The 144,179-nt window shown below is 37.3% G+C and overlaps 7 protein-coding genes across 9 annotated transcripts; all 7 read left to right on the top strand.

Annotated features, from left to right (window-relative positions):
• The first annotated feature begins 5,273 nt into the window (after nucleotides 1-5,273).
• On the top strand, nucleotides 5,274-13,962 carry LOC139135156 (amine sulfotransferase-like). Its single transcript, XM_070702412.1, has 6 exons — nucleotides 5,274-5,596; nucleotides 7,046-7,269; nucleotides 7,416-7,524; nucleotides 7,837-7,931; nucleotides 8,787-8,952; nucleotides 12,413-13,962. Exons 1-6 carry the CDS (start codon nucleotides 5,458-5,460, stop codon nucleotides 12,529-12,531), a joined length of 852 nt encoding a protein of 283 aa, XP_070558513.1. The 5' UTR covers nucleotides 5,274-5,457; the 3' UTR covers nucleotides 12,532-13,962.
• Nucleotides 13,963-15,441: 1,479 nt separating this feature from the next.
• LOC139135155 (sulfotransferase 1C4-like) lies at nucleotides 15,442-26,549 on the top strand. 2 transcript variants are annotated; one of them, XM_070702411.1, is made up of 8 exons: nucleotides 15,442-15,465; nucleotides 18,185-18,283; nucleotides 20,871-21,041; nucleotides 22,437-22,654; nucleotides 22,831-22,939; nucleotides 23,854-23,948; nucleotides 25,421-25,586; nucleotides 25,777-26,549. In XM_070702411.1, exons 3-8 carry the CDS (start codon nucleotides 20,903-20,905, stop codon nucleotides 25,881-25,883), a joined length of 834 nt encoding a protein of 277 aa, XP_070558512.1. In that variant the 5' UTR covers nucleotides 15,442-15,465; nucleotides 18,185-18,283; nucleotides 20,871-20,902; the 3' UTR covers nucleotides 25,884-26,549. The 2 variants fall into 2 exon arrangements, with proteins under 2 accessions (XP_070558512.1, XP_070558511.1); XM_070702410.1 differs by lacking the exon at nucleotides 15,442-15,465 and having other exon boundaries at nucleotides 18,146-18,283.
• Nucleotides 26,550-62,662: 36,113 nt separating this feature from the next.
• LOC139135152 (sulfotransferase 1C4-like) lies at nucleotides 62,663-78,242 on the top strand. Of its 2 annotated transcripts, none has more exons than XM_070702407.1 (7): nucleotides 62,663-62,788; nucleotides 67,550-67,720; nucleotides 73,256-73,482; nucleotides 74,212-74,320; nucleotides 75,107-75,201; nucleotides 76,186-76,351; nucleotides 76,542-78,242. In XM_070702407.1, exons 2-7 carry the CDS (start codon nucleotides 67,582-67,584, stop codon nucleotides 76,646-76,648), a joined length of 843 nt encoding a protein of 280 aa, XP_070558508.1. In that variant the 5' UTR covers nucleotides 62,663-62,788; nucleotides 67,550-67,581; the 3' UTR covers nucleotides 76,649-78,242. The 2 variants fall into 2 exon arrangements, with proteins under 2 accessions (XP_070558508.1, XP_070558509.1); XM_070702408.1 differs by having other exon boundaries at nucleotides 62,676-62,792.
• A 3,504-nt stretch (nucleotides 78,243-81,746) lies between these two features.
• LOC139135150 (sulfotransferase 1C4-like) lies at nucleotides 81,747-92,083 on the top strand. The gene is made up of 6 exons (XM_070702405.1): nucleotides 81,747-81,948; nucleotides 88,112-88,338; nucleotides 88,523-88,631; nucleotides 89,416-89,510; nucleotides 91,072-91,237; nucleotides 91,424-92,083. The coding sequence occupies exons 1-6, from the start codon at nucleotides 81,810-81,812 to the stop codon at nucleotides 91,528-91,530; spliced, it is 843 nt and encodes a 280-aa protein (XP_070558506.1). The 5' UTR covers nucleotides 81,747-81,809; the 3' UTR covers nucleotides 91,531-92,083.
• A 3,271-nt stretch (nucleotides 92,084-95,354) lies between these two features.
• Nucleotides 95,355-108,270, top strand: LOC139135153 (sulfotransferase 1B1-like). The gene is made up of 6 exons (XM_070702409.1): nucleotides 95,355-95,588; nucleotides 98,798-99,024; nucleotides 103,666-103,773; nucleotides 104,499-104,593; nucleotides 107,273-107,438; nucleotides 107,617-108,270. Exons 3-6 carry the CDS (start codon nucleotides 103,731-103,733, stop codon nucleotides 107,721-107,723), a joined length of 411 nt encoding a protein of 136 aa, XP_070558510.1. The 5' UTR covers nucleotides 95,355-95,588; nucleotides 98,798-99,024; nucleotides 103,666-103,730; the 3' UTR covers nucleotides 107,724-108,270.
• Nucleotides 108,271-111,728: 3,458 nt separating this feature from the next.
• On the top strand, nucleotides 111,729-118,781 carry LOC139135151 (sulfotransferase 1 family member D1-like). The gene is made up of 6 exons (XM_070702406.1): nucleotides 111,729-111,989; nucleotides 114,199-114,425; nucleotides 114,596-114,704; nucleotides 115,343-115,437; nucleotides 116,163-116,328; nucleotides 117,988-118,781. The coding sequence occupies exons 1-6, from the start codon at nucleotides 111,851-111,853 to the stop codon at nucleotides 118,092-118,094; spliced, it is 843 nt and encodes a 280-aa protein (XP_070558507.1). The 5' UTR covers nucleotides 111,729-111,850; the 3' UTR covers nucleotides 118,095-118,781.
• Nucleotides 118,782-121,935: 3,154 nt separating this feature from the next.
• On the top strand, nucleotides 121,936-134,304 carry LOC139135149 (sulfotransferase 1C4-like). Its single transcript, XM_070702404.1, has 10 exons — nucleotides 121,936-122,220; nucleotides 123,595-123,824; nucleotides 123,928-124,036; nucleotides 124,997-125,091; nucleotides 125,449-125,614; nucleotides 126,453-129,847; nucleotides 129,958-130,120; nucleotides 132,268-132,362; nucleotides 133,105-133,270; nucleotides 133,609-134,304. The coding sequence occupies exons 1-6, from the start codon at nucleotides 122,082-122,084 to the stop codon at nucleotides 126,563-126,565; spliced, it is 852 nt and encodes a 283-aa protein (XP_070558505.1). The 5' UTR covers nucleotides 121,936-122,081; the 3' UTR covers nucleotides 126,566-129,847; nucleotides 129,958-130,120; nucleotides 132,268-132,362; nucleotides 133,105-133,270; nucleotides 133,609-134,304.
• Nucleotides 134,305-144,179: the final 9,875 nt, after the last annotated feature.

Here is a 144,179-nt window from a genome sequence, read left to right as displayed (position 1 = left end):
CTCTACATACAGACGAGGAGAACCTACATGTCTGTGCTCTACATAAAAGAAGCGGCCGAGTTACCGATATTCGAGTTCTCGCATGCCATTACGCGAGAACAATACAGGCACCAAATATGAGTTATGATAAGGTTGATAAAGTGCCACAGATAGCGAGTCACTAATTTGAGCAGTCTGAGGTCAAACAAGGGTAAATATCACGTGAAAGACCAGTTGCTTGCTTGGAAGTTCTACGGGTTGCTAGGTTCAAATCGCCGAAATTGATGCACACTTTCACGTTTCATGTCTTTAGTGTGAACCGCATAGTTTTGCCAAACTAAAGAATAACAAAATAGTATCGTTGACGGCAAGATCGACATGAAATATAAACAGTTAAAGGCAAGTTTAAAGAACACGGGAGCGATACCCGAAGGCGGCTGCGGTTGGTTTGTCATACTCTTGGTTTTCGTGTTTGTGTTTGTAGTCCGCCGTTAAATGTTAAATACCATCTTCCATGGACATTCTCATCGTAGTTTGTGTGCGCATTGACTCTAACGCTGGCACAGTATCATGGATAATCACTATTTGCATGTTTGTAACACAAGCTAGACGCATGTTCCATCGATTGGGCTTAATCTCTGTCATCTGTCGTCGCAGATAACAAAATATATCGCAAATCTGTATACACAAATAATATTGATTTATTGCTCACGTGAAAGTTATCTTTCGTTACAAGTGCCCAGTAATAGCTCTATTCAAGTTTGTTTTTCTCTTGAGCACTCGCTATCAATAGTAAAAAAGTCAGCATTTACATGTATCTCGCCGTATTCATCTGCACCATGTACTGTTATTGTTTCTAGAAACAGAAGGTTAAGGTACTGACTGGTTCAGTGTTTGTTGTCATTTTGATTATACCAGCTCGTATTTGTTAAGACAAGCAAGCAAAAACCCTTAGCTACTCAAAGCAAAGCTTTTTCTTGTGACCTCAGTAAATGAGCTACTTTATACTGAACCAACTAATCTTAGAGAAATCTGGTGGCTGCCTGATTGGCACTTGTTTTCACTTTGAAAGCTCTATAATGTGAATTGGTTACAGCTTGAGTTCGCAAGAAACATGCATCAGAATCTATAATTTTACCAATCATGCAGTTCTAGACTGTCAAGCCTCTGTTTCATTTTCATACAGTGGGAACTAATAAGTACTGTATTATCTGTAACAACTTGTATTGAATATTAACAGCAAAATACAAATGTCTAAGAATGTTATTGCCAAAAGGTATTGTTATTTGTGTCATATGAAAATTAATTAAGTCATGTTGTAGTTGGAACTTGAAAAACTGATGGTACAATTATGGAGTGACTTCTCAGCGCATTGAATGTGGACTGAATTTTGGAATGCTGGAAAGAACACTCCACTCTCCCATGACAGACGCGCACTCTGTGCAGTAAATCAAGTTTCAGGCGTCGACGTCTACTGGAGATGTAATAAGCTACACGTGCATTCCTTTACAGGCTTGTCCGTTCGTGTCGCACCCAAAGCGCATATATTTCCCGAGGGTATAGCTTACATGTCCGTCCCCAGGGGCGGGTGCGTGGTTGGGGTGTCTTGGTCTCAGCACAGGTTTCTTGTTGGCATTGTTTATTTTATTTAAATACGTTGGAGTATGATACTGCCAATAAAGATTTAGACTACCAACCTAAACTATTATATATCATATATTATATATTATATATATATCTTGGTCCTTTAGAACTGGTTTTCTAAAGATTTCTTGTTCTTCTTCACTGTATGCACAGTGTCATATATTTTCCTGTAATAATCTTACGCTGTTTTATCACGCGTGTTATTGCCTAATACACCAAGTCAAGCAAGTTTCAGTTAGGGAGCCTTCAGTAATTACAGGGGGGTTGGCCCGGGGAATTTCGCAAGCACCTGTACCGTAAATGTGACCCTCCCCCCACTCCTCCTGTCTAAAATGTGACCCTCCCCCTTGTCCGACATTCTAAAACTTGACCCCCCCCCCAACCACTGCGGTATTCTCCCTGGAATAAATAAAACAGTATCAGTATATTTACATAACAATTGGTTCAATTGTTATGTTAGGGACAAATTACAGAGGGAGGGCTGGTGTTTTTAGAGGGACAGTCGCAATTTATCATGCAAGAATTTTTCAGGAGATATGGTATGTCATAGAGTTTAGGGAGGGTCACCATATTTTGTGCAACTATAAGAAGGCAAGATGTAGCTGATTTAGTGCTTCATCCAAAAATATCAAATCATAATACATGGAGTCTATCAGGCAAATTATTGACAATTTGCCCCCACAAAACATGCTATATCTGTATTTTATACATGTTTGATAATGTATTTAAATGTACTTTGCTTGAATAGGGAAGTAAAATGAACATTTGTGTACAAGAAATTGATTTCTGAATTTCATCTAAAAAGTTGGTTCACTATCCATGGTGTTTATGATGAAATTATGAATAGTTTTTTCCAATACAAAAAATAGGTAAATCTTTGCATTTCTGTACTCTTGATTATTGATATTAATTTTCTTGATTAGACTAGAGTGGTTACAAGTCTATGGTTGTGTAAGAAATTTGATTTTGGAATTTCACCAAATGTCATTCAATACACTATGCATTGGGGTCTATGATGAAACTATGAATAATTTTTTTCAGTACAAAATTAGATAAATCTGTGCATTTATGCATGCTTGATTATTTAGATTATTGTTCTTGATTAGACTACAGTGGTTACAAGTCTATGGTTGTGCAAGAAATATGATTTCGGAATTTCATCAAAATGTCCATACACTATGCATTGGGGTCTATGATGAAACTATGAATAATTTTTTTTCAGTACAAAATTAGATAAATCTGTGCATTTATGCATGCTTGATTATTCACATTATTGTTCTTGATAAGACAAGAGTGGTAACAAGTCCATGGTTGTGCAAGAAATTTGATTTTGGAATTTCACCAAAATGTCCATACACTATGCATTCGGGTCTATGATGAAACTATGAATAATTATTTTTCAGTACAAAATTAGATAAATCTGTGCATTTATGTATGCTTGATTATTCACATTATTGTTCTTGATAAGACTAGAATGGTTACAAGTCCATGGTTGTGCAAGAAATTTGATTTTGGAATTTCACCAAAATGTCGATTCACTATGCATAGGGGTCTATGATGAAACTATGAATAATTTTTTTTCAGTACAAAATTAGATAAATCTGTGCATTTATGTATGCTTCATTATTAAGATTATTGTTCTTGATTAGACTAGAGTGGTTACAAGTCTATGGTTGTGTAAGAAATTTGATTTTGGAATCTCACCAATTGTCAATTTACTATGCATGGCGGTCTATAAGTGTGTGCGTATTTTGTTGGTGATTTCCTATTCAGGAAATATCACACGGACAATCAAAGTTTTGGCCATAATATCAGCTTCTGTCAAAAGTGACCCTCCCCCCAAGATAGGTTTATAAAAAGTGACCCTCCCCCTTGAACTGTTTTCTAAAAAGTGACCCACCCCCCCAATTCCCCCGGCCCACCCCCCCCTGTAATTACTGAAGGCTCCCTTACTAATCTGTGGACGCTGTCACAAGATTATCACCGGATTAACTTTGACAAAGTCAACAACGAACAGCACAAGCAGACTGTTATGTCCTTGCTGGTGCGTTGCTGGTGCGTTCGTTGTTGACTTTGTCAAAGTTAATCCGGTGATAATCTTGTGACAGCGTCAACAGATTAGTAACTTAGCCCTGCTTCCTTTGGTGCATTAGGCTAGGGCTATCAAATGTATCAGATGATAGACGCAAAATGGAGATAACTTTGCGAAAGATTGTCAAAGGACAAATACAAGACACAGCGAAGGAGAAAAAGAAATCTACGATATGACCATAACACCAAAGGTTGGCAGTATAAATCTTTATTGGTAATTGTATCATAGTCAAATGTATTATATGTAATATAAACAAGAAGAAACGTGCTGAGACAAAAACACCTCTACCCCCGCCCAACCCCAATGGACGGACATGTAAAATATCCTCTATGACATTTCCTTGAGAACTCTACCCTAATACTGTTTTCTAAGGAATTAGTTATAGTGCGTTGAAAAATTACACAGATATACAGAGATTGAGACTAGCTAATAACTAATGCGAATGTACCAGCCAAAGGCCAGCTCCGTTGACGATAAGTCACATAAAGGTTGTCACCCTGACGGAGAAAACAAATATAAGCCGGTATGTTGGCAATACTTTTGTGGGAAGCAATAAACGATTAAAATCGTAACATAGTGAACACATTGATGAAGACGGTACTTTTTATAGACAGTATTGGGGATCTATGTGGTGTCCCCCCCTCTACTGTCTACGGTTTACGAGAATATTTACGTGTGAAAGACTAGGAGGTAGCGTGGGCCGACGCAGGAGGTTCACATAATATCCTGACGGAAATTCCCTGACTTTCCCAACGAGACCGGAACTTTACTTGCATCATTCAAATTTTTGCCAGTTCAAATTGGCACGGATACAGGCCAACCCAAAGCACAAACACACGAGTGGGTTGGTCCGGGAACCTTAAAAATAACAGAGAACCGTGAGGGGGCTCTTGCTATTTTAATCCACGCAAATCACGCAGATATAACACTCAATTTGATTGGACAGAAAACAGTTCTTCAGAGTGACGTCTATTTCTAGCAAACACAAAAGTTATACCGTGAATATGATATGCGATACGTGTTTTTTTTTAAATTGCCAAATGCTAGCGCTACTGCCTCGTTGAGTATACTACAGTACAGTATGGCTGATACTAAAACTTTTATCATGCAAAGAGAAAAGTGCTGGACAAAAAAACCAAAAAAAAAACCCCCCAAACAAACAAACAAACAAAAAGAAAACAACAGAAAGTCAATGCTGTGAAGAGTTTATGGTACATATCTTGCATTGAAAATTGCTTTCATTGGGAGTTCTGAAAATTTTGGTAACTTTACAAGGGGCTGCGAAAAAGACGAATAAGTCTCATTTTATTCCTTCCCACCCCATCCCCAGCGGTAAATTGTGCTCTTTCCCTGAGCACCTGTGGTGAGACTAAATGAGACCTTGACTTTGTTATTGCATAAAGTGGACTTGATATGCAATCTTTTAAAAGGTCGAGCACCATCGACAAACTTGTTTGCGTAAATGCTGCAACGATATATAACACTGAGCGATTTTGGGTTTCTGCACTGCATGCGTTGAGATGAATAATAAGCAGCTAGCAGCTGGCCAGAACAAGTGGACTGCGCATGCGTAGAGTTGTCAGCGGTTTGTGCACAACGCTGATGTCGTTCGTTGTGCGTCTTGTACGCGGCGAGGAAGCGAACTCTGGAACGACCAAAGTGGTAAAACTTGGCTCTAGTCTAGATATCTCGGCAGCCTGCACAAAAAGGGTGCCAAATCAAGAAATCCCATCGCTGTCCGAATGGACCAACACGAGCAGTACCACTACTACGATGGCGTCCTCTTCCCTACCGACTATTTTCCTGCAACTGCTCTTGACGCCGTAAAGTCATTCAAGGTCAGGGAAGATGACCTATATGTCGTCACGTATCCGAAGTCTGGTAAGTGGGAAGTTGTCCATCGACACAGTTCGGACTTTCTCATGCAGTTTTGTTTGCGTCGACACACATGCACGTTCGGCGTGACCGGCCATTTATGATTTAGGGGTTAGGTTTTACCATACTGCAGAGAGTGCCGTCGTTAGTTTATATATCAGTCCCTCTATGTGGATAGAGGGACTGTGGTTTATATATCAGGCCATGGAGGTAGTATAGTACTACCACCTCCATGATCAGGCCTAACTTGGTCGAGTGAGTGGTAGTAGTTGTGAATCCGCAAGCGGTGCTGTGGCGTATCGATAGCGCTCGGGTCAGGGGTTGTGTCAGTGATGACGACGCCGGCCCTGCCAGAACCCGAGCAAGATCAACACACGGCCGAGCCACAGCACTAAAGTAAAGTTGGCGTCGTCCTCATCCTCAAGTGACCTTTGTAGTTGCCGTAACGCTACTCAGCGTCAGCTTCAGCGTCACATCCGAAGAATGCCTATGTGACTCTACCAAGGCCCGATGACGGATAAATGAAGATTATGATAAACATTCGCCCAAAACTTCGAAAAACTGTTGTCTTTCAAATTTCAGTTGGCAAATATTTTAAGAGAAGAATACATACCCTATCTCATAAAGACTCATTTTTTGGTAATGTTTGTCATTTTCAGTCCATGTGTTTTGTCAACTCATGCTTTATATATAGGAATGCCCGAACATGGATGCAAAAAACCTCCGTGGTCAGAAACGTGCAAGAATCACCAACGTGCAAGTAAATGTGAAAGTCCTACTTACATAAAAAACATAAACTAGGAAATTGATAACTTACGGCCTGAATTAGTCGACGTAATTTGGATTTCAAGGAACAACACGCATGCGGCATTCTAGTTACGGCTAAAGAATGTTGTATTTTAACCATGGTGAGATCAACGGACATTATATAAGAAGTTATAAAATATTATAAACTACAGAATCCACAGTGTTATTGAACCAATTGTTATGTAAATTAGCTGATACTGTTTAATTATTCCTGGGGACAATACCGCAGTGGTTGGGGGGGGGTCAAGTTTTAGAATGTTGGACAAGGGGGAGGGGGGGTCACATTTTAGAGAGGAGGATAGGGAAAGGGTCACATTTTACGGTACAGGTGTGCGCGAAATTCCCCGGGCCACCCTCCTGTAATTACTGAAGGCTCCCTAAGAGGAAACTAGTTTCGATTATGTGTACCCTTTTTATATACGGTACTCCGACTTGTAAGTCACACCAGCCGCGCCAGCTACTAGAGTAGAGAAACAGTGGCCGGCGTACTTTATGTACTTACTGTATACGCAGGTTTCCAAGTACGCACACTGCAGCATGCGCTAGGCCCATATTGTCTCATTCTTGTTCTGCCTCGTTGCGTCCAACAAATACGAAAATTCGATTCCTCAAACCTTCGCCAAAATAACCTTAAAAATTTGTTTGCAGGTACAACATGGACACAGCAGATTGTCTCGTTGATTCGAGGCAGGAACGACATGGAAGCAACCGATAATATTCCTGTGATCAAACGAGTACCTTTCCTCGAGTACGCTGATAATAAAAGCCCTCCCAAGTACCAAATACTGTCCGAGACTGACTCACCTAGATACATCAAGTCACATCTTCCGAGAAAGTTGTTGCCAACGGCATTGTTTGATGTGAAACCTAAGGTAAGCCCTGTATGACGAGCAGTTACATACAGATTTAAATAAATACGATCAAAATAAAAAAATTATAGATTACTTAAATAGACTAATCATATGATCTTTGATCTGGTTTTTTTTTTTTTTTTTTTTTGTTTTTTTTTTTTTTGCAGGTCATTTATGTTGCCAGAAACCCAAAAGACGTGCTTATCTCTTACTACGAATTCAAAATCCATCCATGGGAATGGGGAGAATACATGGATAATTTCCTGAAGGGAAATGGTAATTACAGTCACTTTTTGAACTCCAAGACAAATTCTTCAAGTTGAGAGAGAGAGTTATTGAGAGAGAGAGAGAGAGAGAGAGAGAGAGAGAGAGAGAGAGAGAGAGAGAGAGAGAGATGGATTAATGTATCTGTTGTTAAGTAGGAGAGTGGGAGATGCACGCATGCACATTTTTGTTTCATAAGTACATACATACATACATACATACGTACTTACGTACGTACGTATATACGTATGTATGTATATTCGCGGCAATATCTGTGATGTGACATAATACCGACTTTTGAACACATTTTGCCTTCCTGTATAGTTATTCATGGATGCTGGTTTGAAAATATATCCTACTGGTGGCAGCATAGACATGATGACAATGTTTTATTTCTACATTATGAAGAGATGATGAAGGTAAGTACGATACGTTCAGAAGAGTTACCAGTGAAAGCGTTGTTAACTTGGCAGGTTAACTTCCCGGGTAAACGAATATTCTGTCGGCTATGTATGCATTAGTCCGTCGTGTTAAACTGCCCAGGTTGATTTCACGAAGTCATCACTATTGGAGTTCAACCTTACGCATTTTCCCATCATTCCGACTCGTGCATACTTCAACTGCCGGATCATCCCCGTTGCTATCGAGAGAGATACGACTTCAAGTTGAGAAACGACTCACTCCTATTTTATTCACGCTTGTCACTGTCGCTAACATACTGCAATTCGGGCTGGTATCTCGGTGCATTCTTATTAGATATTATCATATATCCATGTCTATCTTTTACTCATTTAAGTGTCACTGACTCGGAAAATAGGAGTGACGTAATGACTGTGTCACCACTCGTCGACAATATCTTATGCACAAGCCAGGAATTCGAAATTTTTGTGCTTGAAAAATAAAAGTTTTCCTGAACGAATCCGCTTTTAAAATGTTGAACTACTTTTTGAGATAATATCAACATGCAGTGGGCAATTGTCATTATTTCTCTATAGTCAGTCGCGTGAGCGAAGAACACTTTGCTCACATTCGTGTATGAAGCAAATGTAAGATGATCTTGCAGTCTACTACACGTACCTTATGCGAAGCTATATATATGCACGGTTTCACAGATCACCATATACACTTTGAATATTTCATATGACTTAATCGAATGGATGCGGGAACGTCAATGCTTCCCAAACAAACCAGATTCATCCTCAGTTGGTTTTCTGGTCTAAACACCAATCATCTGCATAGAGTGCAATAAGGTTTTCCCGCGCTTTTTTTTTCAGGATCAGAAAGCACACATTAGAAAAATTTGTCACTTCCTAAACGAATCTGTGGACGAGGAAACAGTCGATGAAATTCATCGTCGATCAACGTTTGACAACATGAAGAAAAATCCAAAGGCAAACTTCAAGTTAGATGACGCTGGGGAAAGAACGATAATGAGACAAGGTAAGCGTTGATATTGAAGCTTCAGTAGCTGCAGCTTTTGATGTATATTGCTATTTTCGTTCTATAGTTCTTTTACCGGTTCCATGATGCAGTGCGCACTAGGGTGTACAGAGCGTACGTTACTCATAGAACTCTATGGCAGGTTACACCCTGACATATATAAACCGTTGTACCACACGACGTCAGTATATTTTTGTTGTTTTGAGTATTTATAAGTTGTTTGGTGCTGCCACGGCAGTGCATTGTGGAATAACCGGGAAAAGGTCTATTGGAAAACACAGTTGCTTCTTCTACTTCCTAAATCACCATGAAATGCAAACTAAATATGGCTTGTCAACATTGTGTTGCATACTCAATATTTCATTGAATACTAAATTCTAGTCCGGACTTGAAATCATTTGTAAACAACACCTGCCAACATTGCAAAGTGTACACGTGTTGATTAGACCGAGATATTTAAAATGCAATTTAGGAAGACTAATTATAAGAAAAAGCAAACTTTTATCCATTTATCCATCTATCTATCATCTATCTATCTATATATCTATCTATCAATCAATCTATCTATCTATCTATCTATCTATTTATCTATCTATCTATCTATCTATCTATCTATCTATCTATCTATCTATCTATCTGCGGTATATATCCGTTTTAAAAGGCTATTATGCATGCAACGAATTGCCAATGTCGTATATAGTTAGAAAGTTAACTTTTTAAATTTAAATGTTTAATCAATTAAAATCAATTAAAAATCAATTAAATCGCAATAAGGATTCTGCTGTAACGAGAAAAAATTCGACCGTGGAACCATAACAAATAGGATATATTAATGGCAACACATAAAATCGCTGAAGTCGTGACCCCGAGTAAATGACCTGTCTGTTGCACAAATATGTAATGGGGAACCAGGTACCAGGTAAAATCACGAAAGAGCGATACTTTCTGAAATATCTTCCGGCAGTTTACATTTATTATGTCCTTCGGCGAAGAAAATCATACCTATTCTATTCGTTGCCAGCCACTCTTTCTTTTATGTAAGCGTACGAAGCAGTGTGCGAAATTAACGCCGGTCCGACGGTCCGAGATCGACAGATTTCTCGTCGGGCCGAAAGTTTTAAGCAACATGTCGGTCCTTATGACCGACTGGAATTTGGAATAGATGATGAAAATTTCTCGACAAGACCTGTAAAAGATCCAGATAATGATTAACTTTGAATCATATTGATTCAGACTTGAATGTCATTCACCTATCAATGTTTTCCACCGTGGGAGGGTGGGGCAACAGGGGATATTGATCGCACTTCGTGTCCTGGTAGACGCGTTCAAAACATAAACGGTTCATAGAAGAGTTTAAGACAAAAACCTGCTACGAGTACAGTGCTGTTGCCTAAACATATTTGGTTTTGAACATGGAGGTATTTTTTACCTCCATGGTTTTGAACTACGCCCAATACAAGGATAAGATGTTACACGACAGTCCAATAGTGCTACCTGCAGTCGACAGTCAAGTTCACGTTTCGCTACGTTTGTTTCTGGACCACTAGAACATCTTGCTTGCTCGTTGGTCTTCAACAAAAGTTCACAAAACCGAGTGTTAGCACGATATATATCGACGTGATAACAAGTGTACATTTTATAAAACATAGCGGCCTTATCATAACAGTTTTGTCGAGTTGCACGATCCATCGTGTATACTCTCAGCGGCCGAGAGTAGGGCTTCAAATTGTTTTTATGTATACCGTTTTACGACAGGCATGCAAAACTCCCCGTCATCCTGGGCTGTACGCCAAAATATCGCAAAAAATTACGTCTTTTAAGACTTTACGGTAACATTAACTGATCGTGTCGCGATCATTTTTAGCATTTTTAGCGTTTTAAAAGGCGATGAGACCCAGCAATCGCTCAGTCAAATTTTTTCAATCAGAAAATATACATTCATTTCCGCGAGTGGCGACGTGTGCCATTCATGTTGTCTAGCATGCAATTTCTATAATCGAGAAAAAAGTTACGATACTTGGCCTTTTAATTAAAAGTATAACTTCACCTGTTTCTTCATAAATGCAACAGAGGCCACATTTAAGCACATTTATTTTTTGAAAAATTTTGAAAGTAGCCATACGTCATATCAAAACATATACCAAGTATTTTCTTCCTTCTGCTCTACATTATACAATTAAAAAAGACGTAGTGATCAATGTTTGCATAAAAAATTATTCACACACTCCCCTTACTCATGACCTTGTTCAGGGTACTAAGGTATTCTTTCACTTCTCTACCACTCACGTTGGCTAATTTCAGAAGTGATTTTCAGCTCGCCAACATATTCAAATCACAATATCACATGCCCTGGTGTAGTGTACAATTTTACAAAGCCATGTAGAGAACATCATCTCCCATAGACTGTCATGAGAGACAAACTGTCTCGCTTTCATCACCCACACGTAGTCAGTGCATGAGCCTGTATTCGCCGGCCCCTGGGTGTTTGACATCATTTTATGGTCCGAAAGTGGCGAATTTGATATGGCTAGAAAAAAAAGTCCAATTCTCCTGTTAGTCCCATAGCCCCCCCCCCCCCCCGTGGTGGAAAACATTGATAAATGTGTGCGCATGACAGTGAGGAAGATGAGGGTTGTGATCTTTTTCAGATTCCAGATCATGTAGCTGAATGATGCATTCACTTACACTATTCTGCAATCTATGTGAACAATAGTCCTTTTGTATTGAAAAAAGGACATGAAAAATTGAATATTACAACATTCAAAAGCATAGTATTAGTGAAGAGAGTGTTTACTTTAATGGTCGTTAACAACTGCATTCAGTAAGGACCGGCAGTTTTCTGTAAGGACCTGAAGCTTTGGCTTGGTGCAGGCCCTTATGACCTGAAGCTATTTTCTCTTAATTTCGCACACTGGTACGAAGTTAGTCTATTGGTGTTCATTTGCGTATTTTGCACAACGTATGCATTTAAAAGGTCGGTATTCTCCATAGAAGTAATCACAAATTCCCTGAAAACAATTTCGCATTAAGGAATTTCGTTTTAGGGGGTTGGGAGGGGGATTGACACCAAACTAAGGAATTAGGTTTCTAGTGCTTCAGCTTTTATGATCGACGACCCCTAATTGGAGTCGCTTCGTATTCCATCCTTGTCTAGGAGCATCACTGCAATTCTGATGGAATTTAAGCTTAACTATATATATATATATATATATATATATATATATATATATATATATATATATATATATATATATATATATATATATATATATATATATACACACACACACACACACCACGGAAACGTAATTGCTTGGACAGAAAATAATCTGTGCCGAGTTTTTATACCAACGTTTCTCATTGGCAGCTCTGTTCTGACGATAAACAATCAGCATATTACCATACATGATAGAGAACAGCGCCACCACCATTTATCTTTACGATTTGTTTTCATGTGTAGGAAAAGTTGGCTCGTGGAAGGAGCGGCTGACGGCAGAAGAGAGTAAATCCATTGATGAAGCGTTCAGAAGTCGACTTCAGGAAATTGGTTTCGAGCCCGTATACGAAATCGACCAATAATCAGCATTGCATAAAGTACATAACACTTATCCCAAGATTGTCCGACTCATCAAGTCGACAAGTGGTGCTGTACTTATCATAAGGAGTATGACTTAACATTTAATTAATCGGCAATAAACGATGAACTACATGCAATCACGTAAGCAGAGAATAGGCCGCTATATGGCTTTTCATTAACCGTCGTTGGCAATGCAATATGCCAGTGACCGAATGCTTCTACATCCCTTCCACAGTTATTAAGGGTCCTGCTGCTGCATAGCCGTGACATTTGAACGGATCGTATAGAGAACATGACGTGAATCTCACTATGGAGGGAATCTTCACTTTTATTCCGATCTCGAAGTTCATTCCATTGTCTATACACGTATTTGACACAAAGTGTGTGGTCGGGATGGAGGGGGGGTGGAGGGATAGAGACAGGGGGGACGTTAAACAATGAAGGCGGGGCCTGCATCTTACAATACTAGGGGCGAAATGAAGTAAAAGAACTCCCGAAATTTCTGAAAATAAACGTTTTATATCTAAAAGTGCCCGTGTGATTTATATACATGATTTAATTCATGTGATCACTTTCGAAAACAATACCATGGTTATTTATTGATTCAGGTGCTGTAATAAGTCGTATTGACTTGATCATCTGCTGATGTCCCAATTGGCTTATCAATGACTGTCTGGCTTGTTATTTGTCGAGGTCTTAAAAAGTTGTAAATAATCTCTATGTATGGCTGTATGAGAAAGCGAGCCGGAACACACCAATTTTAAAGCAATGAATTTTGCCCTGTACTCATAATCCATCAATGTGTATAAAAAGCGTAAAGAAATTGTACATCGTCAGTTAATCACTGACTCACTCGTAGTACGAAAGATGAGTAAATGACATACAGAGGTTCTGAAATCAAGGTTCTTGCCCAGAGGACGCAAGAACAACTTTGTTGAGTTCGAGAACTTAAGGTACGACAGAAACAAGACAAGGCAAATGGCTGGTATGACCGTAGACTTTCTCTCACAGCTCCTCGTTTGCTATACGCACTATATCTGTGGCATGGCTCAGCACAAGCCGGCTTCAGTAGTGGGCTGCTAGCAAAGAGGGCACTTGCTGGGCCTGGTCGTTGGAGCCAGACCAGCGAACGAGGTGCTGTGAGAGTGTATGACCATTGCTGATGCTTTTGGTGTGATCATAGGTCGTCTTGATCTAATTCATTAAAAATTACTTGAGATTACTTCTACTTGATTACTTGAGATTTAATGTATCATCTTAACATATTCTGCAAAGATGTCGTTAATTTGACGTTTTAGCGGGAGATTCCCTTTAGGCAAAACAAATATTGTGCGTTTCCTTTGATAGTTCGGGAATAGTGCTGTGGTCATGAATTTTATTATTTCTTTTTTAGCTCATATTTGGTTTTATATATAAATACCAAAAAGAGCTTATATGATGAGTCTGAGTGGCGTCTGTATGTCTGTATATTTGTGGGTATGTGTGGATGTATGTCCGTCACACACAAAGGCGCCCATACCGCCAAAGTTACCGTTTCAGTATTTGGTGTACAGGTAGATGTAGGGTTGAGATGTGAATTTGTTCAAATGAACACATCAGTGTCAAAAATTTGCGAATGAGGTAAGAAAAAGGAAAATTCTGCAAATGTTCAGGAGTGGTGGCATGCCAGCATGCTACTCCACTGAGCCTGAGTCATTTCCTGTCATTGTTTATGAACTATTAACAGACCTGTTCAAACTAAGGGATGGACCATTAGATCTTAGGAGGGGGTGGTCACAATGAAATTGTGAACATTTTTATTAGCTCATATTTGGTTTTATATATAAATACCAAAAAGAGCTTATATGATGAGTCTGAGTGGCGTCTGTATGTCTGTATATTTGTGGGTATGTGATGTATGTCCGTCACACACAAAGGCTCCCATACCGCCAAAGCTACCGTCTCAGTATTTGGTGTACAGGTAGATGTAGGGGTTGAGATGTGAATTTGTTCAAATGAACACATCAGTGTCAAAAATGTGCAAATGAGGTAAGAAAAAGCGAAATCCTGAAACAGGCTTGAAACAGGCTTACTCCACTGACTTGAGTCATTTCCTGTCATTGTTTATGAACTGTTACATATTAACAGACCTGCTCAAACCATAGACAGTAGAGGGGAGGAAGACCGTCTATGGTCAAACTAAGGGGGGCTAGCTGCCTTTCTGCTATGCATGTTGCTAAAGTTGACCTCCAGTACCTAAAGTTTCAGACCTTAATTACTTTTGTCATTCTTGTTTTTCTGGTTTAAATATTTCTTGTTGTTTTTCTGGTTGTCCTGTGCAGAAATCATTGTCATAACATCAACGTAGAATTTTCCTGCACTGAACAGATAGAAACAACATTTATTGTTGATCTTTGGTACCCATACTGGTATGTACCAATTCTGATCAAATTTGAGCGGCACCGTATAATTGCGGTATTTTTGTTTTATGGAATGCAATCTATCACAACAGAAAATTTTGCAAAATCGGACTTGATTTATAAAAAATGTGACAAAAAAATAATGGGAAAGAGGTTTTTAAAAGGATAGGTTGGGTTACCGGAAACAAGATTTCTTTTTATTTGGACTTTCTCTACCTAAACAAGTACTCATATATTGTCATTACAACTTTGTTGTATTTTCCGCTAGTTAAGGGAAAGCGTTATTGAAATATGTGTACCCAGCGTAAACGTTATTTATCTATTTTCTTACCTTTCAACGCTTTCGCAAGATTAAAATTTTCCAAGGACGGTGATAGAAGTCGCTCCTGACTCGGAATACTAGAGTTCAATGATCCGCTCTGTATGCAAAATTAAACGTCACTTTAATGTAAATGTCGAAATGTCGTTGTAAGTCAAAGCACGTGATCGATCCATACAACAGATGGCCATACCGGCCGGCGTAGCTTCAAATTTCAGGTGGGTGTTATTTCTGTTTGTGAAGCCATTATTAATAATCATGCCGGTACAAGGATGATGACAAACAAGAGTCGACTGTAACAGATGTTTTTGCATTTTCTGTAAATGTCGAAATAAGAAATGAGTACTTCACAGCGCATGACTTTATAAGATCCATTTTTCCTATAAACTGAGGGATTAAGTGGATGCAAAGACCGTAACTGTTATATTTCAAGCAATTGCATCATCAGAAAGCGGACGTCTGGTCTCGATTCTACAACAAAAAAAGTATCAATGTTATAAACGTTGCAATTATTGACTCTTTCAATGAACAAATATACCAATCTTAGAAGCATTCGTTCTATGATTACGTCAGAGTCGCAAACATTCAAGTAAAACAGTAAAATAAAATTTAGTTTTGCCATCCTTGATGCTAATGATGCTCATGAATAACACATATTCACCTTTGTGCGATATTTATAATCTTTTTTAGATATTTATCTTACATTCCCGATAAATGAAAACCCGCACAAATAAAGTGACGAGCTTGATCAACAAGCAGACTGTTCGGCATGTGCCATATTTTCACCTTTCCCAGTACGAAAGCCGACTACCTCGGGGACTGTTTTCGTGTTTGCCTGTGTACACTCCTCTGCCTATTCTCTTCCGCAACCAGTTCTCGACCAACACGCAAGAAAAAGTTCGCAGAAATTGCCCACTGTTACGAAATAAAACACCGTGGATCTTGATGGTTTGCTTTGCACACATAATGCATTACTGCATTAATGCAGAATTTCAGCTACATTCATACACATGGAACAAAGACATTCATGCAGACAGCCGCCAGACAGAAAAAGACAGAGGACTGATAACACACTGACATAGGTGAAAGCTGGTTAGATGTCTGTTTCAGTCTCAAAATATGTAGACAAGCTACTATAAGCATCATATGTGAAGAAGTATTCGTGTGATTTGTGCTTATACTATTCCACTTCAAACATTCTATCTGAACTCAGATTTAGCATTGTAAAGCAATAATTACTTTATCAGTACTTAAAGGCGGAGCCTCCCTTTAAAAGGGCGCTAAGCTATGGCGGCGTTCATTGTGTAAGTGGAAACCAAACAGGCAACACGCGGGCACACGCTGCAGAAAATGCCACTTTTTAGTTTTTTCTGGCCACAAAAAACGCAGACAGTCTGCCAAACGGTCAGCGCGAAGCTGCTGCCGATCGAACTCTGTGGTTATAATCGAATTTTGACGCGACTGGAAGAAGATTTTTTTGGGAAATTCGAGCGTTGGTGGACGGGAATCAATGACCGTTGGCGATTTGAACCGACCGTCAATCAAACGCTTGTATAAACTCTGTTTACAGGAGTAGCAGAAGGTGCCAAAAGGTTGAGATCATTTTGTGTAATTAATGTTATAGAAATCAAACATCGTACTGGCCAAGTGTTTGACTGGGAGGAGAACCTGGGATTGAAAATTGCGGCTTTAAGCCGATCATCAATTGACTCAGGGGATTGTGACATAGGTTAACTGTGTTATTTTCTTGTATGAAATGACATCCAGCTTGATAACATATCAGCTGCAATGTGCTGTATCCTGCAACTAAATCAAAGCGCATGGATTGAAAATGTTGAAAAAATAATCTGAAGTTAGAGATAGTGGGGCTTTCTTTTAACAGAGGAAGCAAAATGTACTTTTATTGATGTGTGTACTTTATATTTTTACTATTGTGTTTCTATAGTCATGTAACGAGCTCCCAGACAGGACTTTCCACCATTTGGCCTCTCGTAGATGAGAAAATACCAGCAGAGTACAGACTTGACATCTCAGAACAAAATATGATCAGAGCGAAGGAGTTTCTTACATTGGCTATTCAAAAGAAATGGAAGACAGATTTATTTTTAGAGATTGTTGAACTTCAAGTTGACTGACTCTGACGCTCATTGTGCACTTCTGTTTTAGATTCAATGTTATCAAAACAAGGACAGGTTACATCTCATTTTTACAGTAAATATGAAAATTCAAATTCCGACCATAATACACAGCTCAGGAATACTGTGCCATATGTTTTTCATTTTCCTTGTATAAAAACAGAGGAAAATATTTGCACCATTTTTACCCACACACACACACACACAACACAGATAGACACAGACAGACACACAGACAGACACAGACAGAGACAGACAGAGACAGAGACAGAGACACACAGACACAGACAGACACAGACAGAGACAGAGACAGAGACACACAGACACACACACACACACACACATATATATATATATATATATATATATATATATATATATATATATATATATATATTATTTTATATATTTATAAATGCCCGACCTTCAATTCGCATCAACGATTTATCACCCTTGTTCTTTACTGTATCTGCACATTTACTTACATGTAGAAATATTCCTAGCCTGACATTACAAATGAGGGATTTAGAAAATTAGAACTTACTCAGAAATGTTCTTTGGCAGCTCTCGGCCATCGCTGTATTCTGATTTTTTTTCTTGTCACGCAGCGGCCGAGGGCTGCCATTCGACTGAAAAATCACTTTTAAAATAATACTAAACATAAATAATTTTGACGTACTAGTATTTTTATCGACGACGGCTCCAGACCACCATAGAGCTGACATGACATGCGCACTTTTTCAGTTGTTAAACTTTAACCTTTTATCTGTTTGACCTCAATTTATGATTGTTTGTAAGGCAGACTTCTTGCCCAACTCTACATCACGGAAATTGGGTGACGGCAATTCCTGGGCAACTGCACTCCTCGTTTGTGGCAACAACCATCGTCGGTGGAACGTAGGTAGGTATTTCATTCAAGTGGCTGAGAACTGGCAGAGGGAGTGTAGTTATTTGGTCAGGGTAAAGGGGATCAGGGATTAACAAATATGGACTTTTCTTTTAAATACTATACACACGCGACATAGGTAAGAGTTGTATAATAAAAAATGTTTAATACATGACATATGTTGATCATAATTCCTAGATGAATAGTGCCTACACGTGTCTATGGGCGCCTAGCGTAGGCGCAGAGCGGAATTGTAGCAAACAGATGACTGATCAATGCGGCCTGTCGCCCTACATGTGCCGCTGCGATACTATGGGGTAGAATTACCGTGGTTAAGGTAGATATGGAGGTTTGTACCGCCCATTGTTTGAACCTTGTTCAATACTTCATTGATAATACATGATCCTTGATAAAATAAACGTTAGGTTTTATATTTCTCATACCAGAGACCCTAATGAAATCGGTTATACCACGATCCCTCTATCAGGGTAATAGAGGAACCTAGAAAATCTCTACTGTCTATGGTTATACTAGTTACAGTACTGTGTCTCGAGGTTTTACCTTGGTATGTAGTTTTGCCGTCCAACCCACATTCCCAGGCAAAACCTCGAGTTACAGCCCTGCAGCCATAGTTACACTTAGCGTATCGACAAGTAAATTTATAATACGAAAATTATTACATGTTGTCTTCTGTCTATACAAAGTTTACCGAGAAGTGAATTACAGACAAGAGGCTCTTGCAAAAGGAGTAGTAAATACGTTGTCACGTGTCGGAAGTCATATGCACAAAAGCTATTACCATAGGCAATGAGAGAGATTATGCTGCGTTAACAAATAGTGGTAGTGGTCGGAGCTTTAGGAATTGTGATTGAAATGTTATTTTTTCAGATACCCTCAATACCCTTTAAAAAATTTCAAGTCCCCCTCCATATGATCAGAATTTTGAAGTCCCTCCAAATTATCATATAGCCGTATATTTCCTAGGGATGTACGCACAGAAAAGAATAGACATGCATTGCACAGTTCTACTCGCAGATGTTCGACACTACCTGTTATCAGCAGTTTGGAAAACCATATTCCTGAGGCAAGTTTTTAAATTGAATGCATCAGTGGACTTAATGGATTTATCAGTCTAAGTCGACTTGAGTTAATCCAACTTTGTCCAGGTCAATGACACCTGCTGAAAAGCACTGGCACACCAAATGGCGACCATGAGAGAGAATACAAACTGTGAATTCTCGCTAACATTTTGCCAAATTGTGACAAACTTAGCTCAGACAGAGACCTACCAAAACATTTTTTTTCAAAAGTACAAGACATACATTACTAAGATGCTACTTTAAAAAGTTTACAAAATTGACAATACTAGATGGTTAAAATATCCTTTCAAAGAAACACTTTAATCTCTGAAATTTTTGGTGTAATAAGGCTGATTTTAGTTAAAAATAAGTTAATTCATTTAGTCGTGAATTTTTTTCATTTAAATTTGATCTTTACTTTCAAAGTTTTACTTTTGCGTTATTGTACGATGAAAATGTGAAAATTTAATTCACTGCATGTACTTGAAATGAATGGTTTTATATATCAAATTGATTGTAAGTGATTTTGGTGCAGACTGTGACTTTCGATCGTATATTTGTGACCCCATCTTTTTTCTTTAATATTTGATTATTCAAATATGTCAGAATTCAAAAATCTCTGATAACTGTTAAGTCTTCTGATCTTCCAATGTTGTTTGCTCTCTGGCCTGATCTTGTATACAAGTATGTTTCACTGTCATGAGCGCCATAGGGTCCAAACACTTCTTCAACTACATCAGAATCAGAGCTATCCCTGACACTGTCGGTATGCAGTGACAGTGACACTGCCCATAGGCAGTAGCATAATAGTAGCTGTATTAATTTTGATAATTTTAACAATAATTTTATTCAGTTTATACAGTGTTCTTGTTCTAGTCCCTACAACATGTTGAACTGTCCAGTATTCATCTTGCCACACAGCCTGTGTATGTCTGTGCATTTGTATCATTGACAAATGACTTTCAGTCAAAAGGCTAATTCAATTATCACCAATATTTACACAGACCTTTTCGACAAACTAAATATTGTGTGTTTTAGCATGCTGAAAGGAGGCAGCATGAAACTGTATTTGATACATTACAAAGGATTATTTAAAAATTATCAACAGTTGCAGTTTCTGCCGGTTACGAGGCCTACAGTTCAGTACTTGTGTTTTTAAGAAAATTCATTGGCATTTATACATTTTTAGATTTTTCCTGAGCTAAAAGTCATGAAATGCGACAAAATGGTTCAGTACTTTGTTTTATTATTACTAACATTAGATCCATTTATGTTATTCATTTTTCATTGAATTACCTACCAAACCTTTGAATGTACAATGTATACATAATAAAGGGAACCAAGCTAATTTTAGTTCCACCCCATATATGCAGAGCAAAATTCTGCAAGTCCCCCTCTACTACCCCCTAAATTTTCGAATCCCCCAAATTCCTCCAGCCTCTTACCAGTATTGTGAATGCAGCCTTACCAGTATTGTGAATGCAGCCTTACCAGCGAATTACATGTATTTGTCGTACTTGAAGGTACTCAATCAAGGTTAATCGTTGTCCACAACATGGTTGATCCCGGCCGCCTCTACCACTACGAGGGAGTTTTATTTTGCGAAAATCTCTTCCCATCCTCTTCGCTTGATGCTGTACAGAAGTTTACCGTCAGGAAGGATGATGTATACATCGTGACATATCCTAAATCCGGTGAGGCTATCTTTTTTATCTTTCCCCATCCCTAAAGTCCAGGCTAGACAAGATGCACGCAATGTGATGCTTATTTAGCCTGGTCTCTTCAAGCGGCAAGGAGACTGTTTTGACGATGTATAGTTGTTTTCCTATGGTGTTGCTATTCCTATTGTGTCTCATAGACAGTTGTGCGACACAGGACAATTAGTATTAAAACTCGTAACCGCGTGTATCCTCACTGTTTTATTCCAAAAAAGCTATCCCAGTCTGACAACCAAAAACAAAAAAGGCGAAACGGCATGCATAGGTCTAGCAGCAATCATTGTACCAGTACCACCTAGCACAGTCTCTCTGTTATGATTACATTGTTTATCAAGAGAGGACGCTGTAGAGCAGATCCGACTGGAAATTTCCAAATATAGGTTCCTTCACTATTTTCGGGTTCATCCATCGATATCAGAGGTTTTAAGTATCTTTGAAATTAGCTTGTTTGTTGTTATTTTGCGAACCTGGTGCACTTTCTCTTTTTTGTTCAAAGACCCATTTTCCATCATTTGGTCAAATGATGGGTGAATTTACATGTGCAATTTTAGGCTAATTTTCTTAGTCTTTTGTTCCGACATTGTTCACAGTCAAGCTGAAAGACCTACAGCTATGGAAATATTTGATTTTAACATAGAGAAAGATAGATAGAGTCGCAACGGGTATTGTTTAAGGCGTGAAGCGGTTACGTAACCCATCCATGTTCGCCTCGCCTCAGGTTGCTCTCGCCTCTCTTTTCCGAAGAGTGCCGACCATGAATCCTTCGGTAATTTTCGGATTTTCGCCAATTGTTAAGCGAAAGTATGTTCGGCAAAGTTTGTGTTGTTGTTTTCGTGTGGTGCTGAGCAGAATTGACGTGCTGGCGAAAACGGGAGTGTTTTGAGGCTTCAGGAAAGTGAGTTTTACCGTTTTAAAAATTCCTCTCATATTTTTATGAATATATAATGAGTGTGTTTGAACCAAATTTGAAAGTCTTTTATCGATACTGTCTGGTTTTACTCAATGGTTTACGGTCAGTCATACCGTCTTTTACACGTGCGTCAAGGAAAGACATGTTTATGAAACTGCTGGCGTGTTATGTTTTGATTGGCGTGAAGCAGTGTTTTTGGCCTGAGAGCTCACAAAGTAACTATGGTTGCTACGCGACTGGCAGTACGATGCCATCTCGTCGTATATTTCGCATAATCTCGTGTAATTATCAACCACAAACAAAGCCTCCAAAAAGTTTAACACCTTTGAAGCTCATTTTAATATGAAAAGCCAATAGTCTACCGAGACGACCATTGAACAAAAGGCATGCAGGCGTTACCACTCTGTCTATCTTACTCTGTGATTTTAACAGCATACACTATTTGGTCTTTAAATTTCTAGGTACAACTTGGACCCAAGAGATAGCATCTCTTGTTCGAGGTAGCGATGACTTAGAAGAGACCGACAAGTTGCCATTGGACACGCGTATACCGTTTCTTGAGATGGTCCAACCTGAACCGGTTTACAAGTTGTTAGAATCAGTGGAGTCACCGAGATACATAAAGTCGCATTTACCAAAGCGATTATTGCCGCAAGGAATGTTTCACATGAAACCGAAGGTGGGACTTATGTTTGAGTTCAATAGATGAACTCATCTCTCCATCAAAATTCCCATTGTCGTCATCTTTCCTTTATATTACAGAGCTCGCCTCATGTTTGAACGAATGCAGTCAATACACTGTGATAGGCTCGCTCAAAACTTTATGTTACTCTCCCTTTATCTTTTAATTTACAGGTAATTTACGTGGCAAGAAATCCCAAAGACGTATTAATATCGTACTACGAGTTCAAGCTACATCCTTGGGGATGGGAAGAATATTTTAATAACTTCTTGAAAGGAAACGGTATCTAAACATTTTGATACGGTTTAATTTGATTTAGTTCGATGTGGTGTCGTGCTTCAATTTGCTTAGTACTAAAAAGAAACATGTAAATTCTCTCGTCTTCTTCTCCTTAAAGAGTTCCACTTCAAACCACATGACGTTTAGCAACAAATCTCTAACAATGTATATAAAATCATAGTCATACCGTCAAAGTTTTGTCCTGCCTTGGACTTTTTTAAATGCAAGACTTTTAGTGCTGTTTGAGGAAAGTACACACCGAATCCAAGAGTTCGAAGTTTCTCACGTGTAACGTGGCACCACTTTATCAATTAACACGCACGATTGAAACTAATTTGGGGTGATTGAATGGTGAATAAGGTCGTTTTAACCTGCAAATGCTTTTCCTTTTTAAGTTACAAACTTGTTTTTATGAGTAATTTGTAATATTGTAACATTAATAGCTATATGTAATATATATAAGCTAAAACTCTTGAAAAATTTAAAAAAATATGAAGATCCAATTATCCAAAATTAGTTCCAATCGTGTTAATTAGTGAAAGATGTGACGTAGATTAGTTTTCCTTTATGCCAATTACATTAATGAGCATTGTTTCTGTATTAAACTTTCATGCTAGTGATTGATTATAAAAGTGGAATAGTCATCATACCTCGCATCTTACACTTTGTACACTTTTATACATTGATTATAAAGATATCGAGACGATCTCTGCATATAAAAACATATTTGATTCGCAACAACCTCAAAACACTGTCATTCACATGTTCACTGTACCCTTGTTTTAAAACTGAGAACAATTTTATGTAAATGAGATGAGGTATTACCTAAAGGTGCTGCTAAAAATAAAAATTGCAAATTCTTGCTGATACGGAAACATCCAATATACCTTTTTTTTCAAATTTTCTTTTGTATATAGTGATTCATGGATGTTGGTTTGAAAACATTGCATACTGGTGGCAACATCGGAACGATGACAACATTCTCTTCCTTTTCTTCGAAGACATGAAAAACGTGAGTATTTAATTTCCAACAAACTTGACACGGAGTAATGTATAATTGCACTCAGACAATTCAGTAGATTTTCTTTCGCATTCGAACTTACAACCCACGGCACCAAGTCACTTAGCCAAGACATCACAGTCACAGCCGCTCGGCCAAATCCCCAATCGAGCATAATTCGACAACCATCTCAAATACTTTTTATCATGCTGACTCTTGCAAGTTCTAATTTATTAGTTTCTTTAAAGGGACATAAGCTGTAACTTTTGACTAATTTTTCACTACTCTGTTTCAATGTATCAACTACAGAATATTACTATAATCCGATCATCATGACCAATGCCCGGTGTCCTACTAGCCAGCACGGCCTGTATATGTGAAATGACCATTATTATTTTTTGTTTGTTTTTGGTTTTAATTTCTTTTTATTGAAAAAGTTGTTAGTGCTTCGATTCCAATTAACTAGTGATATTAAGCTAAGGAATTTTCAATATAAGTTGACAATGAAGATTCTTCCCTCAAACCTATTACTTTATAAATGGCGATTAATTAATTCCCCGATATGTAATTTTTGCAAAGAGGTTGAAGAGGATTATTATGATTTATTTTGGGATTGTATTTATGTAAATCGTTTTTGGATTTCACTAGAGGAGTGGTTTCAAATGGTTACACAAAATTCCATAACGCTTAATGCAGTATACTGTATACTTGGTGACTCGAGTTCGAGTTCTAGCTTACTTATAAATTTCATCGTCCTTATGGGACGCTTTTATATATTTAGATGTAAAAATGCTAATTCACTGCCAAATATTCTTCAGTTTAAATTGTACGTGAATTCTGTTTACAAAACAGAAAAGTATGTAGCAATTTCAAAAGATAGACAAAGGATACATGTTGAAAAGTTGGGAGCTTTTGTCAACTTTTTTGATGGTTAGCTTGTCTTCTTCCTCTGGTCTTTTTCTGTAGTCTTTGTGTTTGTTTGTTTTTTTCAATTAACCATTATTATTGTTAATAAATGTATTCTAGTCCGGACCTGAATACAAAATTGAAACAATAACAATGCAGATTATACTCATATAGGGTATATTTATGAGCTAAATATTAGGAATTTCTCCATGGTCCAGGGATTCAAATCAGAAACTGCAGATGATACACAGAACAAACAAACTTTAAAAATTGACCAAAGTTACAGCTAATGGATCTTTAAAATGTATATGTTTATTTACTTCATTTATTCATTATAGTTATTTGACTATTTATATTTACTGTGTAGGTGTTTTTTGCTTTTATGTGTGTACATTAATTCTATAAATGTTACATTATGAACACTGGTCTCTCTCTCTCTCTCTCTCTCTCTCTCTCTCTCTCTCTCTCTCTCTCTCTCTCTCTCTCTCTCTCTCTCTCTCTCTCTCTCTCTCTCTCTCTCTCTCCCCCCCCCCCCTCTCTCTCTCTCTCTCTCTGCCTTCCATGTTCTGGATCTATAGGACTTGAAGGGCAGTGTCCGTAAAATCAGTAACTTCCTGGACAAACCACTGGATGAAAACACTCTGGATGAAATTACGCGACGATCTTCATTTGACGTCATGAAGCAGAACAAAAGTGCCAACGTGAGAGTCCCATTCGGCGAGAAGGCACAAATGCTACGAAAGGGTACGTATCCAGAGGCGGGATATCTTTTAGATCATGTGTCCATACACATGATCAGTTGTTGTTCAACTGTCTTTCTCTCAGTCTGACTGAAATACTTGTCTATCTTTTTTGCTAAGTCACCATCACACAGCGTAGAGAGTAGTTCACAGATGTCATATCTGATTGTATACGTTTCTGTTTGCATCCTCAGGTAAGGTTGGCACTTGGGGGAGTCGTCTAACGCCCGAAGAAAGTCAAGCCATCGACGAAACCTTTAAAGCTAGACTTGCTGAGATCGGTTTAGAATTTGAATACTAGCCTGCACTTTGTCCTATTGCATCCTTAATACTTTGAAACGTTTCATACTTCAGACACCTTTATATGAGTGTGGACTTTTCTGTTGTCCATAGGTCATTTCAGTCAGATATTTCGTGAAAAAGTAGAATTTTCTTAAAGTTTATTAAGTTTTGACATTCTCTAAATACAGAACTTTTCATCAAATAAGATTGATAGGCATTCAACAGGACGCGTACATATTGTAATACCCATTAAGATTGTCTTTGAAAGATTATAAAATGAGTTTCAATGATATTTCAGTTAAATCATGTCAACCATGAAAATCTTATATTTTCACCGTCAGTTCATCAGTCATTCGATATTAGGGAACATGGTAAGGTACCTAGAAGTCACAGTGACACACCCTACAAAAACCTACACGCCATCTCTTATGGGTCAAATTAGTTTTAATCGCCATTTTGATGTATGTTTTAGAAATATTAATTGACAAAGGATAGTGTTATGTATGCTTTAATAGTTATTTAAATGGGCAAGCATGTTAAAATACTTTATACAGAATCTCCCGTGCTATGAAATTCTTTATGTAGCTGACCTGATAGCTAGAGATGAACTTTGTAGGAAGAGGATTGCTTCATCAATGAATACTCACAGTCTCTTCATTATATTTTAATTAAACGTTTAACTTAAGGAACTTTCTTCATTCCCTCGTTCTAGCATAAGTGCATGGTTGTTTACATTGACAGTGTAAGTGATCTTAGTCGTTTGTTCTCCTTTTATATTGGTGCACATAGTTAGTCAATTTACTCAGAGATAAAGCTGATACAAAAACCTGCCCGTTAAAGGGAAAACAAGATAACACAAGATAACACATGCAGTACACATCACAGATACGAATTTCACTGTTATCTGGATTCAATTGAAACTATGGTTTTTACCATGACAGTGGAATACATATAATGTTTTCTTCAAAGAGTATTAAAAGCTCAAAAGATTTGAAAGTACAATTTGCCCCCTTGGATTTTGCATACTTCCATTCATGTTAATCGACGACGATTTGTTCATAAAAAGACTGTCCTGGCTCATGCTTCTGATTTACTTTCTTCACCTGAGAAAGCTAACATTCCAAATTTTCTGATGGATCAAATGCGAAATATTTGCTTCGTATCCTACGGTGAGATGACTCTTGAATAAGATTAGAGGTCTATTTGTATAGCATTGTTCGGAAAACCTCTCACTGTCTGACACAGATTCATAGATGTACAAGCATTGTTTATTTGATCAATTTTCAGGATTGAACAATCATGAAGCATGCAATCATACTTGTTGTTATGATGACATAAATTTTATCATATGGGTTAATTTGTAAATGCTTAATATTGAGAAAGGTTCATAATATTTATTGGGTATATCATCCGTAAAGAAAAACATCGGTTTGGCTTGTGTAATCACCTTTCAACCTGATGACATACCCAATCGGGAAGCACTGCTGGTCCCGCTTTGAACCCGCAGTCATGAATGTTAGTAGTCTCTGTGATCGAATAGACAGCTCCAGAGGGATTTCTTTTCTACGAAGGCGGTATCTTCTTTAAAAATCTATTGTCGGCCTCATGGTTTCATGAAGTGAAAACGTTTTAAGTTCGCAAAGATCATCTGAACATTTTGAACAATCTCAAGTCTGAATTTTAAACAATCTCAAGGGTTAGGATTAGAATAAGAGCAAGGGCTTGATTAAGATTGTGTAGCAATGTTATGTGAATAAGATTGCTAATCAGCAAAACAGAAGCTTTCATAATTCGTTATGTTTTACCGGAAGGACTTTGCCAAAACAGGTTAAAGTTAGTCACTCCTGAAATTGCGAAACTGTAATTTTTTTTCAATTTATGCCTGGTTTTTCGCTTGAAAACTCCTATTCAAAGACTTTGTTCTATTTGGTCATTTTAAATGCATTCGTCATCAGTCCATGGACCACTAGAATCACTGACTTTGACTGGTCGTACTTGTTCTAGACTTACAAACATTTCAAACTTCTTCAGCCTCTCGTCCTTTATATCTAGGAGGCGCGGTATTAGTACCAACATTAACAGACTGGTGTTCAATCGCCTCACTCGGACGTTCATGTCTTGCAACTCGTCCCCGTCTCTCTCGGTCATGGCTAACCTCATCCGTGGAAGTGCATCTTCAATGCGCTGATATCGTCATGGATTTTACCTCGCTGTTGGTACAGTGATACTTCTGCTGGTTCTGCTATTTCTTGTTCTTGTCACTTATTGATTCTATCATTTCTCGGAATCACAGAGTAATGCTGCTTCAGCTACTAGGGAGACTCAACCAATTTGTTCAACTGGTAGTTTGGGAATAGAAGTTGTAGGAGTAAATGTACCAGTCTGAATCGTAATGCTTTCAGTAACTTGAGTTGACACACCAATAAGTTAGTTTTAAGGACCACGTAAAATTGTCGGTACAAGATGACAAATGTGACGTTCAAGGTCTCGAATTTTAAGTCTACTTTGTACATTCTCTACAAAGTTATATACATTTCTGAAATTACATTACTACAAAATTATCATCATTATACAATGGTCATCACATGGAAAACAAGATCACACCATATAATGTACCGTTGTCGATTGTTCTTATTCAAGTTCTTACCAATAATTAATCAAATGTACTACGCTATCTCCTTTCTCCTATTTTACGACCTTGAACAAATATTCATACGCCTTGGCCACGTGAGGGACGCTTCGAGATAAAACGTTTACAGGGCAGGGCGTTACAAATATTTGGCTGGAAGGTCCGACTGTAGTTGAGAAGGTCCGATCTAAACTCTAGTTAAACGTGGACCAAATTAGGAAATTTTAGAACGATATTTTGATCAGCTAATATCAAATCCCTTGGAAAAGTTTGGCTTGGTAGGTCCGACGTTTGGTCGCGAAGGTCCGATCATTCTAAACTCTGGCTATATGTGGGCTAATTTAGAAAGTTTAGAACGATGTTTAGATCAGCTAAGTATCAGATATATCCCCTAAAAATTGGCTGGGCAGATCCAATCTAAGCTACAGCTAAACGTTGGCTAATTCTGAAAGTTTAGACTGATATTTAGATCGGCTAAATATCGGATATATATTTTGTAAAATAGAATTTGTAAGTGGGATCTAAATAGCAGCTAGTTTATAAACACAGACTGGAATTTAAACAAATTTAAATTAGCTTCCTAAACTTTCAGCTAAATTTGCTAAACTTGGATTTAGATTTAAACAAATATAAACTTTAATTTCAAGCACTATTTTCCAGACTTAGATTTATAATCACACAAATCTAAATTACCATTCTAAACTTCCTGCGAAACTTTCTTAACGCAATTTCGCACCTTAAAGCCCCACTAGTCGCAACTCTTGAAATTTTTAAAAATAAATATCTTCCTATTCTCTCCTGGTTTTCTCTGAATTCCAACCTCAGAAGGGATGTGGTTATTCACTGCATTAAGGAAACCATTCCTTTGTGAATCATTTGACAAGTAAATTCAAATTTTTACATTATTTTGATTTCCCGTCATTTTCAAAAATTGGTAATATTACAAATAATACAGAACATAAAATGTCACAGTTGAAATCATTTACCTCTATGCATTACATTGGACTACAGTCTATGCGAAGATTTCAGTGTACATATGCATATAGTACCCACGGTTTTTGCTCTTTCGCATGGGACTACGTTTAAATGAGTGGGCAGATATTTATAATCGTAGTGTAATTTTTATCTTGTTCAAAATTGCGCATATAGTCACAGCGGGTTAAGGTTAAGGTTTCAGTGGCGCGCCCTTTATAGTGCCGAACGTATTCTGCGCACTATAGAGGTCAGTCAAGATGGCAGCGTTATGCAACAGTCCGCGTTCGCGACGCGTCGACGGCAGGGAAATTTGTTTCCAGAAAATCAATAATAAGGCGAAATCAAGCTCAAAAAAAAAAAAAAAAATTGGAAAAATTGAACAAGGTACATGATAAACTTTATCCCGTTCATGTTTCTTTTTGTTACGAATTCAATGGCGTGCAGGTACTTTGTTTCTTCTCAGTGGCATAGCAGCACAACATCGTTTATTACAGTTTGAGATTTACATAGCGTACGTATGTTATGTATAAACATGAACAAATTTGATGCCAAATTTAAAATCCCACGAATAATATTGATTCCAAAATAATGTAAGTGAATTTAGGAAGTTCTATATGCCTCGTAGCTGACCTGTTTCGTGTATTCAAGAAACATTATCCAATTCTAATCCATTTGAAACCAGATATGAACTGTAAATGCTCACATGTTTCATTATATATTGCAGTTATGTATAAATTTGAACATGTGCCACATGTTTGCAACTTCATTGAAAGTATTATGATCAACATAATAAACAATATTCACCACAGATTAACTCTATAGGTCATTAAGTATTAAAATATGTAATTAACTGAAATAAAAATAATTAATTTCTTTGAGTGCTATTATTGTATCACCACTTATATAGCAAGTGTAATTGCCTTTGGTCAAGTCCTTCAAACTATATATTCCAAACTTTGAAAGCTCATTAGATATGCAAACTATTAATTAGCTGACATGAAAACTTAAGTGCGAAATGACTTCCAATATTGGTATAACCTGGTATAATCATCAATGTCATAGCATGTTATGCCAACTTTGATCAAATAAATCCAAGAATATATCCCTAATTAGGAACGTTAATTAAATACACACATTAGGAATTGGCTGAAGCAAAAATGCTTAATGCCTTTCAATAATGTTAGCTTACATAATAGTATCTTTAATGTACATAGCAAGTTTCATCAATTTTGGTCATGTAAATTCAAATATATATCCCTAATTTCAAAAATTCATTAAATATGCAAATTAGGAGCTGGATGAAGTAAAAATGCTTAATGACTTTCAATAATGTCGTATCGTAGCATCTTTAATGTACATAGCAAGTTTTGTCAACTTTTGTTCAGTCGATACAGATAAATATCCCTGATTATGAAAGTTCATTAAATATGCAAATAAGGAATTGGCTAAAGTTCAAATGCTTAATGATTTTCAATAATGTTCTATCATAGTATCTTTAATGTACATAGCCAGTTTCATCAACTTTGGTCTCGTTAATTCAAATAAATACCCCTATTTAGGAAAGTTCATAAAATATGCAAATTAGGAATTGGCTGATGTAAAAATGTTGAATGACATTTAATAATGTTCTATCATAGTATCTTTAATGTACATGGCAAGTTTCATCAATTTTGGTCATGTTACTTCAAATAAATATCCTTAATTTCAAAAATTCATTAAATATGCAAATAAGGATTTGCATGAAGTAAAAATCCTTAATGACTTTCAATAAGGTTAAATCATAGTATCTTCAATATGCATACCAAGTTTCGTCAATTTTGATCGAGTAAATTCAGATATATACTCCTAATTAGGAAATTTCATTAAACATGCAAATTAGTAATTATCTTTCACGTCACCCCTTAATATCTTTCAAAGCTGATATATCTTGGTGTGATCAACATTTGTAGCGAATCTCATCAAATTGTGTGCTGTCGTTGTCAATATATATCATTTTTTTCTAAAATCATTAATTATGCAAATGAGCAAAAAGTAAGCAAGCCACACCCACCAAAAACTAATCAGTTCTTGCCATTTGCAAACTGAATCTATGTACGAGATTTGATTCTGATCTGATGAGCCGTTTTTGAGATATTGAGTACACAGACAGACAGACAGACAGACAGACAGACAGACAGACAGACAGACAGACATCGCTGCGACATATGCCCACGTGTGTCAACACGTGAGCAAAAAATGTAAACACGTACCGCGAATACAACTACGACGTTGCGTGCTAGCCACAGTCAGTGGGCATGGCCCAGCCCCCCCCCCCCCAAAAAAAATATTGATTCATTGTTTGATCACTTCAGTGGTACCTAATATAATAATAGTGTAATTTGAATAAAGTGAGCTTTTTCTTACAAATTATATATACTTGTCTAGTAGTTTAGTTTTCAAAATGACTAAAAGTCCATTAATTCACCACTACACTGATGGTATATCAGTCTTACAATGTTGTCCAGGAGTTTTTAAGTTCAAGATAGGAAAACACCCTCACTAATGCCCCATTGTATTTAATTATGTTTCCATTCAACATGTTAAAGCACAGTGATACCTACATCTCATCATTATTCAGTCCAAATAATTTTACAGCAATCTCTCAGCACTGATACAAAAAAAACATTGTATGCATGATTGTCACGGTAGAGTAACATTCAAAAGATGAAGTAAACATGATTTAAAGGCATTATTGATGCAATATCTTGTTATGTCACATATTTTATCGTTGTGAGTCGTCAAGAATTTCACAATTTACGAGTATATCATGGAAACATTGCCATAAATTATGAAACATAATTTCTCATCTTTGCCTCCAGGGGGCGCACTTCAACATCAAAGTCTCCGGTTTTTAGAACTTTTGGCTATATCTAAAGAACTAAGGTGGTGACCCCCACTTTTTTTTCTATTGATATACTTTTTGGTCACTTATCCCTCGATTGAGGAAGTTTCATCAAAATCTATTGGCGGGAAATACTAAATTTTGCCATGTTATTTCTTAATTATTCAGCCCATTGTTTTCCTGTGCATAAATATGAAAATTATAAATTTTAATGACTGGATATCTCAAAAATTTCATGGTGACACCCTAATTTTTGTTGACAATATTAATCTATGTGGGGTTCTTGGTCCTTCCAGAAATTTTAATTGAAATCTATTGGTGAGAAATAAAAGGCGCACCAAACCTTAAGTGTATATACACACAGCTAACTCAGTACATTCTCACAAACTTATTTTAGTTTGAAAGTAAAATCATAAAAATAATGCTGAACGATACAGCTATTGGTTTAATGCCGGGCGTTTAAAGTAATTGGCTTTTGAAGTGAAATGCATTACTCGCACATGAAAACTTCACGGGAAATGCATCCCCTATAATCATATGCACTGGGTCATTGAGTGTCGTTTACATGCGAGGATATCGCAGTCGCTTGTATTTCGATGCACGGCGAAGACCGCTGTATGCATTAAAACAGCATCGATTTCTTCCACTTTATCTCTACATTCATATACCTGCAATCCCCTTTGCGTCAAAATCAATTTTCTTCGAATTTTAGTCCAGTCAATCTACCACATTTTGCCACCCAACCCACCAGAAATTGCAATATAATTTTAGTATTGAGAAGACATTTGAGAGAGGTACACAGATCAACATACTAAGCGTTTACTCCAATCTACCTTGGAGAAATATGTCCAATTTGCATAAATCGAATATGGCTGCCAGCCGTCTGACAAAATAACATTATTGGACATATATCACATGGTAAAAAAGCTATTTCAGTGATTGTATTGTATTATAATATATCATGCTGCCATGCACCATTCTGATTGGACGAGAGCTCATTCCATTGATGCTAAAATATTGTTTAGGCACTGATAGCAGTGGTAAAACGGGCCCCTAAACCAGTATTTTCGAAAATTACCCTGTCGGCGCATTTGAATGTACCTAACTAAACTTAAAGGGACATAGGCTGTAACTTTTGGCAAGTTTCCCAGTATTCTGCTTCTGTATATCAACTACCGTGTCTGACCCTAATCCGTTTGTCATGCTGAAATATCGAGTATTCTTTTTGTCAACCAGCTTGTATTTGTGTAGTGATCATTATTTACTGTTTACAAATGAATTCTAGTCCGGACTTGAATACAATTTTCAGAAATAACAATGTAGATTATACTCACATAGATTGTGTTGATATGCTAAATAAGCTTACTTGGCATTAAATTACAGTTTAGGGATTCAATGCAGAAAGTGAAGGGAAACCACAAAATAAAAGTTCTGAAAAAATAGCCAAAAGATACAGCTTGTGGAAGCTTTAATCCGAAACAGTCCGCTTTGTTTCCACGACTAAAGTCCGAACTTTGAACCACATATAAAGCATGGGTCTGAACTCACGTCTTGGTGAAAATAAGTTGGGGTCGATAATGAAAGACATCTCTGAAGCAGCACATTTGGGTATGGTGTATACAAATCATTGCATTAAGGCAACAGTGCACTTTTGCCTGATTCGACGGAGTCGAGACGCGACATACAGCTCTTTCGAATGAAGATAGTATTCATTCATACACAAATAGATTGACACTTCCTAACAATAACGGTATGTCAGATATCCTTTTCCAACATTTGGGCTGTAACAGACCAGAGTGCTCTAACGATGTGGACGCAAGACCAAGAAGTTCAAAATAACAAGGCTATCCTGCGATTGCATAGGACGCGTCGACGAAAGTTGATATCAGATGCAACGAGCAATGTCAGCGTCAAGCTCTTGCTGAATCGGGCAAATACATTCTGCACAACTGTTCATCACAGTTGCTGTTATCTAACATCTGGATTATTTCAAAACTGCTTATTTTCTGGTACAATTAACGTCCAAATTATCCGCCAAAAAAAGCTCTTGTAATCTCACTGTACGTGTACTACCTATGAACGTTGCGACGGTCGACGCACACGGTTCGCGGTACTGAATGTGACAAATCTATTTTTAGTTTGCCAAAAAAGCCAGGACTATTGTTCTTATGTAAATTTACGAAAAAAAATTGTTACTTTTTCTTTTGATTTGAACTCTTGACCCATTTCTGTGTCCGTTGCAGGTAGTTTTTTACAAATAGTGTTCGCGTTGCATGTGAATAAAATATAATGTTGATGAACTTAATCAGGTATTGCGGAGGATACTGTGTGTGTGTTGTCAACGAAATCCCAACTCACAAAAATGCTCGGTCGTGGGCGCTGAATTTCCAACGTTCGATCTCTCAGACGTCGATTTTCTGCATTTTGGACTTAAACTGACGAATATATCGAAGTAAGACAACAAAGACACACAAGTTGATATGATTTAATAGCAATAACCCCCGCCGCAGTCGATTATACACTCGATTTTGGTACAATTCACTCCATATAGCATGAGCCGATACAAAAATCGCGTGTATACCCTCCTGCGGCGTGGGTTATTGCTTAAAACTACATTACTTATTTGGCATATGTAATCATTTTGCAGATATAATGTTTAACATTGGAACTTTGATTATTTGCATAAATCCTATATGGCAGATAATATACCTGCAAAATAACATTTTCGCCGTACACTTACGCGACAAACAAGCTATTTATATGATTTTTAAGCCAAAGCACATTTCTTTGCCATTGACAAACGACTTTGAGGTAAAATTTTTTCATGGACATTTTAATAATTTGCATAATCCAATATACCGGCAAAAATTCCTACAAATGGCATTTTCAGTCATACGCCACGTCACATAGCAAGGTTTTTCAGTGACTTTTAAGTCGAAATATATTTCTTGGGCATAAAGGAACATTTTGGAGGTTCAATTTTTACAAAAGCACAATGTAATTTGCATAAAGCCAACATCGTTTCCAATCTACAAATTCAATGCCTGAATGCTTACAATTTTCTAATATGAATAAGGTTCTGGTATATTTTTAGCACTAGGAATCTATTAAAAAAAGAAACTGTTAAGTCCTTGGACGTCTATTTTTAATAATTTGGAAAATATGTTATAAACATATTCATCATAAAGACCCGTTTAACACTGAAAGTCTATTTTAATAGGTTTATGGGGCACCTGACTTTGTTGAATTTGTGTATTTTGTAAAATAGTGTTTTATCTCCCACTTGTCGGTCAATATTTTACTGTATCTATTTTCACTTGCTGCAGTTTTAGAAGAAGTGTTTTATCTTTCGCTGGTCGGTCAATATTTTACTTTTTTGTAAAGAACGTTTAGGCTGATTTTAGAGACTTCCATATATGACTTACATACAGATCAAAACAAGTAATATACTTCTGGCTTTTACTATTAAGATGTAAGAAAGTCATGATTTTATTACTTTGTAAGTCATCTAAATCATTTATTCTCCTTCCTAATGTAATATTGGATTCATTTGTGTAAGGCATTATTTGTAATTTTTGTTGGTGTTTCAAGCTACACAGAGACAAACCACATAATATGTGTGTTAACTGTTTAAAAGGACATGTACAAAATGCGTAATTTTTATTTTAGACTGAACTCCCTTATTATGGATGAAAGAATCTTTAGTAGACGCACCCTAGATGATAGGCAAGAAGTCATCATACATTACAGCAAATATGGAATAAACAATACCAAGCTAATGTAAACACATAAACAAACAATAATATGAAAAAAAACAACAAAATGCCATAATGCACACATTTTTAAACTTAGCACTTTTGCAGACAATGTCAGATTCATAACAACCTTGTCACCACACAAACTCGCAAAGATAGGAAACTGCATGCTTAAAAACGGCTTAAAATTATTCAAACACCTATGCGTCCCATTAGAATCAAACGTTTAAAAATGCAAACAAATACGTATGGAAAAATACACTTCAATATATTGAAAATCAAAATGGGCCTCACATACAGCAGGAAACACAAAGTTGAGAAAACTATCTGAAAGCTATGTAACTGGTCCTTGTGAACGTCCTTAAAACTGGAAGAATCACAAGCTGCTTGCAGGACGCAACGCATTGAAAATGCTATCTAAAAGGAGAAGATAACAATCAATCATTTGATAAAGACAATACCTGACATTACATTTCATGAGACAGAAGTGAGAATAATACAGCAACATTTAAACAAATATCGCTTTGGCAGAGATTGTGAGATGATGTACGAATGTAAAACCATCAAATTTTCAAATTTTTGGTTTGAAATTCTGATAAACAAATTTAATTTTCGGGCCGTATTATTTTTTAAGGTTAGCGATACAACAAAGAAGATTTTCCCCACCAGAAAAGAACTGATACTTTTTGGTTCTTACACAGAAAGCCATATGTCATTGTACTGCAATATTCAAAGGCCTCATTAAAAATGAAACATTAAAGTAAAATGCAACAACATAGACTATTTTTACGCAGAAAGTAACATGATGTAGACTATACTAAATACGGGAAAGAGCAAACATCATCGAGGTTAAAGAACGTAAAGCAAGAAGGCAAGTGGAACAAAAAGAACAGACCAAACCATGTACCAAGGACGAGAGTCTATTTTTCACATTAATGTAATCCATAAATCAGAACTAAGAGAATCATACCAGCCCTGACAGAACACTGGTATGAACTTGAAAAAAACATTCAAGAATCTGTTTCCAAAACAACTAATTATGGCATACATAAGAATCAGAAAAATAGACAATCACAAAAAATCATAACTCCAACGAATGTCCTCACTTCGAACGACATGATGAGCATACACGATTACAACAAAGTTTAAGTGTCATCATATGTCGAAGTGTAATTTTTCAAGATGTTCTTCTTAGTTTTATGTAAAAGTTTTTTTTTCCGTTGGAATGATTAGATCTTTTAAAATTAAGCCTTTGTTAAGCGTGCAGTTTTAAAATGTTTATTTTGTTCGCTGATAAGGTTGTTATGAATCTGATATCTTTTGCGGAGGTGCTGTTTTAATTTGTGTGTATTGTGCCAATTTTATAATTTTTTTCATATTATTCACTATTTTTTTGATTCCATTAGCTTTGTTGTGTTTATTATATTTTGCTATTATATGTGATGCCTTCCTGTCTATCATGTAGAGGAATCTACTAAAAACTCATTTTTCATGAGGTGGTTCTGTCTAAATTAACAAGGAAACGGTTTGTACACGTCTTTTTTAACAATAAGCATTACAGATTACATGATTTGTCACTGTATGGTATTTACAACCATTATAATATGCTTAGCTGGATTCCGGCAATCTGATTGGCTAGAGCTTTGGTTTCTATTCTCAACAAGAAGACCTGCGCGCTGCTTAACATTTTTGAGCTCGCGCAAATTTCGAATTCCAACTTGAGATCTCAACGTGCCATAATGTCGAACAAGTCTACAGCTTGAGATTGATTTTGATTGTTACATTTTAGTCTGGTGCAGCTCGATGAACCCACAAATAAAAAGTTTATATTCATTTTGTACAAGCAGTAACGGCGATGTAACAAAAACAGTGTTTTAAGTTCTTTTTGAGCGTTTTACAGGTAAAATTCTTCAAGTTCGATGTGTAATTGCGATATCGATGGGTTACGTTACCATATTTTATGGAATCTACTCTGCACGCGCTCGCGTTCTGAAACGTTCTTTTTAGAGTTTGTGTTGAGGCTGGGCTCACAAACCCTTGTTTCAACTACGGTCCTGAATAACGACACTGTCCACTTGTAACTATTTTTAGCATATTATAATGAGGTTTAAGTGGTGTGTTCGGGTATTTGGTTGTGGAAATAAGACCTCCGGGGTGAAAATTAGCATATTTGGGTAAAATAATCATTTCGCTTCGCTCGATGATTATTTCCCTTTAAATATGCTAATTTTTAACCCAGAGGTCCTATATCCGCAACAAAATACCCTGGCTTGCCGTTTATAACCTCTTAATACAAATCACAGATAACGCACAGCACAAATGAAACCAATATTATATTAAGAAAGATAATAAATGAGTTCGATGATTTTAGGTGTCATATATAGAATCATTACGATAAAATTGAAATCACATGACTTTCTAACATCTTATTATAAAAGCGTATTATCATATAACTTGCTTTAATCTGGCTGTAAGTCAGATATGGAAGTCTTAATGTTCTCTACAAAATACAGTATTTTTATAAAGTATTTTTACACATTCAGGTGCCACACAAACCTATTAAATAGACTTTCAGTGTTAAATTGGGTCATTGGTTTACAGCACATTTTCCATATTTAAAAAAATATATGTCACAGTTTCTTTATTGTAGAGTCCTAGTGCTAAATTTATGCCTAAACCTTATTCATATTTGAAATTATTAAGCATTGAGGCATTAATTCGACAGCCATGTTGGTTTTACGCAAATTATCACAGTGCTTTTGTAAAACATTGAACTTCAAAAGCGTTCTTTTATGCCCAAGAACTATATTTCAGTTTAAAATCACTGACATAGCTTGTTTTAAGGTTCCAAGGCAAGAAAGTGACCTCTTTAATCTAACAATTCTCTCGTGTTTAATAAGCTCAGAATCCCCGTAAATTATACATTTTCTGAAAGCCTAGATATAGAGGAACATTTGGGTAACCATTGTGTCACCATTCTTTACATAACTATCACGTGACAGGAAATTTGCATAACCTTTCAAAAATCGGTTTTCCCTATGTTCTGTTTCAATACTTCAAAATATCTTACTCAAACTTGCTGGATTGCAAGCTGTCACAACATTCTTCAAAATTTTGTCTCAGATTTTTTATATCTTGCTTAGATTTTATTTGAACACAATTTTAAAGAAATCAATTAGGGTTAAATTTACCGCTCTGGAAGTTTTCTGGCAAAAAATTGTTTAAGAAGGTTTAAAAAAATTCTGGCCGCCATATTGAATTTATGCAAATTATTAAAATACCTATGTAAAACGTCGTACCTCACAATCGTTTGTCCATGCCAAATGTAGCTTGACTTAAAAATCACAGACATAGCTTGTTCATGACGTGATGTTCAGGGGTAAATGTTATTTTGTGAAAATGTAATCAGCCATATTGTATTTATGCAAATTATCAAAGTTACTATGTTAAAGATTATATTTTCTAAATGATTCATTGTGCCAAAGCGAAAGGTCTGCTTCTGTTCCGACTGTTAATTTGTGGCTTTTGATAGAAAGTTTTTCACAGCGGAAAGTATTCTATATTTTTACATTTAAGGTAGCTAAATACCTTTTAGCCACTTTCAGATTTTTATCTTTTTCTCAATTGAAAACGTCCCAAACCCCAATAAAGTACACATTTTCTGAAAGCCCTGATATAGAGCTATCCGACCAAGCACAGTACACGGTCATTATTTGCATAAGAGTCACGTGACAAGCGTTTTGCTGAACCTTCCAAAAACCGGTTTTTCCCGCCTTATGCAAACACGCTGCAAGATTTCCGGTTGGAATTTCTTCATTGACAAGTCTTGACAATATCCTTCAAAACCGTGTCTGCGATTTTTTCCCGGAGGCTCCATTCAAATTATATGGCGTGATAATTAAAATTCCTTGAAAAGCACCTTCATCAAACACCTTTAAGAGCGCATTAAAAAAAACAAAGGCATATAAATGTAACACTATGTATCACAGCACTCGAAAATGTACCTCCACTTGAACACTGAAAACGAGAACATTAAGCCCGGAAAAAGACAGGAAAAGGTGCTTTACTCGACATTGCGGCAGATCGTGCGGATCTCCCTGTTTGTTGTCGTATACTAGCACTATTATAATCGATAATGGACGCCAGATAAATCCACTCGGAGAGTATTAAAAGTAACGGTGTTAATAATCATCTTTCACAAGAACCAAAAAATGATAACATATTTAAAGGACAATAGCATAAATTTTGGATCAGGGGAAGTCATTGTCAAGTTAGGGCTAGGATCCTAGTAAGATCTGGCTTGTAGTTGTGTGACAATTCTGAGATGAACACCTTGCCATTTTACCATTTGTTCGAACTGGGTCAGCTGTTTTCGCTGCACTAACAAGTAGCCTGACACAGCCCTATCGAAAACAAGTAGGTATCCACTATTGTTTAGGGCTCAAGTAATCCGTATCAATTTGATTTCTTGGTCGTTACTGACTACATCTTAGCTATGTCAATATTTTATTTTAATAATAGACTATTGACTCCTTCACTTTATAGGTTCAACTTGGACCAAAGAAATAACATCTCTAATTCGGGGTAGCGATGACTTAGAAGAGACCGACAAGTTGCTATTGAGCATGCGTATACCATTTCTTGAGTTTGTCGACCCAGAGAAAAAATTACGGATTTACAAATTGCTGGAATCTATGGAATCACCGAGATACATAAAGTCGCATTTACCAAAGCGATTATTACCGAAAGGAATGTTTCACATGAAACCGAAGGTGAGACATGTTTGAGTGCAATGGATTAACGTATATCTCCATCAGATTTCCCTGTTTCATAATCTTTCCTCTTTATTACACGGCTCACTCAATGTTTGAACGAATGTAGTCAATATATTTTGATAGGTTCGCTCAAAACCTTATATTACTCTCCCTTTATCTTTTAATTGACAGGTAATTTACGTGGCAAGAAATCCCAAAGACGTGTTAATATCCTACTACGAGTTTAAGCTACATCCATGGGGATGGGAAGAATTTTTCAATAATTTCCTAAAAGGAAACGGTATCTAAACATTTTCGTTTGATTTGATTTGATTTCGTTCCATTTGGTTTCGTGCAACAATTTGCTTACTTGCAAATAAACCGTTTAAATTCTTTCATTTTCATTTTCTTTATCAGTGTCGTTTTAAAGTCCCCCTCCAAACCAAATGACGCCAGCTACAAGTCTCTAAGAATGTCGATTAAAACAAAAGTCATACCGTCAAATTGCTATCCTGTCTTGGACTATTTTGAAATGCAAGACCTTTATCGCTGTTTGAGGACAGATTACACAAAATCCAAAAAGAGTTGAGGTTTCATAAGTTTAATGTGTAACCACTTTATCAATTAGTGAAAGGTGTGCGATGAAGATTGGTATTTTATCATGCCAATTATATTAATGAGTATTATTTCGGTATTAAACGTTTATTATGTTCATGATTAATTGTAAATGTGGAATATTCATAATACCTCGTATCTTACACTTATACACTTTTAATTCCGTGATTACGAATATACCGAGACGAGAATTGCATTTGGAACATTTCTCTTTGCAGCAACTGGAAAACGTCATCATTCACATAACGATCGCAAGACGACCACTTCTTGTTCTTTGAAAAGTGCGGGAACGTCAAGATCAGGACTAAATAGAAAGTTTAACCCTTTCTAAAACATGATTTCAGGAACTTTCTGCCACCGAGAAGATTTTATGAAATGCGGTCTGAAAGAAAGGCGTTGTTAAAAGTAAAAGATTGCAAATTCTCGATGACATGAAGACATCCAATATCTGTTTTTTCAATTTCTTTCGCAAATAGTGGTTCATGGATGTTGGTTTGAAAACGTCGCGTACTGGTGGCAACATCGGAACGATGACAATGTTCTCTTCCTTTTCTACGAAGACATGAAATACGTGAGTATTGATTTTGAAAACAAGCTTTGCAAGAAGTGCGGTAAAATTGTACACAGGCAAAAGACGCATCTCCGGCCGCTCTCAATACACAATCATATCAGCTTAACTATCTACTGCATACACACAACAATAATGCACCGGCGCGGTGTGGAGCTTCCCTAAGCGATGGGAGCTTTGAGTCTCTTTGCATATAGACTCTGTCTAAAAACTATGACCGTACACCCTCGAGGGTCTATGTTATGCGAAGTGAATTTCGTGTTTCCACACTGTAAAGTTAAGTGTTCAAGGATAGAACACCAATTAAACGCCTTTTATAACACTTTTTGAACGCGTCTAGACGTTCAGAAATTTAACACTACGTGTTCAACCAACGTTCAATTTTTGAACACACGTGTGCTGATTTTGAACACTATGTGTTCATCAGACATTATATTGAACACATGGTGTTCCATATCTGAACACACGTTGCACATGAAATGTGTTCAAAAATTTGAACGCATTTACGCGTTCAAAGGGCTGTAACACTTTTTGAACGCATGGACGCCGTTCAACGATAAGTGTGTTAAAGGATTGAACACATGATATGCACTTGTTGAACACATGAACTTTTGGCGTTCAGGGGTGTTCAAGCCTGGAAATGACATACATAACGGACCACTGATATTCAGTAAAATTATTTTATTCTAAAAATACACAAAATTAGTTGAGTAAAATACAATTATTTAGTGTAAAATGGGAAAATAAACATGGCCACTTTGTAAAGTTTGTCAGAGGAAAACACCAACGATGTAAACACCTTCCTATCAAAACATCAACAAAAGAAAATCTTTATAAACACTGTCGATCGTTTTCAAAATATATGAACAAAGTAATGACAAAACAGGTTTAACTTCAATATTGTGGATTATGTTATATGTTCATACTTGTGAAAACGTACAAAAATATCTGTTTTGAAAAAGCTCAAAATTTGTCTTACTTATTGTGTTGAAAACAGTGTTCGTATGAAATGTTTACTCCGTTTTGTAAGATAGCTTGAGACATTTCCTCTTGTATAGACAATTGCAAACTTGGAAAAAGGTTAGTCACGGCTTCTCTGATGCACATGGTACATAGTTGTCCACACTAAAGTAAACACAACATAATGCACAGCATGTCAAGTTGTCACAAAGTTTCACAGTAACACATAACATGCAGAAAGTGGGTAAAGGGGTCCTTGGAGGTGTAAAACCCATTTCCTTGTCCAACAAAGTCCTTCATGAACGAAAAGATTTGTTGGTTTGTAATACCTTTAAATAAACTCTGAAATAAATCAGTGACATTTCAAAACTCTACTTCTCAGAAATTAAAAACACATCAACTAATTTTGACTTCGTTTCATAAGTTTTTTCTGTATGTCAATAAGCATGTACTGTTGAACCTGGAAATTTCAGTCCTTACTAAAGTTCACTTGTAAAAGGAAACTGCAGTCTAAAACCAATGGCAAGAACCTGAATGTTAGCCATTTCAACACCAATATAGTAATACAACAAGCGACTTAGACATCGAAAGAGCTCGCAGTGTTATGTAAAGGATCTCTGACAGCTCACTTCGGGATGGCCTCACCAAAAATGGGAAAAAAGCTGCAAAAAATACACAATTGAAGATTTCACCATGATTTGGACATATCAAATTGAGATCACCCCAAAAAACATGTGTAGCAAATATCAAAGCTATCAGACAGGTAATTTTTAAGATACAAATTTTTTGACCAAAAATGGTAAAAATTGACCCCAAAATAAAAACTTGCAGATTTCATCATAACTTGAATATATCACATTCTGATAATTCCCTATGTCTTAAAAATGTCTGAAATGTCTTTTATGTCTCAAAAATACAAATTTGCATATTTCTGCATAAATTTGAACAATCTGAAAAAACTATCCGCAGAGACTCATGTCAAAAATATCAAAGCTGTTCATTAAGTAGTTTTAAGAAGATTTTAAAGATTTTTGACCAAAAACGAAAAAAATTGCCATGAAAAAATTAGATTTGAACATTTCATCACAACTAGCACAAATTTTACGAAGGTCATTCTTAGGAACATGTTTACTAAATATTGAAGACGTCCCACCAGTAACCACCAGTAAGAGAGAAGAAGATTTTTGCCAAAAAATAGCAAAATTCGCCTCAAAAATACAAATTTGCGTATTTCACCATAACTTGAACATATCATTAGGGTAATCTCTGGGAACCTGTACTCCAAATATTAAAGGAATCGTACTGGCCGTTTTGAAGAAAAAGCTTGGGATGTAAAAATTTGAGGACGATGCCTCACATTCACCTATTAGATAAGCTCTGCGTCGCTAAAAGCAAAGCTAAAAAACAGTAACAAATCGAGAACAAAAGACGTGTTGAACTACAATACAAAATAATCTAAGATTTGGTTGCAAGCTATGATCAATTAAATGTTACTGGAGCTTAAGCCTTCAAAGACGTGACGTCTTCTTCATCAGATGCAAGGGTGCAATGAAGAATTGAAGCAGAAAGCAACAGAAAATTCAGAGTGAAAATTTCAGAAAATTCAGAAATTCAGAGTGTACATTTTTCACTCTGAATTTTCTGTCGCATTCTGCTTTAATTGTTCATTCCACCCTTGCATCTGATAAGGGAGACTACACGTATTTGAAAACTTATTCTCCAGTAACATGTAGTTGATTATAGCGTTCTACCAAAGCTTAGATAAATTCAGAACAAAAGTACAGAAACTTATCAAAATTCAGTTACTGACCCTCGGAAGTTTAAATCTACATTGGAGATGAACTGAGGTTTTCAAGCTTGTTTCCAGACAGCTACCTCTGCACTCATCTTCTTCAATTTCTGTACCATCAGCTTCTGTAATAACTCTTCGATTACCAGGTAAATCCAACTTTTCACATCCTGAAAATAATGCAACAATAGGTATTATGGCGACATGAGACTTTAAATGAAAGACAGGTGGCCTTATTAAGTTAAGGGGTGACTTTGGTATACAGTGCCTCTTTGCGATACTGTTACAAAATATTGGCTTCTTCTTGTCATCAACTGATGAAAAGTAAAAGAAAGGCCAACTCTCATATGCTGAAACAATAGAGTGTACACTCTGCGATGTTTAACTAATGTTTTATATGCGATCGTGAAAACTAAGAGACGTGTTAGCTGTGTTACGCAGCGGTGTGTGGCAAATCGATCACGCTCGGGTCAAGAGTCATCGCCACAGTTTTGCGGTGATGACCCTTGACCCGATCGATCGATCGATACGCCATGGCCCAAAACACCGCTGCGTATTTACAGCTAGTGTATGGTATACAAGCCACTGAAAGTAAAAAAAGGTTTCTCACGTATTTTAGCTATTCCAAAGTACTATACAAATAATTTCAAAGGATAATATACAGATGCTTCAAAATTCAACACCTTTTACTATTTTGGAGAGAAAACTTACCTTTCTGGTCTTTCTTCCGCACGATCACGACTTCAGCGTGCGTTCACAAGAAAAATGTCGCAACTTCCGTTTTGATGCATGACGGGATAAGAAGAGGCACCAAACTTGAACACCAAGTGTTAAGGAGTAGAACGCCTCTTGCACGCCGATGTTAAAATTAAAACGTCCATGGTGGTTATCTGATTTTCTTTTCCAAATTTCAAACTTTCAACCCGTAATAAACGTGTAAAATTATTTTGTATACTTCCTTTTTTAGAAAGAACATGCTTTCTGTAATTTTAGACCGAAGATATTTTCACTTAGTGGGAAAATCGTTACATCAAAATCCGTGTACGTTTGCCTAACAGCGATGCAGTAGTAAATTTAATATGGCCATAGTAAGGTAAAAAACACTAAAGATTGTTAATTGTTTTACAGTATTGCAAAATTTCTGTCATGCAGAGTTTTTGAACACTTGAAGGAGATGGTTATTAACACTAAGTGTTCAGGTTTAGAACATCACTGTTAATAATATGAACACTAGTGTTACAATATGAACACTAGCTGTTAAAATTTGAACACTGACATCTACATTTTGAACGCGTAAAGACGCGTCTGGCGTCCGCTATTTTTACAGTGTTTCCAGACAGATGACGAGCTTAACAAGTGTACCGCTGTCCTTGTGTGCTGAAATATTTCTGTAATGTAGTAAGACGATGTCATAAATCTGATTGTTTATGTTTCTGTTTGTACCTTCAGGTAAGACTGGTGCTTGGAGGAATCGTCTAACGCCCGTAGAAAGTCAGGCTATTGATGAAACGTTTAATGCTAGACTTGCTGAAATCGGTTTAAAATTTGAATACTAGTCTGCACATTGTCCTCTGAACCCTGAGCACTTCTTAAAGCACTTAAATCGTTTGATATTTTGGCACCTCCATATGAATAAGGACTTTCTGTGTTGTTTATATTGGTCATTATTACGCAGATCTGTCTTTTCAAAGAACAATTTTGCTTAAGTTCATTAGGTCTTTAAATATAGACCGTTTCACCAAATGTGAGACAGCTAGAGACAGTGTATATAGGACGAGGACGTATTGTTAATCTATAATCGCTGTCTTTGAGAGATTATAAAGTGAGTTTTAATTACTTTCTAGACGTACCATTTCAAACGACGAAATCTTATAATTTAATGTCAATTTACTAGTTATATAATTTCACTGTCAGTTCATCAGTCATTCGAAATTGTTGAACATGGTAAGGTACGTCACAATGTCACCCCAGACACCTACACGCCATCACTATTGAGTCTAATCAGTGGAATAGCCATCTTGATGTATGTTTTAGCAAGATGAATGAGTGGATAGTTATTGAAATGGGCAAGCATGTGCCAATATTTTATAAAAAATTTCCTGTGAGGTATATGAATATAGCATTGTTCGGAAAACCTCTCACTCTCTGACACAGATTCATGGCTGTACAAGTATTGATTATTTGGTCAATTTTCAGGATTAAACAAAAATGAAGCATGCAATCATACTTGTTGTTATGATGATATAAATTTTATCATAGGTTTATTTGTAAATACTTAATAATGAGAAAGGCTCATAATATTTATTAGGTGTATCATCCGTAAAGAAAAACATTGGTTTGGTTTGTGTAATCCCCTTACAACCTGATGACACACCCTATCAGGAAGCACCGCTGGTCTCGCTTTGAACCCGCAGTCATGAACAGCTCCAGAGGGATTTCTTTTCTACGAAGGCGGTATCTTCTTTGAAAATATATTGTCGGACTCGTCGCTCTATGAAGTGGAAAGGTTTAAAGTTCGCAAAGACCACCTGAACATTTTGAACAATCTCAAGTATAGTAAGCCTATTAAACCTAAGTTGATCTAATTCGAAACTATTCTTTACGTAAAAACCGTCAGTTTGTTTTGCAGTTTCATCCACATTCTGAAATGGCAATAACTGAAGACTTTCAAATGAATGAATAAAGTCATGATAAGAAAAATCTAAATGACTTTTATTTTCACTGAAAGAACTTAATTGTCGTTTTGTTGCATAATATTTCAAGAATAAAATGTAAACAGTTCACTCAATAAGACCCTGCTAAATTTGGTTATGTTCTTGTGACAAGTTGCAAACTTGAGAAGAGGGTAACCTATAAATTTAACTTCTTTCGCATTAGCCTTGCGCCGACTTGTCATACTAAAAGTAAACTCTACCAAAGTATTAATATGAGATTACCGAAAATTTGACCAATTTTTTTAAACAGTGATGTTAGGGGTTGAGGTGTATAATGTGCATCGCCCTCTTTTAAAGAAAAGGAGGGACGACACAGATATCCACTAGGTGAACACTTAAAACTGTTGGTTTTAATTCAATCTTATCATTTTGATGAAGGAGACTATATATCTTCGAAAGATCATGCTATACAACTACCCAGCTGATTTCATTTTCATGTGCTACTACATCTGTCTTGGTTCGACTTCACAAAATACACTGAAATGATGACCTGGTGGTCACACAAAAAATACAACTGTACACATTCATTATAAAAGTTGGGGTTATAGTGAGGATTAGAAAAAGAGCAAGGCCACTGCTGCAATTGCATAACACTTGGAATCAACCCCAGAGGAAAAGGTGTCAATTTAACAAACAAACGCAAATGTGGAACACTACAGTATTTCAATTCACGTCTGGTTATTTGCTTGATAAGTCATATTCAAATACCTTTGTTCTATTTTGTCATTGTAAATACATTCGTCATCAGTCCATGAATTAGAAAGCTGTCTGGAAGGTCAACCACTAGAATCGTTGACGTTGACTGGTCGAACTTGTTTTAGGCTTACATACATTCCAAACTTCTTCAGCCTCTCGTCCTTTACATCTAGGAGGCACGATGTTAGCAGCAACAATGTCAAATTGCCTTACTCGGACGTTCATGTCTTACAACTTGTCCTCGTCTCTCTCAGTCATGGCTAACCTTCGTCAGTGGAAGTGCATCCTTGATGCTCCGATGTCGTCACGGATGTTACCTTGCTGTCGGTACAGTGATACTCTGCTGGTTCTGCTATTTCTTGTTTTTGTCACTGATTGATTATATCTCTGAATAACAATTAATTTGTTGCGCTGGTAGTTTGGGTATATACAGTAAAGGGACCAGTCTTAATCGTAATGCTTATGCTTTCAGTGACTGAAGTTGACACACCAGTAAAATTGTCGGTACAAGATGACAAGCGTGAAGTTCAAGGTTTCGAATTTTAAGTCTACTGTGTACATTCTCTATAAAGTTATATACATTTCTAAACTTACATAACTACAAAATTATCATCCTTATACAATGGTCATCACATGTAAAACAATATCATACCATGTACCATAAGGTTGTCGACTGTTCTCATTCAAGTTTTTACCAATAAATAATCAAATGTATTAAGCTATCTCCTATCCCCTTCTTTTACAACCTTGAGCATACCTTCATACGCCTTGGTCATATTAGGGACGCTTCGAGATAAAACGTTTACAAGACAGGGCGTTACAAATGTTTGGCTAGAAGGTCCGACGTTTGGTTGGGAAGGTCCAATGTAAACTCTAGCTAAAAGTAAGCCAAATTAGGAAATTCAAGAATGATATTTTGATCAGCTAAATATCGGATATATCCCCTGGAAAAGTTTGGCTTGGTGGCTAAGGTCCGATATTCTAAACTCTAGATAATGTGGGCTAATTTGGAAAATTTAGAACGATGTTTAGATGAGCTAAATATCGGATATATGACCTGAAATGAAATTGGCTGGGCAGATCAACTCTAAACTGGAGCTAAACGTTGGCTAATTTTGAAAGTTTAGAGTGGTATTAAGATCGGCTAAATATATAATATCGGCTAGATATATTTTTGTAAAATAGAATTTGTAGGTGGGATCTAAATAGCAGCTATTTATAAACATAGACTGGAATTTAAACAAATCTAAATTAGTAATTTTTATCTTGTTCAAGCTTAGCTTCCTAAACTTTTGGATAAATTTGCTAAACTTAGACTTAGATTTAGACAAATCTAACTCAGCTTTCTAAATTTCCAGCGCTATTTTCTAAACTTAGATTTATAATTAGAATAATCTTAATTACCTTTCTTAAGTACGTTCCAGCTAAACTTTCTCAAAGTGATAAAACATAATGTCGCACCGTAAAACCCCACTGGCCGTAACTCTTGAAATTTGTTGTCCTCAAAATATCTTCCTATATTCTCTCCTGGTTTTCTCTGAACTGTACCCTGTGCAGGGGTATGGGCTTTCACTGCAAAAGGAAACCATTCCTTTGTGAATCATTTGACAAGTAAGTTCAAATTTTAACGGTCATTTGATTTCCCGCCATTTTCAAAAATTGGCAATATTACAAAGAAAACAGAGTTCAACATACAATGTCCCAGTTGGATACACCCATCTTTATACATTGCATTGGACTTCTCTGTGTATTTTATGCGACAATTTCAGTGTAGACATGCACAGTATCCACGGCTTTTGTTTTTTCGCATGGGGCTGCAATTTAATGAGTGGGCACACATTTAATCGCAGTGTTATGAATCAGAATGTAGGTGGCGCTTTGTGTGGCAGCCCCTAAACAGAGCTCCCGTATGAAACTATTTTCATAGCGTTTATTTTGGTGTTACATGTCCTAAAAGAGGGTTTTAGTGTGTGTAAACATCCCAAGACTCGACCAGACTGGTGCTTCAGAGTGAACGTGCCAAAATCAGGAAGAAATTCAGGTTTGAAGACTGTTGTTGTACTTTCGTCACACAGAACTGTCATCTTCAAGTTCACAATTTTCAACACACCTGTTATAATGTCCTTATTAACATACAGCAGAATGACCCAAATCGACATAAACAATGTCATCATCAACACGCCATTATTGTCAAGGCTAAGTTCCAACACCTGGCAAAGATTGAGAACTCTAAACTTATGCAAGGTTCCAAGAACGAAGAGAGGTTGTTCATCGGGTACAGGTAAAGAAAGGCCGATACCAGGTAGACTCACCAACCGCAGTGCTCCACCCTGGAAAGATGTCAAACTTACTATGCCAAGATCAGTTATCCATGTTCCTTTACAAAAGATTAAAAATGAAGGCATAGCTCTCCCTAACATCCTTTTATCCTATGCAAGGTTATTGGTAAGAAAAGTAGACGAGTTACAGTCAACTTGCGTAACGAATAACATCCAGATTGCTGCAGTGACAGAGACATGGTTTAGGGATGAAATCAGTGATGAATCAGTGTCCATGTATAACTATAAACTTTATCGTAAGGACCGAACAGACTAGAAAGGAGGTGGCGTCTGCATGTATGTACACAACTATTTACAATCTAAACCACTCAGTACCCAGTTAATTACGGACAATGACACTGAGTCTGTTTGGTGCACAACCCGTCCACATTGACTGCCAAGGAGAGTGTCTCAGTTATTAATTGGCTGTGTCTATCATCCACCTGGGACAAACGAAAGAAAGGTAAAAGATCACATCATATCTATAGTGGATAAAGTGAAAGCAAAATCACCATATACTGGAACTATCTTAATGGGCGACTTCAATCGAATGGATATCACAGGTATTTCAAACTCATGCCAACTAAAGCAGTTAGTGAAAATCCCGACCAGACAGAATGTGGTGTTAGATTTGATACTCAGTAATATGGAACTTTATTACAACACTCCGATATCAATAGCTCCACTTGGTACTTCAGATCATGCAATTGTAATAATGTCATCGAAGGTTAACCCGAGAGTGCCATCAAAGTCAATCACAACACGTCCTTTGAAAGACTCAAGTATCAGACAGTTCGGCCATTGGATAACTAAATATGATTGGAAGGAAGTTTTCCAAAGCCAGTCATGTGAGGAAAAGACAAACCAGTTCTTAAACACTATGAAAACAGCAATTAACCAATTCTTCCCCGAAAAGAGGATCAAAGTTCACCATTCCGATAAACCTTTCATGACATCAGCTATTAAGTCAATGATTAACAACCGGCAGAGAGCATACAGAAATGGAAATGTACTTATTACAGATACTTGAGAAATAAATTTTAAACGGTCATTGATTCAAGCAGAAAGTCTTATTACAAGGAAAAGATCGGTAATCACAAAGGTGGGGACAGAAGAAAATGGTTGGAAATGGTGAACAAGCTAAATGGGAAAACAAAAACTACATCACCTATAGAATTGGAAATCAACGGTACACGTCTCCATGGCAACAACCTAGCAGACGCAATAAACGAACACTTCATTAACATTACAAAAGACTATGAACCCTTAGACTACGACACATTCATCAACACACTCCCGGATGGCACCTGTCTACCAACTGTTACATACAATGGTCTAGTCAAGTTGCTGAAATCGCTGAATAAGAATAAGAAAGGTGGGCCAGACCGGATTCCTAATAAAATACTGATGGAATTCACTGAAGAACTTGCCTTCCCGTTGGCTGATATCTTCAACCAGTCATTCAAGGAGGGAAAAGTACCTTTATCAATGAAAGAAGCCAACATTGTGCCTCTCCCGAAGGTCAACAGCCCAGCATCTCTTAATGACTTCAGACCTATTTCACTCACAAATACCATCAGTAAGGTCATGGAATCACTGATTGAAAAATGGATAAAACTGGAAGTAAAAGGAAAGATTGACAACAAACAATAAGCTGGTGCCAAGAAATCATCATCGACACTTGCAATGGCGGACATGATACAATCCTGGGTTGATCAACTGGAAAATCCCGGTCATATGGTTAGAGTATGCTTTTTAGATTTCAGCAAGGCATTCGACAAAATTGATCACAACATTTTAATGTCAAAAATGATCACCTTGGATATCAACCAAAGTCTTGTGAAATGGGTGGCTCACTTTCTCAAGGAAAGAAAACAAAGGACTGTTCTGAACAATTCATGCTCAGCTTGGCAATATTTCAGTACTTGGGTACCACAAGGTACAAAACTCGCCCTATCCTTTTCATTTTGATGATTGATGACATCCAGGTCCCCATTGTAAACTCTCACTTTATTTTCATGGACGATACGACAATATCTGAACATTTTCACCGCAACGATGTCAGCAAGTCTTGTTTACAAGCAGATCTTGATAGAATTTATGGGTGGTCCTCCAACAAAAATATGAGTTTAAACCCGAAAAAGTGCAAAGAAATGAGATTGTGTTTTTCAATGTCTGATGTGCATCTACCTCCTCTTGTAATTGGTCAATCGACCTTAGAAATTGTAAATGTTTATAAATGCTTAGGTCTTAATGTAAGCCATAATTTAAAATGGGATTCACACGTCAATGAAATAGTAAGGAAAGCTTCGAAACGCCTTCACATCATGAGAGTCTTGAACAGATATGGTGCCAGCAATGAGGATCTAAAGCTTATTTACATATCTTTAGTTCGCTCATGCCTCGAATTCTCCAGTGTTATTTGGCATGGTGGGCTGTCAGACAAATTGAGGTCGACATTGGAGAGTGTTCAAAAGAGGGCTCTCTGTATAATCTACCCATTCCATTCATATAACCAGGCTCTTGAGTTAGTTAACATTGATACTCTTGACACTAGGAGTAACAATATTTGCAAGTTGTTTGCATCATCGATTCTAGAGGACAATCACAGACTTCACCATCTTGTTCCATCTCCAAACCATCACAAGTACTCTACTCGATTCAATGGGAAAGTTTCTTTCAAATGTAGGACAAAACGTAGGGATTACAGTCCTGTGGTGTATAGCATCAGACTGGTTGAGTAATTTTGTTCGTGTATACATGTAAATTAATTTGCTTGTAAATTATCAACTATCTCCTTGAAATCATTTTGGTCATTGCATGTACAGAAGTATCTGAGTCTTTCACCTTCAATTAGTCCTTTAAATTTGATTTTGGTAACATGATTCTCTGTGCAGGTATTGGAATGTTCAAATTAGTTTTGTGTGGGTTTTAATATCCAAAATATTTTCTTGGTTGTGCCTTTGGCCCTTCAAAATTTTGACGTCGAGAAATGTTATTTTATTTTAGTGATTTCTTAACTGTAAATTTAAACGTTGGGTGCAATTTGTTTATTCTATGGCAGAACTCTGCCAATTGGTTTTGTGTTCCAGTAAAAATTATGAAAATGTCATTTCTAAATCTTTTCCAAAAGTGAATCACATTTTGTTATTCAGAGATGATTTCCATTTCCAGTTTATGAAATGCAATCATGGCAATCTCCAGCAATGCATTTCAGCCCATTAAACAGCCACATATTTGGCGGTAGAATTCATTGTTGATTAGCCCAAAGACTTGAAAGAAAGTCTTGCAAAATACTGGCAGGAACTTGAAAAGGACGAAACATTAAAAGTCCTTTTCCCAAACCACCCAATAATAACCCACAAAAAGAAACAAGAACATAAAAGACACACTTGTCAAAACAAAGTTCACAAAAAGAGACAAAACGTCAACAATAATCTCAACACAAGATAAAAATATAGAAATATTGATGTCATTATTTGAAGCCAATAACACGGGAACACATTAACATCAACAAGTATAACAAAAACAACAAAATATCTGACACCACAGCTTAGGAAAGACAGAACTTTGCGACTGAGGAGAAACCACACACTTGGGTTTCGAAACAGATTTCAGGATCACAGCATTCAATAGACACCACATGATAGATCCGACTATGTCTCACCATAGCTTTCCCTTAACTACAAACACACGATTGAAATTTCATCAAACACAAATAATACAGCTTTATAATGCAAACAAAGGCTTAAAGAGGCACTCCCATTTGGTAACATTTTTAAAAAACATTTTTTTAATGCCAACGGTCGATATTTGACGTGGCGACTCCGCGCGGATCGCGAGATATTGATAAAAACATGTCATTTCCCGAGCGTATTTTTCACATCCCGAAGTTTTACGATCGTTTCAGTTTAGACCCGAAATCCCTCGAAAGTGTGTTGTTGTGCAAATTAAAGATATTCTGAGGAGTCCAAAAACGTTCGAATGACGCAATTAATTTACCTCAAACTGTAACGACTTTATATACATCATTATCAATGCCTTAACCTCTGGTAATTCTTTTAAAAACTTCTCCTCCTTAGTTTTTGTCGTTTTCATTATTCTCAATCAGTTGTATTAAATTTTTAAACAATACCACATAGATATCAGTTTTTACGTGTAAAATATTAGTTGCCTCTGATGACTACATTTTGTCGTCTGCCACACAGTTACGCGTGGTTCGATACATAGCGGCAGCCGCGTGTGGTATGCGCACATACCACGCGGCGGCCACTATGCATGCTATGTATCAACCGCACCTATCTGTGCTAGTCACCTATGCGAATTCTGGTGGAATCAGCAAACTTTGTTTTTCGTTTTTTTGCCGAGTCAGTAGGACTCGGCTTTCTCCCATGGGATGACCGCTCACCGACGCGAGTGGTACTGCTGTGGAGCAGCGTCAGCGTAGACTCGTACTCCATAGCTTAGTTGACAATGGCCCCAGCGCCGAACGTTCTATGTTCGGAAGCTGAATTCAGGTGGGCCACCGGAATTCAAACTTTAACTTTTTTGAGGACATGTTTTTATCGATATCTCGCGATCCGCGCGCAGTCGCCATGTCAAATATCGACCGTTGGCATTCAAAAAAATGTGTTTTAAAAATGTTACCAAGTGGGAGTGCCTCTTTAAAACAGAAAAATGATTTTAAGAGATATAAACCCTCCCGTTATATACATCACTGTTGATATAGATCCGTAACGGAGCCAACTCTACTGCAGCACCATGATAAATAGTCAAATGTGCAACCACTTACTCCCCTTATACATCGCCATAGATTTCCCTTAACAAACAACACACGATTGAAATTCAATCAAACTCTAATAATACAGCTTTATAATGCAAATAAAGGCTTAAAACAGAAAAATAATTTGAAGGGACATAAACCCTCCCCTTATATGCATCACTGTTGACAGGGATCTATACTGCAGCCAACACTACTGCAGCATCGTCATAAATAGTCAGATTTGCAACCACCTTCCCGCCTTATATAATTCAAAAACACATTTCCTTTTGTTTTTAAAATGATTATTATGGTCTATGAAGTTTACTTCAGATGACAGGTGAATTTAAATTTAAATGCAGTAACAAATGGTTAACCACTTGTTAGGTGTAGTGTCCGTGACATGAAGCCAGTTGCAAATGGAAAATGGTTTAATGTGAAAGTAAAGTAGTTTGTTAAGTGTTATGCCTTAATTTCACTATAAATAACATTTCTATCTTAAAGTTATATTGGGAAATAACTGATAACACTATTTCTGTTCGTTTTTCTAAACCCCTATACCGTTATTTCATAGGACAGTATTTTAACATTACAATCTTAAAAGGAAGAAAAAGTATCTTTCATTGATTTAATATATTTCATTTGATGTCTTACTCAAAAACTACGTTACTCTCTTATAAAAATGTAACTTCAGCTGGTAAACAATAGAATTACCAACTTTAATCACTGTAACAAGTAATGTATGGATTTGGTGTCACGGACACTACGACTGTCACGGGCACTACATTTGGCCCCTTTTTGATATACTGAAACAATACAAGTGGTAAATGGATTATATTTTCATAATACATAAGGAAGGCAAACAGGGCCACTTTGGCTAATGACATCAGATCTCTACTATCTGAATACGACTAAAAGTTATGAGGGTGTCACGGACACTACAAAATTTTGGAACAAAAAATGTGAGCAACTTTCATGATTTGTCATTCATAATCAATACATTGACCCTATCGACATTTAGTACCAACTAAACATAGCTGGTCTTGCAATCAAATAGATGTTTTAGGAAACATTCTAGGGTAATGTTTTCCAAGTGATAATAGAGAGACAAATCAATGCTGTTGTCAAAATATAAAAAGCGTAACGACACACTAATTTCACTTGTTATCACGCCTTTTCTATTCAAATCTATGTATTAAGATGAAATAACTTGCAAAAGAAAGAAGAAATGCTATGTGATACTTTAAATATTCTGAATAATTGAAAAAATTAATCTAACAGTTTCAAAAAGTGAGTTAAAAAATGTGCTTTTTGAGATGAAACAGCGTAACGCCCATTTTGACCCATTTTTAGGGTACTTTTTTCACTACTCAGCTCAAAATCATCAAAAAAACTCCATTTTTTCGATGGGGCCTGTTTGATTCTACTGGTTGTTTCATATTGAGAACAATGTTTCATTACATTTTGCTCAACATTTTTTTATATTAGAGCGTAACATGTCGAAATCTGTCTAGCACTGTACACCCTGATTGTGACTGACCCGTTAGTATTGCAATGCAATTACTTTATCATAACTTAAGTCGATCATCACTCAGGGAATTCTGACATTGGTTGACTGTGTTATTTTCCTGTATGAAATGACATCCAGCTTGATAACATATTAGCTGCAATGTGCTGTATCCTGCAACTAAATCAAAGTGCAAGGAATGACAATATTTAATAGCCTAAAATTAGAAATAATGGTGCTTTCTCTTTGCAGGGGAAGTAAAGATATGCTTTTTTCATGTGTATTCTTTACATTTTTACTATTATGTTTCTATAGTCATGTAACTGGAGCTCCCAGACAGTGATTTCTACCATGGCCTCTCATAGATGAGAAAGGAGCTGGCGGCCGTAATACCAGCAGAATACAAACTTGAGATCTCAGAAGAAAATATGATCAGAGCGAAGGAGTTTCTCACATTAGCTATTCAAAAAAACGGCAGACAGATTTATTTTTAGCGATTGTTAGAATTCAAGTTGACTGACTCTGACGCACATTGTACTCTTCTGTTTTAGATTCAATGTTATCAAAACAAGGACGGGTTACATCCCTTTTTCGACTAAATATAATAATTCAAATTCCTTCAATAATCACAGCTCATGAATACTGTGCTACATATTTTTCATCCTTCTTGTATACAAACAGAGGAAAGTATACACTCTTTTACTCACACACACATACACACACACACACATATATATATATATATATGTGTGTCTGTATGTATATACATATAATTATATATACATATATATATATACATATATATATATATATATATATATATATATATATATAATCTCCGAGTATTTCGAACGAGTGTGACGTCATCGAAGACGAGGGTTTTCCCAACATAGCGGCAGTATCCGGCTCGGAGGGATACGGCTGTGGTGGGGTAACACGAGTCTTCGATGACGTCACATGAGTGAGAAATACTGGGAGATTATATATTTATCACATGCATAGACCCACTTTTTTATTCGAATAAAATTCACTTTCCCGTGCGATGTAATTTGGACCTTTATTATGTCAGCGTGGCGGATGAAGTGGTACGGCTCCAGCTGATTCCGTTCAAATTCGGACGCACGTTCCTCTCGATGCGTCAGAGTAGTCTCTCGCTCTCGGATTTTCCGCGCAAAAATTGAATGATATAGCCGTTATCATCGATGACAAGGAAAAGGAGGATGATATAGTATCTTCAGATGCATTATTTTGTTTGAAGGTAAAGTAATAATGTAAAAAATGCATCGAATTTTAACCCTGTCTTGCTGTTCATAGCGGTGCTTACACGATGTGTATACTGTACGAATGAACACACAATGCAATGCTGCAGTCGTCATTTTTACTGCCAGCTAAAAATCGTGTCAGTTCCTGACTTAGGTCATAATATGTGAATAAAACCACCATCGAACTGTAACACATCGTTCTTAGCTTGTTGGTCGTTTATGTAACCATACTACACCTAGAATAATTATATTGCTCGAAACTGGCGAGGACTGGAGGAGTACGATGCCGTATGAAGATCGTACGTTCGCATATATTCTCAGCGCCTTGGGCGTTGTTTGAAATTGAAAGGAAAAGTGTATCATCGTTCGTCGTAATTATGAATGAAACTAAAATCATAAACAATCACAGTAAACAAAGCGCAACTAGAATTTGCCATGTAACGTTCATTCGATCTCGATTTTACTCGTCTCTTATGAAAACACTTCATGGTGGCCGCGGCTGCTATCGAGCTGTCGACGAAGTGGCGTAAGCTTCTGAAAATCGTGTTTGTCGTACGTTACTACAGTAAACATTTTCGCTTTAGTACAGCCTACCGCAGAAGTTCAACAGCAATACAACACTTTGCCGATGCTAAGAATTTAACCCGTCACCTGACAGGATGATGTGTTGACTTTGATACATATTCTTAATATATATGTTGGAATCTTGTTCGGTGGTAAATTTGTTGATTTTGAGCGATGACTCGGCTAGGCTGTTTACGGCTCGTGACGAGGTAGCACAGTACAGTGGTAGTAGCAAACGTAGGGAGAAGACGACAGTGAACGCTCTCGTTTTCCCCAGTTGAAAAAAAAACAGACAAACTTTCACAATCATCGCTACCAAAAGCCTTGACGTTTTCGCTATGTATTACCTTTACCGCATTTTTCAGTAAAGTCCTTTGTGCCCACTCAATTTTCATCTGCACGAGAATGCGTACAAACAGTTTTAGTTGAAAAAAAGTGCCGACCCCGTATACCCCTACTTCTGACGTCAGAATTAGTGGTATACGGAAATCCTGTAAACCGTATACCTATACTCAGACGTCACACTATAGGGATAACTGGGTCTATGTATGTGATATATATATATATATATATATATATATATATATAATATATATATATTTATTTATCACATGAACTGGCCCGTATCTCCACCTGTTTGACGTACACCAGCACAGACAAGAAATCCGTATTACGTCTGTTGTACGTTATCAACCAGAACTTTTTTCGTGCAATGGTACCGTTCGCACATACACGTATGCACGTCGCGACACATACCGATTTTCGTGATCGATGCCGTGCTCTCATGGCAATTTGACAAAAAGGTGACCCGATAAATCCAGATATGGAAACAGAGCAGGCATGTCCAAAGAAATTTCGAGTAGCTAAAGCTTTACCTATTCCCAAGAATCGAATGAGGATACCGTCGATCGTTTTAATGGCTCAGTAACGTCACGGCACCAGTCGTAAAGCTCAATGTGGACGTCGTCGTACCTGGCCATCGCCAAGCGACGTCGTACCTGGCGATCCCGGTTGGCGATAAACCCGAAAGATACACCTCAACGAAAGTTCAACTTAATAAATGAGTACCGTATAATCTTAGGGAAAGCGACATAGAAGGCAAAAGCATAAAGTCCATGATAAATTTCCTTCATCACACAAATTAATCCGTTGTTTCTCTATTGGAATCAAACCTGCAGCGTAAGGCTGTAGTGAAGATATATGCTGTCGACCTATGGCCTTAACTCTGCAGTCCAGCGCTGTAGAATCCGATGTATTTCGTAAGTGGACTCGAACAACACTCACAACAGAACAGAGTTCCCGTCAAGTAACAAAATTGGGATGTACCTACGGGCGATGTATGTGTCACAGCAAATATCAAAGTCCGTAAGACGAAAACATTGACGACTGAGATGGCCACCGGCGGAGACCGGTGACGGCAGTGCCCACGACAAGCCTACACCGTGTGTGTCATCGATCTGAAACTTTCGGGTACGCCAAGGTCGTAAACTTGTGATATTTTAAAAGCCACAGCATCTCTAAGAATGATAACTACTGTTTAGATCGTGTCGTTGCATTGACTTCATAAATATAATTGTAGATATTCTAAATAACTCAAAATACTGTGGTCATCCGTCGCTAGCGCGGTGAAAGCTATATCCGCCGATGGCAGACTTGCCTTGGCATCGGTCTAGCGCGAGACAATGATTGACAGGCGCACGTGACCGAATCCGTATGTCTGATTGGTGGAGATACCATTCGATGTATCTAATTTTCAGCTTAATGGGATTTATGAATGAAAGTATACTGTAAACATTTGCACATCTCCTGGGTGATGAGCCGCTTTACTCCTAAAATGTAACTAATCCGCGTAAGTAAAACACAAAATCGCTATAAAAATCATGCAATTTGTTACAATAATTTTGATCCATCCAGACTGTTCATGTGATAAATATATAATCCCATGGAATGTTTCTTCGTTTGACGTCATTGTATACTCGTGTTTTTTCGCGGAGCCGCACAACTTCTCGCCTTCGGCTCGAAGTTGTACGGCTCCTCGAAAACACTCATATACGATGACGTCAAACGGAGAAACATTCCATGGGATTATATATTTATCACATGAACAGTCTTGATGGGAAAAATACCATGGGAATATATATATATATATATATATATATATATATATATATATATATATATCCTATATATAGCCTATATATATATAACCTATATATATATATATATATATATATATATATATATATATATATATATATATATATATATATATATATATATATATATCCTGACACATTCTTTTTATTAATTCAACATTCTTTACTGCGTTATTCAGAAAATTACGTCTGAATCCTGCCAGTTTACAACTTATCAAGAGTTTCTCATGTTGGTGTTAATGTACATCTGATGACTTTATTACCATGGGCATTTATAAGGAAGAGTACTTGTATTTTCTTGCCCTTTCTTGCAATAAAATATGGTTCAGACTTTGAAGTTTTGAAAAACAATTTTTCGTCTCAAGCCCGATAAATATATGTTACCGGTAGTATTTTGTATGTGTGTGTATGTGTGTTTTCCTTTTCCCCAAACACTGATATGGACAGTGAATCATCCAAATTATTGTAAAAAATTAATCAGCTGAAAATACATGTACAAGAAGGTGGTAGTTTCAAAGATAATTTCAGTGAAGTTCGTGCTTCTTATAACCAGTCATAGAAGGCATAAGCATTGCGGCTGTAATCTTCAAAAGGGGTGGCAAATTGGTGAACGTTCCCAAAGAGAGAACAGCCATAACAATAGTGGTCGGAAATATGGAGCAGAGTGACCGATTACGGGAAGAGTTGTATGGTGGCCTAGCGCTGTCGATGATAAAAATATGTCAAAATTATTAGTGGTTTTAGCTTTATGTTAAATATTATTTTCAAAGTGATTTTTAACAAAAGAATTCACGTAATAAAGTAATATCAAAAAAAAGACAAAAGATTGAAAATAAGAGAAAATAAATTTAAAAAAAAACACAATTTTTTGCTTTTTTAAAAGAAAAATCAAACTATAGAGAATTGAAACAATTTTCTACGTTTTTTTTTATGAAAAGAGCAGGAACGTTTCATTTGAAACAATTTCTATAATTATACAAGTTTATGCCTTGCGACGGGCCAGGCGCTCTCTGCGGCCCGGCCCGGTTCTGAGGCCGCAACCAAAGAGCGGGCGCTTGCTACGCACGCTGCACTTCCTACCCGACCTTCAAGACTCATCAGCGATTTATCACCCTTGTTCTTTTCTGTATCTGCACATTTATTTTCATGTAGAACTATTCTTACCCTGACATGACAAATGATGGGTTCAGAAAATTATAACCTACCCAGAAATGTTTGGCAGCTCTGGGCCACCGCTACATTTTTTTTTTCCTTTCAAAGTTTCTTGTGACGCAACGCGGCCGAGGGGTGCCATTCGACTGCGTGTAACTCAATGGGAACCGTAAAGCATGCTAGTCTATACTGTGGCAGCTGTCGGCCGTAGCTGAAATGCATTTCATATCGTTTTCATTTTACTTTGAATATACCTTTAGTTTCATTTTATTTTTAATTTTTTAATTTTTAAATTTTTTTACTTTAATTTTTTCATTTTAATTTTACTTAATCTTTATTTTTATTAAAACTTTGATTTATTTTTTGTTTCATACATCGAGAAATATTGTTTCAAATGAAACGTTCCTGTTCTTTTTATCAAAATAAAAACATTAAACAAACAAATTTTGTTTCCAATCTCTATAGTTTGATTTTTTCTTTTCAAAAAACAAAAAAAAATGATTTTTTAAAATTTATTTTTTCTTGTTTGCAATCGTTTTTCGTTTTTCTTTCGATAAGACTTTATTTAACGTGCATTTTTTCGTTGAAAAATCACTTTTAAAATGATATTAAAGCTAAACATACTAATAATTTTGACGTACTAGTATTTTTATCGACGACAGCTCACGGCCACCATAGAGCTGACATGACATGCGTATTTTTTTCATGAGTTGTTAAACTTTAACCTTTTATCTTTTTGACCTCAATTTATGATTGTTTGGAAGGGCTAACGTCTCAGGCTTGCCCAACTCCACATAACGGAAGTTTGGAAACGGCAATTCCTGGTAAACTGCACTCCTTTTCTGTGGCAACGACCATCGGCGGTGGAACGTAGGTAGTTATTTTCATTCGAGTTGCTGAGAACTGGCAGGGGAAGTGTAGTTATTTGGGCAGGGCGAAGGGGATTAGGGAGGGCAATTTTAAGAGATATGGACTGTTTTCTTTGAAATACTACATTATACAGAGGTAGCGAGGGTAAAGTAATAGGCACACATACGACATATAAGTAAGGCTTGTATAATGAAAAATGTTTAATTAATACATGACATATCTTGATCATAATTCCTAGATAAATAGTGCCTACACTTGTCTATTGGGCGCGTAGCGTAGGCGCAGAGCAGAATTGCAGCAAACAGGTGACTAATCACTTCGTCCTCTTGCCCTACATGTGCCGAGGCTTTGCGATACTGTTGGGCAGAGTAACCGTGGTTAAGGTAAATATGGAGGTTTGTGCCGCCCATTGTTTGAACCTTGTTCAATACTTCACTGATAATACATGATCGTTGATAAATAAACGTTAGGTTTATATATTGGTCATACCAGAGATCCTTATAAAATTGGTTGTACCATGGTCCCTCAATCACGGTGATAGAGGAACCGTGAAAATCTCTACTGTCTATGGTTATACTAGTTACAGTACTGTGTCTCGAGATTTTACCTTGGTATGTAGTTTTGCCGTCCAACCCACATCCCCAGGCAAAACCTTAAGTTACAGCACTACAGTTACAGTGATACATAGTATACCGACGAGCAAATTTATAATCAGAAAGTTCTTACATGCTGTCTTCTGTCTATACAAAGTGTACCGAGGAGTGAATTTACAGACAAGAGGCTCTGACAAAAGGAGTAGTAAATATGTTGACGCGTGTCAGAAGTATAAGCACACAAGCTATTACCATAGACAATGGAAGAGAGATTAGGCTGCGTTAACAAATAGTGGGATGGGGGAGGGGCTGGAAGAATTGTCATTGAAATGTTATTTTTTCAGATCCCCTCAATACCCTTAAAGTTTTCAAGTCCCCTTCTATATGATCAAAATTTTTCAAGTCCCCCAAATTATCATACAGCCGCATATTTCTCAGGGATGTACGCACAGAAAAAATAAAACATCCATTGCACAGTTCTGCTCGCAGATGTTCGACACTACTTGTTATCAGCAGTTTGGAAAACCATACTCCTGAGGCAAGTTCTTAAATTGAATGCATCAGTGGACTTAAAGGTCTATGAGCTGCAACTCTGCGAAATTTGTCCAACCTCAAGGTACCACTAATTTCCTCTAATATTCATTGCAATCCTGCAAATTGAACGATATAGTAATTAACTATGTCTCAACAACATTTGCTTGTGGCAGAATAAGCAAGAAATTGAACAGATTTAGTTCATTGTAAATTTCCTGCCATTTTCAAAATCTTGCTATGTTATGTGAAAAACGGGGATTTTTTATCAAAGTGGAGTGAATCCCTTTTCCGTTCTTTCAGCGGGTTGCACAATGTTGTATTTGTAAAGATTCAAATGTGTACATGCACCATTTACGCTGTTTATCATGTAGTTGTATGGAGGCGGCAATATTTGGGTGCGGCACCCATTTATTATTTGTCTTACTGAAACCTTCCTATGCAGTCCCACTCAGTGGATGATTATAATTGAGTATACACGTCTGAGTAAGAACATGTTTATGAACTGATTTTAATCTCAATATAAAATCATGAAAATAATGCCAAAACTTGCAGCTCATGTGCCTTTAATTGATTTATCAGTCTAAGTCTACTTGAGTTAATCCAACTTTGGCCAGGTCAATGGCACCTGCTGAAGGGCACACCAACTGGCGATCATGAGAGTATGCAAATTGTGAATTCCTGCTACATTTTGCCAAATTGTGACAAACTGAGACCAGGGACCTACGAAAACATTTGTTCAAAAGTACAAGACATATCTGACTTAGATGCTACTTTAAAAAGTTTACAAAATTGACAATACTAGATGGTTAAAATATTTCATCAAAGAAACGCTTTAATCTCTGAAATTTTTGGCGTAACGAGGGCAAATTTGATGCATTTGATGCAAAATAGATAATTCCATTTAGTCGTGCACATTTTTTTCGTTTAAATTTGATCTTTACTATTTAAAGTTTCACCATTGCGTTATTGTACGATGAGAATGTGAAAATTTAATTCACTGCATGAACTTGAAGTGAATGGTTTTATATATTGATTTTAAGTTTTTTTGTTGAAAAACTGACTTTGGATCATATATTTGTGACTCTATCTTTCTCTTATAGTATTTGATTCTTACAATATGCCAGAATTCAAAAATTGCTGATAATTGTCAAGTCTCCTGACCTTCCTTTGTTGGTCTCTGGCCTGTTCTTTTATGTTTCACTGTCACGGACGTCATATGACCCAAACACTTCTTCAACCACTATGTACATCAGTCACAGCTGTCACTGCTCAAGTATGCAGCGACAGTGACACATCCGTAGGCAGAAGCAGGGCAGTAGCTGTATTAACTTTGACAATTTTGACAATATTTTTGTCCAGTTTATACAACTGCGTTCTTGTTCTAGTCCCTACAGCAAGTTGAACTTAAGTCAAGTATTCAGCTTCCTACATAGCCTGCGTATGTGTACAGTGTGCATTTGTATCATTGAACCAGATATGAACAGTAAATGCTCACGTGTTTCATTACATATTGAAGTTATGTGTAAATTTGAACCTTTGCCACATGTTTGCAACTTCATTGAAAGTATTATGATCAACATAATGAACAATATTCACCACAGATTAACTTTATAGGTCATTAAGTATTCAAATACGCAATTAGCTGAAACAGAAATAGTTAATTTCTTTGACTGCTGTCATTGTATCACCACTTTATATAGCAAGAGTAATTGCATGCCTTTGGTCAAGTCCTTCAAACTATATATTCCAAACTTTGAAAGTTCATTAGATATGCCGCAAACTATAAATTAGCTGACACGAAAACTTAAGTGTGAAATGACTATCAATATTGGTATAACCTGGTATAATCATCAATATACATAGCATGTTATGCCAACTTTGATCAAATAAATCCAAGTATATATCCCTAATTAGGAAAGTTCATTAAATACACAAATTAGGAATTGGCTGAAGCAAAAATGCTCAATGCTTTTCAATAATGTTAGCCTACATAATAGTATCTTTAATGTACTTAGGAAGTTTCATCAATTTTGGTCATGTAAATTAAAATATATATCCCTAATTTCAAAAATTCATTAAATATGCAAATTAGGAGCTGGATGAAGTAAAAATGCTTAATGACTTTCAGTAACGTCGTATCATAGTATCTTTATGTACAAAACAAGTTTCGTCAACTTTGGTCTCGTCAATACAGATAAATATCCCTGATTATGAAAGTTCATTAAATATGCAAATAAGGAATCGGCTAATGTTCAAATGCTTAATGACTTTCAATAATGTTCTATCATAGTATCTTTACTGTACATAGCCAGTTTCGTCAACTGTGGTCTTGTCAATTCAGATAAATATCCCTAATTAGGAAAGTTCATAAAATATGCAAATTAGGAATTGGCTGAAGTAAAAATGCTTAATGACATTTAATAATGTTCTATCATAGTATCTTTAATGTACATAGCAAGTTTCATCAATTTTGGTCATGTAAATTCAAATATATATCCTTAATTTCAAAAGGTCATTAAATATGGAAATTAGGATTTGGATGAAGTAAAAATGCTTATTGACTTTCAGTAATGTTAAATCGTAGTATCCTCAATATGTATACCAAGTTTCGTCAATTTTGGTCGAGTAAATTCAGATATATATGCCTAATTAGTAGATTTCATTAAATATGCAAATTAGTCATTATCTTTCACGTCACCCCTTAATAACTTGCACAGCTGATATATCTTGATGTGATCAACATTTGTAGCAAATCTCATCAAATTGTGTGCAGTCGGTCTCAATGTATAGCCGTTTTTTCTTAAATCATTAATTATGCAAATGAGCAAAAAGTAAGCAAGCAACACCCACAAAAAACTAATCAGTTCTTGCCATTTGCAAACTGAATCTTTGTACCAGATTTGATTCTGATCTGATGAGCCGTTTTTGAGATATTGAGCACACAGACAGACAGACAGACAGACAGACAGACAGACAGACAGACAGACAGACAGACAGACAGACAGACACACAGACAGACACACAGACAGACAGACATCGCTGCGACATATGCCCACGTGTGTCAAAACGTGAGCAAAAAATGACTGTCATTCTGGACTCTAATTCAATTGTCAGCAATATTTATACAGGTTTTATCGACAAACTAAATATTGTGTTTTAGCATGCTGTAGGGAGGCAGCAAGAAACTGTATTTGATACATTAGAAAGAAATGTTAAACAAATAGCAACACTATTGCAGCTTCTGCCCTGTTACGACATCTACTTGTTTCTTTGTTATAAGCATTCAATGGCATACATACATTTTTATGATTTTTTTGAGATAAAAGTCATGAAATGAGACAAAATGGTTCAAGACTTTTGTTTCATTATTACAAACATTAGAACCATCGGTTGACATAAAAATGTTACTCATTTTTTATTGAATTACCCACCAAACCTTGGAATGCACAATACCAGAAAATAAATTGAACCAAAACTAATTTCAGTTCCACCCCATGTGCGCAGAGCAAAACGTTCAAGTCCCCCCTCTACTACCCCCTAGAACTTTCCAATCCCTCGCATTACTCAAGTCCCCTTGCCAGTATTTGTGAATGCAGCCTTACCAGCGAATTACATGTATTTGTCATACTTCAAGGTACTCAGTCAACGTTACTCGTTGTCCACAACATGGTTGATCCCGGCCGCCTCTACCACTACGAGGGAGTTTTATTTTGCAAAAATCTCTTCCCATCCTCTTCGCTTGATGCTGTAAAGAAGTTTACCGTCAGGAAGGATGATGTATACATTGTGACGTACCCTAAATCCGGTGAGGCTATCTTTTTTTCTCTCCCCATCCATCAAGTCCAGGCCAGACAACACGTTATGCAATGTGATGCTTATTTAGCCTGGTCTCTTCAAGCGGCAAGGAAACTATTTTGAAGATATATAGTTGTTTTCCTATTGTGTTGCTATTGTCTCATCCACAGTTGTGCGACGCAGGACAGTTAGTAGAACTCGCTACTCGTGTCCTCACCTCTGTACTCCAGAAAAGCGATCGCAGTCTGACACCTTAAAACAAAATAGAGGCACAACGGCATGCAAAGGGCTCACAGCAATCATTGTGCCAGCCAGCACAGTCCCGCCATTACGATTGCAACGTTTATCAAGAGAGGATGCTGTGAAGCTGGTCACCTAACCGTTAGCTCCACGACTCTTTTTATATCTATTCACCAATATCGGAGGTTTAAGTATCTTTGAAAAAAGTGTGTTTTTGTTATTTGCGTTCTTGCAGCATTTTCCGATTTGTACGTGATGAATCAACTGTTTTCACTGTGCTCACAAGTAGCCTGAAACAACCGTACCGTACAGAGGGCGATATTCGCTATTGTTAACGTTTAAAGCAATCCATAAATAGTTCAAATTACTGCTGAGTTTTCAATCGGGTTCGAACCCACAACATATAGCATCAGTCGCCTAGCAGAGAGGCAGCAGACAGAACCGCACGGCTAAATTCCCACTCTCAAAAAAGAGTGAAAAGTAATCAATTTAATTTCTTGGTCGTTACTGAATACATTTTAAATGACACACACGAAAGTGTCCGTGGTCTTGGGAAAGACATTTCCTTAATTTGTAAGAAAATCACACCAAAGGGTTCTGGTCTTGTGCAGAGACGGATCACTATTACCAGAACAAAGGGTGCTAGTTAATGACCTCTTTCAAGTAAACAGAAAGACAATTGACCGTTGACACAGAAAACGTTGACCAGTCGTTTTTTTCTTACGAACGATTAAATGAGTCGGCAACTAATGTCTGGCTTATAAACAAATTCTGTGTGTACTTAGAAGTAAAAAGGGTGTCATGAACATTTAATTGTTCACAGTCAAGCTAAAAACCTTTAGCTATGGGAAACAAAGACTATTGGGTCTTCAAATTTCTTGGTACAGCTGGGACCCAAGAAATAGCATCTCTTGTTCGAGGTAGCATCACCTACAAGAGACCGACAAGTTGCCATTGAACACACGTATACCGAGTCTGATGTAAAGTGGAACCACATTTTCGTTGAAATTCCAAAATTAAATTTCTAAAACACATATATACTTGTAACCATTCTATTTTAATCAAGTGCATTTCTATCAATTATCAAATGTCCAAAGATGTACACACATAATTCCTAGTTTTACATCGGAAAAAATTGTTCTGAGCTTTATCATATACTACCATATGATGTATAGTAAATCAACATTTTAATAAAAATCAGAAAATCAAATTTCTTGTACATACATTCCTCTTTACCTCAAACTTCAAGCAAAGTACACGTACACTAACATGAATTACCAAACACATGAATAAGTACAGATATAGCTTGTTTTGTTGGGGAAAAGTGTTAATAATTTGCCAACTCGACTCCGATGTATTATTATTTGATCTTTTTGGACAAGGCACTATGCCGGCCACATCTTAACCTGAAATACTTATGAAAAAGTGGTGACCCTTCTCAAAAGGCATGTGTTCACTTTCATGACCTTTCAAAACTACTTGCGTGAAAAATTGCGACCAATTTCCAAAATTAAAAAAAAACCGTCGGCCTTGGCCCTGTTATTTATCTCCTATCCCTTACGCAACTCATTCAGACTTTCCATTTTTCATAAACTTACCAATGTGAAATGTTCCTCTTTAACCTAGGTCAAGTTTGTAAAATGTCACGCTCCCCTTGATATGATTGAAACTGATTTATTGATAACAGCACCTTCCTGAACAGTTGCAGTAAACAATGAAATCAGACTGACAGCTACTTTATATCTCATTTTATTAGCTCCGCTGTCAGCGACGCGGAGCTTATCAAATAGGTTGATTCTCCGTCGTCGTCCGTCGTCGTCGTCGTCCGTCGTCCATAAACAATTGCCTTCTCCTCTGAAACCAGTTGTCCGATTGCTTTGAAATTTTATCTGCAGTTCACTTGGGGTGACCTCACTTAAGTTTGTTCAAATCATGGTAAAATTTGCATATTTGAATTTTTGGGCATTTTTTGCTGTTTTTGGTAAGAAAATCTTCTTCTCTAGAATCGGTTGTCCGATTGCTTTGAAATTTGATGTGCAGTTTACTTAGGGTGACTATAGTCAGATTTATTCAAATCGAAGTTAAATTTGCATATTTGTATTTCTAAGGCAATTTTTGTCGTTTTTGGTAAAAAAAATCTTTAAAAATCTTCTTCTTCAAAAGCACCAGTCAGAGAGCTTTGATATTTGGTTCATAGGTCCCTAGGGATGATCTATTTCAGATTTGTTCAAATTGTAGAGAAATATGCAAATTTGCGTTTTTAAGGCAATTTTTGCCATTTTTCATCAAAAAATGTGTTTCTCAAAAAGTACTGGTCTGATAGCTTTGAAATTTGGTATACAGCTTTCTATACATGAACTCAGTAATATATACTGAATTTCTGATGAACTATGTAATTTTGTATTTTGGGGGCAATTTTTGCCATTTTTGGTCAAGAAATGTGTATTTCCAATACTACTCATCTGATAGCTTTGCAATTTGGTATACAGGTTCCTACAGATGAACTTAATGACATTTATTGAAATTATGATGAAATCTGCAATTTTGTACTTTTTGGGCAATTTTTGCCACTTTTCATCAAAAAATGGGTTTCTCAAAAAGTACTGGTCTGATAGCTTTGAAATTTGGTATACAGGTTTCTACAGATGAACTAAGTAAAATATATTGAATATTTGATGAAATCTGTAATTTTGAATTTTGGGGGCAATTTTTGCCATTTTTGTTCAAAAAATTTGTTTCTCAAAATCTGCAAGTCGATAGCTTTGATATTTGGTATAAAGGTTCCAAGGGATTAGTGTAATATATGATATATTGAAATTATGGTGAAATCTGCAATTTTTATTTTTGGGGGCAATTATTGCCATTTTTGGTCAAAAAATTTTATTCTCAAAAAATAGCTTTGGTGGACGTGTTCTTAGGAATGATCCGATGTGACATATTCAAATTATGATGAAATCTTCAATTGTGTATTTTTGCAGCAATTTTAGGCACTTTTTTCTGGTCACTGAAATGAGCTATCAAAGATTTCCACCTTCTTCATCAACATGTGTCAAAAATAGTTATTCTCTACATAAACACAGCGGAGCTATATCGGCCGCTAGGTCGCTTGTAATTATTTATCCAATAGTCTGAATTTCAAGGGTGATCTAGAATTTTACATCCACCAACATTTCATTGTGTCATTATGACTTTATTTACAGTACACTGTATAAATCACTTAACAGAATGATTGTCTTTTCTAAATGAGCTGAGGACAATACATTTTTTTATTGTTGGGGTCATATATTTTGAGCGTAACCGTTGGGGCAGGTCATAATTTTTTGAGCAGTTGATTAGGTGAGGGTCATTTATTTCTAGCTAGCATCTTCCCTAATCGCTTCCCCAGTAACTTACGTCAAGTGCCTTACATAACGAGTAGCAGATACGTGGTCACGTGAAGTGATACGCACACATTTATAGACAGTAAAAGCGAGATTACCAGCGAATGACGTGTGTTTCATTCAACGTACAATACACGTTACTCGTTGTCCACAACATGGTTGATCCAGGCCACCTCTACCACAACGAGGGGGTTTTATATTGCGACCATTACTTCCAAACCTCAGCATTTGATGCTGTAAAGAATTTCAACGTCAGGAAGGATGATGTATGCATTGTGACGTATCCTAAATCCAGTGAGACTATCTTTTTTTCTCTCCCCATCCCAAAAGTCAACTGGACAATGTGACCTCTCAACTTATGAACACAACCTGAGAAATTATGGCCGGCATCCTATCCCATGAACTATCACATAACCTAGGACTGAACTTTTTTCCCGAGTAAAAGTTTGATTTCAGTTATGCGAAACTGGCAATGTCCATAGGACGAACGATGGTCATCGATATCACACGATGAATTACTCAGTTTGTGTTTATAAGTTGAGAGGTCACAGCCCTACGTCACTGTAGTGACGTGCTGCAGTGAGCCTCGACCAACGCATTTACGCTAGCAAAATGGCGGTCTCCAGGTAGTCATGTCTGATAAAGCTAGAAACAATGTGATATTTCAGTGAATTTTTAGCGGATTTCTGGTCGTGGTGAGTCCCTAATAACCAAGCTGTCGATGAGTGTTGGCAATTTGTAATTTGGATGGAAACTTTTCGAAATATCGAACAAAGTTGCGACAAGCGTGCTTTCGGGCGTACAGTGGACGTTAGTCTATGCGGAGATTCCCATAGCTGTGGTGGCGGGGTAAAAACGTAAAAGTCAAAACCAGCCCGTAAAAGGCAGGAATCGCGTCTGAAAACACCACAGCTATGGGACCACGCCTAAGACGGATCACTTTTGCCAGGAGACAAGCGGTCTTGGCAGAGGCGGATCACTATTGCCAGAACACAGTGCCAGTCTTTGAATTCAACAGCAGAGGACAATTATTGATATGTCTTTTCTAGGACTGAGAGAGACTTTAGTGTTTTTCCAACCAGTGATTAAATGAGTCGGCAACTTTAATGTCCGGCTTATCAACACATTCTGTGTGTACTATAGAAGCAAACGTGTGTCATGAACATGCAATTGTTCACAGTCTAGCTGAAAGAGCTGTAAGTCACACACACTGTCAATCTTACTTCGAGCTGAGCTCTATTAATTAGGCTTACCCAATTCTGACTTTTTCGCTGATGTCGAGGGCAGGGAGTGCACGTATAATTGTACCATGATTATAAATGGTTAATTGTGGCGAGGCCCTACCAAATGTAACACTATGTATCACAGCACTCAAAAATGTATCTCCACTTGAACATTGAAAACGAGAACATTAACCCCCGAGAAAGACAGGTAAAGGTGCTTTACTTGACTTTGCGGCAGATCGTGTGGATCTCCCCGTTTGTTGTTGTGTACTATTATCATCGAAAATGGACGCGATGGATGCCAGATAAATCCACTCGGAGAACATTTAATGTAACGGTGTTAATAATCATTCTTTACAAGAACCACAAAATGATAACATATGTAAATGACAATAGCATAAATTTGGAATAAGGGGGAAGTCAGGGTAAAGTTAGGGCTGGCATCCTAGTAAGACCTGGCTTATAGTCGCATGACAGTTCTGAGACGAACACCTTGACATTTTACCATTTGTTCGAACTGGGTCAGCTGTTTTCACTGCGCTCTCAAGTAGCCTGACACAGCCCTATCGAATACAAGTAGGTATCCACTATTGTTTAGCGTTAATGTAACCCATGCATATATCAATGTGATTCCTTGGTCGTTACTGACTACATCTTAGCTATGTCACTATTCGATTGACTATTGACTCTTTCAATTTGTAGGTTCAACTTGGACCCAAGAAATAACATCTCTAATTCGAGGTAGCGATGATTTAGAAGAGACCGACAAGTTGCCATTGAGAATGCGTATACCATTACTTGAGTTTGTCGACCTGGAGAGAAAATTACGGTTTTACAAATTACTGGAATCTGTGGCATCACCGAGATACATAAAGTCGCATTTACCAAAGCGATTATTACCGCAAGGAATGTTTCACATAAAACCTAAAGTGAGACTTAAGTTTGAGTGCAATGGATTAAAGTATATCTCCATCATATTTCCCATTTTCATCATCTTTCCTCTATAATATTATATATGGCTCAGGATCTTGCAGGATCTTGTTTAACGTGTAAAAATATTGGACATAATAATTGGCAAGTTTTACCATGATCATTACCTATTGTGTTTAACAAGGGACGTATTATGCCATCATTATCGTTGCAATAGAAACTGTACTGCCAAACTTCCACTTGCAAGCTGAAGACTAAAGCGTTCAGTCTAAAAATTGGTAATTTTTGCATCTAGTTATTGACACAGATGGCACCTTTCCAAAATTCAATCCCAGCATTCTTTGCGTATGTCCTCGTTTATATGCACGACAGTTTTCTCTCTTTTTCCATTTTTAGGCGTGATAGTAACGATATTTTGAATCAGTGACATGGTGGATAATAATACTTACTGTCTATATAAAATATAAATTTTATCAATGGCGTGTTATAAAATGACACTTTGCACGTTTCGTATTTGTGTATTAACGAGCACTCAAAAAAACATGGCGGCGCCCATGAAAGTTGGGTGCACTTCCGGTTACTCGCATAGTATATTATGAATATGCGCATGCGTAGTCAGTAAGCCGATGGCGCGACTATTATACGGCTCACTTCATGTTTGAACGAATGCAGTCAACATACTCTGATAGGTTCTCTCAAAACCTTTTTACTCTACCTTTAACTTACAGGTAATTTACGTTGCCAGAAATCCAAAAGACGTATTAATATCGTACTACGAGTTCAAACTACATCCATGGGGATGGGAAGAATTTTTCAATAATTTCCTGAAAGGAAATGGTATCTAAACATTTTCAATTTTTTATTTGATTTCGTTCCATTCGGTTTCGTGCAACTATTCGCTATACTGGCAAATAAACCGTTTAAATTCTCTAATCTTCACTTTCTTTATCAGTGTCGTTTATGAGTCCTACTCAAAACCAAATGACATCCAGCTACAAGTCTCCGAGAATGTCGATTAAAACAAAAGTCATACCGTCGAATTATTCTCCTGCCTTGGGCTATTTTGAAATTAAAGACCTTTATTGCTGTTCGAGGAAAGATCACACAAAATTCTAAAAGACTTTGAGGTTTCTCACGACGTGTAACGTGTAACTACTTTATCAATCAAGCTCTTAGTGAAAGGTGTGATGTAGAGTTTCATTATGCCAATTATACTTATGAGTCTTATTTCGGTATTATACGTTTATGTTAGTGATTAATTGTAAAATGTGGAATAGTCATTATACCTCGCATCTTACACTTTATACACTTTTATTTCCATGATTGCGAACATACCGAGACGAGAATTGCATTTGGAAACACTTCTGCTGTACAGCAACTGGAAGACGTCATCATTCACATCACGGTCGCAAAACGACCACTTCTTGTTCTTTGAAAAGCGCGGGAACATCAGGTCTCGAATAGAGATCTCTTTAAAGGTTTCAAGAACTTTCTGCCATTGAGAAGATTTTATATTTATGAAATGCGGTCTGAAAGAAAGGTGCTGTTAAAAGTAACAAATTGTAAATTCTCGATGACACGAAGACATCCAATATATCTTTTTTTAATCTGTTTTGCAAATAGTGGTTCATGGATGTTGGTTTGAAAACGTCACGTACTGGTGGCAACATCGGAACGATGACAATGTTCTCTTCCTTTTCTACGAAGACATGAAATACGTGAGTATCTATGTTGATAACAATCTTGACAAGGAAAGCGGTAAAACTGTGCACAGACAAATAACCCATCTCCGACCGCTCTCAATATAACAATCATCTCATCTCAACCATCTATCGCTTACACACAATAATACAGTGAATTGCTTTGAAGCATTGGCATTACACGAACTAGACATTGTCTAAATTGAGGTGTTGCCAACACTGTCGGGTGCAATTAACAGCTAAGCGGTAACATGAGTCGATCATAAAGGAATCAAATCTGCAAAAGTTGAAACATTGTCTAGCGGGAGGTCAGACGTAGTCAAAAGAACACCATCCGATCCACACACATCACCTCTGCTTAGTTGCTTAGTTCAACAAAATATAATACTTCGACGAATCACAATTACATTACAGCATTGCATTTTTAACCGGCACGCAAAATTCAAAAGTTCAAAAATTTGTAAACGTGAAAGGCATTTTAAACCTGACAGCATACGTCCCTGACAGTTAGCAGGCTGTGCAATGCGTGGATACGTGTGGTGTGGTGTTGTTTTGACTATCCGACCTACCGCGAGACAATTATGATAAGACAATGTTTCAACGTTTGCAGAGTTAACATTTTATTATCGACTCATGTTACCGCTTAGCTGTTAATTGCACCTGACAGTCGGCAGACTATAACATTAAATTCTTGAAGAACACGTTATCAGGGTTGCAACAAATTTATACGATGTAGGGAGTAAACGTAAGCCGAAGGGAGACAAAACACGGAAGTACACATCTCTCCTGTAACTTGAAAGTTCCCTGTGAGCCAATTATTAAGCAGACATCCTCTTTGTCTGTCTGTCTGTCTCTGTTCTTTCTGTCTGTCTGTCTGTCTGTCTGTCTGTCTGTCTGTCTCTCTCTCTCTCTCTCTCTCTCTCTCTCTCTCTCTCTCTCTCTCTCTCTCTCTCTCTCTCTCTCTCTCTCTCTCTCTCTCTCACGTCAAATCCTGTTCTATAGGACTTGAAGGGCAGTGTCCGTAAAATCAGTAACTTCCTGGACAAACCACTGGATGAAAACACTCTAGATGAAATAACGAGACGATCTTCATTTGACGTCATGAAGCACAACAAAAATGCCAACTTTAGAGTCACGTTCGGTGAGAAGGCAGAACTTCTGCGAATCGGTACGTATCCACAGGTCTTTTTAATAGATCATATGTTCAGACAGATGATCAGTTGTAACAGTTGTATCACTCTCTTTCTCTCTGTCTGATGAAATATTTCTGTATATTTTTTGCCAGTCGCCACCACAGCTGGGAGTGCAATACGCTGCTGTATAAATCTGATTGTTTATGTTTCTGTTTGCATCCTCAGGTAAGACTGGTGCTTGGAGGAATCGTCTAACGCCCGTAGAAAGTCAGGCTATTGATGAAACGTTTAATGCTAGACTTGCTAAAATCGGTTTAAAATTTGAATACTAGCCTGCACATTGCCCGCTGAACACTTAACAATTCTTAAAGCGCTTAAAACGTTTGATACTTCGGACACCTTCATATGAGTAAGGACTTTCTGTGTTGTTTATCTCGGTCATTACGCAGATATGTCTTTTCAAAGAACAAATTTGCTTAAAGTTTATTAGGTCTTTAAATATAGACCTTTTCACCAAACGTGATGGCGAGACATTGTATATAGGACGGGTACATATTGTCCATAATCGCTGTCTTTGAGAGACTATATAGTGAGTTTTTATTACTTTCTAGACATAACATTTCAAACGACGAAATCTTATAATTTCACTGTCAATTTCTTAGTTATATAATTTCACCGTCAGTTCATCAGTCATTCGAAATTGTTGAACATGGTAAGGTACCTAGACGTCACAACGAAACACCCCACGGGCACCTACACGCCATTGCTATGGCGTCTAACCAGTGGAATCGCCATCTTCATGCGTTCTTAGTAAAGATCTAAAGTGGTGCATATAATCAACATCTTGATGACGGCGTGTCATCTTCAGTGACTGAAAGCATTGCGATCCAGGCTGGTACCTCCCCCAGTATTGATAACCACGAGCGCAACACATGTTCAGAGTCTTGATCAATTTTCAGGAATGAACAAACATGAAGCATGCAGTCATACTTGTTGTTATGATGACATCAATTTTATCATATGGGTTAATTTGTAAATACTTAATATTGAGAAAGATTAATAATATTTATTCGGTATATCATCCGTAAAGAAAAACATTGGCTTGGTTTGTGTAATCCCCTTCCAACCTGATGACACACCCTATCAGGAAGCACCGCTGGTCTCGCTTTGAACCCACAGTCATGAAAGTTTAGTCTCTTTGATCGAATATGGCAGCTCCACAGGGTCTTTTCTACGAAGGCGGTCTCTCCTTTGAAAATCTATTGTTTGCCTCATGGCTTTATGAAGTGAAAAAGTTTAAAGTTCGTCGCAAAGATCGCCTGAACATTTTGAACGATCTCAAGTCTGCTAATATCCTAAACCTGCGCTGATCTCATTTGAAACTATTCTTTACGTAAAAAACGTCAGTTTGTTTTGCAATTCCATCCACATTCTGAAATGGCAATAACTGAAGACTTTCAAATAGTGAATAAAATCATGATAGGAAAAATTGAAATGAAGTTTATTCGAAATCAAAGAACTTGATTGTCGTTCTGTTGCATAATATTTCAAAAATAAAATGTAAACAATTCACTCAATAGGACCCTGCCAAAATTGAGTAATGTTCTTGTGACAAGTTATTGGAGAAGAGGGTAACCCATAAATTTAACTTCTTTCGCATCGGCCTTACGCCAAATTGTCATGCTATTATATATTAATATCAGATTACCGAAAATTTGACTAATATTTTAAAACAGTGATGTGGGGGAAGCTGTATAATATTGAATGCCCTTCTTCAAAGAAAATGAGGAACGACACAGATATCCACTAGGTGAACACTTAAAACAGTGAATTTTACTTCAACCTTATCATTTTGATGAAGAAGACTGCATATCTTTGAAATACAATGCAATAAAACTACCCAGCTGATTTCATTTTTATGTGATACTACATGGTACATTTGTCTTAGTTCGACTTCACAAGATACGAATACACTGAAATGGTGACCTGCTGGTGAAACAAATAAAAATACAAATGTACACATTCATTATAAAATAAAATTTTTGGGTTATAGGGAGGATTAGAATATGAGCAAGGCCTTGTGTAGAACGAGGCCAAGGACAAGTTTAGAACTATGTTAAGATCAGCTAAATATCGGATATATCCCCTAAAAACAAATTGGCCGGGCAGATCCGATCTAAACTACATACAGCCGGACGTTGGCTAATTTTGAAAGTTTCGAGTGATATTTAGATCGGCTAAATATCGGATATGTTTCTGTAAAATATAATTTGTCAGTAGGATTCAAATAGCTGCTAGTTTATAAGCATAGACTAGAATATAGACAAACCTAAATTAGTTTCATAAACTTCCAGTTCAATTTTCTAAACTTAGATTTAGACAAAACTAAATTAACTTTCTAAACTTCAAGCTAAACTTTCTGAAAGTGATGAACATTATTTCGCACCCCAATGCCCAAGTAGTTTTAAGTCTTGAAATTTGTTGACCTCAAAATATCTTCCTATTGTCTCCTTGTTTCCTGGAATTCTTCCCTCTGAAGGCATTAGAAAACCATTCCTTTGTGAATCATTTGACAAGTAAATTCAAATTTTAACGGTCATTTTGCTTTCCCGCCATTTTCGAAAATTGGAAATATTACAAAGAAAATAGAACATACAATGTCAAAGTTGAAATACTCACCCTATGCATTACATTGGACTACTCTGTGCAGTTTATGTGAAGATTTCAGTGCAGATATGCACAGTATCCACGGTTTTTGCTTTTTTTGCATGGGGCTGCGATTTAATGAGTGAGCACACATTTAATCGTAGTGTAATTTTTATCTCGTTCAAAATTGCCCTTACAGTCACAGCAGGTAGTATACACAAACCTAAATTAGTATATTCTCACAAACTTACTTTAGTTTGAAAGTAAAATTACATAAAAATAATATTGAAAGATACAGCTAGTTGGGCTTTAATGCTGGGTGTTTAAAGCAATTGGCTTTTGAAGTGAAATGTGTTAGTCGCACAGGAAAACTTCACCGTGACGGGAAATGCACCCCTTATAATCATATGCACTGGGTCACTGAGTATCGTTTATATACGAGGATACAGGGGATACCGCAGTCGCTTGTGTTTCGATGCACGGAGAAGACCGCTGTGTGCGTTCGAAAGATTGGAAGTTCGGAAATAAAATGGCAACGATGTTTGGAGATGGATTTCCCTAACCAAGGGCCGCAAATTTAATCAATAAAGCAGCACTGATTGCTTCCACTAGATCTCTACGTTCATATACCGGCAATCCCTTTTGCGTCAAAATCAATTTTCTTCGCATTTTGGGATAAGATTCCAACATAAAACAACCGCTTTCGAGTAACAGCTGTCATAATATGTAGTCATGCTGTGATTCGCTGTCTCCTGTGTCGGTACGTGATTTTTACATTTAAATTCGGGTATGCTGATCGAGCCAATGAGTGTACAAATTCGCTCGCTATGAAGCACGATCCCTCTATCACAAAGTTTTGGAACATGATAAGCAAAAGATCTACTCTGTTCCGATTGTTAATTGTTGCCTTTTAATAGAAGGTGTTTCACAGTGGAAAATGTTCTATATTTTCACATCTAAGTCCTAACCATGCACCGCAGCATCATCATGTCGAATGACTTTCTCAATGTCCAAGCTTCTTTTTTGTCGTACACTAGGCCATATAATACAATGTAATTCATACTCCCTGAATTCTCTCACAGTTTTCAGATATTTTTCACGCTTGAACTTTCTTATATTTTTTCTCAATGTAAATCGACAAAGCGAGATTTCTTTGTGATGTTTTCTAGCCGTCCATTTACTCGTAATTAAGAACCACTTTTTTTGCAACAAGTATTAGACCATGGGTGCCTTTGGTAAGTAGATTCGTCATTTATGTTATAAAAAGATTTTGAATAGTTTTTTAATTTTGACCCATCTGTTAATTCATATCAAACATTTTAATGGAAAGAAATTTCGTCCATCTCTTGTTCATAGTTTTCTCATGTCCCATGCAAAGTGTATCCACATTTTCGGTGAAAATTCCAAAATCAAACGACTTGTACACAGATATTCTTGTAACCACCCTATTCTAATCTAGTACATGTATTTCAATTGTACGAGGTCTATAAATGCAGGGATATTCTAGTTTTATATCGGGAAAAAATTATTCACAGTGCTCTTCATGTATAGTGGAGCCACATTTTGGGTGAAATTCTGAAATCAAATTACTTGCTCACACATACACTCGTAACCATCCTATTCTAATCGAGTACATTTATTAATTGTCCAACATCTATAAATGCACAGATATTGATAGTTGTGTAATTGAAAATAGTTATTCATAGTATTCTCATAGAATCCCATGTAAAGTGGATCCACACCTTCGGTAAAATTCCAAAATCAAATTTCTTGTACACATATACACTTGTAACAATTCTAATCAAGTACATTTATATTGATTATCAAATGTCCAAAGATGAACAGATATTGCTAGTTTTATATTGGAAAAAATTGTGCTGAGCTTTCTCATACACTACCAAGTATAATGAATCACATTTTTTATGAACCCAACAAGCAAATTTCGTGTACATACATGCCACTTTACCTCCTACTTCAAGCAAAGTACACGTACACTAACATTAATTACCAAACAGATTAATAAGTGCAGATATAGCTTTTTTAGTCGGGGGAAATTGTTAAAAGTTTGCCCAGTCGACTCCGATGTATTATGATTTGATCTTTTTGGACAAAGCACTATGCCGGTCACATCTTGACTTCAAATAGTTACGCAAAAAATGATGACGCTTCCTATAAAAGGCATGTAAGAAATTTCATGAAATTGCGACCCACTCCTAAAAACTCAAAAAACCCCCACCGGCCTCCCCCCTTTAATTTCTGTCCAGTCCCTTACACAACTCATTCAGACTTTATATTCATTGTAAACTTAACAATGTCAAATATAACCCTTCTCCTAGGGAAAGTTTGTAAAATGTGACCCTTCCCCAATTCGTACAGCTCCCGGAGGCTCTCTAATTGATTGATAACAGCATCTTCCTGAACAGTTGCAGTAAACAATGAAATCGGACTGACAGCTACTTGATATCTTATTTCAAAGCTATTCAATCCAATAGTCTGAATTTGAAGGGTGATACAAGATTTTACATCCACCAACATTATGACTTTATCTCCAGTACACTGTATGAATCACTAAACAACATTGCTAATGTGATTGTCTTTCCTAAATGTACAGAGGACAACAATGTTTTGAGCAGTTGATGAGGGGGGGGTCTTTTATTTCTAGCAAGCATATCCAAAAAATCCCCGGCCCTGTCCCTGGTAATTTACGTCCTGTCTCTTACATAAGGAGTAGCAGATAAGTGGTCATGTTAAGTGTTACGCACACAAACCATTATCATAGATAAATAGAAGCGAGATCACCAGTTGTTGTAGTTCAACGTACAATACACGTTACTCGTTGTCCACAACATGGTTGATCCCGGCCGCCTCTACCACTACGAAGGGGTTTTATTTTGCGAAAATTTCTTTCCACCCTCAACTCTTGCTGCTGTTAAGAATTTCACCGTCAGGAAGGATGATGTATATATCGTGACGTATCCTAAATCAGGTGAGGCTATCTTTTTTCTCTCCCCACCTCTAAAGTCAACGCTAGACAACGCGTTATGCAATGTGATATTCATGTTCCCTTGTCTCTCAAGTGGCAAGGAAACTATTTTGACGTTGTATAGTTGCTTTCGTATGGTGTTTCTATCCCTATTGTGTCTTACTCACAGTCGTGACGCAGGACAATTAGTGCTAGACAATTTTCCGCCTGTACTCTTACCGTTATATTAAAAAAAGCCATTCCAGTCTGACAGCTGAAAGCAAAGAAGGCAAAACGGCATGCGTACATGGGGCTGGCTGCTCGCACATTCCCGCCACTATGATTACGACATCCATCAAGAGAGGACACTGTGAAGCATGTCCGAACGGACATTTCCAAATATAAGCTCCTAGACTATTTTGGGGTTTATTCCCCGATATCTAAGGTTTAAATTGTCTCTATTTTTTCTAAAAAAGTGTTTACAATTGATTGCATATTGTAGTTTTTGTAATTGACTATTTTAAGACTCACTTGCTCTCATTTTGGTCAAATGAGGTATGGATGTACATATGCAATTCAGGCTAATTTCTTTTTCTTCTTGACATTGTTTTTCCATTTGTATATTATTGTCAAAATGAAATTATTTAACCTTCCTAATATTCATAATTATTACATATATTTTACATCGAAATTAGAAGTCTGTGTATTTTCTCAGTGCAAACTTGAAGTTCATTACTCGGTTATATTCATGTCCACACTGTAAAAATAGTGGACGCTAGACGCGTCTTTACGCGTTCAAAATGTACATGTCGGTGTTTAAATTTGAACGGCTAGTGTTCATATTGTTAACACTAGTGTTCATATTATTAACAATGATGTTCTAAACCTGAACACTATGTCACAGAAATTTAACAATACTGTGAAACAATTAGCAATCTTTTGTGTTTTTACTTTACAATGGCTATATTAAATTTACTACTGCTTCACTGTCCGGCAAACGTACACGGATTTTGTTGTAACGAATTTCACACTAAGTGAAAAATATCTCCGGTCTACTATTGCTGAAAGCATGTTTTTTCTAAAAAAAGGAAGTATACAAAATAATTTTAAACGTTTATTACGGGTAGAAATTTTCAAAATTTGAAAAGAAAATCAGAAAACCATCATGAACGTTTTAATTTTAACATCGGCGTGCAAGAGGCGTTCTACTTCTAAACACTTGGTGTTCAAGTTTGGTGCCTTTTCCTATCCCATGATGCATCAAAACGGATGTTGCGACATTTTTCTTGTAAGCGCACCCTGAAGTCGTGATCGTGCGGAAGCAAGACCAGAAAGGTAAGTTTCCTCTCCAAAATAGAAAAAAGGTATTAGATTTTGAAGCATCTGTATTATTATCCTTCGAAATTAATTGTATTGTACTATGAAATAGCTTAACTACGTGAAGAAACCTTGTTTCTTTTAGAGGCTGGTATACCAAGAACTAGCCGTGAATACGCAGTGGTACTTTTGGCCATAGCCTATCGATCGATTTCACTCGGGTCAAGGGTCATCGCAACACAACAGTAGCGATAGCCCTTGACCTGAGCGCGATCGATACGCCTTGCATAGTACAGCTGCGTAATCACAGCTAGCACATGTCTTTTAGTAGACACAATCGCATGTAAAACATCAATTAAACATCGTAGAGTATACAATGTATTGTTTCAGCATATGAGAGTTTGTCTTTTTTATTTTAATTGATTCAGTTGATGACAAGAGCTGCAAATATTTTGTAACAGTATTGAAGAGAGTCACTGTATATGAAAGTCACCCTTTTTCCTTGACCTAATCAGCCCCTTGTCTTTCATTTAAAGTTTCATCGCACCATATTACCTATTGTTGCATTATTTTCAGGATGTAAAAAGTTGGATTTAACTGAAAATCGAAGCGTTGTTACAGAAGCTGATGGTACAGATAATAAAGAAGATGAGTGTACTGGTAGCTGGCTGGAAACAACTTGAGAACCTCAGTTCATCTCTAATGTAGATTTAAACTTCCAAGGGTCAGTAACTGAAGTTTGATAAGTTTCTGTATTTTTGTTCTGAATTGATCTAAGCTTTGGTAGCATGCTTGCTATGACTAACTAAATGTTGCCGGAGAATAAGCTTTCACAGAGGTGTAGTCTCCCTTATCAGATGCAAAGGTGGAATGAAAAATTAATTAAAAGCTGAAAGCGACAGAACATTCAGAGTAAATATGTCCACTCTGAATTACTGAATTTTCTGAAATTTTGGCTCTGAATTTTCTGTCACTTTGTGCTTCAATTTTTCATTCCCCCTTGCATCTGATGAAGGAGATTTTACGTCCTTGAAAGCTTACGCCCCTGTAACATTTAATTGATAGTCTGTTACCAAACCTAAGATTATTTTGTGTTGTAGCTCAACACGTCTCTTGTACTTAGCAACTGGTTTTTAGCTTTGCTGTCAGCTAAATAGGAGGATGTGTAGCATTGTCCTCAAATTTGTACATCCAAAGGTTTTTTTCTCCAAAACAGCCTGTACGAATCCTTTAATATTTGGATTACAGGTCTCCAAAGATTACCCTAATCACATATGTTCAAATTATGATGAAATATGCAAATTTATATTTTTGAGGCTAATTTTGCTATATTTGGGCAAAAATCTTCTTCTCTTTTACTGACGTTTTCAATATTTGGTAAACATGTCCCTAAAAATGACCATAGTCAAATTTGTGCTAGTTGTAATGAAATATTCAAATTTTTATATTTCATGGCAATTTTTGTCATTTTTGGTCAAAATGTCTTTAAAAAATCTTCTTCAAAACTGCTAATTGAACAGCTTTGATATTTAGGACATAGACCTCTACTGATAACCTTTTTAAGATTGTTCAAATATGCAGAAATTTGCAACTTTGTATTTTTAAGACATTAAAGACATTTCACACATTTTTAAGACATTAGGGATTACCAGAATGTGATATATTCAAGTTATGATGAAATCTACATTTTTTTCATTTTTAGGGTGATTTTTACTATTTTTGGTAAAAAATTGTATTGAAATTAATAGCAGGGTAATCCAGAATTGAGATATTACAAATAAACAAACCTTTTTGTTTATGAAGGACTTTGTTGGACAAGGAAATAGGTTTTACCCTGCTAAGGACCCACTTTCCCCACTTTCTGCATGTTGTGCCTTACCGTGACACTTTGACAACTTGACATGTTGTGTTTACTTTAGTGTGGACAACTATATACCATGTGCACTAGAGAAGCCTTGACTAACTTTTTTTCTTCAAAATTTACAATTGTCTACACAAGAGGAAATGTCTTTAAGAAACCATCTTACAAAAATGGAGTATGCATTTCATACATATACGTGTTTTCAACACAACAAACAAGTAAGCCAAATTTCGAGCTTTTTAGATGATTTTTGTACGTTTTAAACAAGTATGAACATAAAACGTAATCCACAATATTTTAAGTAAAACCTGTTTTGTCATTACTTTGTTCATATTTTTTAAAACGATGGTGATTTATATTTTATGGTGATTTTATATTGCTTATGTTTTTGATGGGAGGGTGTTAACACCGTTGGTATTTTCCTCTGACAAACTTTACATACAAAGTGGCAATGTTTATTTGCCCATTTTACAGTAAATTATTGTATTTTACTCTAGAAATGTTTTGTTCATATTTAGAATAAAATAATTTTACTGGATATCAGTGGTCTGTAATGTTATTTCATGGCTTGAACACCCCCTGAACGCCCAAAATTAAAGGTGTTTAACAAGCGCGCAACATGTGTTCTAGCCTTTAACACACTTATCGTTGAACGGCGTCCATGCGTTCAAAAAGTGTTACAGCCCTTTGAACGCGTAAATGCGTTCAATTTTTTGAACACATTTCATGTGCAACGTGTGTTCAGATATGGAACACCATGGTGTTCAATATAATGTCTGATGAACACGTAGCGTTCAAAATCTGCACACGTGTGTTCAAAATTTGAACGTTTGTTGAACACGTAGTGTTAAATTTCTGAACGTCTAGACGCGTTCAAAAAGTGTTACAAAAAGGCGTTTAATTGGTGTTCTATCCTTGAACACTTAACTTTACAGTGCAGTCAGAATGTAGTATATCATATTACGTAACGGATTAAATATCTGGAGACAGTCAGTGATTGTGTATTCTTGTTCTTACGCAATATAATATACAGTTATCATCGGAATCGAATACAATAGGCTGACACCAAGAGATTGTATAAGATCATTGCTGAGTTGTCTGACGCTAGAACAACCAATTCTAACGTCCTTCCAAGTAACATTCCCGTGACAGAAATTCCTACAAAATTCATCGACTTCTTTGATAGTAAGGTGTTGAAACTTCGTGAGGGCCTTGGCACTCAAACTCCTTGCATTAATCGTGATGACATCCTACCAATCCACACATTTACTAACTTTATTTCTGTTTCAACAGATGAAGTAACATCGTTGGTTAAGCAAACGTCTTCAAAAACATGCGACCTTGACCCACTGCCAGCAAACTATACCAAATATCATATCAATGCTTTCGCACCTTTCTTGGCCATTTTGTTTAATGCGTCACTTTCTACCGGCAACGTTCCCAGTCATTTCAAATCTGCCATCATCAGACCACTGCTTAAGAAACCTGATCTGGACAAGAATATCCTTAAAAATTACAGACCCGTATCAAATTTGTCATTTTTATCGAAAATCCTTGAGCGGATTGTAGCTTCGCAATTAAACATTCATCCAAGCAAATTTAATTTGTTTACCAAATGTCAAAGCGCATATCGTACTAACCACAGTACTAAGACTGCTCTTGTGCGTGTCCACAATGACATCATGCTGGCCCTGAATGAGAAAAAGGATGTTCTGCTCCTGAGATTTATCTGCCGCATTTGACACCATCGATCACGAGGTGCTTCTACAAAGACTTGAATTTCGTTTTAGCATTACTAGCACAGCTTTGTCTTGGTTCCGGTCGTATTTGTTAAATCGTAATCAACACGTCAAGGTAGGCTCTTCTACATAGTCGAATTCATTCATGAAGTTTGGTGTCCCACAAGGTTCAGTGTTAGGACCAATCCTCTTTACCTTGTACACGGCTCCATTAGAAGATGTAATTATTGCTCACGATCTTGATTATATGATGTATGCGGACGATACGCAAATCTATGTTGTCTGTAACAATCCAAATGACGTGAAAGTCAATGCTGAGACATGTGTCGACGAAATTCGCGGATGGATGAAATGTAACTTGCTAGCTCTCAACGATAATAAGACAGAGGTCGTCCACTTCTCATCGCACCTTAAATCAGATACTGTACCACTGACCAGCCTGAGAGTAGGTGAAATCAACATCATTCCTTCTCTCTCCGTTCAGAATTTAGGTGTTTCTCTCAGCAGTGATGGCTCAATGTCAAATCATATAAGTCAGATCTGCAGAAATGGTTATTTTTCATTATCTAGGATCAGCAAGATACGTAATTTACTTGATAAAGCAACCACGGAGAAATTGATCCACGCGTTTGTTACTTCCCGGTCGGACTATTGTAATAGTCTCCTTTATGGTGTCCACGAAGATCAACTTGCACGTCTGCAATCAGTCCAAAACGCTGCAGCTCGCTTCGTTAGCCGTACACGTAGATTTTGTCACATCACTCAAGTTTTAACTGATCTGCATTGGCTTCCAATAGAGGCTCGCAAAAAAACTTTCAACAGACTGTGTTCAGCTCCCTGATTGTTGTCGCTAATGATATCATTCGAAATGGACGCGATGGACGCCAATAAATCTACTCTGAGTACATTAAAAGTAATAGTGTCTGACCACTTTCATAGGAACCATAAAAAATGATAGCATACCATACATTCGGTATAGGGTCACGTCAGGGTCAAGTCAGGGCCAGGGTCCTGGTAATGCCTTGCTTGTAGTTCCCTTGAGAATTCTGAGACGAACAACTTAGCATTTTACAATATGTTCTTTGTGGGTCAGCTGTTTTCACTGTGGTCACAGGTAGCCGACACCACTGTTGTTCACCAAGGTCGTTGTTTACTGTTTTCATGGTTCAAGTAATCTATCCATACATCTACTAATTTCATTACCGACTAGATCTTAGCTATGGAAATAGTTGATTTTACAACATAGACTATTGGGGCTTTCAATTTGTAGGTACAACTTGGACCCAGGAAATAGCATCTCTTATTCGAGGTAGCGATGACATAGAAGAGACCGACAAGTTACCACTGGGCATGCGCATACCGTTCCTTGAGTTTGTCCACCCGGAAAAGAAATTGGAGTTTTACAAATTCCTGGAGTCTGTGGAGTCACCGAGATACATAAAGACACATTTACCAAAGCGATTATTACCGCAAGGAATGTTTCACATGAAACCGAAGGTGAGACTTAATATGTTTGAGTGCAATGGATGAACATGTATCATTCATCTCAAAATGCCCATTTTCATAATCTCATCTTACGTTACACTGCTAGCCTCATGTTTGAACGAATGCTGTCAACATACTCTGATAGGTTTGCCCAAAACCTTTATAAACTCTCCCTATTCGCTCTTTTGGCTTACAGGTCATATACGTGGCAAGAAATCCCAAAGACGTATTAATATCGTACTACGAGTTCAAACTACATCCATGGGGATGGGAAGAATTTTTCAGTAACTTCCTGAAAGGAAACGGTATCTAAACATTTTAATATGATTTGCTTTGATTTTGATCCATTTGCTTCCAAGCAAATTGTCGCTCGAAACCACGAAATTCTCTTATCTTCACTTCCTTTATCAGAGTCGTTGAAGAGCTCCACTCAAGACCAAATGACATTCAGCTACAAATCTCCGAGAATGTCGATTGAAGCAAGGTCATATGGTCGAATTGTGCTGCCTTGGCCCTTTATGAAATGCAAGACTTTTATTGATGTTTGTCGAAAGTACACACCAGATCCAAAAAGAGATCGAAGTTTCTGGCGTGTAACGTGTGACCACTTAACAATGAGTGAAAGATGTGACGTAGATTAGTTTTCCTTTATGCCAATTACATTAATGAGCATTGTTTCTGTTACAGTATTAAGCTTTCATGCTAGTGATTAATTATAAAAGTGAAATATTCATCATATCTCGCATCTTACACACTTTCACTTTGTGATTATACAGATAAAGAGAAGAGAATGCATTCGGAAACATTTCTGATTTGCAACAACTAAAAAGGTTATCATTCACATCACAATCGAAAATAGTCATTTCCTTTTCTTTTAAAAGCGAATGGTCATGAGATCTCGAGTCGAGATTGTCATCAAAGATCGGGACTCAAATGTAGGCTTAACCCTTGTTTTAAAGCGAGATTTCAGGGACTTGGGGGGGGGGAACAATATGCTACTGAGATGAGATGTTACAGAATGAATGCAAATTCTCAATGACACGGAGCCATGAAATATATCTTTATTTTTAAATTTCCATTGGTATAAAGTGGTTCATGGATGTTGGTTTGAAAACGTCGCGTACTGGTGGCAACATCGGAACGATGACAATGTTCTCTTCCTTTTCTTCGAAGACATGAAAAACGTGAGTATTTATTTTGTAACAAGATTGAAAGGGAGTACTGTAAAGTTTTACGCGGTCAAACAACGCATCTCTGATAGCGCACAATACATTCATTCCGTGAGTGTAACATTACGAATACGGTCCTCGAACAACACAATCGAAATTTTTGAATTTGTTTGTATCTATACAGAGACATCTTTTTCGATATATCAGCAAGGAATAATTTCACATAGAAAGGCTTATTGCATATAGAAGATTGAGAATGTACATTATTAAATCTCTTTTGTCCAAAGACATGATTTAACTTGCCATAATGTCAACATTTCTTTGTCACATTTGTCGCTAGAGGTTGATAGACATTCCACACAGTCCCTCCATAACAGGGTAGTTAAAGGTCGGTGACATTGCATAATAAGTACAAATGGCTAGGAGAAGGCTTGACTCAGGACTGTCTGATGTTCTTGAGTCTTCCTGATACCACGATCAGGTGATTGTCCTAATAAAATTTTGTTTCAAACAAAGTATCCCAGCTTCCCTCATTAACCGATCGCAACCATATTGTAACGTAGCCATATATATGCTTAGAATTTAACCTTTGAATTTGACTGTAATGACCGACAGTAACCCTGCACGTTATCTCCCGTGTTCGTTTTCGTGACCTTTTATTGTTTCAACTACTGAAGTTATCATCAATGCCTGGACGACCTTTACCCTTGTTTGACATTGTACTTAACCAACAGCGATTTGACTTTGCCGATTGTTCGTAGTTAATTATAGACGCATGACTTTGCAGATCCTGAGACCCGATTGTTTTTTAGTTAATTATAGACCCATGACTTTGCAGTTTCTGACACTCAATATAAACTTTGCATCTCAGTGTGTTAGGGAGAGAACATCAGACACCGTTTTAGGAGAACTTTGGGGACACGGTCCCTCCGTGGATGGACCGTGTCTACGGGCACTTTACCGACGACGCCCCGAGACGACGTTCAACCGTGACCCTGACGACTAGTGTAGGTCATAGAAGTTTACCGTGTAACTAGAGTTACTCAGCTGAATAAAGTACTACGACTTAGAATATATTTCGGTGTATCGTGCCGTCTCTTATACGTCTACTGCCCACGCTACGTGACAATATATTGCTTACATATTCATACTAATGCACCGATGTAAAGCACCCTTCAGTGATGGATCTCTTAGCCTCTGTGCCAATAGAAACTGTCAAAACACTATGACCGTATACCCTAAAGGGTCTGAGCTCTGCAGTCTGTCAAGTGAAGTCAGTCTAAGACTTCTGACAAAGTCAACACATAAGGTCATCAGATGGAGTTCGTCGGCAGACTATAACATTTAATCCTTAGAGAACACGTTTTCAGGGTTTCACAACTTTATGCGGTGTAGGGAATAGAGGTACGCCGAATGAAGACAAGACACAAAGTACACCATGCGTCGCCATGCGATCAAAACGATAATTATCAAGCTCGTATCTGCTCTCTCTCTCTCTCTCTCTCTCTCTCTCTCTCTCTCTCTCTCTCTCTCTCTCTCTCTCTCTCTCTCTCTCTTCCACATTCTGATTCTATAGGACTTGAAGGGCAGTGTCCGTAAAATCAGTAACTTCCTGGACAAACCACTGGATGAAAACACTCTGGATGAAATAACAAGACGATCTACGTTTGACGTCATGAAGGAGAACAAAAATGTCAACTTTAGAGTCTCATTCCGTGAGAAGGCAGAACTGCTGCGAATGGGTATGTAACCACTGGAGGCATTGCATTTAGATCATGTGTTAATACACATGTTAATGTACTACTGTATTCCTTTCAATGTGCTTTAAATATGTTTGTCTGTTTGTTTTGCTACGTCGCTATCACAGCGAGGAGTGTAGTACGCCGATATCATAAATCTGACTTTCATGTTTCTGTTTGCATCCTCAGGTAAGGTTGGCACTTGGAGGAGTCGTCTAACGCCCGAAGAAAGTCAAGCCATCGACGAAACATTTAACGCTAGACTTGCTGAAATCGGTTTAGAGTTTAAATACTAGTCTGCACTTTGTCCTCCGACCCCTGTCGACCTATTACATTCTTTAACACTATAGGTGCTTAAATTGTCACATACTTCAGACACCTTCATATGCGCATGGGTGAGGGCTTTCTCTCTTGGTTATCTTGATCGTTTTATCATATTTCGTGTAACAGTACAAATTTCTTTCAAGTTCATTAAGTTGTGACAGTAAACATTTTCATCGGATATGGTTGTATGGCAGTCTACAGGACTGGTACATATTGTGGCATCAATGAAGGCTCTCTTTCAGATATTATAAAATGAGTTGTAATTAGTTTTCAGACATGCAGTTTCAACCGACAAAATATTATAATTTCACCATCAATGTATTAGTCATTCCAAATTAATGTATATGGTAAAGCCACAATGATATACACCGTAGAGACGATCACGTCATCGCTATGAGGAATCTGTGAATTCAGTGGAAATCAGCATCTTGATGTATGTTTTAAGAAGATGAAATCGTGCATTGTGCCATGTATGGTTTGATAGTTTTTTTTAATGGGTAAGCATATTAAAAACGTTATACTGAATCTTCTATGTTATACAAATCTTTGTGTAGCTGACCTGGTAGTCAGGGATGAATTTTGTAGAGAGAGGATTGCATTATACTATAACAACCACAGTTCCTTTAGTACATTTTAATCAAAGCTTTGAGAGAAAACAAAATAATACATAAAGTATACGTACTTTATACACAAATACATCTTTAGATGCTGGCTGGATCAACTCGATCTACCGCATTTACCCTGACAAACGAATGATTACTGAAAAACGGTATAGATAGCTCCAACGAGTTTACCTTGACAATACAATTTGCCGCCTTGGACTTTGTCGACTTCCATTTATTAATGTGAGCCAGCGACGATTGGTTCATAAAAAATGTCCTGGCTCAGCAGATTTACTTCCTGTCCACATGAAAAAGCCAACGTTCCAAATTCTCTGATCGATCAAAGGTGAAATATTTGGCTTTGTATCCTATGGTGAGCTGACTCTTGCATCAAGATAAGAGATCCGTGTGTATAGAACCGTTCGTATGAAAGCCCATAAGGGACATTTTGTGAGAAAAAAAATTATCTCGTGCGCACGAGATACTATCTTGTGCGCACGTGAAAGTATCAGGTCCGCACCAGATAGTATCTTGTGCGCACCAGATACTTTATCGTGGCCACGAGATAGTTTCTCGTGCGCACGTGATAGTATGTCGTGGCCACGAGATAGTATCTGGTCTGCACGAGATAGGAAGTTTCTAGTGCGCAAGTGATACTATTTGGTGCGCACGTGATAGTGTCCCTTGTGGGCTTTCATACGTTCGCACACACTGAGACAGATTCATTGCTGTACAAGCCTTGATTACTTGGTAAATTTCACATTCCAACCTGATGACATACGCTATCAGGAAGCATCGATGATTCCGCTTTGAACCTACAGGTCATAAAAGTGTAGTCTCTCTCAGCGTAGCAGAATATGACAGCTCCAGAAGGATTTTATTACTGCGAGTGCTACTCTTTTCCGAAAATCTATTTTAAACATATTTTCCCGGCCTAATCACTTGACGCACAGTGTATGAAAAAGTTTCAAATTCGCAAAGATGACATGGACATTTTGACCTGTTCCGAGCCTGTGCTTGTCTCATTTGCAATAATGTTTTACGTTGCAAAAACGTCAATTTTGTTTTCCAATTCCTTTCATATTCTGAAATGGCAAGAATTGAAGGAATTCAAAAAATAATTAAAATCATGTTTTTTTCGAAATAAAAGAACTTGATTGCCGTTCTGTTGCATTGTATTTTACAATAAAATGCAAGCAATTAACGCAATGGGATCCTGCCAAAATCGGGTTTTGACAAGTTGAAAACGGAAGAAAAAAGAAGCCATACACTTCTGTCGCACTCAGCTTACTCCAGCTTGTCATGCTACAAGTAAACTCTACCAATATACCAATCTTACGTTAACAAATAACCAAATGTTTGACTAATGTTTTTAAAAAAGTGATATAGAGGGAACGCTTTGTAACATGCAGTACCCTCCCGAAAAAAAAAGCGCATGTTGACAGAGAAATCCATACTCATAGTAAAACCCTGAATTTTCTAACCTTAAATTTTATCATCTGATGAAGATGACTACATGTATTCGAAAGATCATGATATACAACAGACTAGTTCATTAAATTACCATGTGCCAATGTGCTATTACCTCTGTCTTGTTCGAAAAAGATGCATTCAAAATGGTGACCTGCTTGTCAAACTATATATATATATATATATATCTATATCTATATCTATATATCGCCAACACGTACCATGAGCGAAGCATACTGCCAACAGTGAACGCCCCTTATTACGCAAGAGGCTGTCCAACAATCTCAGAGTGCTCTAACTGCTATTAAAGCAGTGAGCGAAATACACAAAATGTATACAATGTGCCCTCCCGGTATCACCATAATGGCTTTATGGCAATCTCTGAACTTGGGCACAGAGGGTACGGTTACACATTGCAATTGTTGAGGGTTACATCTAACCTCGTAACCATGCACAGCAGCCTCAACGTGTTAAATTACTTTCTCGATTTTCCTAGCTTCTCTCTTGCCATACACTGGACCATTGTATGGAATGTTACTTTAATCTTAGATCATACGTCCAAAATTCTCTCATATTTTTAGGATGTTTTTCACACTTGAACTTGTGCCTATTTTTTATCAATGCTGATTTCTATGTCATATTGTCTCGCTGTTTATTTTCTCATAATTGAGAACAAGTTGTTTTGTACTGAGTATTGGACCATAGATACGAGTGTCTGTGGTGAGGAATAATTCGTCATTTATGTTATAAAAAGATTTTGACCAGTTTCCAGTATGACTTTTTGGAATAATGATCCATCTTTCGATTCACATCAAAAACTTGAATGGAAAGGAATTTCGTCCACCTCGAGTCATTTACTCTGCATACTAGTCTTTTGTTGGTTACGAGTACAACATACTAGCTCCGGCATGTTGAGTGATTTATGTACCTATCTCTACATGCTTTTATTGTGAATTGAACCGACACGTTGCATTCTTCCAAAATTTTCTCTGTCTTGCTAACTGGTTGTCGCTCTATATCAACGCTGGACCAAGTCTCGTGCTATAGCATCGTTCTTTTGCCATAGAAGGCTTGTGCCGTCCATTATTTCAATCTTGTTCAATCCTTCATAGATTACGTGATCGTTGACAAATAAACGTTAGGCTCTTGTCATATCAGAGATCCTAAACTTGGTTATACCATAGACAGTAGAGAAACTGTCTACTGTCTACGCTTAGGCCAAAAAAAAATAAAAGAAATGTTTCTGGTCAGCGCGCGCGTCACTTGAACAACAGCGAGTCACCCTTTTTTCTGTTTATGGCCGGCGGCCGCGGCTGACACCAAACCGAAATGGCTGAAGAGAAAGAGAAAATTCTTTGGGGCATGATCAGTGTCTGCATGAACAGTATTTATGTGACTATATTGATAAAACTATAAAACTGACCCTTCTTCCTCCCTTGAGGCAAAAAAAAAATTAAAAAATAAAATAAAATGCGCGTCGCCGCACCATTTTTTAAAGAACGACCTGACCAGAAACATTTCTTTTTTTTGGCCTTATATATAGTATACCGAAAAGTAAATTTATAAACAAAAAGTTCTTACATGATCTCTTCGGTCTATACATGGTAGACTGACAAGTGAATTTATAGACAAAAAAAATATCTTACATAAGAGTAGCAGATACATGGTCACATGTCAGAAGTGATACGCAGACAAGCGATTACCATACATAACAGAAGCGAGATTACGAGCGAATTATATGTATTTGTCGTAGAGCAACATACAATCACAGTCACAGTCCCTCCACACAGTATAATCCACGTTACTCTTTGTCCACAACATGGTTGATCTCGGCCGCCTCTACCACTACGAGGGAGTTTTATATTACGACAACGTCTTCCCACCCTCGGCTCTTGATGCTGTTAAGAATTTCACCGTCAGGAAGGATGATGTGTACATTGTGACGTATCCTAAATCCGGTGAGGCTATCTTTTTTCTCTTTCCACCCCAAAAGACAACACTATGCATTGAGATGCTTATTCACCCTGGTTTCTTCAAGTGACAACTTGCACGATGTAGAGTTGCTTTCGTATGGTGTTTCCTATCGTGTCTCGTCCACAGTAGCTTGCACAGTCCCGCCACGATGATTACAATGTTTATCAAGAGAGGATGCTGTGAAGCCTGTCCGACATGACAGTTAGCTACTCGACTGTCTTCAGCTTTATTTCCCATATCGGAGGTTTAAATGTCTTAGAAATAAGTCTGTTTGTTGTTATTTGGCAAGCCTGCTGCATTGTCTCTTTTTTCAAAACAGTGATTACAAGTAAGCATAATATGTTGTAGCTTTTGTAGTTGGCTATTTTTAATACCCTATGCCCTCATTTGGTCAAATGATGGGTGAATTTACATGTGCAATGTTTAGGCTAAATTTTCTCACTTTTCTATCTGATATAACTGTATGTACCCTGAAATATTTTGCATTTAAATTTGTGTGTTTTCTCAGTGCACAGTTCATTACCCAATTATATTCATACACAGTCAGCGGTCATAATTGGATGCATATGTGGAGACAATCAGTGATTGTAATATCGTAAGTTGTATACACTCTCAATTTTAACTTCCAGTGAGCTCTATCGGTCGCTAGACTGCTTTTAAAGGCCTGTTCACATCAAGTCCATTGAGACGCTTCGGAAACGTGGCATAAAAAGTAACGTGTGGACGCTCCTAAGTGGACCTGAAACGTTTCAAAGTTGAGACAGTGTTGCTGTCCAGAAATGAGCCGGTTTACAGATTAGCCCTATCCACAACCCCCTGTGTGAACGGATTGAGCCACTTTAGGCCAGAGAAAAAAAAATCTTGTTCATCGGATTTTTTGGACCAATTCCCAGGAGCGGCGAGCGAAATTTTTTTTATTTTTTTTTTAGGCCGAAGGTAAACGCGGTTCTCTGGCATTTTTGCACAGATGCAGACAAGGCAAGATAATTGTTTCCCTTTTTACCAGAAATATCTCAGACAAGAAACACTGATACTGGTAACTGAATTCAATACTATATTTCCCAACAATAACATGGGCCATTACATTCACAATTAGTGTTTGCACAACATATTCTGAGCATTTCAACATTCTCTCAGAATAAAACTGAAATGTACAGCAAATCACTGAAATTCAACAACTCAGTATTGTCCTTTAATATTGTCCAGGTGGGACCTAGCATCTGAGTTTTTTCATTTTACTTTGGCCCCATGTTTTCGCCTCTTTACCACTGTCTATATATACACAGTTTACACAATGGTCTAACAACACTGTACTGTGATTGGAATGAAGTTATATAGTCATTATTCAGATCGTACTTTAACATCGACGCAACCATGTGTTTTGTCATTGCCGTAAATTTTTATACTTTCGATGCAATAATGCCAATTTTCATTCAATCGGATGCACCATCCATCTGCTGTCACGATCTTGTTGAACAAATCGCCGAACGTATATCAGGACAAACACTGAATAGCGTGTCTGGAACTAACTGTTGGCCATCACGTCGAATGTTGGCGATCAAATTAATACTCATGATGTGACATGTACTAACCTTTACAAAACGAGCAAATTTCTGGCCAAATCGACCCACTTCGCCTCGTGATTCGCCAAATTCAGACGTCACAACAACGTGTTGGCGATCAACTAAGTCCGAACACGTATGAAGTCTCATTCAAAATCCCGTGCCCGCGAAAACCCGACACAGTGTAGGGCGCCACCAGCGGCAGTACTAAAAATATTTGTAATGCTGAAGTAAGAATTTGCCGCGATCAAAAAAAAAAAAAATCCAAATATGCCAAAGTAGAAGCGGCGATTCCGATGAACAATTTATTTTTTCTTCCTGGCCTTAGAGATATTTTAAGCACCCTTATACGCGACAGGTATTAGTAACGTGTAACAAATTACAACAACATTCGATTCACTTTCGTCATGGTGGCCAAACAGAGTACTGCATTTCGTGGCAACATTGGTCCCATGAAGAGATCAGACTGCTTATTTTAGTCTGGTCGGACGAAAAGTCCAACGAATGCTGAACGGAACCAATAGGTACAGTCGTGTGTAAAAAAATAGCTAAAATTTAAGACGTATCAAACTTATGGGCTTAAATCGGTAAAAAGTTGCATTTGGTCTACACTCAGGCTGTTAAGGCGACGATGACTCCATCTTTAACGGATTTACAGCATGCAAACAAAAAAAAAAAACAGAAGAGAAGTCACGTTCTCATTTGTCATCAGTCTTGTTACAATGATATGCTTGGCCTACACACCCTTTGAACTCGAGAGGGCACATTAAGCCGGCTAAAACACCAAACTTAAGACTTAACTTTCTGTGTTTGGACACAACGGGACTCAAACTATTAATCCACCGTCTTTGCAAATCACAAATAGTGTCGCTGAAACGTGTCCAATTTTACCCAATGTGAACACAGTATATGATTAGGCTTATGAAATTGGGGATTTTTCGCTGATGTTTAGGGCAGGGAATCAAAGTATAATTAATTGTATCGTTATAAATGGTTAACAGTGGCGAGGCCCTGTGCAATGCAACACAGTGAATCACAGCACTCAAAAATGCACCTCCACTTAAACATTGACAACGAGAACATTGACCCTCTACAAAGGCAGGAAAGAGTGATTTACTTCACATTGCAGCTGGTTGTGTTGATCGCCCTGTTTGTTGTCGTCTAATGTTATCATCGAAATGGACGCGATGGACGCCAGATAAATCCACTCGGAGATCACTAAAAGCAATGGTGTTTATAATTTCACTTCCACAAGAACCACAAAAAATAACAACATATCAGTCACGGTGTAAAGACAACAGCATACATTTTGAATAAGGGGAAATCAATGCATATTAGGGCTACGATCCTAGTAAGGCCTGTCTTGTAGTTGCATGACAATGCTGAGACGAACACCTTGACATTTCACAATTTGTTCGAACTGGGTCTGCTGTTTTCGCTGCGCTCACAAGTAGCCTGACACAGCCCTATCGTATTATACTGCCGTATTACTGGTAGATATCCACTATTGTTTAGGGCTCAAGTAATCCATGCATATATCAATTTGATTTCTTGGTCGTCACTGACTACTTCTTAGTTAATGTAAATGTTTGATTTTAACGACACAGACTACTGAGTCTTTCGTTTTCTAGGTACAACTTGGACCCAAGAAATAGCATCTCTCATTCGAGGTAGCCATGACTTAGAAGAGACCGACAAGTTGCCATTGACCATGCGTATACCGTTTCTTGAGTTTGTCCACCCGGAAAAAAAATTACGGATTTACAACTTACTGGAGTCTGTTGAATCACCGAGATACATAAAGTCGCATTTACCAAAGCGATTATTACCGAAAGGAATGTTTCACATGAAACCCAAGGTGAGACTTATGTTTGAATGCAATGGATTTCTCCATCAAAGTTTCCATTTTCGTCATCTTTCTTCTATACGGCTCGCTTCATGTTTGAACGAATGCTGTCAACGTACTGTGTTAGTGTCCAAAGATATTCATCAGTTTTGCAGATTAACTGTTAGTATGGAGTTTATATAACAAAATCTTTCAATGTTTTTCTGCGTATTGAGCTTTCGATCTGTCATTGACTACGATCTCCATCAAAATGATAGAAAGAAATGAAATATTTATAGTTGACCACTAGATGGCGGTGTTATCAACTTATTGTAATTATGGGGTATTTCAAGACCCCCATCCCTGGTTATTTGTGGATTATGACGCTTAATGTTAATGGCTTCTCGAATCTTCCTTGGCAAGTCATACCGTACTGAATCAATGATAGTGATGGGATCTCAATCGATATAACGATGTAATTGTTGTACATGTTGGGATAAGGCCAATGAAATTGTCTTATCTCTAACAGATTTCCATTACATGTGCAAGAGCCAAGCTCCTTGCCAATATTTTGAGTTCATCAGTTGGCAAAAACTCCGTACCACGTGAAGAACTCTAAGGACTTTGTAGCAAGATGCCATCCTTTAAACTGTCATTAGAAGAATCAATTGCAAAGCACATACCTCATAAATTAGCCAAGGCAAAAGATAGTTTTCCTCGGATTACACAGGAAATTAGGCACTTGATAAGAAAACGAAATAGACTATACAAGAAAATGAAAAAATCAGCCCATCCAAATCATGTCGCCCAGTTTAAAGAAGTGAAGCATATTGTTCAAAAGAGACTCCGCCAGACATATTGGAATTATATAGAAGACATCTTCACCCCCAAACAAGATGATAATAAACATTCAACCATGAAACGCTTTTGGACATACAGTAAACATAAAAAGACCGGTAAGTGTGGTGTGGCCCCGCTTAAAGAGAATGGACGGCTTCATACTGATGCGTGGTATAAAGTATAGGATAAAGCCCGAGTACGAGGGCTCTTCTGGTATATAAAGTCCAACCCAACGATAAAATGTCGAGGCCGCAGGCCGAGACATTTTATCGTAGGGTTGGACTTTATATACCAGAAGAGCCCTCGTACTCGGGCTTTATCCGACTTAAAAACTATCGCCCCTAACTGATATATTTTCGTTTTCAATGTGTTTACGTCAACCGTCCCCTTTGTCAATGTAACATGTTTAGGATATGAATTAAAACTTTTATTTGTGAAATAGCCTTCCAATGTAATGGAACATCCTATAAATGCCCTAGGGCACATTATATAAATGCCCTAGGGCACAGCAGATGTTGTGTTGCAGCTGGTTTCCGCCATGTTACCAAATTTGAATATTAAAACGTACCAGATGTCTACAGAATATGACATGTTCACTTTTGATTGGACAGTACTTTACTACGGCGCTGTCATTCGTGTCTGGAATTTGGTGACCAAGGCTTTACGAGTAAATAAAACACCCTGAATTGAGCACTCTGATTGGTCAATCAACAGTAGATAGTTTTTAAGCAAATATACTGAATAAACAGTTCCAGACAGCTTTCTCCGAGGGCAAGAACTTCACAGCCAATGAATTCAATGATCGGTGCCATATGCCAGATGGCTCAAATGTACCATCTCTTTGAGATATTAACATAACAATGTTTGGTGTTAGAAAATTGTTTGCAAATTTAAATCCGCACAAAGCAGCAGGTCCAGACAACATCAGGCCTTTCGTTTTAAAACAGCTTGCAAATGAAATCGCACCAATTCTCACCATCATTTTTCGAAAGTCGTATGTCAGTGGTGAAATTCCTGATGACTGGCGTAAAGCCACTGTAACTCCATTTTACAAAAAAGGCCAGAAGTATAATGCGGAAAACTATAGACCTATCTCTCTTACATGTGTATGCTGTAAGTTGATGGAACACATTGTAACAAAACACATAATGGCCCATGCTGAAACAAACAACATCCTGTACCCGTTACAACATGGATTCAGACAGCGTCGCTCATGTGAAGCTCAGTTACTTGAACTCATTGATGACTTAACAGTCAATATGGAATGTGGTAAACAAACAGATGTTCTTGTAATGGACTTTTCTAAGGCTTTTTGACAGGGTCAGTCATAGCCTACTGACTCACAAATTACACCATTACGGCATTAGGGGCAAAACTCTGAACTGGATACAATCCTTTCTTTCAAATCGCAGTAGTGGTGGATGGTGAGTGCTTTAGCTGGCACTGCAAAAGTTGAGTCTGGTGTCCCCCAAGGGTCAGTACTGGGCCCGTCATTGTTCTTGTTCTATATTAATGATATCCATGCAGACTTGAAATCCACCGTTCGTTTGTTTGCAGATGATACAATTGCTTATCTCACTATTACCTCAGCAGCTGATTGTCAAGAACTACAGTCTGATCTTGATAAACTAGCAATTTTGGCAGATTAAAATGGCAGATGTCTTTTCATCCTGACAAGTGTTCTGTACTCACAGTTACTAGAAAACACTCACCACTTATTTATGATTACAAACTAGACGGAAAAATACTTACGCACAAAATGTCAGAAAAATATCTTGGTTGTATTTTGACATCTGAGCTAAACTGGCAGGAACACATAAATTCAATTTGTAACAAAGCCAATAAAACTCTTGGTTTTCTACGGAGAAATCTCAACATTAGCTCCTACTCAGTAAAAGAAAAAGCTTACAAAGCTCTTGTTAGACCTATGCTGGAATATGCACCTACAGTTTGGGACCCATCATAGAAAAAGTACAAAAACGTGCTGCTCGTTTCGTTTTCAACAAATACCGTTCCCAATCAAGTGTTAATGCTATGTTACAAAAACTACAATGGAAATCCCTAGAACAACGTAGAAAAGAGACCAGACTTGAAATGTTATTTAAAATTAGTAAGCAATCAGTAGCCATTGATAACGATAAATTTCTGAATCAACCAAATAGGCTCACAAGACACATGCACTGTAGAACGTACCAGGTTCCAAAATTTAAGACAGACTACAGGAAAGAATCCTTTTTTCCAAAGAACTATTATTGACTGGAACAATTTACCCCCAGACATTGTGACAGCAGAAACACTCGAAAATTTCAAAGCCTAAGTAGCACATTTCTATGAGTGATTATCTACATTGTAAATTCAGTTGCGCACAACTAGCAAAATCTTCAATTTGTTGAAGGTGGCTAGACTAGGAAGAAGAAGAAGAAGAAATCCTGGTATCGTATGACGTGCGCCGGTTGATAAAGCATTAGAAGTCATCGAATCAAAACTTGATACTGATGGCACTTTGAGTGAAAGAACGGCTCTGAGTGTGGAGAACATCATTGAGTTATTGGGTGTTGTTGTATTAAACACCACATACTTTGTGTCAGCTCTACAGACAAATACATGACGCGGCTATGGATAGTCCAGTTTCGCCTATTGTGACCAACTTGTATACGGAGGTTTTTAAGGAGCAAGCACTTACAACCTTACAACAACAAGGATTGGACCGCGGATCTGGAAACAATATGTGAAAGATACGTTTTCAGTTATGAAAAAGGATAATGTTGCGACCTTCACAGATCATATCAATATGAATACATCAAGCTCATCAGCGAGACTGAAACTAACAATACCATCGCTTTTCTTTATTCTTCATATGCAAACGGTTCGTTGCATTTAAAGGTGTATAGAAAACCAATTCATACCAATCAGTATCTTAGATTTTCTTCTCATCATCCCTTCGCCAAAAATATGGAGTAGTCCGAACACTAAAATACAGATGTCACACCATTGTTACCTGAGACGAAGATAAGTAATTTGAACATAAGGAACATGACGAAGTACTGGCCACTGGTGGTTATCCAACATGGGCACTGAAACAACATCTGTATATGATCGCTTATCCTCCCGAACAAGGGATAGCCATTAATTCAAGACAACATGATAAGGCATGATAACATTACCTTATGCACAAGGTATCTCAGAGGAACTGTGCAGAATTTGCAGGAAATACGTCATCTCCGTTGCTTTCAAACCCCATCAAACTTTGCGGCACCTTCTTGTTTCTCCAAGGGACAAAACAACCCCGGACCAGCGATGTGGTGCAATATACCATATACCGTGTAAGGATTGTGACTAAACTTACGTCGATGACACAGGTCGACAAGTTGAACTTAAAACAAGAATATACGAACATCGGAAATCTGTTAGAGATAAGACAATTTCAGCAGCCTTATCCCAACATGCACAACAATTACACCACAATATCGATTCGGATCATCATTGATCATCATCAATCTATCATTGATTCAGCACAGTATGACTTGACAAGGAAGATCCGAGAAGCCATTAATATTAAGCGTCATAATCCACATGCACAAATAACTAGAATTTGGGGTCTTAAAATACCCCATATTTACAATCAGTTGTCAGTTGATCACACCGCCATCTACTGGTCAACTATAAATATTTCATTTCTTTTTGTCATTCTGATGAAGATCGTCGTCCATGGCAGATCGAAGCTCAATACGCAGAAAAAAATTGACTGCTTGTGTTATAGAAACTCCATTCTGACATACTTATAGATTCGCTCAAAACCCTTTTGACTCGCTCAATTCGCTCTTTAACTTACAGGTAATTTACGTCGCAAGAAATCCCAAAGACGTATTAATATCGTACTACGAGTTCAAACTACATCCATGGGGATGGGAAGAATTTTCAATAACTTCTTGAAAGGAAACGGTATCTTAACATTTGATTTCATTCCATTTGCTTTCGTGCAACAATTTGCTTACTGGTAAATGAACGATGTAAATTCTCTTATTTTCATTTTGTTTATCAGTGTCGTTGAAGAGTCCCACTTCAAACCAAATGACATCCAGCTACAAGTCTCCGAGAATGTCGATTGAAAGAACACACCAAATTCAAAAAGAGTTTTTAGGTTTCTCACTTGTGACGTATGACCACTTTATCACTTAGTGAAAGATGTGATGTAGATTGGTACTTCCTTGTGCCAATTATATTAATGAACATTAATTTTATGCTAGTAATTAATTGTAAATGGGGAATTTTCATCATACCCCGCATTTTACACTTTATACAGTTTTATTTCCGTGATTATAAAGATACCGAGACTAAAATGGCATTTGGAACATGTCTGATTTGCAACAACTGAAAAAGTCATCATTCACATACGATTGCAAAATAACCACTTCTTGTTCTTTGAAAAGCGTGTGAACATCAGGTTTTTGAATCGAGATCTCTTCAAAGATCATGACTCGAAAGAAGGCTTACTACTGGTTTTAAAACGAGCTTTCAGGGACTTTTCCGGGGGGGGGGGGGAATATTATGCTAATGAAATGCCGTGTTACAGAATGGTGCTGTTAAAAGTGACAAATTGCAAATTCTCGATGACACGAAGACATCCAATGTATCTTTTTTTAAAATGGTTTTTTTTTTGCAAATAGTCGTTCATGGATGTTGGTTTGAAAGCATTGCATACTGGTGGAAACATCGGAACGATGACAATGTTCTCTTCCTTTTCTACGAAGACATGAAATACGTGAGTATTTATTTTCTAACAAGCTTGACAAAGAGTAATATAAGGTCAAATTGTAAGAAGACAATAACGCATCTCCGATTGCTCACAATACAACAATCGTAAATTGTCTCATACACTTCTTTCTTGAATGACAGGGAATTCGAATTTATTCATTCATTAGTTTCTTTATTTCTTATACATTTATTAACGTTTACTATTTATTGTTTTTTTTATTTATTTATTCATTTATCTATTTATTTATTTATTGTATGCGTGTTTCTTAGTTTGTTCGTACGTACATCTATTCCATAAATGTTGCATTACTAACACGGTCCGAAAACAATACGGTCGAACTTTTTCATTTTTTGAATCAACAGAGACATCTCTCAGATATATCAGCAAGGAGGTTTAATGCATCACATAGAAAAACTTATCACCATTTTCAAAAATACCCTATATGTGAGATCAAGAATGTAATGTTCTTTAATCTCTTTTGCCAAAGGATGATTAAAATTGTCATAATGTCAACATTTCTTTGTCATATTCGTCACTCGGGGTTAATTGACATTCTACACAGTCCCTCCATAACCGGGTAGTTAAGAGTTGGTAAAATTGCATAATAACTACACTTCGCCTGGAGAAGAAGTCAAACATGGGGCAGTCGGGTGCTGTTGTCTTCCTTATACTACGATCAGGTGATTGTCCTGATAAAATCTACTTGTTTCCAACAAAATAACCCATCTTCTCGCGTAACCAGATCCACAGTCTCTAAGGACTGTGCCTGATCGCAACCACCTATCGCTTACACTGCCACACTAAGGGAGCCGTCATTATTTAGGGCCTGAGAGGTGGAGGAATCTGAAGGGGAGTCACTCAAAAGCTTGAAAGTTACAAGGGGACTGCTCAAAATGTGGAGAGGAAGAAGGGGACTACTGGAAATGTACTGAAGCATTTAGTTCAGTTATGATATGATACAATATAATAGAAACGAATGAAAAACACAATTCTATAAAAACATTGTACAATTTAATATACCGATGTATTAACTATCATTACTAAATGAGTAATTTGTCTGTATTTTCTGACAAAAACAATGGTATTCTTACCTAATCAAGCATGAAAAACATATACTCTATGGTACTGATTATGTGTAATGAAAGCTATGCGCTAATTCTACACATACAAAACAGTGGACTGCCTAAATAACAAATCCATCTGTTATGCAAGAAAATGATTTGTCATAGTCCAAAAATACCAGAAGAGCAATAGAGATTACTTGTGTCTTTCAACCAAATGTAAATTTCATCTTTACATTTAATTTTTGTTTTCTTTGTATTGTTTGTTTTGTCTTTCCTCTTTGACACAAGTTTTAGCAGTCTCTTGATGAAGACTATTGCAGCAACAACATTTTTGATACCCCATATGAATATAACGCATTTTATTTTACTCTTATATGAAGAAAATAAATACTTTAACAGAACAATAAATATTAACTTCGTGAAACCAGGCAAAAACTACAAGTAAATGTAGGTGCCACTACCAGCAATACTGATTATGAAACAAAAGATAGTGATGACGAGAATGATATTGTTGTTCATGTACTCAATAGCACCAGTGACAGTGGTGATGATGATGTCATACAGTCGTTTTCCAACCGTTGTGACCAGAGGTGGAAGGAGATCTAGGTCATGGAGGAATGTAGTCAGCAGATACCATTATTAGTTCACAGGATCTATGACAAAACTGAAGTGTTGTGAATTCATCCTGTTTACCACAGAAACATATATTTTAATTGCACATATGAATAACTTAAAATTTTCAACGCAAGATAAGGGAGACCCCCTCTGGTACTCGTGCGTGCTCCCCCCGTACTTTCAAATTCTTCCCTGTCAGATCCTAGTGAAAACGCTGTCATGATATCCAACCAAATTAAACAATACTATATGGTTGGATACTGGTAATAGGGTGACTACATTTTGCTGTGACTTTGAATTTCATTTTGTTGGTTCCACCTTTTTTAACCGTTATGAGATAACCAATGATAATCTAGTAGGGTAAACCAGGATTTGAAATGCTTTTACTATTGCTGTATTTTGGTAAATTTTACAAATTAACATTTGACTTTTCTAATTTGGGGTGTCAGTCGAAATTTGTGTTTAGAGAAGGGGTTACTTAAGTTCATGACGGTTGGCTGGGGGGTTACTCGAATTTTTTAGTTTCCACTTTAATTCCTCCTGACCCCCAGGCCTTAAATTATAACGGCTCCCTAGTGCACCAAAGGGAGCACCCTTTAGCGACAAGAGCTGTTAGTCTCTGTGCTCATATATAGACACTGTCGAGACACTCTGACCGTACACCCTACAGGGTCTATGTTGTGTCAAGTGAATTCCATCAACTGACAAAATTAACACATTAGGTAATCAGATGGAGTTAGTCGGCAGACTATAACACTCAACACGTCTTCAGGCTTGCAACAAATTTATACTGTGTAGGGAGTAAACGTACGCCGAATGAAGACAAAACAAAAATTACACCAATCTCTCCTGTGACTTGAAAGTTTCCTGCGTCCCCATGCGATCCAAACGATAATTATCATTTTGTACGTTCTCTCTCTCTCTCTCTCTCTCTCTCTCTCTCTCTCTCTCTCTCTCTCTCTCTCTCTCTCTCTCTCTCTCTCTCTTCCATATTCTGATTCTATAGGACTTGAAGGGTAGTGTCCGTAAAATCAGTAACTTCCTGGACAAACCACTGGATGAAAACACTCTAGATGAAATAACAAGACGATCTTCATTTGACGTCATGAAGGAGAACAAAAATGCCAACTTTAGAGTCCCATTCGGTGATAAGGCAGAACAGCTGCGAATGGGTACGTATCAACAGCTGGGATTGCTTTTAGATCATGTTTACCGACACAAGAGCTGTTGTTGTACCACTGTATATCTGAAAAAATTTTTGTCTGTTTGTTTTGCTACGTCGCCATCACAGCGTTAAGTTTGGTACTGTGGTCGTAAATCTGACTTTAGTGTTTGTTTTTGCACCCTCAGGTAAGGTTGGCGCGTGGAGGAATCGTCTAACGCCCGAAGAAAGTCAAGCCATCGACGAAACGTTTAACGCCAGACTTGCTGAAATCGGTTTACAATTTCAATACTAGCCTGTTGTCCTCTGAACCCTGCCGACCTATTACATTCCCTTACAACACTTAAAATGCTTAAAATGTTTCATACTTGAGACACATTCATATGAGTGAGGACTTTCGAATTCTCTGTTGTTCACCTTGATCATTTTATGTAGTTATTTCGTGCAAAAGTACAGTGCGTAAATATTGCATTGGTTATTTGATCAATTTTCAGGACTGTACAAACACGAAGCATGCAAACATACTTGCTGTATTATGATGCCATCAATTTTATCTTGCGTATCAATTTGTAAATACTTAATAATGAAAAGGTCATAATATTTATTTGGTGTATCATCCGGAAATAAACACTAGATTTGATTTGGTGTAATCACCTTCCAACCTGATGACATACACAATCAGGAAGCATGATCTCGCCTCGAACCCTAAAGTGTAGTCTCTCAGCGAGGCAGAATGTGACAGCTCCGAGGGCGTACTTTTCTTTGAAGATCTATTCCTCATCGCTCGACACAGTGAAAAAGTTTTAAAGGACAAAGTTGGCCATTATTCATGAATTTTAAAAAGTAAATTCTACCAATATATCAATCTTAGGTTAACAAATTAACGAAAATTTGACTAATGTTTTCAAAAATATCGGGGGCAAAACGTGGGTGAACAATGAATTTTGCATAATCTTATCATCTGATGAAGGAGATTGCATATCTTGGAAAGATCATGCTATACAACCACCAAGTTGATATCATCGCCATGTGTTATTACCTTTGTAAAACAAATAAAAATACAGCAGTGCGCATTCATTATAAACGAAAGGGTTGGGGTTTAGGGTGAGATTTAGAATAAGAGGGGGGCTTGTTTTAATATCGTGTAGCATTTTACGTAGATGATATTGCTAACCAGCAAAATAAGAATCAGTGATGTTTAACTGGAGGGACTCTGCCTATAGTAAGTAGATGTAAGTTGATCACTACAGAAACTACAAAACTTTTCGAATCAACCCCAGGAGGAAAGGTGCCAGTTAACAAGCAAATACAATGTTATGTGAAGCACTACAGCATTTCAATTCACGTCTGGTTCTTCGCTTGAAAACTCCTATTCAAATACCTTTGTTCTATACGGTTATTTAGAAAATTGGCCCTTATAAAAAATGTTAATTGTGACTAATTTATGAAAATCGAATGCAACAAAATAATAACTGCTCACAATAGAAAAATTAGGCCTTAAAGAGAACAGTTCACATATTATCCTTGCGCTCGAAAAAACGTTGACCAACGACAGCAAATTGTCCTCACTCGCTGGAGAAATTCAAAATTAGACGTCTGGATAACAGGCATTTTTGAATCAATGCATAAATAAGTATTCAGACAGAAAGACAAATTTACTTAATTTATAACTGTGTTTTCAGGTTTTCAACTGAGCTGAAGATTTGTGATCAGAGATGAGCAAGTAAGGGCGACATAGACCTAATTATCTTAACTGAAAAGCGATACCAAAATACTCTTTAAAGTTTATTGATAACCATTCATGTCAACTAACATCATCATCATCACATGATCATCATAATCTGGGAAAATAACTTTATATACAGACAAATTTTTGCTGCAAATGCAGTTCAAATTTTCCAACATAGCATGCACACTATATGCAGAGATACGTTCGAGTGTACCTATGAAAGTGAGTCACTGAACCTGAACCAGGTCGACTTTCGTTCATGTTAATCAGTGACGATTGATTCATAGAGAGAGCGTCCTCGTGTACTCACTTCTGTGTCACCCTTTTCTCGGCGCGAAAAAGCCAACCATATAAATTTTCTATCTATAGAATGCAAATTTCGGCTTCGTATCCTATTGTGAGATGACTCTGGTAGGCTCAAGATTATAGAGATACTCTGTTCAGAGAGCACCGTACTCTCCGACACTGATTCGTTGCAATACAAGCAATTGGTTATAAAAATGTCACGACTGTAAAATTGATGTGAAGAATCACGCTGCGTAGCAGAATAATCTCTGCATGCAAACATGCTTTTACGTACTATTTATCTTGCGTAAACACTTCATAATAAGAAAAGGTACCTTATTTATTTGCTCACGTGTTGACACACGTGAGCATATGTCGCAGCGATGTCTGTCTGTCTGTGTGTCTGTCTGTCTGTCTGTCTGTCTGTCTGTCTGTCTGTCTGTCTGTCTGTCTGTCTGTCTGTGTGCTCAATATCTCAAAAACGGCTCATCAGATCAGAATCAAATCTGGTACATAGATTTAGTTTGCAAATGGCAAGAACTGATTAGTTTTTGGTGGGTGTGGCTTGCTTACTTTTTGCTCATTTGCATAATTAATGATTTTAGAAAAAACGGCTATACATTGAGAACGACTGTACACAATTTGATGAGATTTGCTACAAATGTTGATCACATCAAGATATATTAGCTGTTCAAGTTATTAAGGGGTGACGTGAAAGATAATGACTAATTTGCATATTTAATGAAATCTACTAATTAGGCATATATATCTGAATTTACTCGATCAAAATTGACGAAACTTGGTATGCATATTGAGGATACTATGATTTAACATTACTGAAAGTCAATAAGCATTTTTACTTCATCCAAATCCTGATTTGCATATTTAATGACCTTTTGAAATTAAGGATATATATTTGAATTTACATGACCAAAATTGATGAAACTTGCTATGTACATTAAAGATACTATGATAGAACATTATTAAATGTCATTAAGCATTTTTACTTCAGCCAATTCCTAATTTGCATATTTAATGAACTTTCCTAATTAGGGGTATTTATCTGAATTGACGAGCCCACAGTTGACGAAACTGGCTATGTACATTAAAGATACTATGATAGAACATTATTGAAAGTCATTAAGCATTTGAACATTAGACAATTCCTTATTTGCATATTTAATGAACCTTCATAATCAGGGATATTTATCTGTATTGACTAGACCAAAGTTGACGAAACTTGCTATGTACATAAAGATACTATGGCCAAAAAAAAAAATGTTTCTGGTCAGGTCCTTCTTTAAAAAATGGTGCGGCGACGCGCATTTATTTTATTTTATTTTATTTTTTTTTTTCTCTCAAGGGAGGGAGGAGGGTCAGTTATATAGTTTTATCAATATAATCACATATAACTGTTCATGCAGTCACTGATCATGCCCCCCAAAGAATTTTCTCTTTCTCTTCAGCCATTTTGGTTTGGTGTCAGCCACGGCCGCGGCCACAAACAGAAAAAAAAAGGGTGACGCGCTGTTGTTCAAGTGACGCGCGCGCTGACCAGAAACATTTCTTTTTCTTTTTTTGGCCTATGATACGACGTTACTGAAAGTCGTTAAGCATTTTACTTCATCCAGCTCCTAATTTGCATATTTAATGAATTTTTGAAATTAGGGATATATATTTGAATTTATATGACCAAAATTGATGAAACTTGCTATGTACCTTAAAGATACTATTATGTAGGCTAACATTATTGAAAGGCATTGAGCACTTTTGCTTCAGCCAATTCCTAATTTGTGTATTTAATGAACTTTCCTAATTAGGGATATATACTTGGATTTATTTGATCAAAGTTGGCATAACATGCTATGTACATTGATGATTATACCAGTTATACCAATATTGATAGTCATTTCGCACTTAAGTTTTCATGTCAGCTAATTTATAGTTTGCATATCTAATGAGCTTTCAAAGTTTGGAATATATAGTTTGAAGGACTTGACCAAAGGCAAGCAATTACACTTGCTATATAAAGTGGTGATACAATGACAGCAGTCAAAGACATTACCTATTTCTATTTCGTAATTGCGTATTTGAATACTTAATGACCTATAAAGTTAATCTGTGGTGAATATTGTTCATTATGTGATCATGATACTTTCAATGAAGTTGCAAACATGTGGCAAAGGTTCAAATTACACATAACTTCAATATATAATGCAACACGTGAGCATTTACAGTTCATATTTAATTATTTGTATGACCCGGAATTAGAAATGAACCGCTTTGGTTTGGTGTAATCACCGTGACCTTTGAACCCGATAGCGTACCCTGCCAGCAAGCACCCCTGTTCCCGCTTCGCACCGCAGCGTAGTAGCAGAATAAGTCGGATTTTGTCATCATCGCAGAATATGACAGCTCCAGAAGGATATCATTACTACGAGGGCGTACTCTTCTATGAAAATCTATTCCCGGCCTCATCGCTTGACGCAATGAAAGAATTTGAAGTCCGCAAGGATGACCTTTACGTTTTGACCTTTCCCAAGTCTGGTAAGCCTATTAAACATGCATTGATCGTCGTCTCGTTAGCTTTTCACTTTTAACTAAATGATTCCGTTTTAAAATATTGCGAGCACTTCACTCGCCTCTCGACATTTATACAAAAAGAAGCGTTCGAGTGAATATCAGAGGCAATGCTTAAACCAGGTGTAGCATGCCACTGAAGTGACTGCCGTAAGGGAGCCTTCAGTAATTACAGGGGGTGGGCCGGGGGAATTCCGCGCATACTTGCACCGTAAAATGTGACCCTCCCCCTTGTCCGACATTCTAAAACTTGACCCTCCCCCCCCCCCCCCGACAACTGCAGTATGCTCCCCAGGAATAACTGAAACAGTATCAGCTAATTTACCTAACAATTGGTTTGTTATGTAAGTTAGGGACAAATTACGGAGGGGAGGGCTGGTGTTTATGGACAGTCGCAATTTATCACGCAAGCATTTTTGAAGAGATGTGGTATTTCATACAGTTAAGGAGGTCACCATATTTTGTCCAACTATAAAAAGGCAAGATGTGCCTGATATAGGGCTTCATCCAAAATTATATCATACCATTGATGGCGCAAATGCAACGATCTGGTTGGTCGAGACGCGAAAGGAACTGTGGTATATTCGCGATATACCACGGCTGGCACACACGCGAGCTCTCGGCAAGAGCCAAAATCCTTTTTTGACGTTCCATACTATACTGTTATGATATAATAGCAATAAATCACATCCAGCGAAGGTATACCACTCGATTTTGACCAGTTCACTTCATATATACACTCGCTATCGCTCGTGCATATGTGTCGTGAACTGGTCAAAATCTCGTGGTATACCATCGCTGGTGTGCTTTATTGCTTTAATATCAAATCATAATACGTGGGAGTCTACCAGGCAGATTATTGACAGACGTTGATTATTGCACATTTCAGTCATAAATTCACAACATGATAATATCATTCGAAAGCAGACGGTAAAATATTTGTTCCCTACCTCCGATTGCACTCATAATCTAACTGATATGCCTACAGGTTGCACAAACCACGATTTATTTATGTACGTGCTATAAATGTTGAAATATATGCAAATGCCATACTCCTATTTGATCCCAAGCAGATAAAAACCAGAGTTTCTACCTCGATATTGTTACAAAAAGTTTCCTGTCAAATTGTGGATAGAGGGACTGTGACTGAGGGCAAGATTTTGTCACTTTGTCACGTGAGGCCATAACATGCACGCAGTTACCCAATGCGCTGACCCTATCTTGGGTTCAAATTAGTCTGTCACTACCACACACGTGAGATGGCGTGAGATGTCAACTAAGTGCAAACGGTTCAATAATGGCCGTAGCAAGGATCAAATTAATCAGTCACTGTCCGTGAGATGCCAACGAAATTAACGGGTCACTGTTCAGTCGATAACCAGTACAGTGACTTGCAATGACAAGGATTTGAATACGTTTGACACGAAAAACGTCTATCGTGAACCTTGCATTAGGCTTTGTGGCTTTGTACACATAAAAAATGGAGACTGACTAACTTTCAAAACATTCCATCCCATCCTCTGATGAAGGAGAATGCATGTCAGCAAAGGTCATGCTACGCAACTATCTAGTTGATGCTACCTCTCTCATTAGTTCAACTTCACAAGACACACTGAAACGATAACACACTAGTCACAGATGAATTGGTATACATTCAACACGATTGGAACTAATTTGGGATTATTGGAGATTGAACTAATGTCGGTTTAATCTGCAAATGTACGCTCATCTGCTTTTCTCTTTAAGCAATGCACTTGTTTTCATGAGTAATTTGTAATATTGCAACATTCAGCTATAGGATACCCAACAAATTTGGAAATACGAAGATCCAATTTTCCCGATTTGAAATTAGTTCCAACTATGTTATTCATAAAGGCTTGGCTTCGGATCAAGATTTAGGGTAAGAGTAAGGCCGTGTTTCCATAGTTGCTATGACAATGCTGAAGCTAACGCCTTGACGTTTGTCACCTTTTCCCCTGCTGATTCAGCTGTTCTCACTTTCTACAACGATGGTTTATCTGAACCGAACACTCAAACAGGACGATATGCTCTCTTATTCAGAGTTCAAGCGACCTTTCCTTCTATCGATTTAATTTCTTTGTCTCACCGACTGGAACAAATCACTGTAAACATTTAGATTTTCACAATATGGACTATTGTATACTGTCATTTCTAGGTACAACGTGGGCCATACAAATAGCATCTCTTATTCGAGGTAGTGGTGACTTAGAAGAGACCGACCGAATGCCTTTGTATGCACGAGTACCGTTTCTTGAGTTGGTCAAGCCACAGATAAAGACTCCGGGCCACAAATTGCTAGAGTCTATGGAATCACCGAGATACATAAAGTCGCATTTGCTGAAGCGATTACTACCGCAAGGAATGTTTCACGTTAAGCCGAAGGTGAGACTTGTGTTTGATCAGTAGTGCCACGGCTGAAAGTATCTCTCCCATCAAAATGCCAATCTTCATCATCATTCCTTGTGCATTAAAGGTTTGAACGAATTCGTCAAAAGCTGCAACAGCTGCGCCCAAACTGTTCAACTTATACGAGTCGCTCTGTTTACTTACAGGTCATTTACGTGGCCAGAAATCCTAAAGACGTATTAATATCGTACTACGAGTTCAAACTACATCCGTGGAGTTGGGAAGAATATTTCAATAACTTTCTCAAGGGAAATGGTAAATGAACTTCCTGTGTTGTTTGAGCTGCTTCAAGTTTTGTTGTTTGGTTTTGTGTAATAATTTGCTCACGAGCGAGTGAACAATGTACATTACTTTGTTATTCATTATTTAATAGTAACGTTTAGGTGTGTGCCCCCTCCTTCCTAGAAAACAGTCTGCTACGAATTTCTAAAACGTCTGATAAAAACATCGTATAATGGTGAAATAGCAACTTATTTTTAGATGCGAGACATTGCATTTGAGGACAAACAAACAACACGAGATCAAGAAAAATGTTTTGTGATAGATACTTACAATCTAACGTTCAGTCACTTCGTTTCCATCGTAACAAAGGTACCAACGAGAATCATCGTTTAAATCATTTTCAACGCGTCATGATTCACCTTTTTCAAGTTCATGATTTGCCACTTACCGCGGTGTGATATTAAGATCGTACGACCACCTCATCATAATGTTTCAAAGCGAGATGAGCCTGAGAGAAGGACAGGCTTCGTTTTGTAACAAGATTGCAGGGACATCGCCCAAGGACAACATCACGTGACAAATTTAGGTTTTACAAAGGTGGTTCATAAAATGATAGACGGCAAATACGAAGATAACGAATTTAACCGTCAATTTTGTGTTTATATCTAAAGTGGTTCATGGATGTTGGTTTGAAAACATCGCGTACTGGTGGCAACATCGGAACGATGACAATGTTCTCTTCCTTTTCTACGAAGACATGAAAAACGTGAGTCTTCAATTTCTAACACGTCGACAAGGGGCTAGGTAAAATTATACGCAGAAAGAAACGTATCTTCAGTCGAGCACAACAACCATCTCAACTTATTTGTGTGTGTGTGTGTGTTTATTTATTTCCTTTTATTTTGCATGTTTGCTGTCTAGTTTATGCCCTCGGACGTTCCAAACATTAATACAATTGTTCTTCCCGATAACATATCGCCTGATAACAGCCATCGATTGCTCACACAGCATTTGTGCAAATGAGGAGTACCTTCACCCCCAAGCGGAGAAACTTCCACTCTGGTAATATATCAAATAGTTCAAAGCAGTGGTGTCACTATGGTAATAGTGATATCAAGTGTTGATTATGATAAACGAATTCATTCTTTGAACAAATTCAACTCATTGAACGGGGTTCATCAACAATCAATTTCCAGGGTTGCAATAAATCCTGTGGTATATTGTTGTTAAAGTACGCCGAATGAAGACAGAAAAGGAGTGCACCAGTATTTCAATATCTTCCTTATTTTGCCATGTAATCTAAACGATATGCAACCTTGAATCTCTGTCGGTCTGTCTCTGCCAATCCGTCCGTCCGTATCTGTCTGTCTGCCTCTCTCTCTCTCTCTCTCTCTCTCTCTCTCTCTCTCTCTCTCTCTCTCTCTCTCTCTCTCTCTCCTCTCTCTCTCTCTCTCTCTCTCTCTCTCTCTCTCCCATGTTCAGGTTCTATAGGACTTGAAGGGTAGTGTCCGTAAAATCAGTAACTTCCTGGACAAACAACTGGATGAAAACACTCTGGATGAAATAACACGACGATCTTCATTTGACGTCATGAAAGAGAACAAAAACGCAAACTACAAAACCTCATTCGGTAATCAAACAGAACAGTTACGATTTGGTAAGTGCCAGTGAATTTGTAGATGTAGAAAACATCTAGGGCAACAACACTGGATAATCGGGTACATTATCAGTTGTAATCTGAGGAATGACGTCACAAAATTCACTGGTATTGACAGAGCTGTGATGTTATTAATGATAGTAGGCTTTGATAAATCATTGTATATCAAGTGACTTCATTACAAGAGCATCAAGTGATGAAACTGTACAGTTAGTACTCATAACCACAGATAATTGACTGACCTATTACATTTTCATGTCAATTATTAAAGTATTTCTCTTTTCTTCAAAATTTCACTTTTATCCCTTGAATTTGGTGAAGTTTACTTTTAATGTCTCATTCCTTGGCCAGCAATCGTAAATTTAATGAAATTGTAAACTTGTGGAGACAGCGGCAGGGAAAACAAAGGAGCCAAAAGTACAAGCAATTGCAACAGTAGTTGAAACAGTATAGCATTTCTATTATACAGTGACATGGATGTTCACCAGCTTCATCCCAAAGAAAATGGGCCAATCCGAGAAAATTTTCAAAGAAAAAAAACAAAGGGCGAACACCATCTTAATACTCGCTGTCAACAAGAACTAATACGAATATTACAATTTGCGAATCTCCTGTTTTCTCATGGATGAAATTTACTAGGTAAATGTTCAACTTTAAGATGCGTGATTAACATCTAATGTGACTTCACACTGTACTGCTCTGAAACCGTTATTGAATGCCCGTGTCAGAACAAGGAACAGTTCAATGGTGTGAAAGGTTTGTTGTGATTTGTTGTCAGACGATATGTCCTTTGACCATACTTTGGACAGCGAATAGTGTCGTCTGTGTGCACAATCAGGGTAACACTATTTGACGACTGTTCACATAAATTAAATATCTGTATGTACATGTACGGAAATCAGCGTATTAAGATATCGCGAGAGAGATTGTGCATACTAGGCAATGAAATTCATTCTCACAGCATAATTTTATAAGAATTAAATGGAATTTCTTTACTCAAAATTTCCCACATAGCTTCTGATTTTTTGCCTGAATTGGTGTGCCCTCAACGGTCTGGCCAGGCAAAGCCGAAAGCTAAGGAGAAATTGCCATAAGCAGTAGCCTGAGTCGGGTCGAATTGTCAGAATGAAACGGACACTCTCGACTCAAAATTACCCCACGCAGCTTCTGATCTTTTGGCTCAACTGGTGTGCCCTCAACGGTCTTGCTAGGCAGGGCCGACAGTAGCCCTATTCCGGTTGCATAGTGCAAGAGGGGGCCACAGTCTGTGGACTACAAGGGGTTTGTAAGAGTATAAATGAGTGAATTCTTGCGACCCTTCCATCTTACATCATATGCATGTGCTGTAACACTGCCTTGGAAGTGGCGTGGCTGTAATCATCGTAAATAATTCAAAAGAATTCCTTCATATCAACGGGTTGTTCATTATGTTGTAAAGACGCCCTCATCAAGTTGATGCTACATCATGATTTAGCGAAATGTTCCGCAACAAGAGCGTTGCAATTGTTTGTTTTGATCGGACGTTTTGTTTGATTTTTCGCGTAAAGCATTGGAAGGTGATACGGGAAGAAACAAACCTGTCCCTCTATTTTTTTTGTTATGTCGCCTGCCACAGTGGTGTCATAAATCTCATTTTCATGCTTCTGCTTGCATCCTCAGGTAAGGCTGGTGGTTGGAGGAGTCGTCTAACGCCCGAAGAAAGTCAAGCCATCGACGAAACGTTTAACGCTAGACTTGCAGAAATCGGTTTAGAGTTTAAATACTAGACTTGGTTTGGAATCGTGACCCATTTCGACCTGTCACATCTGAGTAACTGGGCTAAAAATTAGACGCACGCCAGACACTTCGCATATATACTTCTTGTGTTACAGTAAAAAATTGGCCGACTAGCGGAAAATACAGTACTCGTTAAAATAAAGAGCAAAGTTAAAACAAATACAGTAAAATACTAACCGACCAGCGGGAGATAAAACACTTGCAAAGCAGAGACTAAAATGCGCAGACGTTTCGGGTGCAACCCTTCGTCAGTACTGACGAAGGGTTGCACCCGAAACGTCTGCGCATTTTAGTCTCTGCTTTGCAAGTGTTTTATCTCCCGCTGGTCGGTTAGTATTTTACTGTATTTGTTTTAACTTTGCTCTTTATTTTAACGAGTACTGTATTTTCCGCTAGTCGGCCAGTTTTTTTACTGTATTCCTTCACACTTGCTGCAGTTTTATCCCTCTTTTGAGGTCATTTGTAATTTTTATACTTCTTGTGTTATCCGTCGTTGTCAATTTATGCAAGCTGATCCGCAAATGTATAGACTTGTTCATCAAAATATGCCGGTATGGCGTCTCTTCAGAACATGTGACATTAGAACATCGACTGACGAAGGCATTCTTTTGTTGTTGTCCTGAACAAACAGTTGAGTCTATTTTAATCAACAAATAAAGATAGTTGTGTCAATTATATATTTTCGATCTAATTATACTGTAAGACAACGGCATTAAGGTAGAACACGCCCAGGGGACAGATATTCGGACTCTCAAACTTTTACAATTCTTTTCTGATATACCACTTTTGGTAGCTCACTTTAAAGCTCTTGATGTACGAAAACTTTTCACTGGCTTAGTTTTTCGAAAATCGGAATTTTATATTTTCTCCCTAGAGTTAACACAGGGATGGCGACCATTTTGAATTTTAAAGATCGGTAAATCTTGAGTTATTTGTTTCTCTGGTGCCAACATTCGCAGGGTGACCCCCTATTTTTATTCTTGATTCAGTAAGAGAATGGCTGAAAGTTTCATAACGGAAAGTTTGAGCAAAAGTTTAACGGGACAAAGTCGGCCATTTTTCATGAATTTTGTTTGATGAGATACTTCTTATATTGTTTGAGTGTTGAAAGATACTGAATGAATGGGTGACCATGCATATATGCGACCCCGGTTTTAGACACGATAAGGCCAAAGTAATTACATTCTTTGTTTTGCGTCCCAACCCGCCTAGGTTTTTAAGGTTTTCATGAAAAACACACACAGTGTATTTGAATAGGAAATTTTAGGAGATGACCGCTTAGCTTTTCTGAACGAAAATTTTGTTACAATTTGTTATTTGCTGCAATCAAATTACATTGTGTTAATTTTCTTGTATGTGTTTTTTCAGCCTCTTAGACGCGTACCTTTTCCCATTTAGTTTGGACGCAAAAGAAAGAATTTAATTACTTTGGCCTAAACGAAACCATCGCGATGGTTAAGTACTATAAAGTTGAACCCTGACCTCTATCGACATTCCCAAGTGGACCACGAAGTTGTTAAAACGTTCCGGCATATCAGAAACCTCCGAGAGAGTGGGACTTTTCAAGTGTGCTATTCGTCTATATCAGTTTATGCAGCTGTACGGAGTAAAATTACACATTTCCGAAAAGTTTGTCAAAATTTCCCGCTATACACAAGAAACGCGAGATTCTCTAGATAAAGAACACAAATTTTTCATCAAAATATTGCTAGTTGCTAGCTTAGTTAGGGAGTTTCTTGTGTATATACTCATGAGAGTCTCTAAATATAAACTGTTTGATCAAAATATGCGGGTAATGGGGTCTCAATAGAACCGGTTGATGTTATAACATCAATGCATGCTGTCTCTAAATAGGCATGAAAAGACAAAGACAAAGATAGCCATTTCAATTACTTTCAAATCACAGTATTTCAAACGACACAACAGAACAATGTTACCCAGACGATCTAGCGGTCAAGTTGGTGAAAAAGACAACTGTTACACCACCGCTGTGATATACACGCTGTTGCCATCGGTCCGGTCAGCGAAAGTTACCGTACGGTGTTTTCCCCCATGTTTGTGTGTCTTTTAGGAAAGTTAGCGAGTGAGAATTATGTCACGCATGCTTTAGAAGGTCTTCTAATTGGCAAGCCTGTAGAACTAAATATACGTGGTATGGTTGTATGAAATTTGCTGTGTTTTAAAATTTACCAGCTTTCATTAAGAGGATTAAATTTTCTCAAATTCCTGGCCGCTGGGTGTGTGGGATCGACGGTGTGGGAAAAAATATCCCCAACTCGTGTGAGAAATCTGATCCCAGGTCCTTAGGGGTGTGAGATTCTATTAATCCCTTGTAAGTCACAGTCTCGTCGATATTGGAAGAGTTTTAAGTTGAATGTGCCTCGGGGAAAGATGTTCGGACTCTCATGCTTAAAGGTATTGGTGTAAGAAACATTATCATCATCCTAGTTTTTTTTTAACAATCGTAAATTTTATTTTTCCTCATAGAGTTAACACAGGGATAGGGCCATTTTGTTTTTCAAATATCAGTAAAGCGGGTCAATTTATTTGTCTGGTTCTAAACTGTGCACAGTGACCCCTGGTTTTTATTCTTGATTCGGCAAGAGAATGGTTGAGAGTTTCATTTAGGAAAGTTTGAGCAAAAATATAAGTCTTTCATTTCCGAGGCGCTTACTACTTTGAATCACACGTTGAGGAAAAAAATACACATCTGAAATGTGTACGTCTCTTTCTACCTCCATGGTACAGCAAAAGCAAGTGCTGTTCCGGTGCAGTTTGCTCTCATGATGTCATGGGATTAGAGTTGTTCGTTGTTCTGTGTGAATGTACGACCGGCCTGCGCTATGCATAGCAGAGCAAAGGTCGCCGTCATCAGTAAACTGCACACTTTGCCGACTCATACCCGCAGAAATAGAGCAGCGGAGTCCAAAGTTAGCCATCGGAATATTTAATTGACCATCTAACACCATGATGATAAGTCCTTGGGGATAGGGAAAACCTATAAAAATCATAAAATTGGTACTGAACTACAGAAAGCAGTTACAACGGAAATGTATTTGCTCAAGGAAAATAAAATGAGACCTGAAAGGCAATAATTAATTATAAGTTTATGTCTCGTCCTGGTGAGCCAAAAAGAGGTATAATTGAGACAATCTTTTTCTAACTTGCCAGAGAAAATTAAAATATTTCTTACTAGTAGACGGTATCCAGGTAACAGACTTTCTTGGATCAATAACAAGTTCGATATTCGAAATGAGGGACAAACTTACTGAATTCATTGCGCAACTTTCACTGTTAGACTGAAAGATTCGCTCCGACCACGAGACCGGAGATGGGACTCACGACTTTACAAAGATACAAATTTTGTTAATTGAATGAAACTAAAGAATTGAATGAAACTAAGGGAGGGTTATAACATTAAACACCAAAACTAAAGAGATACTGTAAGTATTACTTAGGTCTCGTAACTAAGAGAATCCTGAGAATCAATGCTCGTAGTTACGTGAATAAAAATCCTGTAATTACGGGAACCACCGCTGGATGAAAACATGTCTACTCGGAGTTATGGTAGTTATGATGCCATTTGTATTACCTTGTGCGTGAAAAGTTAAAATAAGTAAGGTGGAGAATCATCGTAGACTTTCTCACAGCCCCTCGCTGGCTATATACTGTGGCTGCTATACCGTAGCTTAGTGATCTCTGCTAGCTCGCTCAGCTGATGGAGTCATGAGTCAGGCCACCCGCACTGGTGCGTAGAAAGCGAGGGTCAGAGAGCGTCTAGAGGGGTCTATAGTCATGGCACCTATTCAACCTATTCTGCATATGACCCGGAAAGAGAAACGAATTGGTTTCATTTGGCGTGATCACATTCGGTGACATTCACTGAAGGAAAGCAACGCTGGTAGTCCGCTGAATGTAAGAGCGCGGGCTCTTTCGGGGCAGAGTAGATAAGGGTTTTTTTGTCATCGTATTAAGATATGAGCGCTCCAGAGGGATTTCATTACTACGATGGTGTACTCTTCTATGAACGTCTGTTCCCTGCCTCGGCGCTCGACGCAGTGAAAGAGTTTAAAGTCCGCAAAGATGACCTATACGTTTTGACTTATCCTAAGTCCGGTGAGTCTAAGTTTCAAGCTACGCTGATCGACAAGCGGCGTTGTTCCACCCCAACACATTGCTGCCACTTGACGTTTATAATATAACAAAGAGAGGCGCCTGGTTGTATTTCATGGGGTAAATACGAAATATTGCCCTCACTTCACTTGTCTATTCGACGTCAACACCAAAAGTGGTATTGGGTTTAATTTCGAGGACAAAGTTCATGACAGTCGTAACATGTTGTGCAGTTGAGCGAATGTTGCACCATTCAGCAAGGCTGTTTATGTCGAATTGCTTCGTTGGGTAGTAGCTGATTGGTACAACATTCGCTGAAAATACGAAAATGGTGAAAATACGATAGATCATGATGTCGAAGTAACCGCACTGAAAACTGAATTTTCTCTGTATCTTTCCCAATTTACTGGGCAGGCTCTTTCCTTCGTTCTTTCGTGACGATGACGTCATCGCCATGGCGGTGTGTTTTGATAATATCTGTGGGTGTGAACTGAGAGAATTAGGAATTATGTTCAGACTTTGGTATGATTGCACACACCATTCGCGCATTCAAAAGCTACTAGTATTATACTGCGAACATGTTCATTCTAAACTCCCTTACTTTCACAATCGAACAAATATGCCCACAGGTTGCGTAAACTATGACTAATTGATATGCATGGCGTCGCTAAAAGTGGTGGTACTGAGATATGCTGGTTAGATTTGTACCTATTAGAAACACCAGCTCTACGAGAAGCAACACACTCTGTCCAAATATGCATGTATTTATATATTTATGGTTCACAGTCAACTCTGCTGTGAATAAAAATCAGCCGAAACCGTCGCATCTAACCCAGCTCAACCAAAATTAACGTGATCAGCTTCGCCCAAAACCAACTTGGCCACAAGGCACTTCTCGTCTGCTCATTACTGGATTTTCAACTTGATCATTGCCAACTCACACTGAAACAATCGCTCGAGGACAAAGCGATTAATTCTGAGTATTATACAAGCCCTTATCAGACACTAGAACCTTACTCTATATAAGGAAAAGTAAAATTTTGGTTCTGTAACCATTACGTGGTTAAGGGTTAGTCGACCATACATTAGCTACAGCTTGGTCCCTGACTGTTCCCGCAATCCACCGTATAGCTAAATTGACAAAGTTGTGCTTTGTTCCAATTTTAGTTAACTTCATAAATTGTCTTTTATTTAGTTTCTCGCCCTATGCGAAAACGCTTAAACATAAGATACATAGATACAGACACATACAGACAGACAGACAAACAGACAGACAGACAGACAGACAGACAGACAGACAGACAGACAGACAGACAGACAGACAGACACAGAAAGACATACCTAACACACCAAAATTTAAATATTCTTTGCTCGCAGGTACGACATGGACGCAAGAAATCGTATCTCTCATAAAAGACAGTGACGATTTAGACTCAACCGACAAAATTCCCATACGAAAGCGGGTACCATTTCTGGAAATAGTCCCCCCGGGAGAAGAGCGAATCCCAATTTCGAAAGTGCTGGATACTATGGAATCACCTAGATACATAAAGACACATCTCATCAAACGACTGCTGCCTCCTGACATATTCACGGTCAAACCAAAGGTAAGATATGAGCCTTCATGAAATTGTGTCATTGATATTCAGTATGACCTTTGCCAATAAACTAACAGTAGAGCGCCCTCCTTTCACGTTTACATTTTGATAGGTAGTGTACGTGGCTAGAAATCCAAAGGATGTGCTCGTATCCTATTATGAATTTAACCTTCATCCTTGGCCATGGGAGGAATATTTTACCAATTTTCTGAAAGGAAATGGTGAGTAAATAACCTTTGCATATCACTTAATTTTATTCTACTTTGGTCTGATTGTTAGTTTTATACATTTGTGGGAACACCGGATAATCTAAATTCTGTATGAAATGCTAACTCGAGCAAACATTTATATTTCCTATATGACGTGCACATTGCCTATATGACGTGCATTTTACAGTGAGATTTGGTAATTCATAATTTAGGCTTTCGAATACTAACGGAGTACTTTATTATTGCGAATACACACAACTCATGCCGAAAATAATTGTAATTTTCATGTTTTGAGAGTAATCTCGCTGCGGTGAAAAGTTTCCACAATTTAGAAAATTTTAACATTTTTACATATGACTATACCATCCTACCATCTACACGTTTATTTATATCATTTATATACATATCATACTTAAAATAACAATAATTTGGATACATACATACATACATACATACATACATACATACATACATACATACATACATACATACATACATACATACATACATACATACTACATACAAACAACATACAAACATAACTACATACATACATACATACTACATACATACATACATACATACATACATACATACATACATACATACATACATACATACATACATACATACATACATACATACATACATACATACATACATACATACATATAACTTCAGCAGCCTATATCTGATACAGATGAAGATTAAGTAAAATGAATATTATTACGTTATCTTCACAATTATTTTACAGTGTCTTCCACGTAATCTCATCAGTAATAATATGGGTTTTTTTTCGGTGAGTCAATGCTCTAATGGGTAATGCCACTGAAACAGGACGAGTTTAATTTGCATTTGTTAATGCTTGTGCCTGCTTGCTCTCGTAAAGTCAGATGGCTATATCAAAGCCAAAACATTTGTTCACGGTAATTGTACAGTCTCGAAAGCTTGTATTTTTTAATCTCTGCCTAGTTTGTAATGGATCCTGGTTAGAAAACGTTGAGTACTGGTGGGAACACCGCAATGACGACAACATACTGTTTCTCTTTTACGAAGAATTGAAACGGGTGAGTTGCTTGAGTATGTGAGAAATGGGAACTATAACAATGATACCTACAGTGCACGAATCCGTGATCTATGAAGGTGTAAGTTCCCGTGCAAATATGGATATTGATGTATATGACAGACAAATGGGACAGAACGCCATTGTTCAGCAGTTTGTTAAAATCTGCTTTCCGTGATTGCTTAAGCTCCAACATTCGACTGTACAAATATATATGATACTGTAACAGCCTATACAGTGCATAAATTCGATTACTTGAACTGCCAAGCATGCACGCCTTAAACGCAGATATAAAAATTAAAACACTTTTAATAATAAATCTGACTACAGCTACTTTTGCTTCCTCTGCCTTGTTTCTAAGGATCTGAAAGGCCACGTTCGCAAGATCGCCAACTTTCTAAATAAACCTTTGGACGAGGCTACCGTAGATGAAATAACTCGTCGGTCGTCCTTCGACGCCATGAAGGATAACCCAAGCGTAAATTTTAAAACATTTATCGGCGATGGACAACGACAATTACGCAGAGGTATGGTCACTATGTAACATGTCTTACTTTACTAAAACTTTTCAGACACACACAGGAAAAGTATAGGTTTGGAAATCACACGCAGAGAGACAGAGCTACATGTACCGATCAGTCATCGTTGATGAAGAAGACCAGATAACGCGTATTTCTTTTAGTCAATGTTACCATTACTTATCTTCGGCTGGGTTTTTTTTTTTCATAAAGCAAATCAGTGAAAACCATGTGACTTGACTTGTGAAGAGAAGTACCGTTTGAATACACCAAGTACACTAATCTCTCTTGTAACATGAAAGTTCCCTGCGTCACCATGCGATCCAAACGATAATTATCAAGCTGAAATCTGCTCTCTTATTTGTGTTAATTGGATATTGAACATGTCGGTTTTATCTGCAAATGTAAGCTCATCTGCTTTTCTATCTCAGCAATGCGCTTGCTTTAACGAGTAATTTGTAATACTACAGCATTCAGCTATAGGGCACCCAACATATTTGAGAAATTTGCAAAATGTAAAGATCCAATTCTCCAAAATTAGTTACAATCGTGTTCATATATATATATATATATATATATATATATATATATATATATATATATATATATATATATTATGTAGCAAATAGGAAAAACGACATTTACATTGTCACATAATGACATTTCAAGGACTAGCAATATACCTTTTTGGCTTATGGCCAGGGCACAAATGTTCAGTTCGGGTCGGCCGTTCATGTGAGAGACATCTTCCTCTTATTTGCAAGTGAACTCACGGTAAAGACAGCCAAATGGTTGAATGATGACAATTTTAATCAATAGCTTTTGTCGCTTTTTTCATTTCAACCAGGTCAATCTGGGGCGTGGAAGACTCGCCTTACTGAAGCTGAAAATGAAGCCATTGAAAAAGCTTTCAGCAAAAGACTCGAAGAAATTAATTTTGAATTTCCGTCCGACTCGTAACATGACAAAATTATGATTGTATCATCAGGATAGTTTTGGGGAAAATTGTATCGTCATATTTTGTAACTGTGAGCGACTCCTGCTAACGCTTCTGAACATATTTTCTGTCTTTCGAAACATTAAACGCAAAGTATCCTCTTCATCAATTCAACTTCTCGACCGAATGTACAAAACACTCAGAACTTAAAAATCCGTCATAAAATGAAAAGGAAAATTGGACATCTTAGCGTTTAATTGGTAAACGAATTAGCGCACTGAAACACATTTTATCATGAGGAACACAGAAATGCAGAATGTTGGAAATACAAATGTCAGACACCCAGTACGTTTTATGGACACCTCAAGCGAGTTAATCATAAACAACCTTGATGGTCAAACATTTCGTTTGCAAATATGCGTTTAACGGCAGAATCCACGGGATGATGGCAAGACTATGTGGCTTCAACACAGATGGAGGAGAAAGTTCGCCGAATCATTCCCACGCAGGAAACTATCATTCTTTAGCACACTTCGACTTGAAATCAACTAACAATTAAATTCGTGACGCACATATATCGGGAAGGTTCTACTGTTCTGTGTGTTGTATTGGTCGATAATTTTTTTCATTAGGGTACCACTAACGTTATGCGGTATGATAACTGATGACTGCTCGGCCACAACATGATACAGCTACCAAAGTTTCACTATCACCTTTGAAAACACACACAGCAACGAGGTTTGTTATTGCTATGAGAAGGCCTACAACACTCAGTGCATTATGCGCCTGCTTACAGATACAGTTTTATTACAGCCTCATATTATGCCTATGGGATACGAGATAAACTTAGAAATGCCTCATTATTTATGAAGGGGGAGTCATAGGAACTTAAGAGGATGTCCTTCAAAAATCAAAAGCGAGAAAGGGCTTACATATTTTTTTTAGATGTAAGGAAGAGGTCACTCCGAATTCCTGCTTGGGACTGGGAAACTAAAATTTTCAGGATTTTACAAAGGGTTCCGTCGACCCCTATCCATATATACTGACGGTCCACTTAGATCTGTAAATCCCCTCAAATCATGATATCTACAAAGCCACGGTAGACTACATCACATAGTTATTTCAATGTCAGCCAATTCCATTCCCCTGCATGTAGAAAAACAATAACATGCCATTTTAACGTCAACATTTCCCAGAAAACGTTAAAAAACGATTTGGTCTCAAAATAAACCATTACGAAAATTGTATTCAAAGAGTGGTGTAATGACCGTGCTAGATGTCGAGATTAGTGGATAAAATGTTCTCTTCATATGACAACCAATAAAATATGTGGGCTCGGTGGCATTGCTATGTGGTATTAATAGATATTCTGCATCGTTATTGCTTTTTATTTTACTTTTTTGTTTGTTTTATGTACTATGTTATATTTTGGTTTTATAACATTGGTGTTGTATTGTGTGTTTGATGTTAAGAACCACACGTAAATTTATTTATCGGAGATAATAAAGTTTTCTAAATCTGAATCTGAATCAACAACAAGACATAAAATGACGACATTGTTACCTTATGGAGTCACCTACCTCAGTCAATTAATGTTCTATCGCATAATTCTTTGACTCTGGAAACAAAGTACACTTATTTTTTATTTGTTCCATAATTGTATTTTCTAATGAAACAAACATAATTCACGGCAGGGGCCGGATTAGAAGTTGGAGGGGGGATGAAAAAACTGGGTGGTTTTTTTTTTTTGGGGGGGGGGGGGGCGACTTGAAAATTCCAGAGTACTAGGACGTTCAGGCGAAATAACCATATTATCAGATATACTTTGCTGGTTTTAAATTGATTTTATAGCTCATATTTGGTTTTGTATATAAATTACAAAAAGAGCTTAAATGATGAGTCGGTGGCGTCTGTATGTCTGTATGTTTGTGGGTATGTTTTCATGGTTTTCTCGGGGTATCATATGTATAAACACTGGTATCTTTTGACAAAATTTCAATATCATATTTGTTTTACACCCTAGCACTACCAAATGCCATATTCCAGTGGATTAAATATACATCAGTTGTCAACCGTCTACAAGTGCTCATAGTTTGTGCCATAGATAACCATGTATACTGAAATGACAGTTTTGAGTGGAATTTCAATATAAAATTTCTTGTACACAAATGTTATCCTAAACATCTTATTCTAGTGAAGTAAATTCTTATAGATTGTCAAACATAAATAAATGCACAGATATAGCCAGCTTTGGTTTGGAGAAAAATTGTTTATGGTTCGTGCAATAGACAACACACCGCAACAGCAAGAGCTATTCGGATAAGTTGGCACCGGTCTGCTCTATTTTTTTCATATGGCGGGGGCTTCCAATGTTTTCCTTGCCAACAGAGTATGGGGTCTCTGAAAATTTTGGCTGCTGTTGTGGCGAGGGGGGCCTTGGAAAAATTGGACGAAAGATTTCCTTAACCGCACCCCCTGCAGTTTATTGTGCCCCAACTCTTCTTTAACTCACGAAAAGTATATTTAAAATGCTAAATTTTGGCATGATGTAGTGATTGTGTAGAGTGCTGCCTCAGTTTGGAATATGTGGCCTGCAGTTTCCTCCTTTGACCTATATACATATCAATTCATGGCCCATTGTCTGCTAGCCAGCTTCAAAGCATTCAAGGGGCGTGACCTGTTTATGAACAGAGTAGGTCGGCCATTTTAATGGTTGCGAGGTATGACGGCCCCAGAAGGATTTCACTATTACGAAGGCGTGCTCTTTTACGACAAGCAATTCCCAAAGTCGGGTGAGGGTCATCAAATTTGCTTTGACCTATATTCCAAATGTCTTCTCATGTTTAAATGGGTAGCAGTCAGCCTTCAAATACTGTTGCATGTACGTATAATTCTAAAATTGCTGTAAAATTCAGAAAAAAAGAGACTGCAAAATTGACAATGAGTTTGCTTTAAACTTAAAACAGGTGAAAACCTCAGTAGTATTGAATCTATGAGATTAGAGAAAAGTTTGGTCTTGGTCGAAAACTCGATTTCATGCGTATTTTCATACATATTCAGCTATTACAACTTCAGGTACGACATGGATGCAACAAATTGTGTCTCTGATAAGGAACAGTGACGACATCGACTCAACAGACGAAGTACCATTAACAAAGCGGGTACCATTTCTGGAAAATGTTTCCCGGGGAGAAGAGCGAATTCCAATTTCTAAAGTGCTGGATACCATGGAATCACCAAGATACATAAAGACACATCTCATCAAACGACTGCTGCCTCCTGACATATTCACAGTCAGACCAAAGGTAAGGTATGATCATGAAATCGTGTATTTGATATTCAGTATGACTTCTGCTATTAAACTAACAGGAGGGCGCCCTTCTGCAACAAATGCAACAAATTGTGTCTCTCGTAGAAATATCATTGACGACGAAGACTCAACTGTACCATGCATTGAGCTAGCCCATCCAAGAGGAAACGGCATCCCTGATTGAAAATTGCTGGAGACTATGGAGTCACCGAGACACATCTCATAAAACGACTGCTGCCTCATGAGATATTCATTGGTTAAACCAAAGGTAAGATGTGAAATTGTTGTGGTCTGGTACTATTGTGCATGACTTCTACCAATACACTAACAGGGCATCGCCTCCACGTCTTATATTTTCATTGGTGGTGCATTTGGCCCGGAATCCAAAAGATGTGTTGATATCATATTATGACTTTCAAATTCATCCCTGGTCATGGGAGGAATATTTTGACAATTTTCTGAAAGGAAACGGTAATTGAAAATCTATTGCTTACCATTTCCATATCATTTATCAGGCGATTATCACCGTTCAGATGAATGTGGTGTAACGATGGCAATGTTTCAGTTCTATCAAATATTAGTTACCTTGGCGAAAACATGTGTTTTTCACGATGTGTCCGCGAGAAATAGGATCGGTTACTTAAACTTGGTAATGGTTTCAACGATTAGGAATTTCTCGGCGCGCACATGTAGCTGAAAAATTCAGGAAAGTCAGTTTACATTCGCATATCATCGAAAAACGACGAAGGTAGAAGAAGCTTTTTTGGAAAATATTGACACTAGATGAAATCGGGCACAATTTCAAAGTATTTATCTAATGCGCTTAGATTAGATGAGATGACAAAATTATTTTAGAGTTGGAAAATTACAATCAGGGTATGACGTGTTATTAAAAATAAGACCCTTCCTTCATATTTTGCCTTAGAAGAAATCACTTAGCCAGAGAAAAAAAATCTTGTTCATCGGATTTTTGGACCAAGTCCCAGGAGCGGCGAGCGAAAAATTTTTTTTTTATTTTTTTAGGCCGAAGGTAAACGCGGTTCTCTGGCATTTTTGCATACATGCAGAAAAGGCAAGATAATTGTTTCCCTTTTTACCAGAAATATCTCAGACAAGAAACACTGATACTGGTAACTGAATTCAATACTATATTTCCCAACAATAATATAGGCCATTACATTCACAGTTAGTGTTTGCACAACATATTCTGAGCATTTCAAAATTCTCTCAGAATAAAACTGAAATGTACAGCAAATCACTGAAATTCAACAATTCAGTATTGTCCTTTAATATTGTCCTGGTAGGACCTAGCATCTGAATTTTTTTCATTTTACTTTGGCCCCATGTTTGGCCACTTTTGTCTACATTAGGGTCATACTTTCACAACCAAGAAGAATTTTTGGTCAAAAACCTCTGTGTAGATTTCAAGTGTTTTACCTACTATATATACACATTTTACACAATGGTCTAACAACACTGTACTGTGATCGGAGTGAAGTTATATAGTCATCATTCAGATCGTACTTTAACATCGACGCAACCATGTGTTTTGTCATTGCCGTAAATTTTTATACTTTCGATGCAATTTTCATTCAATCAGATGCACCGTCCATCTATATCTGCTGTCACGATCTTGTTGAACAAATCGCCGAACGTAATGTCAGGACAAACACTGAATAGCGTCTCTGGAACTAACTGTTGGCCATCACGTCGAATGTTGGCGATCAAATTAATACTCATGATGTGACATGTACTAACCTTTACAAAACGAGCAAATTTCTGGCCAAATCGACCCACTTTGCGTCGTGATTCGCCAAATTCAGACGTCACAACAACGTGTTGGCGGTCAACTAAGTCCGAACACGTATGAAGTCTCATTCAAAATCCCGTGCCCGCGAAAACCCGACACAGTGTAGGGCGCCACCAGCGGCAGTACTAAAAATATTTGTAATGCGGAAGTAAGAATTTGCCGGGATCAAAAAAAAAAAAAAAAATTTCCAAATATGCCAAAGTAGAAGCGGCGATTCCGATGAACACTTAGTTTTTCTTCCTGGCCTTACGTGATTCTTATCAAGGAAGAAAGTATTGTAGAATGAGTGGCTCTAGATTATAGTTTCTTGATCCAGAATTTCAACAGGAAAATTCTATATATTTTGAATCATCAATATACTTTTTCGGCCTTTCATATAATCTCAATATGTTGACACTACTTGATGAGGTATGGATGCATGCTAAACAGTCCTATGGATAGTAGTGTCGCGCCAGGACTGTTGCGGTAGGGCACGTTTTCGTGTGTTTGTGCGTGAGCATGTTTATGGCTGTCTGTTCTTGAATGTCGGTCCGACTGGGATTTGAAACAGAAACTACATATTCGCACATGTTGTACTCTTACGACATTTCTCAATCTCCACTTAGTTTGTTGTGGTTCCTGGTTTGAAAATGTTGAGTACTGGTGGGAACACCGCAATGACGACAACGTGCTGTTTCTTTTTTATGAAGACATGATACGGGTGAGATTCCTTAAGATAGATTAAGGTAGTATGCACCTCGAAAGTGAAAGACTTAAACTTTTGCTCAAACTTTCCTCAAGCAATCTTTCAATAATTCTCTTTCAAAATCAAGAATAGAAATAGGGGTCACCGTGCAAATTTTGGTGCTAGAGAAACAAATTACGCAAGATTTACCGATATTAGAAATTCAAAATGGCCGTCGCCTAGGCGATCGCTTTGCTGAACATCTTCGCGCTGTGACCGACAACAAGCTCGCATACCCGGTGGCCAAGCATTTTGGTACACCACCCCACCGCGGTCGGTCTGACATGGCAGTGTCTGCTATAAGTTCCACCACCGGCTCTACCCGCCATAAACTCGAACAGGCCACTATTTTTAAACTCGGTACTCTGGCACCGGTGTGAATGCATATTTTAACGCGTTTGATCGTTCCCTTTTTTGATTGGCTGTTTTTCTTTCTTGTGTTTCACGTTTCTCTAGCCAGTTTTAGTACTGACGAAGGGTTGCACCAAAAACGTCTGCGCATTTTAGTCTCTGCTTTGCAAGTGTTTTATTTCCCGCTGGTCGGTTAGTATTTACTGTATTTGTTTTAACTTTGCTCTTTATTTTAACGAGTACTGTATTTCCCGCTAGTCGGCCAATTTTTTACTGTGTTCCTTCACACTTGCTGCAGTTCAATCCCTCTTTTGAGGTCATTTGTAATTTTTAATCTGACTAATGCTGCTTTCCGTCTTCCGCTAAGGATCTGAAAGGTCACGTCCGTAAAATCGCTGACTTTTTGAACAAACCCTTGGACGAGGCTACTCTGGATGAAATAACTCGTCGGTCGTCCTTCGACGTCATGAAGGAAAACCCAAACGCAAACTTTAAGGCGCCGTTTGGAAAAGGAATGAGGAAATTAAACAGAGGTACGGCGTAACAAGCCTTGTTCTTCTTAAATTAGAGAGGTTTGTGAGCCGTATGATAGTCATAGAATACTGATGGGGAGTCTAGATATCGAGATCAAACCGAGAGATAGTCAGAGAATACTGATAGTGAGTCTAGATCTCGAGATCAAACCGAGAGATAGTCAGAGAATACTGATGATGAGTCTAGATCTCGAGATCAAACCGAGAGAAAGAATGTTATTATCGTTTTTCATATAAAAACAACGGATAACATGTGTATCTTTATTCCAGGTATCGGTTGTTTGCCATTGTTAATATTGTTCCGTTTGTGTTCTTTGTGCCCTTTCTGTTAACTCCAGGTAAACCCGGGATTTGGAAGAGTCGCCTTACTGACGCTGAAAATGAAGCCATGGAAAAGGCTTTCAGTGGGAGAATGAAAGAAATGAAGATTGAATTCCCCTTCTACTCCTACTATGATGATTGATAAAATGACAGCACATTTGAACGGCCGACTGTTTTTCATGTTTTATTGAAAACATTGCATGGTTTCTAAAAACTTTTTGCAAGTAAATTGCTCTAGCTTACGAAAGGTAATTGTTTAGGACAAATTTTAAAGTCTGCCAATTCATGATCACGATAAAGATCTCGCAAAAAAACTGTGACATAATCCATTGACAGTAGAAAGGAAATCAAAGTAAAACTTAAGTTGCCCACGTGGAAATAGTTGAAAAATGCAAGTTTAATCGAATAATAGAATTTGTCACTACATAAATTTACAAAAAAATAGGATTTGCGTTCCTATGATATAAAAGCAAGCATGGGGTCTCTGAAGTTACACGGGCGTATATAAATAATGGCAGACCAAAATATTTCCATTGAAAATGATTACATGACACATGAGTATTAATAACTCTTTTACTAGAGTAAATGAAGCAAGACAATTAATTTTAATAAAATGAACAAACAATGTGCATTTGTCAAGTTACACTATACAATGACAAAGAACAAACTCAGGAATGTACACAACAATTACAATAAAGTTAGATAAAGTAAAACTTTTGAAGTGCAACTTTGGAATTAATTTGAGTTGTGACAAGAATGATTCGAGATGGGTTGTTTTGTTGGACTGTTATGCATTTCAAATTGTGTAGGAGCAATGACATGACCAAGTCAAAGTAGTGAATTTGTATGATTGACAGTTGACATCTTTCACTATTGTTTCTGTGCTCCCTGGAGGTGAATGCCACGGGCTATAATTGGTTATTAATTATGGTCAGCCCTTCAGAAATCTGTTGAGAGAAAAAGGGATATACATATCAAAATATATGCAAATATATGCAAATGAACTAATTATGATATGGGAAACTCATGAAACTTTCAAAAATGTATTCAAAAAAATATAGCAAAATGTAAGTATGATGACTCATGGCATGCTCATTAAGCAAAGTCATATATGTTAAATGAAACTTGGATCAAATTCACTCCATTCAGTTTTGTTGATGGCTTAATGTAGCTAATTATAATATGAGATACTCAGAAACTTCAAGCATGACTTAAAGTAAGTATAGCTGCTGAAGCTTAGAAGTCCTATCAAATTAAGTTACAAATATCACATTCACTTTCAACATATAGGCCAAGCACAGAATTTCATTTTGTACAAGTTTTAAATCAGAGTTACATGGTCATCATAAATGTATTAGTAGATATAATCAATGTACTTCAAGAAGTCCAATCAAATGAATTTTGATACATTGCCTTATTAAAGTTTCATTAAATATGCAAATGATCTATTGAATAAAATGTCAAAGATATGAACCTTTTACTGCAACTAACACTAGATATGATCAGCAAAACGCAAAGGACCAATTTAAATCGATGCCCTGAATATTGATATATAGCCTAATTACAGACATTAATTAAACATGAAAATGAGCTTGACATAAGAATCTAACTCTTCGTGAACGATGTGTTTTGAACGCTACAAATGTAAATGAAAGCCAAGAAAACAATAAATGAAGGGCTGTACTATTTACATTTGTGTACATGTAAATTCTGAATATAGAACTTGTGAAATCATTTTGTTGTTGTTATTGTCAGGCCCGACACCATAATGCCAAATTTAGCAGGAGAACACGCACTAGACGAGTATTATTGCAATATTGAACAGGGATAGAAACACTTTTTTATTTTTTGTGGCAAAAGTTTGCCACCGGATATGAAATCAGGTGGCAATTATGAAAAATCTGGTGGCAGTTTAACACATCATGTGATCGGTGTAATAAAACATTTTCTCATTGCCACATACTCTTTCTAATTTATAAATTCTTGAAAATATGGTGAGTACACGTCACAAAAAGTCGACCCATACTGCAGGCCTCAAAGAAAATTTTTTCAACTTACTGGTCGTGGGACACGTGATGATTCATTTTTACTTGCCCGAGAGGAAATATTATTTGCTCTAAATTTATAATAATTGTACAAATAACAAGAGTTTGGGCATTTTAAGTGAATCCAAAGAGGAAAAAAGCAGATTGAAACATGAACTACATTTTGTTAAAATGAAGGACCATTATCAAATCTGAAATTTAGCACAAGAAATGTGAGAATACTTTTGTCTTTCTGTAGATTTGGCCATCTAGAAAACATCCTGGAATTTTTCCACAACCTAATCCAAAATAAAAATCTTTACATAAGATCAATAAGATTGTGTAACTTTCAGATTTTCTCCATAAATAATATCTTTAATTTACAATGTCCTTGGCTTGCTGCCGGGGCTGGCTGCTGCTCTTTATTATCAAGCTGAGATCACAAACAACTACTCTGCTAGCATGTCTAAGCATTCCCGTGAATATTACGATTAATCATAATTCAGTTCACCGACTAATTACGAATCAGCCTGTTCTTGTACGTTTTTTGGAAGTATTTCTGACAGAAATGAAATGAAAGGATTGAAATGATTTAATTATTCATTTTCTCCATCGTTATAGCATTGCATGCCCATAAAACTACTCCGGTGGCAAAATAGATTGTATTCAGCCATGCCGGTCAAGTCAACATCGAGACTGTTAAGTTGTTCAACCTCAGTTCAACGTTCAACCGTTGGTTTTCGAAATGGAGTTGCCAATACACAGCTGTGATCATCTGCTGAACGGTAACATCAGCCGACCACCAAAAAATTTAAGCTTACTCTACGAAGTTCATGAAGTTGGAACATTGCCTGGCGGGAGGTCAAACTCAAAACAATGACACGACCACCAGATCCAAACACTCCATGCTTGCTGATATGCACGTTAAATAAAACATAATTCTCCGACGAAGACGTTGCATTACAATTTAATTTACATGTAATATATGTACGGTGTCTTAGAGCGGTTGATTCCAAGGCTCTTGATTCAATGCAAGCGAACCGCCAGCCGTCACTGATACAATAGCATCGGTGACGGCTGGCGATTGGCCTGTACTAGAGCCTGTGGTTGATTCGCTTACACCTCTGCATGGCAGGGCTGTGTGTTACGGGCGTTATACGGCCTCGGCTTGTGGTGGAAGGCCGTATAACGCCGGGAACACACAGTCCTGCCCTGCAGAACTAATTCGCTTATAACTTTCACTTTGACCATGCTCGCCACAGGCACCGCCATAGTTGACAGCACTTCAACTACGTCGGCGCCTGTAATGCTCGCGGCGCGTACAGCCACTTAGGTATATAATTTTGGTGTGGGACAGGTCTAGCCAAGGAAAGGAAAGTAGCAAAACGTTTAACCATGGAGCTAGAAACGGACAAGCTCCATGGTTTAACAAAACATTCAACGCGCAGAATATGTCACAAACTTTTGTGATTTGTTGGGTATCCCTCTTTACAAACGCCGTGAAATTCACTGCACTGCTGATGACCATTCATAATGTTGCTACCTACTATTTGGTTGGAGAGAGAAAGCACATTTGACAGTGACCGAAAATCAATAATGAGAGAAATGCCGAGAGAGTTGACCGTTTGACCTCGCTGTTAATTTTATGCAGGAAATTACAATAACAATGCTTGGTCGAATGACACAGTGCCTTGAGGGTGGGATCACCAGTGGTATATGGGGAGGAGTACCTTCCCGATGGTGATAAGTGGTGCAGATTACCGTCGCCTAGGTGACTGGCGTATACGCGTGCCAAAAGACACCTATGGTTGATTTCCTGTTGACCAGTCGGATGGCAGAGTTGCAAATACCTGGACTGAACCATTTGGTTTTTTGTGGGTGTCGGTGGTACTTTGACAATATAAGTAAAAATGCACATATATTGAGTTTATTGTCTTGTTTATGAGCGGCCAGTATTTCCAACAGCATAAATTATGTGCATTTGCCCTTGAAGGAATAAATAATTTTCGAATAAAACATCGCGAATGTAACTACATTCCTTAAGCTCGACGTACACTTAAGTGCCCCAAAGAAACCATGAAATCGCCCGACTTTCGATTGAAGAGATGAGTTTTGCCAAACCGCGTATACAGAAAAAGTGGCGGATGACTTTATTTTTAGAATCATAGACAGTATAGCGAGATGTAAAAAATGTGAAACAGGCTTCCCACCTAACTATCCTAAATGTTTTTGTGTCGAGTTGTGTTTGATTCGTTTCGAAATGTGTTCCTACATTCTTATCCGATTGTTTGTGTTAATGAAATGTTTGTTTCGCTTTGGATATTTGTAGAGAAGTTTGGATTAGTGTGTACGGTAATGTTTTGTTTGTGTGGGGAAAGCTTATGGCGAGACGCAGCCGGACCTATGTTGTTACAAAAGTTGATAGAGTCGCCCTTTGACGCTTGCGTTTCGAACCCGAGTGTGGTTTCTCATCAGTCGCAGTGTAGATTCTTTCCTTAGTTTTGTGTTTGTGAAAATTTATTTTAATGCTTTTAGTGGTCTTGCTTCCGATTAGCGAGGCAAATATATTAATTTTGGTCACGTTGTGAGTCCATTTGGTGGTTCGGTTTGTTTGTTCTATATTTCTTTACTTCGGTAAATTTTGTTTTGACTGGTGTGTCTTTTAGATTTTTGCGGAGGTTTGTGAATTTTTAGGCAATAAGTACCACTGCGGGGTACGGATTTTATGTTTATTGGATCAAGATACTTACCAGTATCCTGGTTGATGTGCTTGTTCTCGTACATTTTAATTAATAGTTCATTTACTTTGTTTACTGTTTGTTCTGGCTTGTTGTGTATAATACGAGTGTTACGTAATTGCCTTTCGCATTCGAGTACGTAATCGTTTGTGTTGACAATAACGAAAAACCGACCCTTGTCGAAGGGTTATTTTCCCAAAATTTGTCCAATGTTTGCAAGCTGGTTTATCGCGATTCTTTTGGCACGCGACATGTTTTGTTTCCTTGTTTGAAAGGGTATCTCTAGAAGTGCGAGTTTAGCAGCTTCAGATAGCTTTCAAGTTTTTGTTTTTTTGTTGTTCGTGGAGTCCAATTTGACTTTTCTTTGAATTGGTGTTGTTGCGATTGTTTGTGTCTCACGATGTAGCGTAGTCACATTATACGACTTTATTTGTTGAAATCCTGAGGTGGTTTTATTCTGTTTGGTTTGCATGTTTTGTTAGTGTCCGAATGAATTTTAAGGCTTTTGCCTAGTACTATTTTTCGGAGTTTCATAGTTTGAGCGATGATAGGTTGTTGTTGAATTTCATGTTGTTGTCGGCTTTTCTTTGGAAATAGCTGATTTATTTCCACGGCCATGTTTTCTGTTACGTTACTGTGATTGTTTATTTTGTATTTAATGTTGTGTTTCAGTTGTTTGTTATGTGTACGATTTTTGTTATTTCTTTAAGTGTTTTGTGTGTTCTATGTCATCTTATCGTATTTTTTGGTAGTTCCCTTTTTGGAGTATTGGTGGCCCTGAAAAGGGCCGCTTGGTATGGGTTTTTGTTAGCGCTTGGCGCGTTTGTTTTGGCGATAAGCCTAGCTTTTTATGCTTCTTTTCGCCGATTCGATGTGCTTGGTGAGTAGGTGTTTGCCGCCTTCTTGTCACTGTTTGTGCTTACATGGACAGTCTGCATAGCCCTTGAATGTGGTCTCGATTTTGATCAAACTTACAATTTAGGAGTATATATCAAAACTGACAAAATGATTTATGTGATTACTGTAGCTATAGATAGGCTTCATTCAGGACGGGCAGCGACGGGCAGTAATTAGTAGGCAAAACAGGTGGTTTTCACCGTGGGCAGAACTCGGTGCAATGATACTGAACATTAATAGTAAGCCTGTCACCTTGAAGGTAATGCTGTAGGTGAAACAAGGACACACGATGGTACAAACAACACCACAAGTGAAACGTACACACAGAAATACACGCGTTCCTACGTTGTGCCCACCCGGGCCACGCGATTAAAATATGACTGATACTGCTGGATAGTGTTAATTGGGTCGGTAAACAGTCATTAATAGTTTAATTGACTACCTGGGTGATTGGCAGGTCGTGTCCAACGACGCATATGCAAAGCAGGCCAAAAGACAAAAGCCCCCAAAGTTATTGACAGCTGGCCAGGGTCACCATGAATACGTAATGAAGCTTCACTACGCAGAAACTGCGTAGTCAAGCCCTCTTAGCGGTCAAAACTCTCTCGGCATTTTCCGGCATGAATGAAAAAAAACATAGACAAAGGAAAGTATAACTTTGTTGAAATATTTAAGTGATATGTCAATCGTCACCTTGTCACTGTTTGGTTCAATCTGATTGGCTGTTTCGAGATGTCCATCATTTACGTCATGGGGAATGCTAATAGACCACGCCTGAACTCAAATAGAAATTAGGATTTTGGATCGAATTCGCAGTTTGCTTTTCAACATGGCATATAGTGAAATGCGATTTGACAAACGACTTTTGGAAAGTTAAAAGGAAAATAAATAGGTATTATTAAACAGAATTTTGAAAAAGATAGGATTTTCAAATATCGAATGGAGCTTTCCAAGCAAAATTCTGATTGACCGCAATATACCATCCTCACAAGGCTTTTTACTTATTTCTCACACTTAAACTTTAGGCAAAATCTAATATATTTAGAAAAGGGCCAAATGCGCTTCATCTGCTCGCCTAAAATATTTGAAATTTGATAATTACCCTTCATTCTATTTTTTAATTGAATACCTAAATTAGAAAATGGAGTGGCCGCAAAGTGCCACGGATTCTTGGGCAATCTATAAAGCGCTATAAGGCTATATCTGTATTGAGAAAGGGGTACTGTATAGAGATACTTTCGGTCGAGCGAAACGTCAATTGGGAAAGGGCAACGCGTACGGCAGTTGGCAGAAGTTATCGGAGGTATCTATGCTTATTTATTTGCAGTCCTGTGATCAGACATGATTCGTAACACTCTGAAAAAGCCATAAAATTACTTACCTGCTGCATATCAACAACATACAACTGTACGGTTCTCAAAGAAAGCTACGTTAAATACGTCACTCTGAACAGTCATACCGATCACGGTCGCTAGCAGGTACATCATGTTGGCCTTGGATCAACTGCGTTCATGACGACATTGACTATACGCTTGCGCAATTGATGTTGCACGTGATCTAGGGCTGGACCGTTTGTACTAAAAGGTGGGGTTTTTAATACTCTATATAACTTTTGTCTCCATAGGACCTTGCCACCAATTTCCTTATTTTGATGTTTGTTTTTTTTTAATAAAAGTTTCATCAGCCTGTTACACAGTACTGGAGATTTCCCATCATGATTGGTACACTCGGAAACTCCTCAGTGGTCTACTGTGTCTCCCATGTGTACATATATTCACAGACTAGTTTTTAAAATTCTGAAAACGTACTTTTATGGACACCTTTCTTCTAAATTCCTATTTCAAATGATTTAGAAAAATGTGCTTGATTGAGAAAGAAGATAGCATTTTTGTAATTTTTTCCACTGATTGTGTCTTCAGCAATACAGAATAAGGTGATGGAAAGTAGGGAGACTAGTTGCACTTATTTTGTGAAACAAATGGATATTGATTTATTCCAAGCAGAAAGACAAAAGAAATTTACATGCTGACTTTTCAGAGAATGACCCCTTCAGTTTGTCATAACTTACTACCCAAAAGTCTGGCATTTATAGTACCTGCAGAATGACTTGTATGGTTATTTAACGATTTCTTTGAAATTTATAGAGAAATATGTAAACATACTTTTAATAGATGTAATTAATTATACATCTAGAGGTTTTATATACTGCTTTCAGGCATAACGATAAAAAGTTATAAACATTCTAACGTTGTGTGTACAAATCAAACTGAATTGTGGATAATTTATTGTACCGTGTGTTAATGCTACCCTAAGGTAGAATAAGTAGACCACCAAGAGGCTATGCAAAATTTACTCATGGCATAGGATTGTGCATAGAAAGTTCGAAAACACACTATGAATAGAGGCAATTTTCTGGTATTTCCACAAATGATTCAGCGAAAGATGCTTTGTTGAAAAATATAAAATCATGTCACCATGCTTGATTTAAGACAACATCATAGTTGTAGGGTTTCCTTTGAGAAGCCACTGATGCAAAAGTGCTGACTCTGCACTTTTTCATAAGTTTTAATATATTAAATAGGTGGCATCTTTGTTATTGGATCAGTAACTTCATACCTGATGTTTATATCGAAAAAACTACATGTAGAAGGCATGTATTTCACCACTGTAGTAATGAAATGTACATGGCATTTTGTCAACCTTGGTCAAGACAATACTGATATATATTCCTAAGTAGGAAAGTCTCTTAAACATGTTCATTAGTTATTGTAATGCAAAAATGCTAAACCACTTAGACTACTGTTATATCAGAGTATTTTCAATTTATTTAGCAAGTTTTGTCAACTTTGGTCAGGTCAATGCAGACATATATCTGTGATGAGGAAAGTTAGTTGCATACACAAATGGACAGTGTCATTCTTTGTCATAATTCTTAGACAGACAAACAAACAGACAGACAGACAAACACAAAGAGAGATATACACAGAGAATTTAAAACATCAGTAGCACAAAAGCTCATTCGAATGAACACACAAGCTAAAAACCCTAGTCATGTAATACTATTTCCAAGTCCTCTGTGCCCCACTCCTCATAATTTAGTGAATCCTCCCTTGCTATGTAAATGAGCAAATATAAGTCAAAATATTACTTCAAAAATTAATTTCTGCCGAACTGTGCAACCAACAACCCCCAAAACTTTGTCAGATCTAGTTTCCATCCTAAAGATTCTGTGTACCTAATTTCATGACATTTGATGAATGAGTTTGAGAGATATCGACGATACAAATTCATACACACACACACACACACACACACACACACACACACACACACACACACACACACACACACACACACATACACATACACATACATATTACAGACACACATACAGACTAATAAACGCCAACCTATGACATTGGCCCACTTAGGTGGGCTACGCCCACCGCGTGGGCCAAAAAATGGAATTGTAGCAAGATAAGGTAAGCAATAGGTTTCAACTGGATCTAGCTTTTGAGAAGAAGAAAACTTTGTGGGATAGCTGTCGAGTTCATATGTAACTGTTATTCGAGAAATACATGCACAAATCTAATCGTTGAAAATAAAACAAAGCAATATAGTTGGAAAGTATTTGGACATTGCTATTTTATCACAACGATTGAGAAATATGTAAACTGTGGGGTTTTTTGTATTGCAATTCTTCAAATAGATTTCAGGTGCTATGACCTGTACAGTACGATGGCAAAAGTACCTTCTCACCAGCAGGAAGCTTGATACCTAAACACAGCTGCAACGTTGTCCTTGGGCACGGCACTTTGAGTTTTCTTTACTTTTCCTTTCCCCTACTTCTCCCTTACTCAGCAGCTATGGCTACCGGGGCCTGTATAAAGTACTTATTTAAAGTCCTGTACTCTTAAACAACCGAACAATCTGGTGCTTTGGTACTACAATGGTGCTCAACTTAGTGCAATAGTTTTCGTTTGGAAATGCTTTTATATTACGAGCCGAAATTTTGTTTGAATTGAGCCAATAGTAACAGTATTTGGTAAATATCGTAGAATGTTTCAGAGTTTTCAATCTAGCTAGTGTGATAGGCCTACCAACAGATTATTGCTACAATTTATGGTCATGTTAGGACCATACGTTGCAACATCGCCGTTGAATCACAGGGAACCAAGAAATCTGGTTGTTGCTGTTGGAGTATTGTTGTTTATGTTTACATTAGTCGTGTTGTTTTTGTTGATCAATAAATTCAACGAACAAATCTATTATGTTGTTTCAAACGTAATGTAGATGTCATAAGAAACACTACAAGGACACAATCATCATTTGATGCGATGCAACTCTCCTAACTGAACTCTCTACCAATACTTACACGTATAAGTATAGATGCGGTTAGCAATGAGCACGGTGACCTACCAAAAATGTAAAAAAACTACAAGGCATATATGACCTATCTGCCATTATAAAAGGTTACAAAATTTACAATACTGACAGTTTGAAATATTTCTTCAAATGAAACTTCTCATCTCCGAATTCTGGTTGTCATAATGGCAAAGTTGGTAAATATAAAAGCTTCCATTTATTCACAATTTATTTTCATGTAAATTAGAATCTTTACTGTTCAAAGTTTTTGTGTAATTGTACGATGAGGCTATGAACATTTCATTCACTGCATGAACTTGAAATGAAGTTTTAAATATTGATTTTAAGTGATTTTCGTGATTAACTGTGACTTTTCATCGTACCTGTGAAGGAATTCAAGCATGGTGACCCCATCTGATCTAATTCAAAAATCCCTAATTCAAAAGTCTAACAACTTGACAACTTGACAGTTCTTCAGCTCGTACATCCTGAAGCAAACAATATAAATTTTTTTTGATCCTTTTCTGTACTTTTGCTTTTTGTATCAACTTCAGACTTTTTAGT

The sequence above is a fragment of the Ptychodera flava genome, chromosome 6 (genome assembly GCF_041260155.1).
Source record: "Ptychodera flava strain L36383 chromosome 6, AS_Pfla_20210202, whole genome shotgun sequence".
Classification (NCBI taxonomy): Eukaryota; Metazoa; Hemichordata; class Enteropneusta; family Ptychoderidae; genus Ptychodera; species Ptychodera flava.
The sequence above is the reverse complement of the archived record's forward strand: the minus strand, read 5'-3'. Positions and strand labels throughout refer to the sequence as shown.

Bases quoted from the DNA above. Each gene is read 5' to 3' on its own strand.
- LOC139135156 (XM_070702412.1), top strand. From the start codon at position 5,458: ATGGACCAACACGAGCAGTACCACTACTACGATGGCGTCCTCTTCCCT. The intron at 7,270-7,415 runs GTAAGCCCTGTA...TTTTTTTTGCAG, and splicing joins TGTTTGATGTGAAACCTAAG to GTCATTTATGTTGCCAGAAA. The intron at 8,953-12,412 runs GTAAGCGTTGAT...TTTCATGTGTAG, and splicing joins AAGAACGATAATGAGACAAG to GAAAAGTTGGCTCGTGGAAG.
- LOC139135155 (XM_070702410.1), top strand. From the start codon at position 18,166: ATGATTGTTTGTAAGGCAGACTTCTTGCCCAACTCTACATCACGGAAA. The intron at 18,284-20,870 runs GTAGGTATTTCA...TCGTACTTGAAG, and splicing joins CCATCGTCGGTGGAACGTAG to GTACTCAATCAAGGTTAATC. The intron at 22,940-23,853 runs GTATCTAAACAT...TTTTGTATATAG, and splicing joins TAACTTCTTGAAAGGAAACG to TGATTCATGGATGTTGGTTT.
- LOC139135152 (XM_070702407.1), top strand. From the start codon at position 67,582: ATGGTTGATCCCGGCCGCCTCTACCACTACGAGGGAGTTTTATTTTGC. The intron at 73,483-74,211 runs GTGAGACTTAAG...TTTAACTTACAG, and splicing joins TGTTTCACATAAAACCTAAA to GTAATTTACGTTGCCAGAAA. The intron at 76,352-76,541 runs GTACGTATCCAC...TTGCATCCTCAG, and splicing joins GGCAGAACTTCTGCGAATCG to GTAAGACTGGTGCTTGGAGG.
- LOC139135150 (XM_070702405.1), top strand. From the start codon at position 81,810: ATGGTTGATCCCGGCCGCCTCTACCACTACGAAGGGGTTTTATTTTGC. The intron at 88,632-89,415 runs GTATCTAAACAT...ATTGGTATAAAG, and splicing joins TAACTTCCTGAAAGGAAACG to TGGTTCATGGATGTTGGTTT. The intron at 89,511-91,071 runs GTGAGTATTTAT...CTGATTCTATAG, and splicing joins TCTTCGAAGACATGAAAAAC to GACTTGAAGGGCAGTGTCCG.
- LOC139135153 (XM_070702409.1), top strand. From the start codon at position 103,731: ATGGGGATGGGAAGAATTTTCAATAACTTCTTGAAAGGAAACG. The intron at 103,774-104,498 runs GTATCTTAACAT...TTTTGCAAATAG, and splicing joins TAACTTCTTGAAAGGAAACG to TCGTTCATGGATGTTGGTTT. The intron at 107,439-107,616 runs GTACGTATCAAC...TTGCACCCTCAG, and splicing joins GGCAGAACAGCTGCGAATGG to GTAAGGTTGGCGCGTGGAGG.
- LOC139135151 (XM_070702406.1), top strand. From the start codon at position 111,851: ATGACAGCTCCAGAAGGATATCATTACTACGAGGGCGTACTCTTCTAT. The intron at 114,705-115,342 runs GTAAATGAACTT...TTATATCTAAAG, and splicing joins TAACTTTCTCAAGGGAAATG to TGGTTCATGGATGTTGGTTT. The intron at 115,438-116,162 runs GTGAGTCTTCAA...CAGGTTCTATAG, and splicing joins TCTACGAAGACATGAAAAAC to GACTTGAAGGGTAGTGTCCG.
- LOC139135149 (XM_070702404.1), top strand. From the start codon at position 122,082: ATGAGCGCTCCAGAGGGATTTCATTACTACGATGGTGTACTCTTCTAT. The intron at 122,221-123,594 runs GTGAGTCTAAGT...CTTTGCTCGCAG, and splicing joins TTTGACTTATCCTAAGTCCG to GTACGACATGGACGCAAGAA. The intron at 124,037-124,996 runs GTGAGTAAATAA...ATCTCTGCCTAG, and splicing joins CAATTTTCTGAAAGGAAATG to TTTGTAATGGATCCTGGTTA.